The sequence below is a fragment of the Strongylocentrotus purpuratus genome, unplaced genomic scaffold, assembly GCF_000002235.5.
Source record: "Strongylocentrotus purpuratus isolate Spur 01 unplaced genomic scaffold, Spur_5.0 spur5_scaffold_3, whole genome shotgun sequence".
Classification (NCBI taxonomy): Eukaryota; Metazoa; Echinodermata; class Echinoidea; order Camarodonta; family Strongylocentrotidae; genus Strongylocentrotus; species Strongylocentrotus purpuratus.
Genome location: NW_022145609.1, coordinates 22,807,639 through 22,948,442, shown reverse-complemented (window position 1 = coordinate 22,948,442; position 140,804 = coordinate 22,807,639). Strand labels below are relative to the sequence as shown.

General features: G+C 38.0%; 4 protein-coding genes across 7 annotated transcripts; 2 read left to right on the top strand and 2 right to left on the bottom strand.

Annotated features, from left to right (window-relative positions):
- Window positions 1–8,483: 8,483 nt before the first annotated feature.
- Window positions 8,484–17,124, top strand: LOC100890698. The gene is made up of 2 exons (XM_011670692.2): window positions 8,484–8,701; window positions 14,188–17,124. The coding sequence occupies exons 1-2, from the start codon at window positions 8,685–8,687 to the stop codon at window positions 16,115–16,117; spliced, it is 1,947 nt and encodes a 648-aa protein (XP_011668994.2). The 5' UTR covers window positions 8,484–8,684; the 3' UTR covers window positions 16,118–17,124.
- A 14,060-nt stretch (window positions 17,125–31,184) lies between these two features.
- On the bottom strand, window positions 31,185–50,995 carry LOC100890615 (protein fem-1 homolog C). 4 transcript variants are annotated; one of them, XM_030996095.1, is made up of 2 exons: window positions 50,793–50,995; window positions 31,185–37,388 (listed from the first exon to the last, which is right to left on the bottom strand). In XM_030996095.1, the coding sequence occupies exon 2, from the start codon at window positions 34,016–34,018 to the stop codon at window positions 32,102–32,104; it is 1,917 nt and encodes a 638-aa protein (XP_030851955.1). In that variant the 5' UTR covers window positions 34,019–37,388; window positions 50,793–50,995; the 3' UTR covers window positions 31,185–32,101. The 4 variants fall into 4 exon arrangements, with proteins under 4 accessions (XP_030851955.1, XP_030851956.1, XP_030851953.1 ...); XM_030996096.1 differs by having other exon boundaries at window positions 31,185–34,073; XM_030996093.1 differs by lacking the exon at window positions 31,185–37,388 and adding an exon at window positions 42,511–44,530.
- A 2,797-nt stretch (window positions 50,996–53,792) lies between these two features.
- On the top strand, window positions 53,793–62,531 carry LOC589136 (histone chaperone ASF1A). The gene is made up of 4 exons (XM_788786.4): window positions 53,793–53,977; window positions 55,405–55,520; window positions 56,900–57,091; window positions 58,964–62,531. The coding sequence occupies exons 1-4, from the start codon at window positions 53,869–53,871 to the stop codon at window positions 59,210–59,212; spliced, it is 666 nt and encodes a 221-aa protein (XP_793879.1). The 5' UTR covers window positions 53,793–53,868; the 3' UTR covers window positions 59,213–62,531.
- A 6,712-nt stretch (window positions 62,532–69,243) lies between these two features.
- LOC589947 (cAMP-dependent protein kinase catalytic subunit 1) lies at window positions 69,244–122,095 on the bottom strand. The gene is made up of 10 exons (XM_030996384.1): window positions 121,923–122,095; window positions 114,507–114,568; window positions 113,557–113,685; window positions 109,026–109,124; window positions 97,167–97,249; window positions 80,072–80,198; window positions 78,115–78,210; window positions 76,759–76,881; window positions 74,409–74,573; window positions 69,244–72,652 (listed from the first exon to the last, which is right to left on the bottom strand). The coding sequence occupies exons 1-10, from the start codon at window positions 121,969–121,971 to the stop codon at window positions 72,527–72,529; spliced, it is 1,059 nt and encodes a 352-aa protein (XP_030852244.1). The 5' UTR covers window positions 121,972–122,095; the 3' UTR covers window positions 69,244–72,526.
- Window positions 122,096–140,804: the final 18,709 nt, after the last annotated feature.

Genomic DNA, 140,804 nt, shown 5'->3' with positions numbered 1-140,804 from the left:
TTATTTGTGACCCTGGCAGGACACAATTGGCGTGGGGTCCAGGAGGCGGAGCCCCCGGAGGCTCAGGGGTGTTAGGCAACAGATTACGGTCAGATGAGCATCCAGCTAGGGCCCGCTTTAGGGACATTGTCTGGGTTCGGGGGGGGGGGGCAGAGCAACGGAAGCTCAGGGCTTTAGGCATTTAATTACCTCAGATGAGCATAATCTTATTTGTGAATTTGCAGGTCAATAATTGGCGTGGGGTCCATGGGGCGGAACCCCCAGAAGCTCATGGGTTTTAGGCATATTTTAACTGTCAGACAAGCATGCAGGGGCCGCCTTAGGGCCCCTGGTGGGGTCGAGGAGTCCCGGAAACTTAGGGGTTTTAGGCATTTTATTTCATTTTTATTTATTACATTTTTATTAAAAAGCTTGTCGGCCGACCGACATTTACATCCCAGCAACTTCAAACTTCTGCATTGATACATCTTGGTACACGAGGATCGAGCAAGAATACCGACGCAGCTGATCCGACACAGCAACATATTCATGCGTGTCTTTTTTGCTCCCTCGACTAGACGACTCCATCCAACAACCTTATCTCCCTTTTACTCCCACCCCTCCTGTCTCTGACTCCAACCTCCCCTCACTCTAATCTCTTTCCCTTTTCTCTCTTTTCTTCTGCTTTTTCGTTTTCTCCTTTTCTTTCTTTTCTTTCTTTTCCTTTCTGTCCTTTCCCTCCTTTTTCTTTTTTTCTCTTTCTTCTTTCTCTCCTCTTTCTTTCCTTTCTTTTCCTTTCTTTCTTTTCTTTTCTTTTTTTCTTCTTTTATTTCCCTTTCCCTCTCTTCCCCCCCTTTTTTTTTCCCTTTTTCCTCTTTTTCCTAACATGTTAGCATATGGACTTTTACAAACAAAATCGTTAAAAAAAAAAAAATCTTTTTTTTTTAAAACGAAAAGCACATCCACCCGACGTACGTTGACACTAGCTCTTTCATTGGAACCCTCATGTCCCATTGACTTTTGAAAGTTCACCCACCTTAATTTAATCAAAATAGGTCGCAAGCTCGCCATTGCCTATAACGCATCTGTAACAAGTCGAACTTTGGACGCAATTTACCACGCGATTGTAAGATTATATGTCAAGCACACGAAGGATAACAAGCATGAATTATCATATATCAGTTCTGCTTGGTTCATTATGTCCACTTCAGCCAACCCCTGTTACACCCACAAATGTAATAACGCCCTAACACTTTACCCACAAATGTTATAATACCCACAAATGTAATAACACTTTACCCACAAATGTAATAATTTCACCCTCATATGTTATAACCACTTTACCCACAAATGTAATAATTTTGAATCACCCACAAATGTAATAATGACTTTACCCACAAATGTAATAAATTTGAAGGGATATTTTGTCGAATTTGTTCAAAACTAAAACCTGTAATAAAACATGGGTATAGCGCGCAGTCTTTACTCCATGCAGACCCGGTTATTTCAAAAATTTAAAAAATCTTCAAAACTAAGACGCCATAATCCTTTTCCTGTGGAATAACATGAGAATCGAGCGTAGTCTTTCCTCCAGACCCGGTTATTCAAAAGTATAAAAAAAAAATTAAAAAAAAACTTTTAAACTAAGACCCCACCATCTTCCAAACTAAGACCTGGTAATAAAGCATGGGTTTAGAGCGTAGTTTTCTTCCAGACCCGGTTATTTCAAAACTTTTAAAAAATCTTCAAAACTAAGACCCCATCATCTTATTCCTGTGGAAGAACATGAGTATTGAGCGTAGTCTTTCCTCCAGACCCGGTTATTCAAAAGTTTAAAAAAAAAAAAAAAAAAACCTTTTAAACTAAGACCCCTTTATCTTCCAAATTAAGACCCGGTAATAAAGCAAGGGATTATAGCGTAGTCTTTACTTCAGACTTGGTTATTTAAAAAATAAAAAAAATCTTCAAACTCAGACCTCACCATCTCATTCCTGTGGAATAACATGGGTATAGAGCGTAGTCTTTCCTCCAGACCCGGTTATTTCAAAAGAAATAGAAATTTAAACAAATCTTCGAAACTAAGACTCACCATCTTATTCCTCTTTTTTTCATTTAAAAATAAATTACATTATTATATATGTGGATACAACACGTCACAAATAAATGATTGGTCGGCGGTCACACGAACTGACGAATCAGTCAAAATGGTCCATATATATATATATATAACACACAGAGGAGGGACCGATTCGATGGTTCGTTGACCGTCGACGAATTTTTAATCATGTAAATATTCTAACGCCACAATTATCCTGGAATTCAATGTTCGTAGAAAACAAGTAATCAAATAAGTGACCTTAAATGTATTTGAATATTGACGCTAATTGTTTTATGCATGTGATTATGAAATATGTTCACGATATGTAACATATATATATATATATATGTACGCTATTAGTGACATTGAAACGTTGGATTGCGATGTTATATTTTCATGAGTGCGTGAATGAATTACCTTTCTTCATGTGATGAACGTATCAATTACGTATACTGAAGACTACCGATTGGTACGCGGTACACGGTGTGAATTCATGAGAATGAAATTTATTCAAAGGCAAATACAAACAAAGCACATTTATATTACAGTTTCCCTACTTTTGAAAAAATAATAAATAAATAATAAATTACATTTATAAAGCGCTTAATACAATGTTTATAAGCGCTTAAAATATAAGTAAGGTACAACATAAAATAAACATACAGCAATAATAATAATACATAATTCTTATAATACCATTACAGATAATTAAAACTGCCCTATAAATTACTATTACCGGTAAACAAAAATACTTCAAACTTGCCTTAAAAGACTCTACAGATGGGGATTGACGAATAATAATTGGTAAATTGTGCCATAATTTAGGGGCTGCAATGGCAAAAGTACGATCTCCGTAACGGGTATTGGTTCGGGGACCTAGATCCAGCCAAGCTCATCAGGTCCAGGCATAAGAACTGGAAGTAGGGGCAGCCGCCCCCCCCCCCCGCCCAATCCAAAAAGTGGGGGCCCCCCCCCCCAAAAAAAAAGCACTGAACCGTCCCAGATGTAAGATGATCTATTCAGATCTTGCCAGTGCCTGTTACTGTTAGATCTGGTCCCGGTCTGGCTCAGACAATCTGGCTATCTATGTTATTGACTTGGCTTAAAGCCACACTACACCAGGAGGCTCGCGAGCAATAAGCAATTGGTTCAGTGGTTAAGATTTAGTTTTGATAAATAGACCATGTGCCTTTAACACAACGACCGACAGTATATATTTCAGTAAATTAACTTACAATGGGTTTTATATCAGAAAGCATGCATGTTTAATACTCATTTTGTTACTTGGTAACATATTAGTGGTATGTGTGTTGAAAAGAGTAGCGGGTATATATTTGTAATCATTAAAGTGGGCATGTATTTTAAGACTACGAGATCAGAATGTTGCATCCTGGGAGAGCTTATGGGAACAATATGAGTAGTTCTAGACTCGAGATGGAGCTATTTCTGAGCGCTGGTGTAGTGTGGCTTTAAGAGTCTAAATTCATCCCACTGTCCAAAGTCACAATATAGCTGTACGTTAATACGTTCCACTCACGCACACATTCACTAACTCCCATAGATCACTGTATATACATAACATGAACCTACCTGATTTTGGTCAGTACACACTTTCGTAACAGAAGATGCAGTCATTGCCACTTGCTTTTATTGTTCTATGTAAAGTCTTGTTTTGTGAAGTACAATGACGCGATCGATAGGAATTCGTATATCGATCCTAGTTACTAGACTGCCAACAGCCGGTGCTTTTGATTTCTACAATATCTTCTGGTCTTTCTGGATATTGTACTACAATGAAGTAATTGATATATCTGCCTGATTTAAGTGCTCGATATTAAGAACGTCTCCGTCACAGTTTTGTTTATTGCTGTGATTTGTTGTAACTTTAGTGTTCTGACACTGTTCATTCAAACCATGGAGCTACAACCACGAGAGAGGGGACTCCCCCGAAAGAAATGTCAGACATAATCCGTAATCGAGAATCTAGGACACCTACCCCCCTGCCAACTACCCCCTAATAACCACCCTCTAGGACTACTACCCCCTAGGACGATTACCCCCTAGGACATCCACCCTCTAGGACAACTACCCCCAGCTATACCCCCTAGAATGATAACCACCCCCCCCCCCCCACAGCTAACTACCCCTGGACATCTACCCCGGACAATACCCCCCCCGGACATCTACCCCAATTCAAGTACCCCCCGGACATCTATCTCTGGGCAACTACCCCCAGACATCTACCCCCGTCAAATACTACCGGACATTTACCCCCAGCCAACTGCCCCCCTGGACATCTACCCCCCCCCCCCCCCAATCCAACTACCTCCATCCAACTCGCCCCCGGGCAACTACCCCCAACTACCTTAATTTGCTTGGGGTAGATGGGTTTCAGTTTTGAACAAATTCGACAAAATATCACTTCAAATTCATTACAATTTTGTGGGTAAAGTCATTACTACATTTGTGGGTGATTCAAAATTATTACATTTGTGGGTAAAGTGGTTATTACATTTGTGGATGAAATTATTACATTTGTGGGTAAAGTGTTATTACATTTGTGAGCGTTATTACATTTGTGGGTGTAACAGCCCCCAAAAAGGAAGCGGGTGGGGATGCTAAACATGTATATTTTTTTACATGGCCTAATAACTGTAAAGCGCTTTGAGAGGGCCTTCGGTCCTGAAAAGCGCTATATATAGGCCTAAGAACTATTATGGTTCCGTGACACATGCTCCGCCGACGATTGCTCCGCCGACAAATGCTCCGCAAAAAGTGACAATTGCTCCGCGACATTTGCACCGCGACATTTGCTCCGACATCAAATGCTCCGCCGACAGTTGCTCCGCCGACAATTGCTCCGCCGACAATTGCTCCGCCGACATTTGCTCCGCCGACAATTGCTCCGCCGACATTTGCTCCGCCCCCAAAGTACCCCGTTGAAGACAAATGCTCCCTTTTGCAGGGAAAAAGGGAGAGGAAGAAAGGAAAAGAAAAGAAAAGGACAAGAAAACATGGAAAAGATAAGGTCAAGAAAAGAGAAAAGAAAAGGCTTAAGACAAGGGAAAAGGGACACGAAATAGAATATAAGAAGATTACGGTAAATCTTGCCGGCGCGGCGTCGGGACACGTCGGGGAAAAACTAGAAATAAAAATAGAGTATGAAATATACTACATGCTCGTGAAATAATCATTAGTGATTAAGGCAGATGGTTTTCAGTTATTATATGAAAAGGATGAAAATTCGCTTGCTCGCTACGCTTTATAATTATGTTCGTAATACATTTTGTACATCAGTGATTAACAAGCGATGCCGGTCACGCAGATGCTTTTTAATATTAAATGGCAAGCCAAATAATTTCGACCATTCGTTAACCTCGCTCGCCAACGATGAATAAACAATAGATCCTGGAATAATACTTGCCTATTTGATTCAGATTAAGGGGCGTAATGTAGAAAAATTCTATTCAAGATTATAACCTATGATTTTTACCTTCCTTGTTCGCCAAATTAACAAATAATAAAAAAAAAAAAAAAAAAAAAAACATCCCCTTAAAGATACTATTCCCCTTTTGCAGCCAACATCAAATTCTGTAGAAATTTGCAGGAATTATAATATGTCATGTATGTGAAAGTTAAACGTTAGGTGTCCTAATATCCAATTATGAAGGAAATCTGTTTATTTGCTAGACTTCGATCACTGTCAGACACTATTCAGTGACAAACTGGCCTTTTTTCCTTCTTTGGTAATAACATACATAAAATGAGCTGTAAAGGGTACATGAGCATTATTTTTCTACATCAATAACCCACTTCTTGTAAGGGCCAAAATTAACTGATTGAAACTTTACGCAGTATAAAACATACGACCATTCGGTACAATGGTCTGAAAACCAGACTATTATTTACTGGCTCTATAGATCTAGCTCTTAAGTCGATTCGACAACTAATAGTCGTTATTTTCCCACTTAAAGACATTTTTAAGCCCCCCCTTTTTTTTTTAGGGAAGTTCTAAATTAGTATTTACTTTCAAATGCCGTTGGAGTTTAACCTTTTAATTTTTGGGGGGCCTGCAAATGGGACATAGTACCTTTAAATGTATTTGTGCCCTCCCTTTCAAGAGACAAGAAGACACAGTTACTTACTATGTAAACAAAATATGCCTATAATTATTATCAAAAGAGAAGTGCAAAAGAACTCGCTCACATGCTACGCTTACTCGCGATTATAATTTTAACATATTCATTTGACGAATGTGCAGCTCCTAAACGTCAAACGAAGAATGGCGGAAGGCAGGTAGATGCTATTCAATATTAATGATGAGTCTACATTTTAGCTCTCTCTCTCTCGCTTTATACCATCACTTACCAAAAGGGAATAAGTATAACCTTAAATGATATTGTGCCCAAGGAAAAAAAAAAAAAATCACTACTTGTTGAAAGAAGGTCTACTAAAGGTTGAACAAAGTTTATCTGTTACTTAAAAGTTTTTGCACCTGCTCCCCCCCCCCCCCCCCCCCCCTCAGAAAAAGGATTGCGTCTTTCGCAAAGGTTTATCACTTTTTTTCCCATCGGTGTCATCTGAGCGGGGAATTAAAACGCATCCCCCTTCTCAGAATGCTGGCTACGGCCCTGAATAACAGCAACAAAACAAATCACACAAAACAAAAAAAAACCCATGAAAGAAATATTGACAGGCGGAGCAAATGTCCGCGGAGCAAATGTCGGCGGAGCAATTGTCGGCGGAGCAATTGTCGGCGGAGCAAATGTCGGCCGGCGGAGCAAATGTCGGCGGAAATTGTCGGCGGAGCAACTGTCGGCGGAGCATTTGACTTCGGAGCAAATGTCGCGGAGCAATTATTGTCGCTATTGAGGAGCATTTGTCACCGGAGTAATCGTCGCCGGAGCATGTGTCGGGTTACCACTATTATACAGTGCGTCCCAGAAAAAAACGAAACCGAGAAGTATCGATGTTCTATCATAACTTAATCACAACTATTTTTAATGAATGATACATATTTGGAAAGCTTAGAGTCTCCTCTTTTATGTGCATGCTACTCAGATGATGCATATTTCACGCATGAGTGATTAAAAGTAATTTGAAGGAAGGAAACCAAAAAGACATTTGGCGGGCGGTATCTGAATTTCGAAGAAAAATTCACATTTCTAGAAAGTTGAGTTCCTGCCCTTTCATATGACACCTCAATCAGGAAAAATGAGCGAGGAATAACAAAGTTCTGTTTGTTTAAAGTAGTGCTTGCATTTCTATAATTGTATTCACTGGCTGACTGCCGTATCATAATTAACAAAAGACTTAACTCCGTTTCGTTGACAATCAGCCGTAGACGAGAGTCTTCATGCATGGCTGATTGTCAACGAAACGGAGTTAAGTCTTTTGTCAAATCTGCTTTTTGCTACGGCAGGCACCCAGTGAAAACGAATTCGTTTGTTAAAATTATGAAAATGTAAGGGCTACTTTAAACAAACAGAACTTTGTCATTCCTCGCTCATTTTTCCTGATTGAGGTGTCATATGAAAGAGACTCAACTTTCTAGAAATGTGAATTTTTCTTCGAAATTCAGATACCGCCCGCCAAATGTCTTTTTGGTTTCCTTCCTTCAAATTGCTTTTAATCACTCATGCATGAAATATGCATCATCTGAGTATCTCTTTGCTAGACCAAACGATGTTCCACCTGCATCGATCGTGATGCATTATGATGCATACTCGTTTATAACTAAGAGGTATAATTTGGACCATGTCAATTTCGCTTTGATATTTTAAGTAAACACAATATCAGCTAGCGATATATACGATAACGATTTTTGTCCGTATTTCAGTATTCATTTTTATCATTCTATCGTTGTTATATAAGTCCTTGATTGTGTTACAGGCGCGTACGCAGGATTTTTTAAGGGGGGGGGGGGGGCTGGGGGTTAACATTTTTAAATCGGGCCGAAAATTTCGCAACGACCCAGCCATCTGCTGAATAAGCGGCGGGGGTGGGGGGGGGGGGGGGGGGGGGTAAGAGGACACTTTTTTCTTTTTGGTCCCAAAAAATTGCAACGACTCAGCCAGCCGCTGAATGAGCGGGGGGGGGGGGGGGGTAAGTTTTTTGGTCTCGAAATTTGAAAATTTGACATTTTGTTCCGTTGGGGGGGGGGGATATATATAAGGTCAACCTTTTTAGGTCAGCCATTGGTATAAAAAAAAAATGCCAAAGGGGGGGGGGGTTTCCTCAAAAATACACACATAAAAAATACCACCCCCCCCCCCCCCCCCCCCCCGTGTACGCGCCTGTTGTGTTATTGTTTTTATGATGATTTTCGGAAATAAAACAAACAAACAGTAGAACATGCAGGTGCAGTGCCGTATAAACCACCACGACCACGCCCTATTTCTCGCTACCAGTACCAGTACCACTGCACTGCACTGGTTTTGTCTGCACATTTGCACTTCCTACTTCTAGCTCAAAATCACTCACAGGACTTGTATTGTTCTCATTGATCTCTAAGAAATCAGTAATAATTTATTAATCTATTTTAAACAGTAATTTCTGCACGAGGTTGTAGACCATCCTGGTCCTGGATGATGTTCATCGACATTGAATGATCGACGAGGCGAGGTGAGAAATATTATTTTTCTGACTTGTCGAATGGTTTTGTCTGCACATTTGCACTTCCTACTTCTAGCTCAAAATCACTCACAGGACTTATCACTTTGATTACATGTATGTACGGATATAAGCCCAACTGTAAGCTAAATAAACGCGATGCCGACACTAAGTTGTGTCGCGTTGTCAGTGTGACATGTATATGACACATAGCTGCAATACTATCCTAGCTGTGATATTAAAAACTGTTCTATTGATTCTCAACATTTCAAAAACTGAATTCTCTAAAAAGTGGTACTTAAGTGACAATTGATGACACCTAGCAGTAAATACAATCTTTTCAACTTAGATGTCTAGGCCTAGACATCTATACCAATGTTAGATTTTTATGCCTCCGCCACCGAAGGTGGTGCCGGAGGCATCATGTTTTCGGGTTGTCCGTCCGTACGTCCGTCCCGTTTGACCGTTATCACAATATCTCAAGAAACATTTAAGATTTAAACTTAAGACTCGGGAATAGTATTTATCACCATAGGAAGACGATCTGATTAGATTTTGGAGTAGGTAGGTCAAAGGTCACAGGTCACAGAGGTCAACTTATGAAATTCCTTGTATTGAGTTTGTTAGCGCGATATCTCAAGAACCATTTGAGATTTAAACTTCAAACTTAAGGATAGTATGTATCACCAGGAAGACGATCTGATTAGATTTTGGAGCACGTATGTCAAAGGTCAAGGGTCACAGAGGTCAACTTATGAAATTCCATACATTGAGATTGTTATCATGATATCTCAAGAACCACTGGAGATTTAAACTTCAAACTTAGTGATAGTGTGTATCCCTATAGGCAAACAATCTGATTACATTTTGGAGCACGTAGGTCAAAGGTCAAGGGTCATAGAGGTCAACTTATGAAATTCCATACATTGAGATTGTTATCATGATATCTCAAGAACCACTGGAGATGTAAAAACTTCAAACTTAAGGATAGTATGTATCACCATAGGAAGACGATCTGATTAGATTTTGGAGCACGTAGGTCAAAGGTCAAGGGTCACAGAGGTCAACTTATGAAATTCCATACATTGAGATTGTTATCATAATATCTCAAGAACCACTGGAGATTTAAACTTCAAACTTAATGATAGTGTATATCACTATAGGAAGACAATCTGATTAGATTTTGGAGCACGTAGGTCAAAGGTCAAGGGTCACAGAGGTCAACTTATGAAATTCCATACATTGAGATCGTTATCGCGATTTCTCAAGAACCACTGGAGAATTTTCACTTCAAACTTAATGATAGTATGTATCACCATATCATAATATCTCAAGAACCACTGGAGATTTAAACTTCAAACTTAATGATAGTGTGTATCACCATAGGAAGACAATCTGATTAGATTTTGGAGCACGTAGGTCAAAGGTCAAGGGTCACAGAGGTCAACTTATGAAATTCCATACATTGAGATTGTTATCATGATATCTCAAGAACCACTGGAGATTTAAACTCCAAACTTGTTTAAATTGCTCTATGGCGGAGGCATCATTTTCGACTGCGCGCAGTCAAAATTCCATCTAGTTTTTTTTTAAATTCAAATCGTGAGTCTAGGGTAGGCCTACTCGAACTTACCGATCAGCCACTTCGTATTCATTGTGTGCATTAGTGTGCAATCTCTGCCTCTCATCAAATATACAGTGCTATATATAGGTCAATATGCATTAGCCTTAAAGCCAAGGTAATGCAAATTTTTTGGAAATTTTGAAAATTGGAAAATGTTTATATATTTGGATGCCCCTGGCCCTGTGGATTTATTATAAGCACTAGAAAATTTACCCTTTAAACACTTCTGCTTTCGAAAAATTGAATAATCAAACATTTACTGGGGCTCCCAGTAGATTTAAAATATTTCAAATAGTGCCTAGATCTAAGACTATTTCATGATAGCTGCGACCATGAAAATCTCAGAATATGCAGTTGATATCTAATTTCCAAACAGGAATAACAAGTAGGTCGAAAAAAATTACTTTGAAGCTAAAGAAATATCAGCCTTGAGAGGGCGCTATACAACATAAAGAGTTTATTATTTACAATTTCATCACCTTAGTCTCAATTTCAACCGCGGCAACGATCATTGAATATTGTAAAATCGCATTTGCTTCTAATATGATCATTTGAACCAAATTCATGACTCCATATAGATCTACCAAAACTTGTATTACCTTTATTGGGCTTGGTGATATTATTTTTATGGTATTGATAATTGATATCACCGAGCCTGAACTAGCTCCCATGGACGTGAGCGGAGACGCATGTAAACAAACCCTAAAATGTGTCCGAAATCACACCTTCCCGCACCCGACAAAAATTGGACAGTGGCCTTAATGAATTTTATGCCACTTCTACTCCCAACTGCGGAGGTAAAAATAATGAAATATTAGCAAATATCTTACCAGAGCGAAACAGCTTAGCTCTGGAGACCCTTTCCTTGGAGACCCCCCCTAAGTCCGGCACACTGCAATGTACCCTCCTATGTCAGGTCATGCAGACACCCCCCCCCCCCCCCCCCACCCAATCATCTCAGATAAGCGGTCATTACTGGTTGGCTCTTACACCCAGAGAATACCCCAAAGAACTTAATTGGCCTGCTAAAACTGGATTTGACTTCTGGTGTGTTTTATTCTTTAGAAGTCGTTATAGTAATTTGATCTGTATAAAATAAATAGCAAGATTACGTACAGACATTTAGCACATTAAATACATACTTGTGTATTGAACTAAAATTTCTGTGCTCTAGTTTTCATTTATACCTTGTAAGAATAAAGTAATTCTGCAAATTATTTCTATGGTCACTTATCTGCATAATATATCATCACCACTGAATAATTACTTTAGTGCCTGATATTGAGACTTAGTTAGAAATAAACCTTCCATTAATCTTAACTGACATAACCTGTGCCTGCCCTACATAATGTGTCCTTTCACATATTAATGTATTTGTAATCAAACTCTGTAACTGAGTACTTTATCCTCGTAAAGATACCCCGGCCCACCCCCCCCCCACACCGTGTATTGAGGGGTACCATGCGTGTTTAATACCAAAATGTCCGGTAAAGGGGTACTTTTCCCGCACCAAATTCTGGCTCGTAGTACACAAAAATCTGGCCCGTTTTGACTTTTCACACCGGACTTAGGGGGTGTTTTCAAAAGGAGGGAACATGCATATGCGTACCCTAAATAACACTGAGTAGGGAGGCCGGGAAAGATGCTATATTTTTCTCAGCAATTCTAACCTTGTTAAAATAATCGCTTTCTTCTTTCCTAAGCACCAGTTAACCACCCAAGTATTATTTTATAACCCCCTTTTTTAATTTCTCAGGAGTCCAAAGAGATGAGAGAAAAAAGAAAAAAAACCCCCTTTTTAAAGAAATTTTTGGGTGAAAAGTCAAATACACCCCTTTTTTTTACAATTCTCGGGCCGGACTTTGTCGCATGAAAAGTACCCCTTTACCGGGCATTTTGGTAACACGCATGGTATCCCTCCCTTCACGGAGTGGGGGGGGGGGGGGGGGGGGGTCATGGGTCATGGGGCACATCTTCAGAGCAACCTGGAGGGATGGACACTACTATGTCTAGCTGCATTTGATATGCTGAAGGACATTGTTGAATTCTTCTTGTCAATGAGTAAAGATGATATTTCTTTGGAGCATTTAAGATCATAGCTTGTGAAATATTTGGAGTGTCACAGGCTAATTTTGATGATCGTGCCCTCAGAGATCACATTTTCTGCAGAGCCATAAAGTTTCAAGATGCAGGAGTTACCATATGGCAAGTGGAAACCTCAGAACTTGCTGCTTGTTTCTCAAAAATGTCTCTAAAAGAAGTCTACACGCTGGAGGAAATCAGGTCAATAGAATCGTCTGTGACAGACTATTTCCTCCAAGTTTCAAGCAGGGTATCTCTACCGATCCCTTACATGCTCAATATAAAACAAATGTAGGGCTACTTGTTAGGAAAGTCAGGGCGATCCTAATTTTTATTAAGTTAATTACTGCTTTTTGAATTAATAATAAATTATAAACTGAAGGGAGTGAAGGCCCACTTTGATGCTGACTGAATTGACAAAACAAATTTCCCTAATTTATAGTCACCAGGAAGAGGAATTTCCCAAAAGACCAGTGCATCTCAGAATTTCTTTGTGCGGCAAACACAACGGGCTCCGCTTCCCACATTATCCAAACATGTGGGTTCTGTTTCTTAAAACTGGTTATCAATAACATTACAATAAAGTCACAACTGTTAAAAGCTACTGAATCTACATGGCATTTGATTGGCTGAGATCAAGTTTGTCATTCAAATTTAGAATTTGTTATTGGTAACAAGTTTTATGGAACAGGACTCTGGACTAGGCCTGTTTTGAAAGCCCCTTTTTGGTAGTCTACGCTGTGATTTTTTGACGATTAATCGACTAGTCGGTAATATAGGTGCAGCGTAATATAGCTACGGTGGGCGGCGCTGGGCGAGCCCACCCAGCACGGGGGATTTCTGCCCACCACTCCTGATGAAAAACACTTCCACCCAGCACTTATTTCGCATAAAACCTACTTTCAATGTAACTATTTGTAAAGAAAAGAAGTATTTACATTCATATTTCAGTCTTTAATCTTGTTTTATTTGCAATTGTAATAGATTCCTGTTTTCAATTCTACAATAAATGATTATTTTTACTGATTTGCCGAGTGTCGTTTGTTTAAATATGTTACGATTCACGAAAACTTCGACAATGAATTTACTGTACGTACCGATGTATACCGGTACATATTAAATTCAATATGGCCGCCCAGGTTTGTTTGATTACTGTTCTTATAAATGTTTAGATCGTAATTTTCCAGAAGAAATAAATTAAAGTACTATAATATATATTTATTTCACTATTTATATTGTAAAATTTGTCCGATATTATCGCAATTAAAGTATTCATTTTTTTATTGATTGGGTTTGAGCCGAACTTGTTTCGATCAGCGCCTATAGTATGCACGTGTATTCATGTTTATAGCTCATGATCGCGATGTTGCAGAGGTCAGAATTTGGGATTTAAAGATCAAGGGCATGTGTATCATCAAGCACAGTCCGGTACTCATGAAACTCATCAAGCCCACTAGTTTTTTGCTTCTAAGTTAAGGTTAGGTAGGAATTTGATTTACTTAAACTTCCTTGACAATGTCTGAGAAAGTAGAATTATTGTGACAGATTTCTATTTCACATCCATTTAGACTCTTTTTAGACGATGTTCTTGGGTTCCCAATGAGTCATCGAGTATTCGGTTTTTAAATATCAAGTTCATTATTTGACTACTGGCTTTACCAGGCGGTATATGATTAAACGTTTACTCGAAACGGGCCTACTTTGGACTAGAAACAAAGACGTTTTTTCTTCATTTCCATGCACTGTATTATTATTAAGTATAGGCTACTCTCGTTTACATTTTTATCTCTAGCTCTAGCAAGAAGCAAGTAGCTGACAGCCCTTGGAGGTGCAGAGATATCAGGACCATGGCATCTGGATGTAGCAGCGGGGAAACCTTATCAGAACCAGCAGCAGGTGACTTAGCCAATGCGATTTCTCAGGGTACAGTGACTGAAGAGATGCTAGAGAGATGTGCTCAAGAGGGTCGTATCGATGTCCGAAACAAGGAAGGACAAACACCGTTGATGCTCGCATGTTTGAAAGGTCTGGAGGATGTTGTCAAGTTCCTATTAGCAAATGGTGCCAACCCCAATTCCAAGAGCTCAAAGGATGGTAACACTCCTTTACATTATGCATGTATGTTATTGTTTGAAGAGTCTGAAGACACACTATCTGTTAAGCCATCCGCTAAAAAAAGACTCCTTGAACAACAAAAATTGAGAAACCCCAAGCTTTCTATCGTTAAGCTTCTTCTGAAGTATAGAGCATCTGTTCAGAACAACATAGATGGATGGAGTCCAGTATATGTTGCTGCATTTTACTTGCTGAATGACTGTGTTGAATTCTTGTTGATGGGTGATGATGATATTCCTTTGGAGGACGAGATCAAAGCTTATGCATTACTTGGAGTTTTACAGGCTAATCTGGGTCAACTTCCCGAGATCCACGATGCTTTTTACTCTTTCTGCAGAGCCATAAACTTACAAGAAGGTGCAGGAGTTAGTGAAGGGAAAGTTCAAACCTCAGAACTTGCTGCTTGCTTCTCGGAAATCTCTCTAAAAGAATTCCACAAGCTGGAGAAATCATCTGAAAGTAAGGAACTATTTCCTCGAATGATTTCAAGTCTCAAGTATAGTTATTTCTTCCCATCCCTTGCATACTTTGCATTTCTTGTAATGTTCAATGAGGAGAAGGTAAAAAGATGCTTCCAAGTATTCTCTCATGTTCTTGCTTCTGAAAGATGTGGAAGAGCTCTGCTAACAACAGTAGTAAGGCAGTTAGATTATGCGCATGATGACTGTCACCATAAATGGGTTGCAAGGCACATGTTGTCTACTCATGTTACAATATTTAAGAATGTACACAGTGCTTGTCTGCTGGGTGTGAGTGATTGCCTAAGATATTGTTTTGGTACCCAACTTTATGACGAAATCGGGACTTCTGTTGACATTTTGAAGTCCTCCTTGCGAGACAAAGAGACCTTAATGAGCATCATTCAAAGTAGAATACTGAGGGAAAGGCCTGACGAGTATAACAAGCTGCCTTCCCTAACAGATCAAATCATGTTCACTCTGATGAGTGATTGTCATGATATCTTCGACTGCAAAGGTTCTGTTAGCAAGCAATGGTGCCTTGTGACATTAAGGTATTTGTTGCTCAGGCTTCTGAAATCTGACAATGGTTCTTACCATAATTATAGTGCGAACGCAGGCAGTACACTACTGCACATGTTGGCATCATGTATATCTTTTCCACTAACTTATCATGGATCTGTTAGAGAAATTATGAGATATATCCAGGATCTTGCTCAGGCCTTCATACGTCATGGGTGTTCTCTGGATGCAGTGAATAAAGAAGGTGAAACTGCCAGAGACATTTTGCACAATTTGGAGTTGAACTTGAAGGAGCCACATTTTGAACAGGTTGAGTCATTTTTTAGTCCACCAACCACAGTATTGCGTCTGGAGGAAGCAGCTGTCAGAGTAGTCCTCCGACACAAGATCAACTACGTAGACGTCCTTCCTCTGAGGCTGCGTAAGCTGGTAGATGTACATGTAGTTACAGATTTAGACTTCCCTGTAAGGCTTCTTGAGATGATAGATGGAATGTCACCTGAAGATATTCATCGAACTGAGATGAAAAGTCTATATCCAGATTTAGACTCAGGGTTTAATGTATTAGGAGAATTATACAATTTCAGTAGTGAAGAAAATAGCGAAAGTGGTGACAGGAGCTCTTAAAGGTAAAACAAGTTTTGGTATGGAGTCATGAATTTGGTTCAAATGAACATATTGGGAGCATATGTGATCCTACAATATTCAATGATCGTTGTCGCGGTTGAAATCGAGTCTAAAGTGATGAAGTTATAAATAATACACTCTTTCTGTTGTATAGCTACCTCTCGAGGTCAAGATATTGATTTAGCCATAAAACAATGTTTCTTGACTAAAATCGACCGATTGGCTATTTCCGTTTGGAAAATATATATCACAACTGCATATTCTGAGATTTTCATGGTCACAGCTATCATTGTATGGCCGTATAGGCGCTATTTGAAATTTACCCCAATTTAGCGGGAGCACGGGTAAATATCAATATTCAATTTATCTCAAAAGCAGATGTGTTTTATGTGCTATTTTTTTAGTGCTTATAATGCATCCACAGGGGCATCCAAATATATCAAAATTGTAAGGAATCACTATCCAGCCAATTTTCAAAATTTACCAAAACTTTGTATTACCTTTAAGAATGGTTCTGAAGGCAGTGAATGACAGTACCAAGAGATAGGCGAGTTTTGGTAAAAGCAAACATTTATTTGTCAGTTTGCTATCTGATGTCCACAGAAAAAGGAATGGTTTTGAGATGCCTTCATGTTCAAATTATGACTAAAAATAATGTAAAAGTTTAGACCAAACTTTCTTGCCAATTGTTTATAGTTCTATACAGTATGTCCACTTCTGTGTGCAGTGCTGCTATTCCTGTACATGATATTTATATATTTACTAAATCTCTGATTGTGTTGCTGCAGACTTCAAATACTCAAAATAAACAATTATTTCAAAGCAATCCACTAGACCAACATCGACAACAGGTTCACTAGAGACAACCCACAAAACTAAACATAGAAGGGAAGATAGAAAAATGTTGGTCTCATGGGGCATCTGTTTAGTAAATTCTCTGAAAAAAGTGGGTATGTATTTATTTATTTGTTTTTATTATTATTTTATTTTCCTTTTTGTTTTCCTCTCCTTTTTTTTTTTTTTTTTTTTTGGGGGGGGGGGGGGGGGGGCTGTCGATCTAGTGAATTCACCCTCTAAGCATTTGTCAGATCCTAGGTGAGACTGACCTACCTTGTTGTTCTCATGGGCTGTATAGCAATTATGTATATTACACATGCACAATCAACCCTTTTCAATTGTTTCTTTAACATTACAATCGCATGACTAGAATTGAAGTTCATCTTGAATGCAAAATGACTCATCTGACCAGGGGGGTGTTTCATAAAGCTGTTCGTAAAGTTACACATGACTTTACGAACGACTTGTAAAGTCTTGTATATGAAAAGCCAAATGGGATGCTCAATCATTATTGATTATTATTTATTATGTTGAACTGTGCAGATGTAGATTAACATTCTTATTACAACAAACATTTTCAATGCAGAGTATATTTTTGCCATAATTTAATTAAGGTTATTGGAAATATTAGAAAAAAAATTGGGCATCCTATCTGGCACTTCATATACATGTACAAGTCGTTCGTAAAGTCATGCGTAACTTTACGAACAGCTTTATGAAACACCCCCCTGGGTGAAGGACTACTGAGCAGTGTGTTTCGGTGCATCCTCATGAACCAATTCTTTATTCCATATCACTGCTTGTTTTTCTTCTGTATATATTCTTGGCTATTTTTTTTCTCTCTGCCTCAGATTTGCAATGTTCATTTTTTTAACGTCTTAAGTGCATACAAGTTCAAATCGTGTAATCAAATTCTCACTGCATAAATGTTACAGTAATATTTTAATTCTGATTTCTGTAAGTAATCATCAACATCTGATCTCATTTTCTCTTGGCTATTTGAAGTAGAAGAGAGATCAAATATGAAATATGAAAATTGCAGTGTTTGTACATTGTAGTAGTCAGGGTTTATTTGATATAATTACCTTAATTTCTTGTCTGTATACAGTATATTGAAAATAATTGTGACTAAAAGCAAAGTGATTTATTACTCTGTTTAATGTACTATGTCCCCTTTTGCAGCCAACCTCAAATTCTGTAGAACTTTGCAGGAATTATGAATATGTCATGTATGTCCTATCTGTGAAATTTAAATGTTAGCAGTGTCCTCATATTCAAATTATGCAAGGAAACCCGTTTACTTGCTAGACTTCACTGTCAGACACTATTGAGTGACTGACTGGCTTTTTTTCTTCCTTGGTAATAACATACATGAAAAGAGTTGTAAAGGGTACATGAGCATTTGTCTACATCAATAACCCACTTCTTGTGATGGCCAAGATTAAACTGATTGAATCTTTGCGCAGCATAAAACATATGACCATTCGGTACAATTGTCTGAAAATCAAGACTATTACTTTTGGGCTCGATAGCCCTAAAGTCGATTTGACAACTAATAGTCGTTATTTTCCCACTTGAAGATATTTTCAAGCCCCACCTTTTTTAGGGAAGTTCTAAAATAGTATTATCTTTCAAATGCAGTTGGAATTTAACTTTTTCATTTTTTTTGCCTGCAAATGGGACATAGTACCTTTAATGTATAAGCCTATTTTGTGTCTGCTTGATATAATATGATGCCATCATTGCCATGTACAAACCTGTACTAGCATGTACTTTTCTTCTTTTTCTTCTTTTTCTTTATCTTGTTATTCTTCTTGTACTTGTTATCATTTCTATCATTATTATTTTAGTGTTGTTATTATTATCATCATTATTATCTATAATAAGTTTTTTCTTATCTGTGTAAATAATACGATTTTAACTTATTAATTATGTATGTCTGGGACCGCACTGAAAATAAATGTTCTTCTTTGGCAATATACCTGGATACATAAAATGAGCTCTAAAGGGTACATGAGCTCTAAAGGGTACATGAGCATTCGTCTACATCAATAACCGACTTCTTGTAATGGCCAAAATTAAACCGATTGAATCTTTGCGCAGCACAAAACGTATGACCATATGATACAAGGGTCTGAAATCAGACATTCGGCACTTATTAGCACATAGCACTAAAGTCGATTCTACAATTAATAGTCGTTATTTTCCCACTTAAAGATATGTTCAAGCCCCCCTTTTTAGGGAAGTTATAAATTTCACAGTTCTAAACCATGTCAAATGTATTATATTATTGAATATTGAATTGTATACTGATTTCTTGTCAAAATTACTGATGTGTTGGAAATGAAAAAATAAACTGAAACTGAAATGTATATTATCTTTCAAATGCTGTTGAAATTTAACCTTATCATTTTTTTTGGCCTTCAAATGGGACATAGTACCTTTAATGTATAAGCCTGCTTTTTGTCTGCTTGATATAATATATGTTGCCATCATTGCCATATTCTAACAGATTTAACTGAGTCATGAAATATTTTTTCGTTTATAATTTGCCTGGATGGTTTTGTTATATAAGTATTCTTTTATCTCCCTATATGTTTCAGGCCCAATAAAAGATGTGATGTTTTGGGGTTGAAATAAGAAGAAAAAAAAGGATACTTTTATATTTCAGACTATCTAATTTATGATTTTGCCAGTTTGTACATCTCGTAGCTCCCCTAAATTTAAAGTGCCACTTTGTATTTAACTGAAAAACCATCTCTGTGAATATACATTTGTTGCGTGCAGTTCCTATTTATTTACACATAAAATCCGCCAGGCCTATTTTGTGGTGGTTTACCATTTCATATTGAAACAAGCCTTAAGAGTTCAATATATCTCTGGAATTAAATGTTGACAACTCAATATACATGTATCAAATTTCATGTGATACATATTCATTGTCAGTCCATGTGTGCAGTCAATATTTTAAATAGATTATTTTGAAGTTGCTGTATAATAATCAATATTACATTATTATTACAATATTACATAAATAAATTGTGAACCATGCATTATTAATTAGCCTATAATTAGTTATTGATATTTTATTGTGTAGAAGTTAATTATGTACATCAATTACAGTGTAATTGTGTTGATTGTGGTCCAATTATAGGCCTAGATATAATTATGGCAAAGACAATGCAACGCATGCATTTGTGCAATATCACATTGGGCATGTAGCTACTTGTTTGTGTATTTGTAATTAGGTAAATGATACTTTATTAAACCTATTATAGTAAGACAATGTAATGAAACAATTCATTTTGAAAGTGTTTAGTGATGTATGTGTTTTGTCATAGACAGTTTTGAGAGAGAGAGAAAGAGAGAGAGAGAGAGAGAGAGAGAGAGGGGGGGGGGGCTAGTGGTAAGAGGACACTTTTTTTTTTTTTTGGTCTCGAAATTTGAAAATTTGACATTTGGCTCCGTTGGGGGGGGGGGGGGGTAAGGTCATGGGATTTTTTTTTTTTTAATAATTATTAAAAAAAAAAAAAAATCCAAAGGGGGAGGTTTTAGGGGGGGGGGGTTTACACAAAAAAAAAATACCACAGGGGGAGGGGGGGGGGGGGTTTAACCCCTCCAAACTCCAGATTCAGTCCCGGGTTCGAAAGCCAAACATTTGGGCCACGAGGAAGCTCATATAACAAAGAATGAAATGAATGTGCTTAAAGGTAAAGACCAGTTATGGTCATGCGATTGCATTGTGAAAGAAACGTTGTGGAATCATCAAAATGATAAGAAATTTGGCCCATTGTTCGTAAAGTTACAAGCACTATACACAGAAAGATGTATATGGGACTACCCTATATCTCTCACAGACAATGAGAGAAACAAATTTACCAAATATATGAATTAGTAGGCGGTTTCCCGGCAAAGTTTTTATCATCATGTATTAGTCAAAACATATTCTTTCACATGATTGGTAATGAGAGCTTCCATTTCATTTTTTTGTAATTGGGGCGTTTCCAATACTGGTCTTTACCTTTAAACCTATTATAGTAAGACAATGTAATGAAACAATTCATTTTGAAAGTGTTTAGTGATGTATGTGTTTTGTCATAGACAGTTTGAGAGAGAGAGAGAGAGAGAGAGAGAGAGAGAGAGGGGGGGGGGGGTTGTGGGTGGGATCAGGCGCGTAAGCAGGATTTTTTCAAGGCAGAAAATTCCGCAACGACTCAGCCAGCCGCTGGGGGGGGGGGGGGGGGGGGGGGCTGGTGGTAAGAGGACACTTTTTTTCTTCTTTTTTTTTGGTCTAGAAATTTGAAAATTTGACATTTGGCTCCGTTGGGGGGGGGGGGGTAAGGTCATGGGATTTTTTTTTTTTTTTTTTTTTTTTTTTTAATAATTAAAAGAAAGAAAAAAATCCAAAGGGGGAGGTTTTAGGGGGGGGGGGGGTTTACACACAAAAAAATACCAAAGGGGGAGGGGGGGGGGTTAACCCCTCCAAACTCCAGATTGAGTCCCGGGTTCGAAAGCCAAACATTTGGGCCACGAGGAAGCTCATATAACAAAGAATGAAATGAATGTGCTTAAGAATAACTTATAGCCTACTTGGACAATAGACAGTGACATGATTTTGATGTCATGACTGGGTCAAGGGGGTGGGACAGGCGCGGATCCAGGATTTCTTAGGGGGGCCCAAATTTGAAATTATGCGAGCCAAATATTGGTACTCGATGGTGACACCGGCAGTGGCAAAAAGTTTTTTTTTTTTTTTTTTTTTTTGGGGGGGGGGGGGGGTTGGGGTGGGGTAGACAAAACAAATCGTCATCACACCACCCTTACATGCCGGCCCCGCTGAACGTTTCTCAGCGGGGGTCAAGGGTGGAGCCCCCAGAAGCTCAGAGGGTATAGGCATTTAATTACTATGATGAGCATATTTTGATACCTTATTTTTGACACTGGCCTGTTTCGAATTTACGTGGGGTCTAGGGGGCGTAACCCCCGGAAGCTCAGAGGTTTGGGGCAATAAATTACGGTCAGATGAGCATATTTTGATAACTTATTTGTGACACTGGCAGGTCACGAATTGGCGTGGGGTCCAGGGGGCGAAGCCCCGGAAGCTCAGGGGTTTGGGGCAAGAACAGTCAGATGAGCATATTTTGATAACTTAATTGTGACAATGGCAGGACACAAATTGGAAGTGGGTCCGAGGGGCGCGGCCCTCAGGGGTTTTATACATCAAATTATGTCAGATGAGCATAACTTTATACAATATTTATGACACTGGCAGGTCACGAACCGGGAGCTCAGGGTTTTTGGCAATAAATTGCGGTCAGATGAGAATATTTTGATAGCTTATTTATGACTGGCAGGACACAAATTGGTGTTGGGTCCATTAAGGGGCGGAGCCCTCAGAAGCTCAGGGGTTTTATTCATCAAATTATCGTCAGATGAGCATAATTTTATACCTTATTTGTGACACTGGCAGGTCATAAATTGGCGTGGGGTCCATGGGGCGAAGCCCCGGAAGCTCAGGGGTTTTGGGCAATAAATTACGGTCAGATGAGCATCAGTTTTTATACCTTATTTGTGACACTGGCAGGTCACAAATTGGAGTTGGGTCCGAGGGGCGCAGCCCTCAGGGGTTTTATACATCAAATTATGTCGGATGAGCATGATTTTATACAATATTTATGACACTGGCAGGTCACGAACCAGAAGCTCAGGGAATTTGGGCAATAAATTACGGTCAGATGAGAATATTTTGATACCTTATTTGTGACACTGGCAGGACACAAATTGGTGTTGGGTCCAAGGGGCGGAGCCCTCAGAAGCTCAGGGGTTTTATTCATCAAATTATTGTCAGATGAGCATAATTTTATAACTTATTTGTGACACTGGCAGGTCATGAATTGGCCTTGGTCCATGGGGCGAACCCCCGGAAGCTCAGGGTTTTGGGCAACAAATTACGGTCAGATGAGCATCAGTTTTTATACCTTATTTGTGACACTGGCAGGTCACGAATTGGCGTGGGGGCCAGGAGGCGGAGGCTCAGGAGTGTTCGGCAATATATTACGGTCAGATGAGCATCCAGGGGCCCGCCTTAGTGCCATTGTTTGGGTTCAGGGGGGGGGGGGGTGGGCAGAGCACCGGAAGCTCAGGGCTTGCATTAATTACGTCAGACCATCAACCTTTTCCTAATTAGAGCTGCTCCTCGGCTTGCCCCCCCCCCCCAAACAAAAACAAAACAAAAAACAAAAAACAAAAACGCCGGCCAAAAAAGAGATAGAGAGAGAGAGAGAGAGAGTAAAGAAAAAAGTAAAAGGACGTAGGAAGAAGACCAAAAAAACCTGATAAAGACTGCGTTAAAAATATTATAAAAGGAACAGTCGATATGCATCATAATCTTTTTTTTTAATGTAGTTGTGAAATAAGCTTTGAATTTTACATCCACCAGCCCAGCGCAAAAAATCGAAATCTTGAAAAACAGGTATAAATAATTAAAATAAACATTACCAAAACAGAAGTACAAGCCATAAGCAAACAGCCTCAACTAGTGAATATTAACATTGGAAAGGCAAGGAGCATTCCAAGCACTCAAGAAAATCTGGGCATCAAAAGATACGCTGCTCAATAAAGGTAGAACTGTACGAAGTCCTGGTGTTGTATGTTTTGTTATATGGTGCAGAAACATGGACATTAAAGAAGGTCGAAGAAAAATAGACTTCACACTTTTGAGATGGCATGCCTCAGGAGAATCATGGGAAAGTCTAAGAAACACACACATACGAAGACAACTTAACATGGAAGAAACCATCATCGACAGGGTTGCCACAAAAAGACTGAGATACTTTGGATATATCAATCGAACGAATCCAAAAAGATACCCCCCACATCCTTCTCAACGGAAATGTACATGGCAAACGCCCTAGGGGAAGACCAGCTAAGAGATGGACAGACCAGGCGCGGATCCAGGATTTCTTAGGGGGGGGGAGCCCAAATTTGAAATTATACGAGCCAAAAATTGGTACGTAATGGTGACCAGCAGTGACGTAATTGGGGGAGGGGGTGCAGAAAGGGGAAGCGTGGAAGCTTTGACATTTCAATAAATTATTAGAGAAAGAAGACGATTCGTTGTACCGTTCCAAAAAATAATCCTTGTCTGAATTATGTTCCCCCTCCCGCGCGAAGCGCGGAAGCTTTTACGTTTCATTAAATCATTAGAGAAAGAAGACGATTCGTTGTACTGTTCTCGACTCTTAATCCTTGTCTAAATTCAGTTCCCCCCTCCCGCGCAAAGCGCGGAAGCTTCGACGTTTCATTAAATTATTATAGAAAGAAGATAATTCATTGTACCGTTCTCGAAAATTATCCTCGTCTGAATTTAGTTCCCCCTCCCCGCCCCCGCGCAAAGGGCGGAAGCTTTGACGTTTTAATAAATCATTAGAGAAAGAAGACGATTCGTATTACCATTCTCGACTCTTAATCCTTGTCTGAATTCAGTTACACCCTCCCGCGCAAAGCGCGGAAGCTTCGACGTTTCATTAAATTATTATAGAAAGAAGATAATTCGTTGTACCGTTCTCGAAAATTATCCTCGTCTGAAATTAGTTCCCCTCCCCACCCCTGCACGAAGCGCGGAAGCTTTGACGTTTTATTAAATTATTAGAGAAAAAAGACGATTCGTTGTACCGTTCTCGACTCTTAATCCTTGTCTGAATTTCAAAAATGTTCTTTGTCTACTCCTTTTCTTTCTACGTCCTCTTCCTTTTCACTCCTCTCTTTTTTTGGCCGGCGTTTTTTGGGGGACCACCCCACCGCCCCCCTGCGCCTGCGGTCAGATGAACATATGTTGATGCCTTGTCTGCCCCGGAAGCTCAGGGATTTAAGGCAATAATTTACGGTCAGATTATCATTCAGGGTCCGCCTTAGGGCCCTAGGGCGGGGTCCAGGGGGCAGAGCCCTGGAAGTTCAGGGGTTTTAGTCATTTAATACGGTCAGATGAGCAATTTTTTGAAACCTAATTATGACACTGGCAGGTCACTAATTGGCATGGGGTTCAGGGGTGTGGAGCCCCCGGAAGCTCAAGGGTTTTAGCAGTGGCGTAGACAGGTTCGTACACCTGGGGGGGATGATTCAGGGGCGGATCTAGCTTTTGCTAAGGGGGGGGGGTTGACCTAAATAATGACGATGCGGAGCATCGTCCACGAGCCGCGAAGCGGCGAGCCGATTTTTTTTGGGTGTATATTTGAACCCCGTAAGTGATGTTTTCCTGGCATCTATTAACACAATGGAGACCATAAAAAGCAGTGCATGATAACGTCTTTTAAATCAAGTAACAGTTAAATACACAGTTATATCCAGAGTTATCATGTGTTTGGTTAAGTTACCAGATGAGTTGAATATCTTCTCACAATATTTGCACTTGAAAGGGTTTCTCTCCAGCGTGCGTTCTTTTTTCTTTCTTTTTTCCTTTTTTTTCCTTCTTTTCCCCCTTTTTTTTGGGAGGGGGGGGGGGGGGGCCCGCCCAAGGGGGGGGGGGATTTAAACCCCCTAAACCCCCCCCCCCCCGTAGATCCGCGCCTGTTTAATATTGTGGTTATCTTGTGGTTTCCAAATCACAAGATAACCACAAAATACTTGTAAGATTTTCTTTTTTTACCGTCTGAATTGGCTTTCACCGTGTGAATGCGGCTAATAACAATAAACACAATTACAATAATGATGAGGATTATTATTATCATCATCATAATTATTATTATTATTAATATTATAATTGTTATCATTATTATTATTACTATTATTATCATCATTATGACTTATTAAGTAAGCAAATATCATTCCCCAAAACCTGGGGGGGATGATTGTACATGCCATCCCCCCCACCTTGTGAGGTGGGGGGGATGCATCCCCCTCATCCCCCCGTTGTCTACGCCCTGGGTTTTAGGCATTATTACGGTCAAATGAGTATCAAGGGGCCCGCCTTAGGGCTCTTGGTTGGGTCCGAGGGGCAGAGCCCCCGGAAGCTCAAGGGTTTAGGCACTCAATTACGGTCAGATAAGTATCAAGGGGCCCGCCTTAGGGCTCTTGGTTGGGTCCAGGGGGCAGAGCCCCGGAAGCCCAGGGGTTTATGACGTTTAATTACGGTCAGATGAGCATTTTTGTTATACCTTATTATTTGTGACACTGGCAGGACACTATTTGGCGTGGGTTCCAGGGGGCAGAGCCCCAGAAATCATGGGTTTTAGGCATTCAATTACCGTCAGATGAGCATCTAAGGGCCCGCCTTAGGGCCCTAGGTGGAATCCAGGGGGTAGAGCCCTCGCGGTTTTAGGCATTTAATCATGGTCAGATGAGCATATTTTATATAATTTGACACTGGCAGTTAACTATTTTTTCTTTCTTGCTCTCTTTCTTTCTATTTCTCTTTAATATACTTTTTCAAAAAAAGAGGGGGGGGGGGGGGGGGTAGGGGCTCGAGGATCCCGATCCCCGCCGTTCCGCGGGCCATGACATGTAGGCATCTCAAGAAGCATTTTCTTGCCTGGCTGTAAGGCCATTAAAAAATATATATGCATGTTAAGCGTCCCGCCCGCTTCCTTTTTGGGGGCCGCCTCCTTCTTTTTTTCTTTTTTTAAATTTTTTTTTTAAAATATATATATATATTATATAATATAATATTTTTTTTTTTTTAAAGAAAAAGAACATGAAAAACACTGCTAAAATGGATCTATTTCCGATCTAAAAAAAAAAAAAAAAAAAAAAAAAAAAAAATGTCGGCGGCCATCTTAAAAAATAGCCAGACTGTCAATTACCGAGCGGCCATTTTGAGCGGCCATTTTGAAGGAAGAAAAAAAAAAGGGCCTCCTCCTTCCTATTTTTCGAAAAAAACAGGACGCTAAACATGTTTTTTTTTTATTTCCTAATTAGGAATTTGTCATTTTCCAACAAACGCATAAAAAAGTATAATTTACTTAAAAGTGAGGAAAAATCTCGCTTGATTTCTGGCACCCGGACAGGCTTTCCTCCAGTGACCCTGCTTCCCACATGCGAAGCAGTAATCTGTTGGCCTTGCATGGCCCACTGCCGCCCCCCCCCCCCCCCGCCAACCATAAGTGGAGGAATTGGCGCCACCCCCAACAGAGAATCTATTTTTCGCGCCAAACTCACGAAAATAATGATCAGTAGAAGAGCTTGGAGCACCCTGTGTATATAGCCATCGCTGTTGTGAGGTTTGCCCTTGGCATCTGATGAAGACCGAGACGCCTTGTGTTTCCTCGACGCTCGTGCCCGAGCTTGCCCGATGCGTTCTCATCCTCAGAATCGCTTGCCAGATCATCGCTCCGATATTCATCGACTGTAGATCACCTTGAGCATGTAAAGGCGCTATATAAATATCAATATGTATGTATGTACTAGATTAGGAAAATCAAGGTTGACGCATTCTCGTTCGCCGACTGAGACGACGTAACGCATGCGCAGTGCCTTAAAATGACGTCACACGTTGCAGTCAAAGCTGTCGACGTGCAAATCTAAAAGTCCCTAATAGCTGCCCTCGTACGTACTTAGCCAAAAATTACACCACGAACAATAATACCTTCTAGAAATATCCGCCGGACTGATGATTACTTACCTATCGAGCAATATTGTCCAAAGATGGTAATTATCCTAAGAGTAATTGTTCTAATGGTGATTTATCGGGGGATACTTGTCCTTTGTGGGGGGGGGGGGGGGGGGAGGGGTTAATTGTCCCGCTGTTAAATGCCATCTATACTTTTAAATTATGAGGTGTTATCATTATCCCTCGCGCGCATGAGGCTTAATTCATTTAGTTCTCCTCATACCCCGTCATTCCCTCTCCCCAACTCAATGTCTTTCTCGCCCTCTCTACATCTATATCCCTCTCTCTCTTTCTGGGTCAATCTATCTCGACCCCCCCCCCCTCTCTCTCTTCATATCTCTTTCCTTTTATGTGTATACGACTGCATGGCTGAAAAAAACTGACAAATAGGCAAATATATATTCTTCTTTGGATTTCGTTCCTAAATTAAATTCGAACTACAAATACAACTCTTCTCGAACCCGCCCACAACCCCCCCCCCCCTCTATCTCTCTCTCAAAACTGTCTGTTACAAAATAAATACATCACTAAACGTGTTCAAAATGAATTGTTTCATTACATTGTCTTACTATAATCGGTTTAATAAAGTATCATTTACCTAACTACAAATACACGAACAAGTAGATACATGCCCAATTTGATATTGCACAAATGCATATGCATTGCAGGCCTAATATTGGACCACAATCAACACAATTACACTGTAATTGATGTACATAATTCACTTCTACACATAAAAATGCCAACAACTAATTATAGGTTAATTAATAATGCATAGGTCACCAGGCGCGGATCCAGGATTTCTTAGGGGGGGGGGGGGCCCAAATTTGAAATTATGCTAGCCAAATATTGGTACGTAATGGTGACCAACGGTGATGTAATGCGGGGGGGGGGGGGGTCGGTGCAGGGAGGGGCGAGTCCCCCCCCCCTCCTCCACGAAACGCGGAAGCTTTGACGTTTCATTAAATTATTAAAGAAAGAAGACGATTCGTTGTACCGTTCTCGACTCAAAATCTTCGTCTGAATTAGTTTTGCCCCTCCCGCGCGAAGCGCGGAAAATTTTACGTTTTATTAAATTATTAGAGAAAGAAGACGATTCATTGTAGAGTTCTCAACTCTTAATCCTTGTCTGAATTCAGGTTCCCCCACCCTCCAGCGCGAAGCGCGGAAGCTTTGACGTTTCATTAAACTATTAAAGAAAGAAGACGATTTGTTGTACCGTTCACGACTCTTAATCCTCGTCTGAATTTAGTTTTTTCCCTCCCGCGCGAAGCGCGGAAAATTTTACGTTTTATCAAAATATTAGAGAAAGAAGACGATTCATTGTAGAGTTCTCGAATCTTAATCCTTGTCTAAATTCAGCCCGCCCCCCTCCTGCGCGAAGCGCGGAAGCTTTGACGTTCTATTAAACTATTAAAGAAAGAGGACGATTCGTTGTTAATTCCGTTCTCGACTCTTAATCCTCGTCTGAATTTAGTTTTCCCCTCCCTCCTGCGCGAAGCGCGGAAGCTTTTAAGTTTCATAAGATAATGAGAGAAAGAAGACGATTGGCTGTACAGTTCTCGACTCTTAATCCTCGTCTGAATTCAGGTCCCCCCCCCCCTCCCGAGCGAAGCGCGGAAGCTTTTACGTTTCATTAAATCATTAGAGAAAGAAGACGACTCGTTGTACCGTTCTCGACTCTTAATCCTCGTCTTAATTCAGTTCCCCCCCCCCCTCCTGCGCGAAGCGCGGAAGCTTTTAAGTTTCATAAGATAATGAGAGAAAGAAGACGATTGGCTGTACAGTTCTCGACTCTTAATCCTCGTCTGAATTCAGGTCCCCCCCTCCCCCCGCGCGGAAGCTTTGACGTATCATAAGATTATGAGAGAAAGAAGACGATTCACTGTACCGTCCTCGATTCTTAACCCTTTTCTGAATTCAGTCCCCCCCCCCCCTCCCCTCCCGCGCGAAGCTTTGACGTTTCATTAAAATATTAGAGAAAGAAGACGATGCGTTGTACCGTTCTCTATACTCTTAATCCTTGTCTGAATTTCAAAGATGTTCTTTGTCTGCTCCTTTTACTTCCTACGTCCTCTTCCGTTTTGGGGGGACCGCCCCCCCCCCCTGGCTACGCGCCTGCGGTTAGATAAACACATTTTGATAACTTGTCCGGCCCCGGAAGCTCAGGGTTTTAGGCGTTTAATTAAGGTCAGATGATCATTTTTTTTAATACCTATTATTTTGTGACACTGGTAGTTCACTATTTGGCGTGAGGTACAGGGGGCGGATCCCCCCCCCAAAAAAAAAGAGGGGTTTTAGGCAATAAATTACCGTCAGATGAGCATCTAAGGGCCAGCCGTAGCGCCCTAGGTGGAATCCAGGGGGCAGAGCCCCCGGAAGCTTAGGGGTTTTAGGCATTTAATCACGGTCAGATGAGCATATTTTGATGCTCATTTTTTAACACTGCACTGGCATTTAACTATTCTTTCTTTCTTGCTCTCATTCTATTTTTTTCTCTTTAATATACTTTTTCAAATAAAGTGGGGGGGGGGGGGGGGGGAGGGAGCTCGAGGCTCCCGATCCCTGCCGTACCTCGGGCCCTGACATGTAGGAATCTCAAGAATCATATTTCGTGCCTGGCTGTAATTTAGGAATTTGTCATTTTCCAACAAACACATATACAAACGTATAATTTACTAAAAAATGAGGACAAATCTCGGAAATTATGTCATTTCAGCATTAATTGTAATCCACCGTTGTGGAATTAGAAATAAACCACGTTTGAATTTGATTCCCCCAAAGCCCCCCCCCCCCCATTAGTACGCCAGTATCTCCTCTTTTCCTTTTTTCTTTCCCTTTCCTTCCTTCTCTCTTATTTTTTTGATTGGGGGGGGGGGGGGGGGGGGTTAACAGCCTGGGAGGCAGGGCCCTTTTGGTCCCCCCCCCCGATTTCCTTCTTCCCCCTTTTCTTTTCTTCTTCTTCTTCTTCTTCTTCTTCTTCTTCTTCTTATTCTTCTTCTTTCTTTCTTTCCCTTTCTCTCCTCTTTCCCTTTCCCTTCTTTTCCTTTCTTCTCTCTTTTTTTTTTTTTTTTTTTTTTTTGCGGGGGGGGGGGGGGGGCCAAGGCCCGCTCGGCCCCCCCCCCCTGGATCCGCGCCTGTAGGTCACAATTGATTTATGTCTAATGTAATATTATTTATTATACAAGAACTTCAAAATAATTTATTCAAAAAATTGACTGCACACATGGATAGTAAATGAATATAACTTTTATCCCCTAAAATTTTGAAACATGTATATTGAGTTGTCAACGTTCAATTCCAGAGATACTGTACATTGAACTCTTAAGGCTTGTTCAGATGTGAAGTGATAAACGGCCACAAAAAAGCCCCTGCGGATGTAACGTGTAAAACAATGGGATCTGCGCGCAACATAGGTATATTCACCAAGATCTATAAAATAAGATACAAAAATGTGTGGCATATAACACTTCACGTAACCATACCAAAAAACAGGGTTTTGCCGTGTCATATCTGAATGAGCCTTCTTTTAAATACCAAATACTTTTATGAATTCAATTAAGGGAGCTATGAGATGTCAAAACCGGTGAAATCAAACATAGTCTGAAATATAACAGTATTCTCTCTTTCTTTCAACTCCGAAACAACACATCTTTTATTGGGCCTGAAACATATAGGGAGATAAAAGAATACTTATATAACAAAACCATCCAGGCAAATTATAAACGAAAAATATTTCGTGACTCAGTGAAATCTGTTAGTACATGGCAATGATGGCAACATATATTATATCAAGCAGACACAAAATAGGCTTATACATTAACTTTGCTTTTGGTCACCATTATTTTCAATATATACAGACAGGAAATTAAGGTAATTATATCAAATAAACTCTGGCTACTACAATGTACAAACACTGTAATTTTCACATTTCATATTTGATCTCTCTTCTACTTCTAATAGCCAAGAGAAAATGAGATCAGATGTTGATGATTACTTACAGAAATCAGAATTAAAATATTACTGTAACATTTATGCAGTGAGAATTGAATGACACGATTTGAACTTGTAGCTTAATGTACTTTAGACCGAAAAAGAAGCAGTGATAAGGAATAAAGAATTGGTTTGTGAGGATGCACCAAAACACACTGCTCAGTAGTCCTTCACCCTAGTCAGATGAGTCATTTTGCAAGATAAATTTCAGTTCTGGTCATGTGAATGTAATGTTAAGAAACAATTGGAAACAGGTTGTTTATGCATGTGTAGTACATAATTGCTACAGCCCACAAGACCAACAAGGTCGGTCTCACGTACAATGTGACAAATGCTTTGAGGGGTAATTCACTAGATCGACAGCCCCTCACCCCTCCCCCGGTTATGTGTATATAGAACTACTCACATTTGGCAATAAACTTTTAAGCTATTTCTAGTCATAATTCGAACATCAGGGCGAACATGAAAACCATTCCTTTTTCTGCAAACATACTTAGCAAACTGCCAAATCATTTTTGCTTTTATCACAACTCAACCTTCTCGTGGTACTGTCACTCACTGTCTTCAGAACTCTCACTACTGTTTTCACTGTCACTACTGTCATCACTGTCGCTATTTTCTGCACTACTGTCACTACTATCGTTGCTGTCACTATTTTCTTCACTTTTGCCATTGTCAAATTTTCTTAATACCTTTGACTTAAAGTCCGAATCTGTAACTCTTTCCATCACCTCATGCAGCCTCAAAGGAAGGATGTCTTGGTAGTTGATCTTGTGTCGGAGGACTACTCTGACAGCTGTTTCCTGCAGTTGTAGAACTGTGGTTGGTGGACTCAACAATGACTCAATCAGCTTAAAATGTGGCTTCTTCTTCTTCAAGTCAAACTCATCCAAAATGTCTCTGGCAGTTTGACCTTCATGATTCACTGCTTCTAGAGAACATCCATGACGTATAAAGGCCCGAGCAAGATCATGGATACATCTCATGACTTTTTTGAAACATCCAAACGAAGTTGCTGGAAATGTAGAGTATGCCAACATGTGCAGTATGGTGTTGCCACTGGACCTATCCTGGTAAGAAGCATTGTCAGATGGCAGAACCCTGAGCAACATATACCTTATTTTCACAACGAACCATTCCCTTGAAGATATGCATTTGAAGAGTACACCCTCATCCTTCCGCACAAGCGTCATGATTTCAAATGTTAGGGAAGGCATCTTGTTATACTCGTCAGGCCTTTCCCTCAGGATTCTACTTCGAATGACACTCAGTAAGTTCTCTATGTCTTGCAAGGTGGATTTCAAAATGTTACGAGATGAGTAGTCCATGGCTTCTGAAAAAAGTATGACACTAAACCTCTGCATAAGGGAATGACACACATTCAGCAGACTATCAAAGTGTACATTCTTAAATATTGTAACATATGCAGACAACATATCCCTAGTAAGTTGACGAACTAGAGGTTCTGGTTCTTCATCCATGTCGTAAGATACTTGGTGGAAATGATACGCATATGATAACTGCTTTAGTACTGTTCCTGGCAGAGCTTCTCCACATCCTTCAGAATCAAGGACATGAGAGAATATTTGAAAGCCACTTTCTACCTTTTCCTGATGAAACACGAAACGCGATGCAAAGTATGCAAGGGATGGGAAGAAATAACTCTGCTTGAGACTTGGAGGAAACAGTTTCTCACCAACCAAAAATGCATGGGCCTTCAAAGCACTTTCAGATGATTCAACTGACTTGATTTCCTCCAGCTTGTGGAATTCTTTTAGAGAGAGTTTTGAGAAGCAAGCAGCAAGTTCTGAGGTTTGAACTTTCCCTTCATTAACTCCTGCACCTTCTTTTAAGTTTATGGCTCTGCAGAAAGAGTGAAAAGCATCGTTGATGGGACGTTGACCCAGAGTAGCTTGTAACACTCCAAGTAATTCAGAAGCTTTGATCTTGTCCTCCACAGGAATATCATCATCACCCATCGACAAGAAGAAGTCAACAAAGTCATTCAGCAAGTAATATGCAGCTACACATACTGGACTCCATCCATCTATGTTGTTCTGAACAGATGCTCCATAATTCAGAAGAAGCTTAACGATAGAAATCTTGGGGGTTCTCCATGTTGTTGGTTCAAGCTGGTATCCACGGGGTCTTTCTAGAAAGGATGCATTGCCTAGTGTGTCTTCCAACATGCATGCATAATGCAAAGGAGTGTTACCATCCTTTAAGCTCTTGGAATTGGGGTTGGCACCATTTGCTAATAAAAACTTGACGACATCCTCCAGACCTTTCAAACATGCGAGCATCAATGGTGTTTGTCCTTCCTTGTTCCGGACATCAATACGACTCTCTTGAGCACATCGCTCTAGCATCTGTTCAGTCACTATACCCTGAAAAATCGCATTGGCTAAGTCACCTGCTGCTGGTTCTGGTTCTGATAATGTTTCCCCGCTGCTACATCCAGATGCCATGGTCCTGATATCCCTGCACCTCCAAGGGCTGTCAGCTACTTGCTTCTTGCTAGAGCTAGAGATAAAAATGTAAACGAGAGTAGCATACACTTAATAATAATAATAATAGAGTGCATTGAATGAAGCCATGGAAATTGATAACAAGTGTTTGTTTCTAGTCAGACCCCTGTTCCATAACACTTGTTAGCAATAGCAAATGCTTAATTTCTGTGACAAACTTGCTCTCAGCCTATCAAATGCCATGGGGTCAATAGCATATAACAGTTACTGTAACTTTAATGTAATGTTATTGACAACCAGTTTTAAGAAACAGAACCCACATTTTTGGAAAATGTGTAGTCTGTGTTCGCCGCACAAAGAAATTCTGTGATGCACTCATATTAGACTATCAGAAGATGATTACTCACACATGTACTACCCAAGAACTGCATTATAATCTATAGAAATAGAACATCAAAATACTATTCAATAAAGGATGGAAACTAGAGAACACTAGAATTTCTTGGTGACCATAGATGAAGGAAAGTTGGCATTTCAATTCAGCATCTAAGTCGGCCTTCAGTTATAATTTCTGCTACTTAGAGAGACAGTTATTTTTTAGCTGGCTTTGTGCTGCTCTCTTGTGCTGAGAGAAGAAACCTACTTGCATTCACTTGTCGTTGTATGCTATTGTATAGCATATAGGGCATCAATGTACTATCACATTTGTTTTACACTGATTGATTTACAGTACACCAAGTGACTATTCCTGCAAAGGATTGTTGGTTCACAGGAAGGATGGAAAGTGGAAACAAAATTAAACTAAGAGAGACAAAGGAAAGGTCTTCTTTCTTGTTTCATCCTGAAGAGGATCAGCATGTAAGGGAGAAGCAGAGGATTGAGCGGTTATGCGTTCTTCGATAGATGCCTTTAGATGGAGTCCTGAAAAGACTCACAAACTATAAAGTATAAAGAGAGAACAAGACTAGAAGATGTAGAGGTCTGGATATTTTTAACTGACTGGCTGGTCATCATGAGGACTGTATGGATAATTGACACATTGCTCAAAGTTTTACAAAAATCAAGAAGGGATTATCAATTTGAAAAGCAGTAATTGACGTAATACAAATTGTGATTGCCCTAATTTCCCTTGCAAGCAGCCCTACATTTGTTTTAATTGAGAATCATCTATATCTCTCAATTGCTGATAGAGGAATAGATTCATTTCAGACCTGTGTGTGTTAAGATTTGTCCAGTATCATATTTAGAACATAGAATATCTATGGAGAAAAAAAGGGGGAAAAAATAAGAAATGTAACAAAGAAAACAAAATGAAGGGCTGCTAATGGGGGAAATTACACAATTCCCAGTTTGCATTTGATTGCTAAGACCTCTAGGACTTCATAACTTTACCACCATCTATCACTGACATCTATGTACCTCATTTTCCCACACCAGCTTCATACTAGAGTGATCTTTCCTATAAAGGGCATAAAATGGATGACAATCCAGAAAATTCAGTGAGTACCTAACAACAACAACACTTATTCTCTTCACTACTGTCATCTGTATCTAACACTGTTAATTCAAAGTCTAAATCTGTAACTCCTTCCACCAGCTCACGCAGCCTCAGAGGAAGGATGTCTTGGTAGTTGATGTTGTGTCGGAGGACTGCTTTGACAGCTGCTACCTTCAGTTGTAGAACTGTGGTTGGTTGACTCAACAATGACTCAATCAGCTTAAAATTTGGCTTCTTCTTCAAGTCAAACTCAGGCAAAATGTCTCTGGCAGTTTGACCTTCATGATTCACTGCTTCTCCAGAACATCCATGACGTATAAAGGCCCGAGCAAGATCATGGATACATCTCATGACTTCTTTAAGACATCCAAATGAAGTTGCTGGAAATGTAGAGTATGCCAACATGTGCAGTATGGTGTTGCCACTGGACCTATCCTGGTAAGAAGTATTGTCAGATGGCAGAACCCTGAGCAACATATACCTTATTTTCACAAGGAACCATTCCCTTGAAAAAGATATGCAGTTGAAGAGTACACCCTCATCCTTCCGCACAAGCGTCATGATTTCAAATGTTAGGGAAGGCATCTTGTTATACTCGTCAGGCCTTTCCCTCAGGATTCTACTTCGAATGACACTCAGTAAGTTCTCTATGTCTTGCAAGGTGGATTTCAAAATGTTACGAGATGACCAGTCCATGGCTTCTGAAAAAAGTATGACACTAAACCTCTGCATAAGGGAATGAAACACATTCAGCAGACTATCAATGTATACATTCTTAAATATCGTAACATATGCAGACAACATATCCCTAGTAAGTTGACGAACTAGAGGTTCTGGTTCTTCATCCATGTCGTAAGATACTTGGTGGAAATGATACGCATATGATAACTGCTGTAGTACTGTTCCTGGCAGAGCTTCTCCACATCTTTCAGAATCAAGGACATGAGAGAATATTTGAAAGCCACTTTCTACCTTTTCCTGATGGAACATGAAACGCGATGCAAAGTATGCAAGGGATGGGAAGAAATAACTGTGCTTGAGACTTGGAGGAAATAGTTTCTCACCAACCAAAAATGCATGGGCCTTCAAAGCACTTTCAGATGATTCAACTGACTTGATTTCCTCCAGCTTGTGGAATTCTTTTAGAGAGAGTTCTGAGAAGCAAGCAGCAAGTTCTGAGTTTTGAACTTTCCCTTCATTAACTCCTGCACCTTCTTTTAAGTTTATGGCTCTGCAGAAAGAGTGAAAAGCATCTTCGATGGGACGTTGACAAAGAGTAGCCTCTAACACTCCCAGTAATTCAGACGCTTTGATCTTGTCTTCCAAAAGAATATCATCATCACCCATCGACAAGAAGAAGTCAACAAAGTCATTTAGCAAGTAATATGCAGCTACACATACTGGACTCCATCCATCTATGTTGTTTTGAACAGATGCTCCATTATTCAGAAGAAGCTTAACAATAGAAATCTTGGGGTTCTCCATTTTGTTTGTCCAAGGAGTCTTTCTGACCAGGATGCATTGCCTAGTGTGTCTTCTAACATGCATGCATAATGCAAAGCAGTGTTGCCATCCTTTGAGCTCTTGGAATTGGGGTTGGCACCATTTGCTAATAGGAACTTGACGACATCCTCCAGACCTTTCAAACATGCGAGCATCAATGGTGTTTGTCCATCCTCGTTTGGGACATCAATACCACCCTCTTGAGCACATCTCTCTAGCATCTCTTCACTAACTGGACCCTGAGAAATCGCAGTGGCCAAGTCACCTGCCGCTGGTTCTGATAAGGTTTCCCCACTGCTACATCCAGATGCCATGGTCCCGATATCTCTGCACCTCCAAGGGCCATCAGCTACTTGCTTCCTGCTAGAGCTTGAAATAACAATGTAAACGAGAGTAGCCTAAGTGTATACACTTAATAATAATAATACAGTGCATGGAAATGAAGAAGAAAAAACATCTTTGTTTCTAGTCCAGAGTAGGCCCGTTTCGAGTAAACGTTTAATAGTATACCGGCCTGGTAAGTCAGTAGTCAAATAATGAACTTGATATTTAAAAACCGAATACTCAACGACTCATTGGGAACCCAAGAACATCGCCTAAAAAGAGTCTAAATGGATGTGAAATAGAAATCTGTCACAATATTTCTACTTTCTCAGACATTGTCAAGGAAGTTTAAATAAATCAAATTCCTACCTAACCTTAACTTTAGAAGCAAACAACTAGCGGGCTGATGAGTTTCAAGAGTACCGAGCCTGCGCTTGATGATATATAAATGTGTAATTTGTATTTGATCATCGGATCATAATTATGTGTGACGTGCAAATATACAAACCCCAACACACATATTTGATCTTTGTCTAATATTTTTCCAGAAAATTCGAACACAAGTAATTTAGCTTGAACAGTAAACTGAATTTGAGTACTAAAAAAAATGATCAGATTCAATTAAACTATATAGATGTTTTTGCACGAAATGATCCTCATTTCTGTCACCCATGTAAGATAAATTTACAGTGGATCTACTTTCTTTGAAACCTGAAAATTAAACCACAGGTCATTGCATTAGCCCATCTCGATCTCACGTAGAATTACAAATAACTTTTGAAATATCTTGCCATTTTCAATAATCATGATGATGATTATGCATGATGGTTCTAGGACAATGATAATCTCCTGGAGTCTACACAATTAATCACCGCCGGGCAATTACCCCCAAGGACAATTATACCCCCGGAAAATTACAAATAGGACAACTACTCCCAAGGACAACCACCCCGAGGGCAATTACCAGCGAAAAATTACCCCCTAGGACACCTCCACCCCCTCTCCCAGGAGAATTACACACCAAGGATAATTACCACCCAGTAGCTTTGTTGCTCTCCGACACTCGGACCATATTCTAATAAATTTGAATAGATATCCGCCAGATTGATGAATATCCGTCATGCAATAATGTCAAAAGAGGGAAATTGTCCTTAAGGGGTATTTGTCCATAGAGTAACTGTCCTATTGGTAATTTTCCAGAAGGTAATTGTCCTTGGGGGGGGGGGGGGGTAGGAGTAATTGTCTCGCTGGTAACTTTTATGAGATGTTATCATTATCCTCCGATCGCATCACTCTTTCTACATCTTCTTTTTCTCCTTTCTCTCTCTCTCTTCATCTCTAATTTCCTCTATGCACGACTGCAAGGCTGAAAAACTGGCAATTGGGAAATAATAATTCTTATCTGGATTTCGTTCCTATATTTAATTTACATTACAAATACATCTCCTCTCGATCCCGCCCACAAACCTCTCTCTCTCTCTCTCTATTTCTCTCTCAAAAACTTTTGTTACAAATACATCCATCATTTTTTCATTTCATTTCTTACTATAATCTGTTTAATAAAATATCATTTACCTAATCATTACAAATACACAAACAAGTAGATACATGCCCAATTTGATATTGCACAGATGCATGCATTGCATTTGCCATAACTCATATCTAGGCTTAATTGGGCCACAATCAACACTTAATTACTGCACTGTAATTGATGTACATAATTCACTTCTACATAGTAAAATATCAAGAACTAATTATAGGCTAATTAATAATGCCTATAGGTCACAATTTGTTTATGTCGAATGTAATATTGATTATTATATAGGAACTTCAAAATAATTTATTCAAAATATTGACTGCACACACGGACTGTCAATGAATATGTATCCCATGAAATGTGATACATGTGTATACATTATTGAGTTGTCAACATTCAATTCCAGAGAGGCTTGTTCAGCTATGAAGTGATAAACGGCCACAAAAGAGCCCCTGCGGATGTAACGTGTAAAACAATGGTACATTCACCGAGATCTAACTACATTGTACCACATACATCTGTGAATCTTGATGTACACCCCCTCTTTCTTTCTTCTCTTTCTCTCTCTCTCTCTTTCCCCTTTTACTAATATTTGTTCCACCATATTCGTATTATTATGTATCCATTGAGGGTAGGCATGCTATCAAGCTTTGCTTACTTTGTCAACCCTCCTGTTTGATGTTTTCAATTAGTTACTTTATTCGACATTATATTCTTTTGAAATGTGTAAAATTTGCAATGTTTTGTTTGTTATATATTTTTAACAAGGGAAACGCTCTCGGCGGTCTCGCCTGCATTACGCAATTCAATACGATAAACCAGCACGTCAATGACGTAGCGCTCATCCGCATCTTGTAACAACAAATATCGTAAATTTTATGTAGTACACTTTTGAACTGGTCAAAAAATAAAAATTTGATGCCCTGGAAGGGACATAATTTCATTTCATTTGCATAAAGTACCATAAATAATCAATGGAGCAAAATCTCAAAATTCTGTGTAGAAGATTAGTGTACCAAAGTTAGCTATACCAGATAAAGCAAACCAAATCAAAATCGATAGAGAAATGAAGGAGAAGAAGCATTTTTTGTGATTTCGAATAAATTTGCATAAATTAGCGTAGATAATGAATTTCACGATTCTGTGTAGAAGTTTCAAAACCCCCTCCTAGCCCTATCATATGAAACAATCAGAATCAAAATCGGTTGAAAAATAACGAAGAAGAAGCATTTTGAAAATCTTGATGTTAATGCCACAACAAAGTCTAAGTTTGTTGACCTTAAATGTCCTGTGACCTTAACTTACTGACCTGAAATTCTACTCACATGATTGGGAAGACTTGATAACCCTATATAGTCTAAGTTTCATTGACTAAGAACTTATACTTTCAAAATGATATCAAAAATTCAAAAACTTAACCTTAGGTTAAGTTTTCGATGATGATGCTACAACATAGTCCAAGTCTGTTGACCTGAAATGACCTTTGACCTTGACTTTGTGATCTGAAATTCTACTCACATAAATGGGTATACTTGATTACCCTATAGTCAAAGTTTCATTGACTATAAAGTTACATCAAAAATTCAAAAACTTAACCTTAGGTTAAGTTTTTGATGTTGACGCCGCCGCCGTCGCCGTCACCGGAAAAGCGGCGCCTATGTCTCGCTTTTTGCTACGCAGGCGAGACAAAAATGTAAAAGAAAAACAAAATAAAACAGAAATAAATAAATCAAATCAAATCAAATCAAGATACACTTGAATGTGTAGCATATAACACTTTACGTTACCATAACAAAAAACAGGGTTTTGACGTGACATATCTGAATGAGCCTTCATTTAAATACAAAGTGGTTCTTTTGAATTCAATTAAGGGAGCTATGAGATGTCCAGACCTGTAAAATCATACATTAGATAGTATAGTATTAATGACTGCTTTGAGAGAAATAGTTGTTTTATTACGCTCAAGGGAAGGTTAGAATTGTGCTATTCCCCGAGGCTTGCCGAGGGGAATAGCCCAATTGTAACCTTCCCGAGAGCGTAGGAAAACAACTATTTCTCGAATATTAAAGCAGTCATTAATACTTTTATATGCCGAAAAAAAATAGACTAAAAAATGAAAAATGAAAAATATTTATCAATTTTGTCGAAGACGGGATTCGAACCCTTGCGTACAACAAGAGGTGTACCGAAAACCAACGCTTAGACCACTCGGCTATGGCCAGCCGTTAACATACTAGGCAGTTTTCTCCAATATATACATTAAAATGGATTGAAACCGGCTTCGCGTGTGATGAATGCTTCGCAAAAGCTCCATATACGGACTCTTCTTTTACTTTTGCAATGCATATTGGCACGAACTTAGATCAAGATCTATCGGCAGATGTTGTTTTTTTTGTTTTTGGAAGTTTATTTTCGTCTTCATGTCAACAATGCAAGATAAAATTGTCGGTAAGATCCGGGGGTAAGATCGATCGAGATTCAATTGTATTGAAATTACCGACCAATCCTTCGCACACATACGGCATCCTCCATCGCTCAAACCATTTTTTAACATGTAAACCTATGGGGTAACCATGGAGGCTGACCAACTTTTTTTAATAACCATGGTTATTAAAAATATTGAAATGTTTTATGCATGGTTACCGAGAATTTTACAGGAACAGTTGAAGTTTATGAATGCAATTCGACCAATCAGATGGCTGGATTTCTTAAGTGAGGTATATAATCTGAAATATAAAAGTATCCTTTTTTTTCTTCTTTTAACTCTGAAACATCACATCTTTTATTGGGCCTGAAACATATAGGGAGATAAAAGAATACTTATATAACAAAACCATCCAGGCAAATTATAAACAAAAAATATTTCGTTACTCAGTGAAATCTTTTAGTACATGGCGATGATGGCAACATATATTATATCAAGCAGACACAAAATAGGCTTATACATTAACTTTGCTTTTGGTCACAATTATTTTCAATATAATATACAGACAGGAAATTAAGGTAATTATATCAAATAAACTCTGGCTACTACAATGTACAAACACTGTTATTTTCACATTTCATATTTGATCTCTCTTCTACTTCAAATAGCCAAGAGAAAATGAGATCAGATGTTGATGATTACTTACAGAAATCAAAATCAAAATATTACTGTAACATTTATGCAGTGAGAATTGAATAACACGATTTGAACTTGTAGCTAACTGTACTTTAGACCAAAAAAGAAGCAGTGATAAGGAATAAAGAATTGGTTTGTGAGGATGCACCAAAACACACTGCTCAGTAGTCCTTCACCCTGGTCAGATGAGTCATTTTGCAAGATAAATTTCAGTTCTGGTCATGTAAATGTAATGTTAAAGAAACAATTGAAAACAGGTTGTTTATGCATGTGTAGTACATAATTGCTACAGCCCACAAGACCAACAAGGTCAGTCTCACGTACAATGTGACAAATACTTTGAGGGGTAATTCACTAGATCGACAGCCCCCCCCCCCCCTCCCCCGGTTATGTGTATATAGAACTACTCACATTTAGCAATAAACTTTTAAGCTATTTCTAGTCATAATTCGAACATCGGGGCATCTGAAAACCATTTTTTTTTCTGCACACATACTTACATGTAGCAATCTGACAAATCATTTTTGCTTTTATCACAACTCAACCTTCTCGTGGTACTGTCACTCACTGTCTTCAGAACTCTCACTACTGTTTTCACTGTCACTACTGTCATCACTGTCGCTATTTTCTTCACTACTGTCACTACTATCGTTGCTGTCACTATTTTCTTCACTTTTGCCATTGTCAAATTTTCTTAATACCTTTGACTTAAAGTCCGAATCTGTAACTCTTTCCATCATCTCATGCAGCCTCAGAGGAAGGATGTCTTGGTAGTTGATCTTGTGTCGGAGGACTACTCTGACAGCTGTTTCCTGCAGTTGTAGAACTGTGGTTGGTGGACTCAACAATGACTCAATCAGCTTAAAATTTGGCTTCTTCTTCTTCAAGTCAAACTCATCCAAAATGTCTCTGGCAGTTTGACCTTCATGATTCACTGCTTCTAGAGAACATCCATGACGTATAAAGGCCCGAGCAAGATCATGGATACATTTCATGACTTTTTTTAAACATCCAAACGAAGTTGCTGGAAATGTAGAGTATGCCAACATGTGCAGTATGGTGTTGCCACTGGACCTATCCTGGTAAGAAGCATTGTCAGATGGCAGAACCCTGAGCAACATATACCTTATTTTCACAAGGAACCATTCCCTTAAAAAATATATGCAGTTGAAGAGTACACCCTCATCCTTCCGCACAAGCGTCATGATTTCAAATGTTAGGGAAGGCATCTTGTTATACTCGTCAGGCCTTTCCCTCAGGATTCTACTTCGAATGACACTCAGTAAGTTCTCTATGTCTTGCAAGGTGGATTTCAAAATGTTACGAGATGACCAGTCCATGGCTTCTGAAAAAAGTATGACACTAAACCTCTGCATAAGGGAATGACACACATTCAGCAGACTATCAATGTGTACATTCTTAAATACCGTAACATATGCAGACAACATATCCCTAGTAAGTTGACGAACTAGAGGTTCTGGTTCTTCATTCATGTCGTAAGATACTTGGTGGAAATGATACGCATATGATAACTGCTTTAGTACTGTTCCTGGCAGAGCTTCTCCACATCCTTCAGAATCAAGGACATGAGAGAATATTTGAAAGCCACTTTCTACCTTTTCCTGATGGAACACGAAACGCGATGCAAAGTATGCAAGAGATGGGAAGAAATAACTCTGCTTGAGACTTGGAGGAAACAGTTTCTCACCAACCAAAATTGCATGGGCCTTCAAAGCACTTTCAGATGATTCAACTGACTTGATTTCCTCCAGCTTGTGGAATTCTTTTAGAGAGAGTTTTGAGAAGCAAGCAGCAAGTTCTGAGGTTTGAACTTTCCCTTCATTAACTCCTGCACCTTCTTTTAAGTTTATGGCTCTGCAGAAAGAGTGAAAAGCATCTTCGATGGGACGTTGACCCAGAGTAGCTTGTAACACTCCAAGTAATTCAGACGCTTTGATCTTGTCCTCCACAGGAATATCATCATCACCCATCGACAAGAAGAAGTCAACAAAGTCATTCAGCAAGTAATATGCAGCTACACATACTGGACTCCATCCATCTATGTTGTTCTGAACAGATGCTCCATAATTCAGAAGAAGCTTAACAATAGAAATCTCGGGGGTTCTCCATTTTGTTGGTTCAAGCTGGTGTCCACTGGGTCTTTCTAGAAAGGATGCATTGCCTAGTGTGTCTTCCAACATGCATGCATAATGCAAAGGAGTGTTACCATCCTTTAAGCTCTTGGAATTGGGGTTGGCACCATTTGCTAATAGAAACTTGACGACATCCTCCAGACCTTTCAAACATGCGAGCATCAATGGTGTTTGTCCTTCCTTGTTCCGAATATCAATACGACTCTCTTGAGCACATCGCTCTAGCATCTGTTCAGTCACTATACCCTGAGAAATCGCATTGGCTAAGTCACCTGCTGCTGGTTCTGGTTCTGATAAGGTTTCCCCGCTGCTACATCCAGATGCCATGGTCCTGATATCCCTGCACCTCCAAGGGCTGTCAGCTACTTGATTCCTGCTAGAGATAAAATATAAACGAGAGTAGCCTACACCTAATAATAATAGTGCATGGAAATGAAGCCATGAATGTTGATAAAAAGTCTATGTTTCAGCAAAGAGGTGGAAAAAATAGAATTAGCTCACGCAAAAAAAAAAAGTATCTGGTGAAAGAGACGAAATGCAACCTGCCATAAAGAACAAGGATGGCATCTTAAAAACTGCTCCCGCAGATGTGTTGAAATGCTGGAAAGTATATTTTAGCATTCACCTAAACACAAATTTCTAATGGACGAAACCTGGAAGACTGGAGCAAGGGTCTTATCACATTAGTGTTTAAAGGCAAAGACCACAATTGGAAACGCCCTAATTTCAAAAAATGAAATGGAAGCTCTTATTACCAATCATGTGAAAGAATATGTTTTTACTAATACATGATAACAATTTTGTCGAGAAACTGCCTACTAATTGGTATATTTGGTAAATTAGTTTATCTATTGGTATGTGAGAGATAAACGCACGTGTTGCGCACGTGTGCGTAGTCCCATATACATCTTTCTGTGTACAGTGCTTGTAACTTGACGAAGACTTGGTCAAATTTCTTATCATTTTGATGATTCCAGAACCTTGCAGTACACACCAATACTTATATGCTAGATGATCAACCTTTTCTGATCGATTTCACAATGTTTCTTTCACAATGCAATTGCATGACCATAACTGGTCTTTATCTTTAAGAAGGAGACAAGCTGGATCCATCCAACTACAGGGCTATAACGCTACTCTCCATAAACAGGAAAGTTTTCTTTAGAATGGTCCTCATGAGAATACAGGGAACCATTGAGAATCATCTGGCCGAGGAACGATGTGGATTCAGAAGTTGTAGGGGCACAACAAGATACTGTGTTTGTGGCTAGACAGATCATTGGAAAGGCCAGAGAAAGAAGGATACCACTTTGTTGACTTTAAAGTAGCATTTGATACCATATGGCGAGATGCTCTCTGGAAATGTTTGCGTTCCATTGGAGTGGACAAGTCCTTAGTTGACCTCTGTTATGGTGAATGGAAAGATAACTGAATGGTTTGATGTCATAACTGGGGTAAGACAAGGCTGCCTCCTCTCTCCAAGACCCCGTTCTCACTCACTTTGTTGGAGCGCTCTGGAGGGCTCTAACTAAGACCCGCTCCTCAGGAGCGGTTCTTACGTGAGTGAGAACGATCAAAGTGGTCCAGGAAGCGGACTTCTGGACCGCTCCAGAAGTCCACCTTCCGAGGTGGTCTTGAGGAGCGGGTCTTATTAAGAGCGCTCCAGAGCGCTCTAACGTGCAATGTGAACGGAAAGCGTACTTTGAACGGAAGTGAGCTAGTGACCTTCGGTGCGAAACATGTAGTACGGTACATACGGTTTGTATTCTGCGGGCGAAAAAATTGATCTGCTGACCTGAGCTGCCATAGCAACAAGACCACTTTGACTCGTGGAGCGGTTTGAGCCATTAAAAACTGCTCGGAGTGTGTACGCTCGCAAACCGTTCCTCAAGACCCGTTCCTCTGGAGCAGTCTAAGACCACTTTCAAAGTGAGTGAGAAAGGGGTCCAAGTCTCTTTAACCTATTCCTGGAATATGTGATGAAGGACATCCAACTAGATAGTGGTATACAGAAGGGTAAAATGCGTATTAACAACATCAGATATGCAAATGACACTACCCTCATGGAACTCGTATTTGAAAACCTCCAAATCTCAACAAATGAACTGGAGAAGGCATGTAGGAGATGGGGAATGAAAATCAATGCCACAAAATGCAAAGTCATGACAGAGGATCAACAAGATATTTCACTTAACAACACCAACATTGAGAAAGTGGATAAATTGGTCTTTCTTGGCAGCACAGTTCCTTCCATAGAAGAGGACGTGAAGAGACGAACTCACCAGAGATGAAAACAGAGGAAAAGGATATTTAGGTCCATTAGAAAAGAATAAGGGCATGCACTTGTCCTATGCCAAAATGGGCTTTTGAGGGGTACCTGAAAAAGTGGGGGCACAGCCTTTTTGTTACACTGTAAACTATATTTTGATCAGGTGCGTAAGCAGTGGGGGGGGGGGGGGGGGGGGGTTGGAGGTTGAACGTCAGCAGCTGGCTGATTCGTTGCGAACCCCCCCCCCACCCCCCTTCAAAAAAATCCTGCGTAGGCCTACGCGCCTGATTGTGATATATACCAGCAAAACAGGATCAACATCGCATGTCAGTACATTATCATCAGGAGCATTTGGGAGCTATACATATTGTGAAGAAATACCCCCCCCCCTGTTTTTCCCTTAATTTTCGTTTTATATTTGTCATTTAACAATACCAGGACTAGCCTGATTTTATCTTCAAAGAATTGTAAAGAAAAACTTGTCTTTTATGAAATAGGCGTAAATGATTGTTTACTACAGCGATCAATGAGCGTAGTAACGGCAGCCGATTAGTGCTATTTTTAGATTCATTCAAATACACAGATTTGCTATGTGGGACCGGGTATCTGAAACATCGTGTGCGATGTTGAACTAAGGTGAATAATTCTTTTATGTAATCACTTACCTTGTCAATGTTTCCTTAAATAGTTGCTTGGTGTCATATTTTCCCTTTTTCTGATAAGACTACTTCTTAAATAATGTAATTTAGTTCACTAAAAGTGAATTCCACCTATTGAAAATGGATTAGCCGGTATTTTAGACTTCGCGCGTAGTGACGTCACCAACTTTTGACCAATTAAAATTGCGGGAGGCTGCAGTATTTTTCTCAGCCGATTTACGGCCCGGGGTCCCAGTACAAAAGGGGATGAAAAATGTAACAAATATTATACTGCATCTCAAATTCAACATTGTAAGACGATCCCTAGTCAAGTTCAATTTCAAGTTCAATTTCAAGTTCCATCTCGTTTTCCATCTCGTTCCAGACAGAAAAAAGAGTGAGTTATGAAATATTTCTAATATTCATCTCTTGTTATATTATTGCATATCTATTCCTATTTTATATAAAGGGAAATTTAGAGAATTTGTCCACAAAGAATATTAATGATGAATCTAAACTATTTGGGGTTAAGCCCGACTTTGTATTTGATTGTTTGATCAATTGCTTCATGGAGTGGGAATTATTATCGAATGTTATTATTCGCTGGCTGATTTTAAAATGTATGCGGTACAAAAAAAAAAAGGAACTAAAGCAGAGTTTTGTTTATTTCTATTCCCTTTTATTCATTACGAAGTTTAACAAAAAAAGAACACAAAATGAAACATCCGGAGAGAGTGAAAGAAATAGGAGTGACGTAGTCACTTAAGGGTGCCTCATAAATAATGTAGTCTGTACTTGTAGATATTAGACAATAAGCTTTGAAGACTTGAGTTGTACTCGTAGAACTGTACTTGTACTATATTAGATAATAAGTAGACCTTAAAGACAGTAGAATGTGGAATTGTAGCTTGTAGATATTAGCATTGTACTTGAAGAATTGTACTGTATGAGTTGGACAGTAACTAGTAGAATGTTGTACTTACAAGTTATATATGAAGTACACTGAACATGAGTAAAGTACACTGTACAATAAGTTTTTAAGTGTAGGCCTACATCTACACTAGATAATAATTGGATTATGCTACTTATATTATTGCATGATAAGATTATAATGTTAGATTAAGAAATGGTAATGACATAAATGTAGATTATTACAACTTTTGAGGAGTTGTATTGTGCATGAATGTTACCCCCCCCCCCCCTCCCCCCTTTCCATTTCTGCCTGGCTGTGGTTGGAGACTATCCACCGTAACAATCTCGAATAGGGAACGTTACGGTGGATATGGAAGCTTGCTCGAGATGTTTATCCTACCCTTAACAGTTCAATCCTGAATAAGGAACGAATGTTATGATCGAGACCGTGAGCCTACATGTACCTTACGAGTTACGACAACAAGTATCCAGCCTACCTTTTAATGACCCCTTTAGATTTCCTATTTCTGTAACTCATTTATTGACCACATACATGTACTTCTACCGTAAAATGTTGTTAACAGTTGAACAAGCTTATATTAAGACTTTGTTAGTCTAATGTTATAGGAGATAAAATCTCGAGGCTATTTCATTACAATGTAGTTCGGGGCAAGAAAGAGGCCGGGGTGGTAGAGAGCCAGGAACATAGTAATGGCGGAGTTGGCGGGATGCTTAGCCGGATTGAGAAGTTTTATAAGGAATGGAATGTACCGCTATGCTGGCATAGGATATTAGGGTGAGAAGAATAGAATAGAACAAAGGTCTACACTTATATATTGCTTGGATCTGTTAGTGATACTGGTATTGGAAGATTAATATTCATACATTTGAGACACTTGCTCTTATCCCAGTCATTTCTAGACAAGTAGTGGTAAACCGTAAAGTTAGTTAATGTAAAACTAATAAGTGTACACTGTACGCATAGTAGGTTTAGTGACGATTAAATTGTTGCTATACACTGTACTTATTTCTAAAGGACATCCATGTAACCTAGGATCGTAGTTTAAACATGTACATGTAAATACTAAGTTATAAATAGTTATGATCGAACAGGTCACTTTTACTCTTCACGCGTTTTGAATTACTGAGTTTTACATTGTTAAAGATTGTTTACATTAATAAATGTTTTGAATTGGGTACAACCCGAATTTATGGTTTCCAAAACGAGAAATTACTTAGGCCTGGTTTAGTTGCACAGATGCCTGAATGAACTGAATATGACTGTTGATGTGATTGAGTAACTTAAGTAACTTAATAAGAGAGTTCGTATATTTCGAACAAACGTTCCCGTCATCGACGCTCAACAATAGAATATTCTTACCATGCTACTCGTGAGACAGGAGGCGAGGATGAGTGGGAATCGGAAGTATGTGAGATGAGCTGAGCGTCTGTGTTTATGTTGAATGATTGAGGTTCACTGAACCACTGCCTGATTGATGATGTTCACTGTTCATGTGCGAGTGCACTGAACAACTGCCGTTGTTAGGCCAGGTGTTCACTGTACACGTGCGCGCCCATGTACGCTGTACCTATGCAAGTTGTATGTGTGCAGGCCAGAGTACACTGTACGTTGTCTTGGATGAGAGTTGAGATGTATACTTGATTGAATGTTGATGTGGCCAGTTAGTATTCAATTAGGCTTAGTAACTGAGATATTAGATGGACTTAATAGTTAACTTACCAGTCATGTCCTGGATGTTTGATGTGCTGGTCAAGTGGGAAAGAGATGATGTATCGTGGTCGGATTAGGTGGTCAGTCCGGTAGAGAGCAGTTGAGCAGTCAGATGTGTGTATGATTGATTGTGTGTCATGCGCAGTGCAGTGTTCAGTTTACCCTCGCCCCTAGTGAATTACCCCCCCCCCCCCCTTTTTCTGTAATCGCAGAGCTCATGTGTTGTCTTACGTCACTTTGTATTCCCGTACAGTCGGTTTGATTATCAGATCGTCTGTGAGGGTTCATACCCCTATAAAAGTATGTGGTGGCAGCATTTACCAGTTTGGTGAGGAGGGTCTCACGTCACAATATGTAAAATGTCACTCCTGCAAGTTGTAATGAATGATCAGTTAATCTCATTATGGGTTTAAATATTAACCCATCAAATTGTGTTGCACGAACAAATGAAAGAAGACTCCTCCAGCAAAGCCCCCAGACCATGCAAAGCCAAGGAAGCTTAGTTCCCAACCCCCTCCCCACTCAGTGTTATTTAGGGTACGCATATGCGTGTTAAGCGACCCCCCCTTTTCAGCAAGTCCGGTGTGTAAAGTCAATACGGGTCGACCTTTTTCTTTTGTTATACAACTTTACAAGCCTTTTTCAGCGCCCCCCCCCCCCCTTTTCAGCAAAAGTCCGGTGTGTAAAGACCTTTTTCTTTTGTTACGAAAAGGACATTTTGGTAACACATACGCATGGGGTCCGTCTGTTCTCGGAGTGGAGGGGCCGGGACTTATAGTTGCAGTTTTGTACATTCACATTTGTGACTTTTGTGCTTTGTTTTTGTTTACATGGCTCTTCACACATGGCGAGTACATGTCAAGTAAGGCTTGTGATATTCTTCATAGGCCTAGATCTATTTCGTAAATTACCAAGTACATGCATGCCTCCATGGCCATGCCACATATGAACATGTCACACTGAAAACGCGACACAACTCAGTGTCGGCATCACGTTAATTTATTTCACAGCTGGGCGTATATCCGTACATAATCAAAAGTGATAACTCAAACTGGCATTCGACAAGTCAGAAAAAGAATATTCTCACCTCGGACTCGGTCGAGTCGATGTATCATCCAGGATGTGCGGAGAAATTACAGTTAAACATAGATTAATCAATTATTGCTGATTTCTAATCTTAGTTAGACTAAGATAACAATAAGATCAATGTTAGTCATGTGAGTGATTTTGAGCTAGTAGTAGAAAGTGCAAATGTGCAGACAAAACAGTGCAATGAAGAGTAGAGCACTAGAGGTCTATCGAGGTCTATAGGTTAAAATAAGGCTGAGCTACTGTACACACGTACACGTACGTATAGACCCCGTATACATAGCGAGAATTAGGGCGTGGTCTCTCTTCTTATCTGTATGGAAAAAATCTTTATCGTATATAGTCTATATCAGTGGTACGCTGATTTACGAATATAATTATAGGTCTACATGTGCATCCGAGAAAAACGAGACCGAGAATTATCGATGTTTTATCATAACTCAATCACAATTATAATTAATAAATGACAAATATTTGTAAAGCTTAATATATATCCTCCCCTTTTATTTGATGCAACTCATATGATGCATATTTCACGCACGAGCGATTAAAATCAAGTTAAAGAGTGGGAGCGGACGGTATTTGAATTTCAAAGAGAAAATCACATTTCTAGAAAGTTCATTTTCTGCCCTTTCAACCTCAATCAGGAAAAATGAGCTAGGAATAACAAAAGTCTGTTTGTTTAAAGTAATGCTTGCATTCAGGCCATATCTTCATTAAACGAATTCGTTTTCACTGGCTGCCTGCCGTAGCAACAAGCAGAATTGACACGAACTCCGTTTCGTTGACAATCAGCCATTGAATGAAGTCTTTCGTCTATGGCTGATCGTCAACAAAACGGTGTTGAGTAAAAAAAAAAAAAAAAAATACCCCCCCCCCCCCGTTGAGCAAAAAATAAAAAATAAAAACATAAATAGTGCATGCTCACTACCCCCCCCCCCCCTCCCCCCGCTCATTGATTTTATTTATTTTATTTCTGCATTTTTCCAAATATAAGAACAGAATAACAAAGAACATATAAACGTAAGGTATAATACAAAATATACAAATAATGATAACTTTTTTTTTTTTTTTTTTTACATAGGTCTACATAGATGAATAATAACGAAACTTAATATTTTTATAACAGACTATTATAAATGTAAAGTATTATCCAAACTATCAGTTAGAAAAAGTGCAGGAGACCGCAATCATGAGCGAAGCTTGACTATAGGATGGCGGCCTCATCAAGTCGCCGCTAAATTCTTCTCACGAGTTTGGCCGGCCTCCTTCGCCGCCGGCTGCATGGTTCCGCCCCTAGCTATATACCACTGAACTATCGCGCCTCCAATGACGGAGAAGCAAGTGAAAAAAAAAACGGCAAAAATAAATACACACACGTACTCAGCAATAAAAGTTATGTCACCTTTTCATCAGAAGTATGGGGGATACATAATTAAGAAATATCTTTAAATTAGATGAATTAATAAACTATACATGAACATAATAGTTATAGGTTGATAGGTAAATAAATGAATAAATGAATGAATTATTAAACCGCCCATTGCCTTGGATCTGACCTTGCGGGTGACCACAAAATTATTATGCCTTCCTATTTGCTGATTTCCATTAAATAAGTATAGGCCTACTTTTTCAAAGTTGAAAAAACAAAACGGCCAATCGAGTACGTAGGCCTATATGAGTAAAATTGACTATACTAATTAACGACGCATAGATTAGTGGTAATAATGTTCTCATCATGGGAATTCGATACCATTCTGGTGTTAACCAGAGGCACGGAGGATCTTGAAAGTGGGAGCGGGTGCAACAACAAAAAGGGGCACTTTGTGGACATACAGCAGGGGCATGCACCTACAACTGAGATAAAACCTCAAAGCGAAAGTATACATTATTGTTTAGACATTATTTTGGTAAATACCCCTACGTATACATTTTCATGAAAGTGTGCAGGGATGGTTTCAATATTTGTTTCTCTCTTGATATGCATGGTCCAATACACTGGATCATACTTTAATTACAGTAGGGTTAGGTCACTGTGATGGTCTGAAATAAATAATAATCATTTAAGATTGAACACTTGTGAGGTTGCATGCCGTTATAATCATGTAATTTTTGCACCGTGAGTGACGGTGCAAAAATTACATAATTATAACGAGCGGAAAAAAAAAACCTGGTGGGGTTTTATGCTCAATCTTGTTCATGAAATACTGGAAAGACCTTTAATAATTCAAAATATAAATATTGAAGCTTAACGCGAACGAGCTTATAGTTGGAAGAATAAAAGAAACAGTTGCTCTTATTGCTTAAATCGCTTGGATGTGATTCGGCGCAAGCAGACGTCTCGATTAACTTGTATTTCGCAATCTCCTGCATAATTTCATCCAGGCCATGCCATCGACCATGATTCCGTATAGCCTGGTCATGTCATGGGCGCGCGCGCGCGACCTTCCAGCTGTGCATTGTTTGTACCAGGTTAGCTTTTTTAGGGATATAATACCAATAAATGTGAATCATTTAGTTATTCTATTTTGTTAAAATATATAAAATTAAATATTTTATTTTATTTTGAAAGATAAAATTTAATAAGAAATTATTTAACAATTTGAAAGCAAAATCTAATTTGATTTTCTCTTTCGTGTATCAAAACGGCAGTCATTATTTTGCGCCATTTAGTAAAAATTCAAGAGACTCACCACCCGAAGCGAAATTCTCGGTAAAATAATATCTTCCGAACCAGAAAGAGAAATCTTACTAACTTGTATGTGATCATACATTGCCAGTGGACATGTGAAGAACTTTTCGTTACAAACTTTGTGAGCTAATCCCTAAAGACTCTATATCCTTCAGATATAATTTATCGTATATTTTCGAGGAGGCCGGATATTAATTCAGTGCTACGCCTGACGTTCTGCCGGCTTTCACACTGAACGCCCGCTGAAGTGACGTGAAGCGCTGATGGAAAGATCTTAAGATAGACAAATACTTTGACTTTGACAATTGTTTCCTCCATATTTCTGCGAATGATTCTTGTTTGGACGACATTTAAGACAGAGGGGGGTTGTTTATAGATTGATATGGCGAAAGTCCAAGTTACAAATGTCACAGTTTTGGACAATCCTGCGAACTTTCTGAACCCTTTTCAATTTGAGATCACATTTGAATGTGCAGAAAATTTGACGGAAGGTGAGTCTAGTCGGTCTAATCAATCTTTACTCCTAACGACCTAGTCTACATACATCATGCACATCATGACATAAGTCCTATCAACTTGCAACTGCATGCAGGTCTGCAGCTAAATATTTACTCATGTTTTTAAGAAATATTCAGGACTAAAAATTCATGCATCATTGAGTTTGATTGAATCACCGACTTGAGCCGAGCTCAGCTCAGCTCAGTGATTCAATCAATGTCAACTCAATGATGCATGAATGAACTGAGCTGGCTGAGAAGTGATAGAGTGAGACTCTAAAATTAAAAAGTCTCTAGAGTCTAGGCCTAGACTTGTCTAGATTATAAATTTCCATTTGGTTTGTCATTTGTTGTTTATTAAACAACTGTCTTCTCGGGCTCCTTAGAAAATTGATGTCTTGCATTACCCACGCATAGACAGTAGGGGCGCTGGTCCGAGAATGAGGATCGTCCTCATAAACAAGGATATCCTCATAAACGAAGACAAAATGTGTCCTCAAAAATAAGGGTCGTCTGCATTTTCGAGGACGTTTTTTTTCATCAGCGCTCTGGGGGTTTCATGTTACAGAACGCCCCGCTGGCGATGCCAAAAATGGATTCCCCGGGGGAAAATAACCCTAGTTGTCCGTCTACTTTTATGGGTTGTCTGTCTTCCCAAGGATTTATTGCTCATAATGTGAAGGTCTCTGTACAAAGTCAATGTAAATTGCATCAAGAAAATCATTGCAGAATCCGTTTTTTGCATCGCCAATGCGCCGATCAAAAATATGAAACGTCTGCAAAAATGCAGACGGTCCTTATTTTTGAGGACGCATCGGTCAGTGTTAAAGAAGACGATCCTCGTTTATGAAGACGATCCTTATTCTCGGACCAGCGCCCCTACTGATAGATAGCTGATAGATCTACTTTACTTGAAGAAATTAGGCCCGGCCATAGCTCATCAAAACACCACTAGATTTCATTCCTTGAACTTGACATAATGATTGGATTTGGAGAGTTTTGAAATGAAGTTTTGTTTAAAAAAACTACAGGAAAAGCTTTAAAATCTGCCCATTTAATTAAATGGTGTGAGTCTTGTTGAGATTTTGGATGAAGTTTGGCCTAGATCTAGAAAACAATGATGTAGTCTAGATCATGTTGCCCGCAATGAAACTAGACTTAAAGGAAATGTTTTTGATACTGAAATATCCATTCCTTATCAAACCAATCAGAGTCTCTGTAATTTGTATACTAGAGGCGGTCAGTGGAGCCAGATGTATTCTCAGTGAAACAACCGTCCATATATTATCAGAGACTGACGCTTAGTTTAGGTCTAGACTAGTTTTGATATTTTTATCTTAAAATGTTTCTACCTCTCTCTCTTCCTTCTTTCTCCCTTCTTTCTCCATCTCTCTCGCTCTTTCTTATTTTTCAAATCATAGATCTTGAATGGAAGATCATCTATGTAGGCTCTGCAGAAACAGAGGATTATGACCAGACGCTGGACTCTGTTCTGGTAGGCCCAGTCTCACAGGGCAGACACATGTTCGTCTTTCAGGTTGGTTCTTTTAGTTTTAATCTTTTAAGCCAGGTGTTTTTGAAGTCATGCTCTCAGATTTGGCCAAGTTAGTCCTGCAAATACAGTCTGCACACACAAATCTATACCAGAATATACCTTGAATATACCTTGAAGTCCACACCTCGCCATCGTGGTGATAAAGATCCCGTAGATAGTGTGGTGTGGCAGGGTTAAGGGGGTCCCATGGGACCCATTTAAAAACCCAGGTTGGATAGTTGTTGTTTGAAGCTTAGGAGTGCCCTTTACTTTTTTATAAATCAGATTTGAATTGGTGGATAATGTAAGGCAGCTGCTTAATAACTAGTATAGTATTAATGACTGCTTTGAGAAACAAAGGGCACAAGGTATATACAAATACGTGTGTGGAACTATGAACGGGCTGAAATGTGCTCAGAATTCATGTAATACATCTATTAAATGACTACCGGTACATGTATAACAGACAAGAAACAAGTCAAAGGTAAGGACAAGAATCAGTGCTTATCAGAAATTTTGCATGAAATACCATCAGGAAAGCTATCTAAATTTGTCAGAAATTAGCGACAAAGCAAACGCACCAAATTCAGCGCTGCAATGACGCACAAAATGGCGTAGAATTCAACTTTTCATCCACCAAATGAATTCAAACACTTGCATTATACAATCTTCAATACCTGTATCACCGTTATCGCAAGCAATACAAATCACAATCTATATCTAGACCTAGATCTATGTCTAATAATAAACGTAGGGCCTACCCTGTTGGTGTTCTTTCTGTCTAGCGACCAATTCTTTGCACACGCACAATGTATGGTAACCGCGATCGCTCAAACCAGTTTTTTACGCAAGGCTGAACTATTCCCGGTAACTTGAATTTTACCCTCAAACTATTACATGGGCGTGGCATTTTACGTTTATTTACGGGAATGGCGAAAAACCATGACTGCAATTTCGTCCAATCAGATGGCTGGATTTCATGAGTGAGGTATATAATCTATTATAACTCATGATAATAAGAATAAAATAATACTGCGGACTGATGTGTAAATTCATTATGGAAAACAAAAAGCTCTACATTGAGGAAATAAAGAAGAGCTCTGGCAATATATTTTTAAATTTTTTAAAGATCTAATTGAAAGGAATTTGTGCTTTAACGTAAATTTTCAATAACAAATAGTATGTGAATAAAGTGATTTTTGTTCTGTAATGTTTTGTACAAAATGATTAATGAAACCTGCTTTTCGGGGGAAGATGGTGTCTGGCCAGGGAAATGCTGTACATGTACATAGTCGAGCAGAATTTTCTTTTTTAAGTATGCGTAAAATTTGAATATGTTAGTAAACCGGTCTATTCCACTGCTCCCTCATTTTTTCTTGCAGGCTGAGCCACCCAAACCCGCCCTGATTCCCCAGGGGGACATCTTGGGGGTGACAGTCGTCCTCATCACATGTTCCTACAGAAGTCAGGAGTTCATCCGAGTGGGTTACTACGTCAACAACGAGTACTCCGACCCGGAGCTCATTGAATGCAACGAATCGGAGAAGCAACCTACCGTCCCTCAGTTTGATAAGGTTTGTTATTTTACTCTGCCAGGAAAAAAAACAGCTTTAGGCTTGTATGATCATCTCCATACATACATACATGCATCATGATAAAGTGCGATAGGTAACTTGGAGAAGCAACCTACCGTCCCTCAGTTTGATATTAAATGTTTTTTGTTTTTACTCTTCCAGAAAAGAAAAAAACTTTAGGCTTGTATAATCATTTCCATACATACATGCATCATGATAATGTGCAATAGGTAACTTGGAGAAGCAAACTACCGTCCCTCAGTTTGATAAGGTTTGTTATTTTACTCTTCCAGGAAAAAACACCAGCTTTAGGCTTGTATGATCATTTCCATACATACATGCATCATGATAATGTGCGATAACTTGGAGAAGCAACCTACCGTCCCTCAGTTTGCTCAGGTTTTTTGTGTTTACTGTTCTAGAAAAGAAAAAAAACTTTAGGCGTGTTTGATCATTTCCATACATGCATCATGATGATACGTGATAGATGCCAACAAGTTCCATGAAGCAAAATTGAATATAAACAAAAATTATATCAATCAGATATGTCTCCTCTCCAGCAGTAACTTATTGCTTTTTACTCTCCCCTTCAGAAAAATAGCTTTAGGCCCGTATGATCATTTCCATAGGTGCATGTTAATGTATGATAAATGCCATCAAGTTCCGTAAAGCAAAATTGAATTGAAAAAAAACTACTGGTATATCAATCAGATATTTCTCCAGCAGTAAATTATTGCTTTTAACAAAGATACATGTACATATTGTTATAAAGAGTTTTATAGTGCCTTGATGTGCTATTGACAGAATTGATAAAATAAATTATATTGAGCATACAAACTGGAACTCCCTGGCAGTGTAAAATACAAAGAGAAAGTTACTTCTCCTTTTTTTTGTAGAATCAATGAATGTCAATCACTTGATTGAGGCTAAGGTCAACAGATCTTTGAACAGCATCAATTTTTTTTTCCTTCTCTTTTCTGCTTCCATTTAAAACAACTTGAATTTGGCATAAATATTCATAAATGAACGACACACGCCTTTAAGACTAAGACAACAACACAACAACAACACACATATTCTACATCTTATTTTCATCAATTTAAGGTGAGATATCAGTTTAGGACCAGATTGAAAACGGACAGTGCTTGATACTAACAGGTACCCGAGACACATGATGGGCACCCAAAATAAAATTCCAGAGCCCCCAATAAAAAAAATATAGAAATAAATGACATAGGGCTCATGCATACCAGTACAGACCCCCCAAAAAGCGCAATCTAACCAAAAAAGTAAATGTGAACCACTAAGTGAAGTTGTGACTTGTTGATCGAAACAAAGGTCTTATTATTAGGACAAGCGTAAATAGTATACGGGAGTGGTGGGTGATTTAGCTGTGGTAAGTTAAAAAGGAGCTCTGGTAAAAAAATCATAACAAAATAGTTAAAGCCCTAATGCACTACTTATGTTATAGCTACTTGCGCCCTTTATATAGCAAACAATGCCTAATCGGTGCCTGTTGGTCCCCCATGATCCCCCTTTTTCTTATGTTAATTGAGAGTTGATTTGATGAGATAACCTCCTGTGAGTTACCTTGCAGGGAGGTCTAATCCCCCTGGCCAAACTTGTGCAGACAGGCTCTAAATATCATTTTGAGAAAACACTTGTACAACACGAAATCCAAAAGTAAGTCCCGTGAACAGAAAAGTATTATTTACACGTACTGATTAGGACTATAAAGCATTGGCAGATGATTAGACCAGCGTTTTGTATCTAGCAAAAAAAGTGCATTTAGTGATTTTAGTCATCACAGAGTAAAAGAATGTGCTAGAATATTCAATTAATTTTGCTCACTTCACTTCACTTCATTTTCAGGTCATGAGAAACATTCTCCACTCCAAGCCCCGCGTGACCCGTTTCACGATAGACTGGGACGACCCACCCCTCGTCGACTCAGAGAACATCGCCCCCACGGCGCCCAACATCCAGCAGGAACAGTCGACGTCGTTATCGAACGGCGCCAAAGACCACATGATGAAGGCCGGGGAGTACGTTGCCGGGCCAAACAACACGGACAGCAACAGCAGCATTCCCGATTACGTCCAAGACATGGAGTGTCATTGAGATACGTGCAAAACTAGCTCAGTTAATTGCGAAACGAACCAGAAACTTTTTTGGCATGGAACATTTTCATTTTCATGCCGGTTCACGAGTGAATGATGCCAATGATTTTTGCTATCCAGGTGAATTCACGGGTATCGTTCACTCGTGAATTGGCGTGAAACATTTGCGCATTGTTATTCGGGACAAGCAACATGCGTCAATTGCTGAATTGTGTTGTTAGTCATTCTTCTTGCAGCTTGCATGACCTTTCCAGCAATCTAGACATTTCGTGAAAATTTACAAAAGTTTCTGGTTTTTAAAGTATTAATATTTTGTAAGACCTTTGTGTGTGGCCATGGTGTAAGAATGCTTACATTACACTGTTGTGAAGGACTTTGCATGTTACTTTCACCGATGCCATTTATCTATAGGTGCCAAGAAGCATATTATGCAAATATCTAGCACTCAAAATCCTTGTGATTGTATTTATTGGATACAGAATTGTCCATTTTTCGGACTGGTGGGTATGGTTTTCTAACTTTTCATTTGTTGTTTCTCATCACATTAATTAAACGTCCTTTGGCATGACATTAATCCTTTTTTTGCCACTCTCCACTCAGGTGTTAAATGTACCCGGTAGGATGCAAAAGTCATTGTTTTTTAGCTCAGAATTACGAGCGTCTGTTTATAAATGGCGCCTGGCTAGAATGCCTGAATCCGATGACTGAGATAATATATATCTTAAAAGCACTTAAGTAGAGACACCAATGATGTATTAAGCGCTATATAAACCTAGAATATAATTATTATTATAATTATTATCTCATCATTTTGGCTTCCAAGAAATATGCTCAGGGTTAACGTGGCACACCCATGGGGCATTTGTGTAGTGCACTGTTTTACTCCCATTTCCAACATGATTGGGACCTATGTGGGACCATACGACTCCATGTTCAGCTTATGGAATAGGTATTTATTGTAAACGCATTCTATGATGTGTTTGCCTGTAAAGATCTTATAAATTTACCCGTCCATGCACTTCTGTGATGATGTTATGGCTCGTTCAGAGTGACAGAGGAAATCAGCATATTATTTTTAAAACGTCATATATATATATATATATATGTGTATGTGTAATTGCGCACAACATGTATGAGACAAAGGTCCTGTGGATACTCATTCTCTGCGTTTCAAGCTACAGTAACGTGAAACGTCTTCTTTTATGTCACTAGAAAAAGGGTCCGGTTTTCTGCGTCGCGTGACTAAATCTGGAATAGAGGAGCAAATGTCTATGAAGTATGACGTGCACCTTCTCCTTGAAGTTGCAAATTTCAGGTGACAAAAATAATTTTCATGGCACAGAACATGTAGAAAATCAATGGCATAAAGCCAAAAAAAAGTTCATGTTTATGGCTTAATATTTGAGTTCATTCTGTTGAAAAAGTAGCAAAAAGAAAAAAGAAAGAAAGAAAAGCATGAAATAGTGCATTTATTGTTTGTGTAATTGTGCAGTGAGTCTAGTCTTGTTTCAGTTTTCAGTGTTTTATATCAAATATGTTTCAGCGGACAAAGTTCATTAAAACATGGTGCCCTATGAATATACATGCAGTGAATTCATCCCACATGTATGTATTGAAGATAATTTTTTCTTTCTTTATTTTAAACATGAAATCATGGGAGTGATTGCTTTCATAACCCGGTATGACATTTCGAGATATCTGTAATATTGAACAACTACGACAAGTACCAGTACAGAGCATGTTAATATTGAATTTAATTTAAGACTGTATGTTGTATTTTCAAATGCTGCAAATTAACAGACTGAATTTCACAATAGTTTTGATCAAGATACATGTATAAGGCAATTGAAGTACATGTGGTACATAGAAAATGCTGGTTGTACAGTATGTAACTTGGACAAGTCGGACAGAATTAGTGATTTATTTGTTTGTCCTTCACAACTGTTGGAATGAAATTTGTAATAAATATATGTCGTTATCCTCCCAAATTAACCATAATGGCATGATTGGCATCAATTGAAAAGAAATATTTGAATGGTATCAAGTTCTCATACAGAACCAGTATTGATAATGATAACCACAACTTTTTCAGATAACATTGCAATACTGTAGGTAATGTTTTACCATCAAATTGGGTTTTGTGATATTCAACATTACAACACAGGAGTAAACTTAATTTGGAAGTAGAAAGTGTATAAATGTCCAGATGGTATTGTAAAGAAAACTTTTGTGAAAGTGCATGCACTTCCCTCCCTGCCACTGTTTTGTATTGTAAGACATTCTGAACTTATTGCATGCTGGGACCCCCTGCAAACCTAATCTTAGAAGAAATCGCAATGGTGCTGGTCTGCAAAATGAAACCTGGGAACTGTCTAATAGCACAGAAGTTCCCATCGATCATTGTAAATTTTATATTTTTCTGTGAGGAGCCAGAAGGGCTATAACTCAGTGTAAAACGCCCTTCTGGTTCCGAAAATACAATGTGTAGGACATCATAATACATGTACATGTGAATGCTAAAGAGATTGAAGTCTCATTCGATTTGGAACATTGTTGGACTGAGCTCTGTACATGGTCTTTCTTCGCTCTGATCGAATGTGAAGTACATGCATTTGCTTGTGTATTCTAATTCTATAAGCCAGTCGGACTTCAGATTGTATGCTGACGGATGGTTTATATTCTGCACCTCGAGTCCTATGCAAAACCTTGGTAGTATCACTTCATATTAACTACGTGTATGCATGATAGTTAGATATTTGGGGGGATGTTTACGGTATGATCTTTGAAATTTCTCAAACTTGGAACTTAAAAAAGGGCAATCCTTGAAAGAGCGAGAGAAATATCACAAAAACATGTGAATGCGTGTGTAGTGATTTTGCAAAATTTGGGTGCTTAAAAAAAAATATGCATTACCTAAACTCAAAACCATGTTTTATTCAAATCCCATATTGTACCTGATTTTATGGAAAAGGGGTCATATTATGTGGATATTTTCTTAAAAGTATGTAAAAAAGGGGTCATTTTTTACTTGGCTAGTGATCATGCATTACTCCTTTGAATATGAAGCGACCGCACAGGGTGCATAAAGCAGTCAACTTGATGAGGAGAATTTAATTGTTCCATTACCAAACCCTTCGGCATGTACCATTGCTATTTTATTCTCAAAAAGAACATTTCATGGGTCAAAAGTATTGCATTTGAAGGCCAAAGAGAGTGAGCTATTATTAATTATGAGAACACTATAGTTTTCTGTACATACTGTAAATCATTTCTTTTTGTACATGTTAATAAAGATCAATAAAATGTGGTCAAAGAAGAAAGATGTCAAGATGATTCATATTTTTTATGCCTCCGCCACCGAAGGTGGTGCCGGAGGCATCATGTTTTCGGGTTGTCCGTCCGTACGTCCGTACGTCCGTACGTCCGTCCGTACGTCCGTACGTCCGTCCGTACGTCTGTACGTCCGTCCCGTTTGACCGTTATCACAATATCTCAAGAACCATTTAAGATTTAAACTTAAGACTCGGGAATAGTATTTATCACCATAGGAAGACGATCTGATTAGATTTTGGAGTACGTAGGTCAAAGGTCACAGGTCACAGAGGTCAACTTACGAAATTCCTTGTATTGAGTTTGTTAGCGCGATATCTGAAGAACCATTTGAGATTTAAACTTCAAACTTAAGGATAGTATGTATCACCATAGGAAGACGATCTGATTAGATTTTGGAGCACGTAGGTCAAAGGTCAAGGGTCACAGAGGTCAACTTATGAAATTCCATACATTGAGATTGTTATCATGATATCTCAAGAACCACAGGAGATTTAAACTTCAAACTTAGTGATAGTGTGTATCACTATAGGAAAACAATCTGATCACATTTTGGAGCACGTAGGTCAAAGGTCAAGGGTCATAGAGGTCAACTTATGAAATTCCATACATTGAGATTGTTATCATGATATCTCAAGAACCACTGGAGATGTAAAAACTTCAAACTTAAGGATAGTATGTATCACCATAGGAAGACGATCTGATTAGATTTTGGAGCACGTAGGTCAAAGGTCAAGGGTCACAGAGGTCAACTTATGAAATTCCATACATTGAGATCGTTATCGCGATATCTCAAGAACCACTGGAGAATTTTCACTTCAAACTTAATGATAGTATGTATCACCATATCATAATATCTCAAGAACCACTGGATATTTAAACTTCAAACTTAATGATAGTGTGTATCACCATAGGAAGACAATCTGATTAGATTTTGGAGCACGCAGGTCAAAGGTCAAGGGTCACAGAGGTCAACTTATGAAATTCCATACATTGAGATTGTTATGATATCTCAAGAACCACTGGAGATTTGAACTCCAAACTTGTTTAAATTGCTCTATGGCGGAGGCATCATTTTTGACTGCGCGCAGTCAAAATTCCATCTAGTTTTTATTGTGCAACAGGTTAAGTGAAAGTGGTGATGAAAATGTCTCTGTAAATGCTCTGAACTTGAGCCAACCGCTTCGTTTCTGTGCGACTTTAAGGTACTAAACATTCTCCAAAGATATCTAAGGAAGACATCGTAAAGAGATTATATCATGAGATTATATCACGGGAGAATGTGCCACAGGGTTGGGCGGTAAATTACGGTGGTAAATACCGGTAAATACCGTCCGGTAAATAAGATGCGCGTCTGGTAAATATGTAAAAAACAGGAAATATGATTTTAATTATCTATTTATAAATTAGCCTCATAACTGAAAATATTGTTCTAAAATAATTAGGAGCACAATACTCATAGAAGGAACACACAGATTTATAAAATCCTCACTGCATACAAAATTGTACACACCCAAACAAATGACATTTTGTGCTTATGCTAATTAATAGGTATTCATGAATATGGTAATTAGCAACCCGATTTTGTTCAATTTTTCACTGATTTTATTCAAATATCTTAAACTTTACAATAAAAGTAACTTAGTATGAAGGTTTTGGTTCCCTTTAATGAAGAACATCATATCTAGATTAGGTGTATATTTGGTATCTTTTTCCTGTATTTTTTTCCAGCATTACATAATTACAGACATAGACAAACACACGAACAAACACACGCACACACACACAAATAGTACACACAAGAGCAACCATACTCACCACCATTGTTATTATGTTCAATATTGGACAATCCCTATGAACAAGTGAGTGGAAAAATATATTTCCCGATATTTCCCGGTATTTCCCGGTAAAAAGTGGTAAATACCGCTTATTTCCCGGCGTCCGGGAAATAAGCCTCCGAAGCGGGAAATATGCCAACTGTGATGTGCCATAGGGCCTACAGTGAAACCTCGTTATAACGAGGTCCTTAGGACCCTTTTTGTATCAGGAATCTTGTTTTATCAGGATAAAAACTAAAGAATACAAAAAGCTGGGACCAGTAAAATCACCTTGCTGTAACAGATACCTCGTTATAGCGGAGCTCTTTACAATGAGGTTCCACTGTAATACTAGTAGGTTACAGTACAAAGAATGGAAGTGATTGGCTCAAGATAATTGGACTTAAACAGACAATTGTAGAAATCTATGATAAGGTCACTAAACCTGTCATTTTACAGATCACTGTTGTAATGATAATGAGAAATACTGGTCATGAAGAGATTATATGAATTGTCAATTGTTATAATGACATGGGGTGGGGAGCTTTCTTTTGTTTATTTTTCTTTATTTCATTGAATTCCACCCCTAGTTGCCTTTTATCCTTTATTTTTCATTCTTTCTTGTCACGGTTTCGGGGGGAGTCGGACCCCTGCCCCCCCCCCAAAAAAAAAGTACAGAACTGGACACTGATACAAGTACATGAGATTCAAAACTTAGTTCAAAATTGTGAACTCTTTCTAGTCATAATTGAACTATGAGAGCCTTTCCAGAGTACTCCTTCAAATGAGAAATTGCTATAATTTTTCAAATGGGGGGGGGGGGGGGGGGAGAAAGAGTTCAGAAGTAGATGTATTTTACTAAACCACATTTAGAAATTCTTATCACTAAATAAGAGATTTATCCCTCATAGGAGATTTTTTTTTTAAATGATGAAATATTCTTCTTGACTGTAAGGTCCCCTTCTGCTGGTGTGGTGTGCCATTTTTAACCATCGTTACCAAGGCAAATCAATGACCTCATCTTTTACTCTCTTTTCCATCCATCTCTTTCTCTTCATAGTTCCTTCCTTCTTTCACACATCCCCAGTTTCTTTACCATCTGCAACATTTGCTGAACAGCAGGTTGATTACTGTCTATGATGTACCCATTGATTCTCTTGTGTGAATCAATCTATAAAGAGATCCTAGTGATCATAACTTAAAGGGAAAGTCCACCCCCAAAATAAGTTTGTTTCGATAGAGGCAGAATAATAAGAAAATCAGGTGAGTAAAAGTTTGAGCAAATTCTGAATGAAAATAAGAAAGTTATGAATTATTGAAGTTGTGATCAATCAAATACAAATTGGCAACTCTGTGACTTATTATACGAGCTCTCCTTCATTTGCTTTGTGCATAATATTCCATAAAATCATGTTTTCTTCGTTACTGATGACGGAATATATATTTGTTCCTTGCAGGGGGAGTATAGAAACATATTTGCAATTATTATATTTAGGGTGCATGTATGGTTGAAATTTTTCTTGAGGGAAAATGAAAATTTTAGATTTTTTTAGTACTGAGCAAATGGAAGTTGAGCTTGCATGATATGTCATAGAGTTGCCAATTTGTGTTTGATTGATCACAACTTCAAAAATCCTAACTTCCTTATTTTTAATCGGAATTTGCTCAAACTTTCACTGACTTGTTTCTCTCATTTTTCTACTCCTATTAAAACTAACTTAATTTCAGGGTGGACTTCCCCTTTAATGTCTTCTGACCTCTGCAACTTCAGAACAGACCAGGTCATAGATAGCACATGGTGCAAATAACCCCAAATATCCACATTATCAATCACTGCCAAGGTGACGGAGATGCTTCATGAATCTACCTTCGTTTGCCCTCTAGGAAAGAGTACTTCCACCCATGCATCATACAATGCACTGTTGGTGCATAATAAATGATTTGAATAAATGATTACATAACTTTTATAAAACACGTCTAATTTCGTGGCAATGACCTTTATCTGCCCGCGTTCATATAGTATCTACAAACTGGCTTATATTGATCTCTCTGCCTCATGACCCTCAATTTTAACCAGCTCATAGCAGATACATATTTGTTTCTGAAAATATTTCAACTAGGACCCTGTGTTATAGAGCGTTGATATTAATCGCAACTCATACGCGATTAATATGAATCACAACTATGTACATGAGAAATAGGGGATAGCATTGTGGACTTGCGATTGATTTGGATCAAATTGGATCAATCACAACTCTTTATAAGAGGGAGGCCCAGGGCCCCACATTGGGGTCCTGATTGAGTCTGTATGCTTATGAACTGTGTTGAAACTTTGACATGTTGGGGTCTAGATAATTAGATTCAGGGCATTCATGTGTCCTGGGAACTTGTTAATGTCAAAATCCCCTCAGAAGAGCAAGAGTGACAACAGATAGACAGGAATTACTGGCAGGAATTATTCAATAGCAGAACCCTTTTCTGCTCTACATACTGTTCTACTCAAAATAATGTCCTGTTATCCTTGTTTTGCCTGGCAAAAATCATCCAATTACCAATCTCCAATAACCAACACAAACAACAATCCGTTTGACCAAGTTTAACGACACAGCACGCAAGTGAAAACACAACACCATTCCGAAAGGTTTTCAAGTCAGATCGACCTTTATTTGATATATTTTTGTGTCCATGGTGGACCCACAGGCAGAGAAATATGCCCCTTTTCATTTTTAAAAATTCTCCAGAGCTACATGCCAACAGTGGAAACAAAGACCTTAATATAAATTATAACCATTCATGCTGTCGGCAAGGTATAACAAGTACCTACAAACCACATGCAGATTGATTTGCAATAATACAAACACTTTTGACATAATCTAGTGAACACCAAATGTACAGTTTCATGAACATCACGAATAATTCTGATTTTTAACTCATCAATTCTAAATAATCATTTAAAAAAAAAAATTGTTTTCAATACCTCAACAACCTGTACTTCTTTAATACCCCTGTTTCCCTAACATGTACATCACTGCCTCAATAATACAAGAAGAAAAAACAAATCATAATAAACATCAAATACTTTTTTTTCTCATTTTTTAAGATATTCACACTTTACAAAGATAATTGTGGCTATAGTGCAACAAAGTGTTTTTGCTAGAAATATACAGTGATGATTAAAAACCTTTCATGGTACTTTATTTTCAGTGACATTACTTGTTTTCGACTTGTACAATACATTGAATTTCATGTGCGTTAACACGACGTGGCCTCTGCAACTGAACGAGCACACGAAAGAGTGTGGCCACTACTACGTCTTCCAATTAAAACAAAATGATGAGAATACAAAGTCCAATAGAAATATCTACATTTCTTGAGCTATACAAAAAAAACAATATTGATATAAATGTATTATTCAGATGCTACAGTCGATTTCTATTGTGAACGATTCCTACAGCTGATATATGTTCTAAAAAGCTATGATGTATAGGCCCATAGTGAAGGGAGTAGGAACACTCCCACTGCACAGCATCAACATTATCAATATATGAGTGGTGCACAGCTCCATTTCAACCAACCCGATACACAATAGGCAGAGTTGATGCCTGTCTGTATAGTGTCTGAAGATTTAGAGCATGCTCCAATTTTCAACAGAATACCATGAATAATAGAAAACGTCTAATTATGATACTGAAATAACCCTACAAAGACACTGAGCAGCATGCTGTGCAGTGGGAACAGTACATACATGTACTAGATTCTAGGTTTAAAACGCACAGCTTTACGGATAAGCACCACAAGCTAAAAAACACTGAAGTAAACAGGCCATTTTCGTAATGTAACCAAAATGAATGCAAAGTCTTTGTGAAGTGCCTCAATACGAAGTATTTCATTCACCTGATAGGAATAATAGCATTTCAATAGACAGAATCAGAACTGCATACATTAGTTGTAGCCAGGTAGGACAAACATTATGGATTGCCCTACCTAGCAACACTAAATATATGCAGTTTGCATTCTGACCATTGAAATATTTTTATTCTTATCAAGTGAATGAAATCATTTGTATTGAGGTACTTCACAAGGACTTGGTTACATTACGAAAATGGCCTATTCCCTTTGAATACGACCCACAGGGCCCGTTTCCTCTGCCCCTGTGTACGTTAAGTGCCACATTTTGCAGGCTGCATGTGCACACACGGACAGCTTTGCAGTGCAAGGATGCTGACGGACTGCTTGCATGTGCATCACCACAACCAGTATCACATTCTGAGAATAAACAGCAGCAGCAACGCTGTGATAACATGTTGATTCGTACATAGTACATGTATGATGTAAACATCATCAACAGTGTGTGATATATAAAGGACTAAATATGTTTGAAACAATAGCCTCCAGGTTTACAATAACTTGGTATATGTTTAGTATTCATCTTCTTAAATCGTATACCGGTAAGCATATTCATGGAATAGTAATGTGTCACTGGCCATTTGACTCACAACAGACATGTACTTTTAACATAATGATGTGACAAATATTATCTTGAACGAAAAGTTTCTATCCAAATGGTTAATACTCTTGTTACCCAAAGTTGACTTTCTTGGTGTTTAATACCCATAGCATTAATATGTATACCCCTTGAAAACAAAAACGATTACCCAACAACAAGTGGAATTTTAACCTCCTAGCATGAAATGGAAGAAGTAAGACGATGATGGGAACTTGGAACACTACAAGTGCAAATTTGCATCTTGCCAGCAAGATAATCAAAAGGTCATTAAGTAAGGTATTATAAATGAATTAATATATTGTTTTCTTTTTCAGTGAATAAGTATCCTGAATAATCTGTGACTTCTATCTTATGGGGAAGTAAACAAGGAAGCTTCTAAGCCATTTTTCTGACGCTCTGCGACTAAATTGACCACATCATTCGTCCTCTATAACATTGACACTGTTTTTGCATTGTGCATTTAGTGGTTGAGGCTGGTGTATAAACATATGCAGACAGATTGTTTCGCCGTGACATTGAGGGAAACTACACACAGAATAATACCCATTGCAGCAAATGTTTCCTAATCTGTACATCGATACTACCCCAATCATACACAAAAAATCCCTTGCCCCCAAACATATAACTGACCTCTTTGTGAAAACAAAAAGCACACGCAAGGATTGAAATCTAGATTAATCGTGCATCGATACAATCACAAATGTAAGTTTCTTCAAAAGAGTTTAAACTACCGTAGGGTTCTAAATCTGGAATATGTCCGTGGCTAGCAAAGTCAATTTTTTTTTTCTTTCTGTTAAAGTGGAAGATGTTGTTTCATATACAGTTCACATAAAAGACAGACAGTTCACATTGACATAAAGATTTTCATGACAATTTTGTCAAAATTAAACGAAAAAAGTGAAGCGAGATAAACAAAAATGTTTTCTCTACCTACGCACAGTGACAGCTAGCACACTGGTTGAATGGAACATAAATGAAATGCATTCTCATAAACAGAACAATTCCTAAAAACGGCGTTCAGTTTACTGCTTTACCTCAAGAAATCAACTTGACAGATATGCTACCACATGACAATATTGTCTGTTTAGAGGCAGAAGGATGTTAAACCTTACACATTAAACAGTTAATGCTATTCTGGCTTCACAGCCATGACATACACCCCAAATTCCATTCCTGAAGCTTTCAACAAACCACTTGTCCTTGTCTATCTGTACATATTTCCTCCAAAATCTGTTTAAACCTAGTTTTGGTCCTATCTACAAAACCTAGATAAAAAAGAACGGATAAACGCTCCTGAAAAAGTAAACATATGGATTGTTGATGAAAACCAAGCTATTTATTTAGTAACAGACAAATGAAGCATCCAAAAATGACTCATATACTGATATTGAGAAAAAAGGTATTACAAAAAATATAAATGAATCAGTATGAGTATGTATTAGACGTTTTACTATTTTATCTACGTATGTAGTGATTATCATCTCTTTGTAATCTGTTGTTAGGGATCTTATTGGTTATGTGTGATTAAAAAAGATCACGATCAACATTTTATATATATTTAAATGCCATTTAATTCTTCTTGGTAACAAACGTAGGTGCCAGAGAAAGAAATGAGGGCAGACTCGTGAATTCAACGCTAATTGCAATAACTAGATACACGACGACAGTATTGAATAACAAATTGGTTTAAAATGTCAAGAGAAAACACACACTATCTTTCTGACCAGCATACATCCATATAACTATTAACACGACCTGATTCAGATTCAAAACAAAGTCTCCCTTTCTTCCTCTTTTGTATAAAAATGACCTCGAGATTGAGATGTTTGGCCTAAACTCTACTTCATTTTCATTCAGAAGATATGCCTACTTTTCCTGTGATTTCCAAAACTAAATGGAGTGATTTGCGTATACATTTTAATGTCGTGGATTCTCCATATTTGTATATCTGCATATTGGAAATATCTACATGAAAAGAAAGAATAAAATATTGAATGCAGCTCTTTGAAGCAGCATGTTAATCTGTCGCACTTTTCGTCGCTCCAGAACACAAATAGAGGAGAGGGCCGACAGAACAAACGTAACAATTATGAAATTTATGTATATGATGAATATTAGGGCAAGTCCAAGAGATGTCCCATATGCATATGTTATCAAGTATTGGTGAACTGTATTACGGAACTGTGAACTTAACTTGACATAAAACTCAAATTATGAAATTCACGTATAATGAATATTGGGGCAAGTCCAAGAGATGTCCCATATGTTATCAAGTATTTGTGAACTGTATTTACGGAATCGTGAACGTAACTAGACATGAAACTCGCATCTCATTTTTTGTTTGATTGCGATAACCGTTACACAGTCAACAGGTGAACTGAAATCTAGGATGTGTTCGGTAAAGCAAGGAACAAAACAGCTCAGACTTGCCCGTTTCTTTTTAAACCTTGTTGAGTTAATACCATTATTGAGCACACATTGAATGACAAATGACGAGGGTTTGCATCTTTTGAAAGAAGGGCACTTGAAACAACATTTTTTTAGGAGGGGGGGGGGAGAGGGGTGAATACAGGGCAAGACTTGAACAAAGCCACAAGATCTCTCAAGTCTCCACTGCCATGAAAAATGGCTGACAGGCAACCATCTTTTCTTCCCCTATGGTCTCCAAATTAGCCAAAAAATTATAAACTGATTCATCAATTGACTCGTTTACTTTCTCCTAATAACAAAAGCAATAGGCTACTACCACATCAGGAATCTGTTTTAGTGTTTCTATGCCAATCCATTGTATAATTCATTTTTTAAAAAGTAGTCTTCCTTATTTTTAGCCACTAACATCTCTTTCAAAAATCAAGTAAGTAATGATTGATTTCACGGTAGGCATGTCGAGGTCAAGTTTCTAAGTGATTACATAAATCTAATCGCCGATTTGGGCAACAAAATAGTAATAATTGATGTTTACTGCTGTAACACAGCAAGACTATAAAAAGGAGGGGAAAAAAAAGGAAGAAGAAAAGTATACTTGTATTTAGAAGATGGCAATACATTTGACAATATCTAACTCAATTTGTGCTTGGACAGTGAGGGCAATCTTAGGTTTTCCCGCAAACATCAGACAACTGCCTTGAAATGAGAAAATATACATATACGCCTGAATGTACCCCATGCACACCGATGAGGAGTAGAGTTGATTCCAAGGTAGAGACCTGCGATTGTCTTTCAAAAAACGTTCTAAAGTCATCACCCCCACGTATATTATTTCATGTGTGTGTCCATGAGTAAAACTATACCCTTTCTATCCACCAGCATGCGCCCTTTGGCACACACATAAAGTAATGGCAGGTAGAATGGTTTCTTAACAAAGCTATTTCACAAATTCATATCCTCATACTTTTTAAATCTATTAAATTTCATCTTCTGCATTTTAAATTCTCTCATAATAGAGTAACAATTTCTGTACATGGCAATCCTCGCATCTTTTTCTCCATCATATCTTTTTTGTTTTTTGTACATACAATAATAAATCACAGAGAGAACAAAAAAAGTAGAGTTTGTCCAAACACTGGAACAGGGTTAGTTTCGTCCTCCCATTAACGATGGATGAGGAACAAAAGAGACCCGCGCCTGGAGGCAACGAAGTGGAGAAGAGGAGGGTGGCGGCTCAGAAGTCGGCAAACTCTTTGACGCACTTCTCTGTGAGCGAGATCTTGAGCGCTTCCTCCTCGTACTCGTCGAACTGCGAGGCGTCTCCTGGCCCCTTGACCCGTGGTACAAATGGAGCATCCACCTGAGTGAGGAAGGAACAAAGGCAAAACCAAAAAAGATTTGTTAATTGTGAAAACTAAAGGCTCGTTTTAGCATGACATTAATTTGTAGGAAGGAATTCCTTAAAATGCTGTGAGCATCAAAATCGTTAGCCTAGCTAGAACCAGGGTACTCTTGGAGTACCTTGCTTGGAGCGCATTTGAAATATTCAATATAATATTTTGATTGTTTACACATACCCTAGTTAAGGCAAATAAAAAGGTCTGTGAAAAAAAGTGATGTTTCTTTCAATTTCCTCAGAGAAGGTTGCTTTTACCTAAATGAGAGCGAGTTTTCTTTAGGTAATCGTAATACAGTCAAACCCGTCTATAGCGACCGCCCAAGGGAAACACAAAAAGTGGCCTTTGTAGACAGGTGGTCTTTGTAAACAGGTTCCTTCAGTGCATGTTTCAATGAGAAACCATTTTCAAGGGACACAACAAATGTGGCCTTTGTGGACAGGTGGTCTTTGTAGACAGGTGGTCACTAAAGTAGGTTTGACTGTATATTTGTTTGATTTTGTTTCAAATGGAGCTCTTTTAGAGATATTCAAGGCTAAAGTGCTTAACACTCCCCTGAATTTATTGGTGTTCATGACTTTGAATACGTGGTAGCCTGGTCTATCGGAGTAAGCTTTCAAAACATAACAAGAATAGAAACAAGCTACAGGGCCCCAGAGAGGACAGGCGCAAAAAAATGATACTGAGTCGTTAGCACCACTTACAAGTCCTTCTCACCACTAAACACTTCTTTTAATAGTAAATGGTAGGAATGAATTACAAGTGATAGAAACTGGGAAGAGACAGAGAAATTCCCCAAGAGGAAGATTAAATGGGGGTCCAGGGCAACTTTCAGATTATCATTAATTGTACATCTCCGCAGAAAACATTAGAATATATTTAAGTAAAAGGACACGTTTTCCTTGCATTTAAATTCTAAATTTGAGAAATATTGGACGCCCCATCTTGCTTAAAGGTATTACAAAGTTTTGGTATGGGGTCATGAATTTGGTTCAAATTAACATATTGGAAGCGTATGCGTTCCTACAATATTCATTGATCGTTGTCGCGGTTGAAATCGAGTCTAAAGTTATGAAATTGTAAATAATAAACTTCTTATGTTGTATAGCTCCCTCTCAAGGTCAAGATATTAATTTAGCTATGGAACAATATTTCTTGACTAAAATCAACCAATTAGCTATTCCCATTTAGAAATTATATATCACAACTACGTATTCTGAGATTTTCATTGTCGCAGCCCCCATTGTACGGCCATATAGGCGCTATTTGAAATTTATCAAAATTTACCGGGAGCACCGGTAAATTTTTAAATTCATTTTTTCTCGAAAACAGAAGTGTTTTAGGGGCTAATTTTTTTAGTGCTTATAATACACCCACAGGGGCATCCAAATATATCAAAATTGTAAGGATTCACTATCCACCCAATTTTCAAAATTTCCCAAAACTTTGTATTACCTTTAAAGGGACTCTATAACATTGTTCAGAAGAGAGACAAATGCTGCTAAGGAAGTGAGGTCAATGCTAGATGTACAATTAATGATAATCTGAATTTTTTCTTCCCTCCTCCCACCCACCCACCCCATCTTAGGATCTTGAAACCGGCGGGAATCTCATCCCTGTAGGATTGACTAGTAAAAGGCGGTAATGGCTTATTATCACTTCGCGGTGTTCCTCTCCCGAGCTTTACAAGAAGCCTGTGAGGGGAAGGTGTAAACTTACCCTTTGCTGGTAGATGGCTATCCAGTCAGTTGATTGAAACCACTTGTGGAGCTTGATGTCGGCCACGCCGGCCTTGAGGTTGCCATAGCGCTTTGTCAGGTCAACCTGCAGCAAGCTGCGCAAGATGTCCTTGAGGTCAGCACTGAAGTGAGAGGGAAAGCGAACCTAGGAGAAAAGGACGGAGATGAATATTATTTGGAGATATTCATACCTGCCAACCTGAGACAAGAGAAATTAGGAGTAAATTTTTCTGGATGGACTACGAGGTCGCGAACCACCGAAGGATTGGGGTAGTACTAGTAGCCCGTAGATTGGGGGGGGGGGGGGGGGCAGAGATGCCAACCCTATAGGATGGCTGTCAGTAACATTTACCATATTTGTCCGTAACAAATGGGGGTCTTTCCGTAACGCAAGACACCGCAGCATAATTTTCGCGCAAAACGTACACAAACATCCAATCACTCTTACTGCATTTCGAACCTACCATATTCAAGTCCAAAATAAAGATGTGCATAAAAACGTTTTTAAAAATCTGTTTCCAGTCAAAGGATCTCCTTCTCGGGTACTCGCTCTTTTGAGTGAATCCATGATAATATTCAGGAAGAAAACACCTCGTTCAAGCGTCGAATGGCAAATTCGAATCCACAGTCAAATGGCAGAGCTCGTATTCTACACACGCACACGTACACTCACCAGTACCACAGACACACCATACAGCCGGCCCAGGCCGCTAGGCCCGGCGTTCATGAACAACAACACACCGTATACCGCACTGCACTTGCAATGCGCCCGCTGAATCACCGAAGTCTTCGCTACTATATTGCGGGCGCCATGCGCACGATCATCTACCCCCATGCTCCCCTCAAAAGGCACGAACGCACGTAGCATACGTAGCGGCCGTGTTGTTTTGGAATTAAACAAGATGGCGGCGGACGGACCATGTGCGCGAAAGTGTCTATCCAGTGTAGTCAAATTCAGTGAACCTATGAGTGAATGCGTGCGACATGCAGCGCTGTGTGCGGAGGCTATGTGATAAGGCGGCATTCGCTATATAAAGTACTTTTGTTTATCGTTTCCCCGTAAGGCGTGATCTGGTTATCAGTGCTGTGTTATGCTTTAGTCTTATGCAACAGTCGTTTGTTTTAAAAATATTTTAAAATTACAAAAAATCGGAGTTTTGAGGCATGCAATCGGAATTCGGAGTGGGTATGAAAAAAGCGGAGTAACTCCGCCTAAATCGGAGTGGTTGGCAGGTATGGATATTGTAAGTAAACCTCAAAAGACAATACTGATCTAACAAATCTTGTATTAAAGGCATCGTTTAAAAATGTTAAATCTGAGATGCATGGCCCTACGTATTATCAGTGTCTGCATACCTGCCAACATTTGAAAATGAGAATTAGGAATGTCTTCAAAAATAAGAAATCTGTACCCTTAACAGACATTCGCACATGCAGCGGCAGTGTAACTAGCAATAAATGAGCTTCAAAATGATCATGAAGTGCCTCAAAAAAAGTAAAAATCTTTGAGTGACTGGTTTTCCCCAATAGACTGTAGTGTTATAAAAACAGTTAGGAAAAAGGTTTTTGAAATTTTGATTTCCAATCATAAATATCTTGATAATCAGACAGGCAATCGGCTTGTAAAAGTCATGGGATTTCTGACTGACCTAAAGGTTTATAATTATGATTGTAGCATGAGCTAAATCCAGGATTTTGTTTAGAATCTGAGGCAAAGATACCCAATCCCTTTAAAAAAGGACCAATCACTCCTTCATAATCATGTACGCAATGCCCTACCCGCAAGCCGCGACAGGCCATTTTTTAGCTTGCGGGTTGACATCTTTTAACCAGTGCAGGGCAGCGTAGGGCTAGCCAGAGTTTAAAATTACAGAAGTGGTCCTAATTGTGTAAATTCACTCAAAGAGATTGATTATTATTATATCAGCGCCCATTTATATATTGAATTTAGATACACACCCATCAATTAATTCTGACTGAAAATTTGGCCTGATCTTGGACAAAAATAAAGACAAATGATAATCTTTTGGCCAATAAGTTACCAAAATGACCATTTTGTTGTAGATGGAGGTCAAATTGACACTTTTTCTAGCATCAGGGCACATTTTTACATACATCTTGTTTGCTGGTAATAACGAGTGAGAAAAATTACCAGACCTAAAGTGACCATAATAGTAAGTTTTGCCCCCCAAAGTAGCTAAAATTACGAAAACGTAGTGAGTAGGGTCAATATGGTTCAGGTCTTGCAACTTTAACACCAAACAAAATGAGAAAGCGTATAACATATTCTGCAGCTTTCCCACAACTCCACAATCTGTCTAACACCATACCTTTCCTGAGACGATCTTCTCGTAGATCTGGATGGGTTGATCGGCAAAGAATGGGGGATACCCTGCTGCCATTTCATAGATGAGAACCCCCAATGCCCACCAGTCTACTGCCTTGTTGTATCCCTGGATGGAGGAAAGAAGATGAGAAAGACATAGTTAACAACTGAATCATTCATACCCTTGTAAATTTGATGTTCTTTATATTTGTCATGACTCAAGAATGAAAGGGGGATAAAGAAGAGAAAGACATACAAATTAAAAACTGAATTATCCATACCCCTTGTAAATTTGATGTTCTTTATGTTTTACATAACTCAAGAATGAAAGGTGGACTGGTTAAAGCGTATCTGCCATAGTTTTACAGGAGGGATTAGACTGCCCTGCAGGGTCACTGGACAGGTGGTTATCTCATCAACTCAGCTCTCAGTTAACATAAGAAAAAGAGGATCATGGGGGACCAATGGTCACCGATTAGGCATGGTTTGTTATATAGAGGGCGCAAGTAGCTACAAGTAGTGTAGTGGGCCTTTAAGTTAGGGCCTTTGTTGAATACTGTTAGATGTACCGGTAAGCTTTAATTTGTCAGGTTCTCCCAAAAGATCAACTGGGGATAGGTCAATTTTTCGCATACTTAAAGATTACAAAACTTGTTATGGGTATGAATAATATTGTTAAAGGTAAAGACCAGTTATGGTCATGCGATTGCATTGTGAAAGAAACGTTGTGGAATCGATCAGAAAAGGTTGATCATCTAGCATCTGCAAGGTTCTGGAATCATCAAAATGATAAGAAATTTGGCCCATTCTTCGTAAAGTTACAAGCACTATACACAGAAAGATGTATATGGGACTACCCTATATCTCTCACAGACCATGAGAGAAACAAATTTACCAAATATATGAATTAGTAGGCGGTTTCCCGGCAAATTTTTTATCATCATGTATTAGTCAAAACATATTCTTTCATATGATTGGTAATGAGAGCTTCCATTTCATTTTTTGAAATTGGGGCGTTTCCAATACTGGTCTTTACCTTTAACTGTACATTGTCTGTTTGGGGCCAGAAGGGCATTAACTTGTATACATAAATATAGAGTACAGGCCCTTCTGGCTTATAACAGATGACATATTAACGAGTATGACCAAAATATTTTTATGATCTTGTATAGTTTCATACAGACTCCATTATAATAATTCATGGAATACTGAACACGTTTTAACTGATTTTATAAATGACAGATATACATGGCAATCTTGGCTGAGTGAGCACCAAAATAACCAGGCCTTTTAAGGTTATATGGGAACAAGGCCTGTTCTGTTGAGTGGTTTACTACTTCAAGTGTGAATGGGTCTTTACCTTGCTGAGGATGATCTCCGGGGCTAGATACTCTGGTGTACCACACAGGGTCCATGTCCTACCCTTCACTCTCTTGGCAAAACCAAAGTCTGTTACCTGGTGGAAGAAAAGAGTTTTGAGAAACATAGATGTTAGGCATTGTGGTCTAGTGGATATACAGTCAAACCTGCTTTAGTGACCACCTGTCTACAAAGACCACCTGTCTACAAAGGCCACATTTGTTGTTTCCCTTGGAAATGGTTTCTCATTGAATCATGTACTAAAGAAACCTGTCTACAAAGACCACCTGTCTACAAAGACCACCTGTCTACAAAGACCACCTGTCTACAAAGGCCACTTTTTGTGTTTCCCTTGGCTGGCCACTATAGACAGGTTTGACTGTAGTACGTCATTGGACAGTGAATCACATGGTTTGCTGATCAGGTCCCACCACGGCACTTATGTCCTTTGTCAAGACATTAATCCACATTTGCCACTCTCCACCCAGGTGCAGTAAATGGGTACCTGGTAGGAATCTATTCCTTGAATGTTTTGAGTACTTTAGGGCAACAGCCAGGGTGAAACACTACTTTGTAGGTGCTTTGAGTATCCCCTTGGGTGGATACATGCCCAATATGTATGTATATATATATATATGTAGCTTATTATTATTACTATTTATTTCATTTCAACAAATTCTACATTGTATCTTTCAAATACATGGTATATCCTTAATCTTCGCTAAAACCGAACCCCAAGTAATAACTTTACTTATTCTGAGAGATTTATTATATTATTGCCCATAAATCTACAAGATTCCCCACCAAAGTTTATGAGAGAGGAATAAAGCAAAAATAAAGTACAGTTTCTCAACACGACATGGGCATCGCCATTTTCTTGATAATGTGACGTTACTGACGTACTATGCGACGTCGTTTATCAAGTAATGTATTCAAATTTATGGATGCTTCTTTCCCAGACGTGTGTGGTGATGAAGCATTTCATTCACCTGCTATTATCCTTTGTACTATAATTGCCAGAACGTAAATTGCATAAATAAATTAATGCTCTTCTGGGGTGAAGGTTTCTCATAAATGAAATAGATTTGTCAACTGCTATAGTGTAGTAATTATAAATGAATTTTGTTACAATTGTGCCCGTATTATTTATTTTTCACCTAATATAATTTCTATCATCACATTTATTTTTTTTAAATTGATAAGTAAAGGTATCGTTATTGATTTAAAAATTCTTTCCAACTGAAACTTGGTGCATGATACATGTACAACTTCAACAGGTATGTCACATTTTCAAGAAAATGGCTGCGCCCATATCATGCTGAATGGCATCACATCATGCCAGGAATATCTTCATTTATATATATCTTGTACATTTTCGCAAGGAATATTGTACATCAAAGGGCAGGAATACATCTCATTTTTCAGAATACCTACACTTATTCTTTGGGTTTAGGTTTCCTTTAAGACGACAAAAAAGACTTGTGACAGAATCGAGATTTACTAAATCAAATGATAATATATTCTGCCGTTCAAATATGAGGCACATTTTGTAATTATCATGATTTTTTCTTACAAACAAAATTACAGATTTATTTCATCAATGTTTCATGAATTCAATAGCTTGATTTCAAGTTAAATACTGTATCATCGCACCCAGTGCTTTGTTTATTTCTCCCCAACTGTCCTCTTTTACTTCCCTTCGTAGAACATTCATTCTCCCTATCCCCTTTTCATCAATCACAGAAATCTGGGGCATATTTGTTCAAGAGTAAGTTGGAGCCTGAGCCCCGTAGAACGGAAGATCCTCAACAAATATATATTCCTCTGACGTCACCCAATGACGACGAAACATACCCCCTCGCTCGCATAAATGTCGCTAAAACGTGGGCTCGGAGGGCATTCCCTTATGTCATTAAGGCGGGAGTGGAGGGAAAGGTAAAGGAGTTGGTATCACTCACTGCAATGTAACCATTCTCTTGGATTAGGATGTTCTCCGGTTTCAAATCTCTGTATATAAGGTCCAAGTGGTGGAGGTACTCGAAGGCAAGGACAATCTGGGCTGCATAGAATCGGGAGTGTGGTTCACTGCAGGAAGAGAGACGAAACGGAACAAAAGAGAGAGAGAAGGAGGGATGGTTAAAAAAGACGTCATAAATGAATATACCAAGATCTTGAGCGAAGGTTCTGCAAGATGAGTATTGATCGAAATACAGAGAATCCAGTAGGGCTTATAAAAATGCAATATGGATTAAGTGAAGGCCTAAAGCCTCACAACAATTCCAAAGTGAAAGAATGTTGTAATCCTGCTTTTACAGGAAATTCTGAACTCTTGCACAATATAAAACTATCGCTCCATGTACCGTTGCTTGAAAATATTCACCATCGACTAGTAGTAATTGAGATATATGGTCATATTAATTACAATATCTTACTGAAATATAAGGCAAATTAATTGACATCATACATGTTGATGTCAAATTACATCTAACTGCATATGTATTTACAGAAAATTCATTTCCTCAAACAAAGAGAAATAGGATTAAATAGGACCATCATACTTTATAGCAAGTACAATGACCTTTGATTTACAAATCATGCAAATACTACTTATGCCCTTCCTATAACGTTTGGAATAGTATAAATTTAAACATGTGTATCATTACAAAATGCTAACCAAATATAGGAATGTAGGGGAACACTCCTGCATTTTACTTCCTCATGCATGTTTATTTGAATGTAATAATAATATTACATTTATGAAGCGCCTTTCATTAGATACAAAGTGATAAACAAGAAATAGTTACAACCAAACAAAGAAAGAGATCATTTTCATACAATGCTTTACATTAATCACTTTTCTATACAATTAAAATAGATATGTTAAAAAGACAATCATATTTTCCAGCAAATTCATCATCACATTAATAATGTGCTCTACTGTATATCTTCTGTGAACTTGAAGATAGCTCTTCAAGTTCAGATCAGGGACATACATTCCGAACGTTTCGGGAGCTGTGGGAGGGGGAAGCGCAAGACGTGAAACATACATGTTCATGTACATAAGCCAGCCAGCACTCAGTGGAACATTAGCGTTCATGTTCAAGACCCTACACTGCTCTTCCTACAGGCTTGGTATCGTTTGTACACCTTTGAGAGTCAGGAGGGCATTAGGTCTGTGCGACATGATATGGGATAACGCCCTTCTGGCTCTCAGCAGAGGCGTTGATCACCTTCCCTGTCACAGGCAATTGGACATGTTGTCTCAATCCAGATGCCTACCAATGATGTCTATTTTAGATCACTGATTAGAATATCAGTCAGCGCTATGTAAGCGTAGGCCAGGGCTTAGGGGTGTAGAGAATTAATAGACAGCCAAAGAGAGAGAGAGAGAGAGAGAGAGAGAGAGATGTGGAGAGAGATGGAGAAAAAGAGATAGGAAAGGTTGTCAGTTTAGTGTAAAAGAGAAAGAGCAAAACAGAAAATGTGACTGTGTGTGTGTGAGAGAGAGAGAGAGAGAGAGAGAGAGAGAGAGAGAGAGAGGGACAGAGAGAGAGGGGGGGGGGGGAGAGAGAAAAGCAAAACAAAACAAAGAAATATTGTAGATAAAGAAAGGAGATAGAGAGTGGGGGAGGGAAAAACAGATGGTGACAGAGAAAGAGACACGTAGAATGAGAGAGGGAGAAACATAGAGAGAAAGAAAGAGAGAAAGAGAGAGAGGGGGAGAAAGAAAAAGAGAGGGAGGGATAGAGACAGAGACAGGCAGGCAGACAGACAGAGACAGAATAAGCGAAACATTCTGAAACCATTAGCATTACACTCCTTCTGGTGGCGAAGCATATCAGTGCATGCTCCCCAGATGTGCACCAATGCAATTCAATCTGTATTAGATGTGTACATGTAAAATGTAGGGCCTCTACTACATGTAGATGTACTGTACTGTGTAGTACATGTACACTGCTTAGATTTCCAGGATGGTCGTGAACAGAATAATACTGATGAGCTTCCGATACTCAGGGGCAGTAAATTACAATTCTGGGGCGTAAATTTATGTTGTAACATGTTCATTACATGTACATTACAGTATATACTGCACGTGTAGCATCAACGGCATTTCTGAAAGCAATACGATCACATCTTGGATATTCATGTAATCTAAGGTTAAGATAGTTCAAATGCTTTGAATTATGCACTAGCTACATTGTATATGTACTTAGCACAGTCTTACATGTATCTATCTTTTGAAGGGAAGACAAATGTCTTAGTCCATGTACATTGTATTCAGTTGTCCCTAAATAATTCTTTCAGGAAATTTCCTGAGGAAAACAACCTGACCTACATTATATGAAATGAGAGAGAGAGAGAGATAGAGAGAGGGTGAGGGGAAGAGGGAGACAGACGGAGAAAGAGAGAGAAAGAGAGAGAAAGAGAAATAGATTAAATCTTAGTAACGGCAAAGTGGTAATATGTAGGTACACTGTAAATGTAGGTATATTTCACAAGAAAATATATGTCTCCAAAAAATGGAAGTAGTGTAGACGACATACTACAAGAGAGCAGCCTTCCATGCATACCAGTCAGAATACAAAATGAAATGAACTTTACATGTAAATTTAAAATAATAAAATGCAGTTGTCAACTATGTCTTCCTTACAATGGTTGAACACAATCACCATTCCATCCTCACTGTGCTAAAAGGACTTGGCAAAGCACACACTCTTCAAAATTAGGAGTACATATCAACCATGGAATTAGACCATAAGAGGTGGATGGGTGAAGGTTAGTTCTTTCAACAAATTGAAATATCCAATATCATTGAAGGCAAATTTGTAGGTTTTTTTTCCTTTTTTCTGGACTTGAAATGGACTGCAAATCGTCTATTTCCTATATATATTAATGCCCCAAAATTCTTCTTTATTATTGTCAGCAAAGCCTACAAACTTGAGGCCCTACCGTTTTTGCTGGTTGGAAAAATATATCTGAAGTATACTTATAAACCAAGAATCTAAATTATATCAAGGTATAAAATATCAAAAATACTATGTTTCACTATGGGACTCATAATTTATCCTTATGACCTCTTACTTGTAATTGTAAAACAAAGCAATTTAATTTATATCTAATAACGAATAAGTATGAAAATATGAGACAATACATTTCAACTAACAATTCTGTAGGCATCTTGATTTCAATTCAGCCCAGGATCAATCCCGACACTTCATTTAAAGTTAATTATAATATACTGAAAAATAGGTGACAATAAAAAAAAAATGCAATGTATAATACTGAGTACTACTACCTACAATTATGTATTACCATAGCCTCTCTCGCATTTTCACTCTTCCTAAAAGATTGGGTGGAATGCACCGTGCCCCTAATGTATTTATATTTGCGTATTACTAATATTTATACTACATGAACATTTACATGTAAGTATGTACCAGCATGCTTTTCATGCATACATCAATGACATTAGATTATCAATTCCTCCTCTTTCATAAAAATAGCAGACATCAATCACTTCTACATTGTATATATATTTGTACATGTATATGTTCTTGTGCAACATATAGCTACATGTACAGTATGTAGGGAGGGCTACAAGTAAAGTTTAGTACACATACAGTCAACAACTAAATTATTCATACCCTTACCAAAATGTGTAAGTTTTAAACTATGTGAAAAATGGATTTGCCCCGATTTATGTTTCTTGAAAATGTGACAAAAATCAATGCTCGCATCTGAAAGTATATTCAACAAAGGTCCTAATTCAACTAGTATGTGAGTTACAAAAATCACACACAAAAAAAAAAACATCAAAATTTACGAAGGGTATGAATAATTTAAAAGTTAACTGTACATGTGCAGTCATACTACTTGAAGGTACATACTTCTCACTGGTGAGCATTATCACATTGACAGACTGTATACACAAAGTATACAGGTCATCAATTCTTTGAAGGTAAATATGTCAACACTTCAGTACATGCAATATGTGCATTTCTTGGAACTGGTTCTGAGACTGCAGCTAAGTCAATATATCTTCCCAAGGTCTACTAGCTGCATGTGATCGTCTGCATAAATGGACATGTTTGGGAAAGATCGTCAATCGTGTTGCAAACATATCGTAATGCAAATGAACACTTGTACCTGTACTGTGTATGTACATGCACATGCAATGTGATTCATGTTTGTAACCCTAAACATGTAGCCGACATACAATGTACATGTACATGTGTTTTTGCTAAATACAGTAAGAATCAAGTCTAGATGTAAAATAACAGGTGAATATATTTCAGCCAGATACATTACATTAAAGGGATCCGGTAACTTTGTCTCGGATTCTGAAACAAAATTCTGGATTTAGCTCATGATGCAATGATAATTATAAACCTTTAGGTCAGTCAGGAACCCCATTACTTTTACAAGCCGATCGCCTGTCTGATTATCAAGATATTTATGATTGGAATTACAAATTTTGAAAACCGTTCGCCTGACGGTTTTCATAACACTACAGTCTATTGGGGAAAACGAGTATGGTAAAACCGGTCACTCAAAGATTTTTTACTTTTTTGAGGCACTTTTTGATCATTTTGAAGAGCAATTTTTTTAGGGCTTCAATATTACACCACATCACAGACACTGATAACATGTAGGGCCTTGTATCTCAGATTTAACATTGTTAAACGATCCCTTTAACAAACATAATTCATGTTGATGTACATACATGTGCATGTAAGGCCTACAGGCTACATGTACATGTATGTTTCTACCTACAAATGTACATGTTCATGTATATTTGAAGTCTTACATGTATTGCAGTTACAGGTATAAGAAGTCATATTTTGTACACACATATATATGTACACATATGATATTTTTGTTTTGAAATGGGAGTCATATACATGTATGTATCTAGCTAAAATTGGCAGGTCATTATAATTTAGCCAAAACAATTTACTTTCATTCATGCTGAAAATAAAAGTAGCCATCATAATATATATGCTTATTTGAACAAATTTTTATGTATTAAATGTACTTATATGTTTAATGGGCATCAAGTCTAAATAAACAAAGAGGGGTCATGTTAGTTCAGCTAGAACGAAAGTAAACATCATGCATGCTGGTGTACATGTAGCCTACATATATTTGACTATTTGTATATAATTGCATTTAAATGTATTTCTGTTTAATTGGAATCATGTCTAGATAAACAGTGACAGGTCATTTTAATCCAGCCAGATAAGGATAATAACACACAAGTCACCCCATGTAACAATCCTCTGCCTCCCCTACACACCATACACACACACAAATTTGATGTATTCATAGTGCTGATAAACAGCAGCTGTAGATAGGTAATGGTACAGTGGACTAGGCCCGGAAGGCTGAAGCATCTATATCACTTCATATCTACATCAGATTTCAGTTCAGCAGGGTTAGTGTATTACATGCTGCTGTAGTCATGTACGGCCACGTTCACACACAATGCTGCGAACGGGTCATATCTAGATTAGATTTCAGTTCAGCAGGGTTAGTGTATTACATGCTGCAGTAGTCATGTATGGCCACGTTCACACAAGACGCTGTAAGCTGATGAATGACACACATTAGATTTCAGTTCAGCAGGGTTAGTGTATTACATGCTGCAGTAGTCATGTATGGCCACGTTCACACAAGACGCTGTAAGCTGATGAACAACATACATGTACATCAGATTTCAGTTCAGCAGGGTTAGTGTATTACAAGCTGCAGTAGTCATGTATGGCCAAGTTCATACATGACGCTGTAAGCTGATGAACGACACATCAGATTTTAGTTCAGCAAGCTTAGTGTATTACATTTGCAGCAGTCTTGCACAGCCATGTTCACACATAACACTGTGAACGGATGGAATGATGGAAGCACATCATTTCATATCTACATCTGATATCAGATTGCAGTTCAGCAGGGTTCGGTCATTTAAAAAAGACTTCATGTTTAGCGTCCCCGCCCGCTTCCTTTTATGAGGCCGCCTTTTTTTTTTCACCCTTTTTTTTAAATTAAAAAACATGAAAATGTATTGCTAAAATGATATTTTATTTGAATTGAAAAAAAGAAAAAAACATAAATGTTGTCAGCCATCTTGAAAAAATAGCCAGACTGGCTGGACGTCAGGGAAAATCTACAAGGAAAGTAATTTATTTTTGGAGTGGACTTGCCCTTTAATGATTTAAATGTAACCAACATTTTGGGAACTGATAAGCGATAGTGTTAGTATCACAGAATACCGGTAGTTCAATATACTAGCTGACATTGATAAACAGTATCTGAGTTATCTCAGCTATCTAGCTGACATTGATAAACAGTATCTGAGTTATCTCAGCTATCAAATTACCAAAATGTCACCAACTTTATTCATCAGAATTCAATTAACCTTTTAAAGGAAAGCAATGAATAGTCATTTTGTCTGCCAAATTTTTAGCATGCGAATATGCAGTAATCCCTCCACACAGGTAATTCCCTTCAACTTGGTGGTTTAAAGATAAAGACCAGTTATAGTCATGGGATTACATTCTGAAAGAAACATTGTGGAATCAATCAGAAAAGGTTGATCATCTAGCATATAAGTATTGGTGTGTACTGCAAGGTTCTGGAATCATCAAAATGATAAGAAATTTGGCCCAGTCTTCGTAAAGTTACAAGCACTGTACACAGAAAGATGTTTATGGGACACACGTGCACAACACGTGCGTTTATCTCTCACAGTCCAATAGACAAACTAATTTACCAAATATATCAATTAGTAGGCGGTTTCCCAACAAAATTTTTATCATCATGTATTAGTCAAAACATATTCTTTCACAAAATTGGTAATAAGAGCTTTCATTTCATATTTCGAAAATTGAGTCGTTTCCAATACTGGTCTTTACCTTTAATGATGTCTGCATATTTGTTGTGCAATATTAAACGTGATTAGTTAATGGGCTCTTTTGTCCTCATATTCATGGCACCTTTTCACCGAATACATGTTGATGGATGTTATACACGTATTACCATGAAGCTGAAATGGAACTTCAAGTGACTTCTCAGTGGTTTTGAAGTGAAAAGCAACATATTTGACTATTTGTACATTCCAATGTGAATGAGATGTACATGCAATAGACAGGGAAAACAAACCGTTCTTGGGATGTATGTTGTACATGTAAATAAATATTCACACTTGAATGCCCTTGGAAAACTATACAAACAACTTGAGAATGTTGTTTGCTTGCTGGAATCATGTATATTATATTGTCTCAATATGAATGTACTTAGAAAAGTACCCATGTACATGTAGTCCAGCTTCCAAACCACCTCCAAATGCATTAATAATCAACAAAATCTTGGTTTATTTAGAGTAATGAACCTGTTTTGTCAAATAATATAATGTTGGTCTTGAAGGTGTGACTGCGTTGAACTGTAACGAACGAATACTGAAGAATTCTATGGAGAGTGCCTGGTGCTAAAATTTGATCCAGAATGCTTATTTTTTCCTCTCTTTTTTTTTGCAAAAAAAGAGGAGAGACAATGAAAGGTGCCATCCCTCTTAATACAGTGCCCCATATCAGACATGGTTTGAATGTACTATACAAGGTTAATTGTAATACCAGTCCAAAGTCTGAACATATTTACAGAATAATCATCTGCTTCATTGCACATCAAAATTTGAGCGCTCATTTCATCGAACTACACAATGAACATGTATCTCTCCTGTGTATTTATCAGATAGAAGAAGACCTTCATTACATCGTGTAATAACCTAAACCCTTCACATTGAAGATATGATATGGGTCAATGAGTACCGGTATCAATGATTGTTGTAATTTGTTAGTACCGGTAATATCATTTTAACTGTAAATTCCTCTGCAATGTAGCCCCAGTGCTGCAAAGGCCTTTTGGGGTACGATAGAAACATTTTCTATTCAATTCAGTAACAACTGGAAAACATCAGCTTTTGATTGAGTTCTGAGAAGAAACCGTTGTTTACCATGTTGATTTAAATTCATTACTTTTCTCTTTGGAAAAAAAATACTCCCAACGTCATAGAAGCCCTGCATTACCGTTACCACTCTTGATCAAAGCCCTTGACTAGAGCCTTTAGAAGGTTTCAATGATTTCCAGCAAGGTTGCATAATTTCAACATTCCATCTCTAGCAAGGACAATCAAGATCTTCTCCACTAATTGAGTTATTATAATTATGTTGACTCTCCTAAAAAATACCCATTCAAATACGACAACATTCTACTTTGCTTCTAGATACTGAAGTATGGGTTGTAAAATACATGGGAGTGGAGAGCTGAAAAGAAAATGAGAGAGAGGGGGGGGGGGGAGATGGAGAGGGAGGCAGGGAGAGAGAGAGAGAGGGAGGCAGGCAGGGAGAGAGAGAGAGAGAGGGAGGCAGGGAGAGAGAGAGAGAGAGGGGGAGGGGGGGGGGGGAAGTGAGTGAGTGAGCCTGAAAGAAACACATGCGTACAAGGAATTTCTTGTAATCAAACTTCACATCTATGGCAATTCAAAAATATCTATTAAAAGCGTACACCCCCCCCCCCCCCCCCCCCCCCCCCCCCCCCCCCCCCCCCCCCCCCCCACTGAATTCAGTATCATGATCTATACTGTATACATGTAATTCCATTCATCTGCCTTAGATGTAATAATCTCTCTATAAATGTACTTCTCTAGAAAGAGATATTTCTTGCAGCATAAGACTTCTTTCCAATTTTTTAATAAACAAATTTAGCACAGAGATGTACATGTATATGACAAAATCTGCTTTGCTCTTCCATAAACAAGTCTTGCCTTTGTGTATATTATGTTCAGTCCAATGCTTGAGATGAATCCATGAGAGAACCTACAAATACCACAATGTCTGGGAGATACCAAGGGTAATTGGGGAAAGAATAAGAGAGCACAATTTGATTCTATTCAAATGCACTGCTGCATGTATGTTGCTTGTATTTCTTATACTGTAGCATTCTTCCGCCAGCCAACTATTTGTGTATATGGTCAGCTGACTAATCTAAATGATAAATCAGAGATACCAAGGGGAATTGAGGAAAGAATAAGACAGCACAGACAATTTGATTCTAGTATTCCCATGCACTGCTGCAAGTATGTTGCTCGTATTAATCCTATTTCTTATACTGTAAAGTTCTACCGTCGGCCTACTATTTGCATATAATATAGTCCGCCGACTAATTTAAATGATAAACATCAGTTCAATAACCTTTACTGCAATCCAGAACGTGATTCAGTGGGATTAAGGGAAAGAATGTTAAACAGGGACTGTTTTTTTCTTTCTCATTTGTTTGTTTTGTTTACAACAGGTATTTTTACACACTCAGTACATGTATGTAAAATATCAATTCGTCCTACAGCATTTGAGTATAGTTAATGGACAACTGTATCTCAGCAGACTATTGTATATGAGAAATCCTAGTTTAGTGACCTTTATACCTCAGTCACACGAACAAGACCAACACCAGACCGATTAAAAATCTTAAATTGAGTCTATGGCTAAAAATCATTCGGTTTGGAGTCGGTCTGGAGTCGGTTTCGGAGTCGGTCTGCAGTCCGTCTAAAGTCGGTTTGGCGGTGTGACAGAGGTATTGAATGCATTGCAGTATGAGATCTATAGTGGGAATATGGGAAATAATATTTGAATCATTGACCCTATTTGTTTCTCTTTAAATACATTTTGTAAACACTTTGTATGTAAAAGATGAATTTCTCCATCACTCTCATTTTTGTGCTCATCTTTAGCCCAATCTCTGCAGATTAATTTATAAGGGGGATTTTTTTAATAGCCTTTACTACAATGCAGCAGATGTACCAGGGGGAATGCGGTAGAGAATAACCAGGGACAATTTGTTTCTGTTTACATGTAAACATACAAAAACGTAATTTGTACAAATTTAGTATGCAAAAACTATATCTCCTGCTCCATTCTAGCGATTGTGTTCAGTTCAATCTCTGCAGACTAATTTATAAGGGGGATCAATAGCTTAGTAGCCTTTACTAAAAATGCAGCAGATGTACTAGCAGGATGCGGTAGAGAATAACCAGGGACAACTTGTCTCTGATTACATCTAAAGGTAAATTAATATAATCGTACAAATTTATTATGCAACATCTGAATTAAATCTCCTCCTCCAATCTAACGATTGTGCTCAGTTCAATCTCTGCAGACTAATTTAAATGAGAGATGGTAGTTTATTTACCTTTACACACGAGAGGAGATGTACCAGGGGGAATGGGGTAGAGAATAAACAGAGACAATTTGTTTCTGTTAACATTTAAAGGTAAATAAACATAATTGTACAAATTTATTATGCACAATCTAAATTAAATCTCCTCCTCCAATCTAATGATTGTGTTCAGTTCAATCTCTGCAGACTAATTTAAATGCGAGACAGTAGTTTAATAACCTTTACACAGGAGATGTACCAAGGGGAATGCGATAGTGAATAACCAGGGACAATTTGTTTCTGTTTACATCTAAAGGTAAATACACACAATTGTACTAATTTATGATGCAAAATCTGAATTAAATCTCCTCCTCCAATCTAACGATTGTGTTCAGTTCAATCTCTGCAGACTAATTTAAATTGAGAGATGGTAGTTTAATAACCTTTAGACACGGGAGGAGATGTACTACCAGGGGGAATGCGGTAGCGGAGAATAACCAGGGACAGTTGGTGACTTCCTGAAGGTCATCATAGGCAATAGCCATTCATCATCAAATGCTCCCTCACTTGTGTATTGATTGCACGGAGGGAGACAGCCAAGCCAGCCAGCCAGCTTCACACGCATTATACAATATTCATCACACACGACATCCTGCCTGCACCTATGCCGCTCACTCGCTCGTTGATCTCATTTTTCTTGAATTCGATACGGTGAAGGCTGCTTGCTCCCTGTATAATCATGGCAAAGCACTGGCCTTACAGACTCCAAAATGCAATCTGTGTGCCAGTGCCAGTGGTGCTCTCTCTGTATAGGAGCATTTTACGGGCATCGGACGGGATGCCGGCTGTGTCTTTTATTTTAGGGGACATTGCTGGATTCCATTATAAAGTGCTTGTGACAGCAACCCTGCATGATATTAATCAACTGTCTTTAGAGTGCATTCACTTGAGCCCAGTACCAGGAGATATTGTGTACATTAGAAAAACAACGTCTCTCTGGTATGGCATCCTCACCATAACTTGTCATCTGTAACCCGCCCCCCCCTTCCCCTTGTTCAGAAACTGGTCATGCATAATACGATGTATATTCATGATAATTTATGGTAAATAGTAGTCAAAGGGATAGAAAGAAAAGAAAATGAATAAAATGAAAACTTATCTATTTTCTGAATACATCTACATGTACCTGTACCCATACATGTATGAGGGTAGACCATGGCCTATCAAATTTCCCTTCAGACTGTCAGCATTTTTAGGAAATTGTTTCTATATTTTATTTCATCTGAAGGGGATATGGCTGCAGCATGGTAGTTTGCTTGCATGATAACGAATAACTCATGGATGATTTTCTTTCTGAGCTAACCGGTTTCAATTCATGTTGATAAATATTAAATAATGAATAACTGCGAACTCCAACTGGAAAATTCTCGATTGGAATGGAAAACTGGACAGATGACCACACCTGATCCGTTGTCACTATTTTCATAATTTTTAAAGTTGTTGCTGTACCACTTTTGAGGCAATTTGAGATATCTAGTTTATACATGCAAACCATCTACATGTACATACATGTACATGTATGTGACGATGCAACAATAATAATCATAACCAATTCCATCTACAGTACATACACGTACATCAGGGGTGATAGTGAGCACTAAAAAAAAATAGGTTTTTTGTTTTCCCCTCAACCACGCCCCCCTTGAGTAAAAAAAAAAGAAGAGGATTCGCTGGGAAAAAATGGCATCTAACAACATTCCCCCCTTTCGAGCAAGAAAATTGGGAAAATTAGGAAAATTGGGGAAAAAATTGGGGAAAAAATAGGGCAAAATAGGGAAGAAAAAAAATGGTTAAAAAAAAAAAAAAAAAATCTAGATTTTTTTTTTTTTTTTAAATCGGGAAGAAGAAAAAAAATTGAGAAAAATCGGGGAAAAATTAAAAAAAAATCGGAAAACTGATTTAAATCGGGTTTTTATCAGGCCTGACGTACATGTACATGTATGTGGCGATGCAACAATAACAATCATAACCAAATCCATGACTCGAGTAGAGCCAACGCAGTGACTTTCTTCAATGGGTATTATTCTGCACGTTTACACGGAGGGGAAGGTCAAATAAACAATCATCAACCGCACAATAGATGCAGCTGCATAAATTTTATATTAAAATAAGTGATCAGAGAAGACTATTCTGAGAAAGCTTTAGATGAGACAGAGCAAACAGTAACTTTGAGAGAATATTGTTTTTTCATTTTTAGATACTATAGGCAAGTCTAAGCAAGGTATTTTCCCCAAAATATATCTGACCACATATACATGTACGTTTAGAACAAAAGAATGGGAATCAAATCAAATATCAGGGAAAACTGTTAATACACTCAAAAATTACAATTGAATTATTTTTTGGATTAAATTAATTTCCATTACCGGTATACATGAACTGTACAATGACCCCTCAAAAAGCACCTTATGATTTTCCAAGAAGGCCCCTACAGTTAATTTTATGAATGTTTTAATTACATTTAAACTACCCGTACAATCGAGATTTAAAACTATCAACAAGTAATTACAAAAAAAAGCTTTTCCTTTCATTTTTTACCCTTTCCTTTATGGTCAGAGCAACTTCATCTTGCTCATATATATATATTTATATATATTTGTTAAACTATTATTCCTCATCATTGGTGATAATGAGTCACCCTGTCAAAATAAATAAATAAATATATTTAAAAAAAAAAAAATTCTATTGGGGCTTATAGTAATTACAGCTTATTCTCATTTATTAGGTGGTTCCTCTCAGATCAAGATTATGTCTTCAAAACATACATATTTAAGAATCAGAATCAGAATCAGAATCAGAATCAGAATCCCCAAAAATGCACAGAAACAGAAATATAACATTTTTAGTGGCATATCAAATCATGTGCTTCAGAAGTTCAGGTGCAATCCAAGAACTGATTGGATTATGCTCAATAGACATAATTACCGTACATACTGCTATGTAGGCCATTCTACATAAAGTATGTGTGCATCCACTAAATTATGTTTTCATGTCAGTGTTTCTGGTATAGTGTATGAAACGTAACAGAATGTGCTGGCCTACACACTATGAATATGACTGACAAAGAAAGCGGACAAAATATACAGTTCCTCAGGTAGACAAAGGAACATCCCTTCACTGCTATTATGTAAAAATGTGTAGAACAGGTGTCACATGCATATTTACCTTTTTACATAATAGCAGTGAAGGGATGTTCCTTTGTCTACCTGAGGAACTGTATATTTTGTCCGCTTTCTTTGTCAGTCATGTTCATAGTGACATCTGTGTCTTGACGGTAATTGCAATCAAATGTGTTTATCAAGAAATATAAACTTCTACTAATGACCTAAAAAAATAATATGAACATGCATGTATACAAATTGTATGAAATCAACCTCAAAGATCTTTTCTCGGCCTTCTAAAGGTTAATGGTTAGTATGAAGAAAATAGATGAATTAATATACATGTACTGTACTACAGTCCTACTTTTATGTAGAAAATGTAGGTTCTGCGCATGTCATTTTCTCTGCAAGCATGTACACCTGTACATGTACACGCACTTTTGCGCAGGCCTGCTTGTGCATCATGCAGTCTCAGTATTTCCATGACAAATTTTTACTATATAAATCTAATGTAAATCGTACGTGGCAAACGATCAATTGACTACTTAACAAAAGTAAGCCAGTCCATGCACATGCTGCCTTGTATGTTTACTACATGTATTTATTGATATTTGAACTTCATATTTCAAATATAGTACAGCAAGATGGAACCCTTAATGTACAGAGCAGATAGCTTCTGCCGATTACTAATCAATCCACCTCCATGATCGTGTCAATCGTTTAAATGCTAAACATCGATCATATCGTACGGCCCTAGACTAGTGGTGTCCCAACTCTAGCAGTAGAGAGTAGGTACGCCTTGAACAAGCCCCATCTCAATGCATGCTCCCCAGGTAAAGTCTTTGCATGAAATTACAGGCCTACACTGCGGCTGCAGAGTCAGAGATGCGAGATTGAGTTACATGTACCGTGAGTTTCAGTACAGAACGCTGCAGATATTCCTCATTCCCACACATCTCTTTTTTTTACCCCCTTTCTTTCTTTTCTCCCTTTTTTTTTTATTGAGAAGAGACTAAAAATATTCTGGAGATGAAATGTTAGCATGTACAGTATATTTTTCACTGTAAAACATAGGCATACAAATATTTTTTATGGAAGAAAAAAAAAGAATACATTTTCAAACATTTCTGAAGGAAATGCTGCACTAAAAATATGACTTTTTGTAATGAGAGGGTGCCCTCTAATATTTAATTTAAAAAACCCTATTTGTTTGGCCTATTTAAATATTTCGACAGGGACTGCTGGCTTGACTAGCTATCAACAGTTGTCAATTATTGATATGTAATGGCTATGGTTGACATATACTTTGCCCATCCACCCCCCCCCCCTCCCCCCTCCCCCTTATGAAAACATAATTATTAGGAGTGAAGCATATCTTGCTGGAGTTTGTGAATGAAAAAAGATACATAAAACTGTCCACTTCAATTTGTTAAATAGAATTATTTGGAAAAATATCTGAACATTAATGGTGTTCTCAGGGATTACACTGTTTAACAGGTTCATAGTTTTATCATGATTATACAATGCACTACCACAGCTTATGAAATGCATGCTCAATAAATCACATTACATTTTAAACTCTTCCTCTTCATCAATAAGTGCTTTTTATGCAATAAACCTGAACAGCTCATTTTGAAGACATCATTTAGACATCGTCTCTTATCGAGTCAACTTCAAGTGGGCAGCGACTACACAAACGATTGCACTAGAGTCTGCTGAAACTACAATTATGGTGTCGAATGTGGTTGACATCTCATGTATTATGCATGAAGCAAGAGCAAGATACTCGCCCCCCTAGGGCATTGATGCACTAGACACAACGGACATACATGTTGCAAATTCAGCTTATCTCCCTGACCGTTTAAAGGTATAGTTGGGAAGTGGTGACGAGGGAAAATGAATTCTCACAGAATCAAAAGAATCAATTGCTTGATTTTCAGGAATACAAATATAGAATATTTGCCAAATGGACTGACATACATGTAGCAATAGATAATGTATTAGAGCTGAGTAGTAGAGAACTTAAGAGCTGAGTAGTAGAGAACTTAAGAGCTGAGTATTAGAGAGCTAAAGATCAGAAAATTATGATACATGTAAAAATTGTATTAGTCTAAGATCAAAACAAAAAAAAATACACGCAAAGAAATTAATTAACGTTTGAACAGGTTGAAATTTCTCCCCGCCCTCCCCTCACCCTTTTAATTAAGGCTGTGCACAACAGTGTAATGAGGTACCCGAGTACACTCCCATACTTACAAGCGAATACTCAAATATTCGGACGCCATGTTTTTTTTGAATTTTTTTGAATTTTTTTGAATTTTTTGATTTTTTGATTTTTTGTTGATTTTTTTCCACCACCATACCACTGGAGCAGTATCCCAGTTCCTTCGCCGAAAACACATGCAAAAATATTTCGAGTTGCAGTTGAAGGCGCCGATTTAATAATAAAAATAACAGTAAACAATGCTGTTTAAAAAACCAAAGATGGCAGAATAATCCATTTTCCTCCGAGTCCAAACAGAAATCCGGACATTTGGTCCCAGTTTCTGAGTGGTGAGTTTGACAGTGCTTGAGTAGGGAAACATTTTTACTGACGATACCATGCCAGCGGCAGCCGCTCCCTGGCACACGTAAGCATCGGCCTGGACAGTGCCAGGTGACCGGGATTTTTTTTTTTTTTTTGCGGCCGAATATTCGAGTAAGAAAAATCGTACTCGAGTAGTTGTCAACAGTGCGGGTACTCGAGCATTCAACTACTCGTCCCAGCCCTACTTTTAATGACACCATTCTCATGGCAAGAGATAATGTGATCCAGCATGCACTAGATCATGCTACAATATACTGAGGTGAGGAGATGGGGATGTAATCTTGGTCTTCTGCAAGGTGTGCCATGGAGATCCCCAATGGCGAACCTCTGGAGCAACTCCCGAGGATGCTCCACGAGAGATAGCACGATCTAGCGCATGATACATCAAGCTAACTCATGTGATGAGAACGCTGGCACCCCTGGGGGGGGGGGGGGTGGTGTTTCACAAAGACTAAGATCGACTTGAAGTTGGACCTAACTATGGCAGGCTATTCATGCCATTGTTTGCTCTCACCAATTTATACTGGCATTGGTCTCTAAAGGGACGTACAAATCATGGCCACAAACCTACATTTTTGCATAATTTATTGAACGAAAAAATATTTTCTAAAGATCATAATGTTGAGAGCAAACAGTGGAATGAATAGCCTGCCATAGTTAAGTCTAACTTAAAGTTGTTCTTAGTCTTTGTGAAACACTCCCCAGAAACGGTTTGACCTTGACCACCTTTTCTTTGTAAAAAATTGAGTAGGGGCTTTGTATTATCGCGGGGGAAAATGTGTACTAGGGCATATCAGGTTGTCATGGCAACAAGACATCTCGAAAGGGATGCCTCTGATAGATCGTCCCAACTGACTGCAGGTGTAAATGCAACGTGCGCCAGTGGACTTCCCTTTGCATGCTCCCTGGTATACGCCAGGATAGTGCAATCCACAGTCCACTCTTGTATAATTAGAATCAGTGCAAAATTCTCTCCTCTCTCTCTACACTACATATCTACATGTACTTGTACAGTGTACCTCTAATCTAAAGAGTGGTACTAATGGAATCATTGATGAGGCGGACTGACTTAGACTATGCTATTTTATGTTATAATCTTACCTGAATCTGCCAATTCTCCGTAAGTGAGAGAACATTTCACCGCCAGGAATATAATCCAAGACCATGTACAGATTGGAGTTATCCTGGAAGTAGAAAGAGAGAATATTTGTTTAATGATACATGACAAATTTTAAATCTTGCATAGAAAAAGAGAAAAAACACACAAAACAAAACAAAGAGAACAGGAAAAACACAAACTGTTTCGTGTACAGTAACACATACTGTACATATAACATTGACTTTAATTATAATTGCACTTGTGCATGTTCCAGTCAAGAGGGTACTGAAATTCCATTTGTTTGTTTATTCTCTTAAACAAAAGTGTAAAGTTAAAAGAAGAAAAACAATATGCACTATTTCTTCTTTTTTATCACTGAAGTAAATATCACACTGTACCGGTACTTTCACAGTACTCAAAACGAGAAACATGGCAATCAAAATGGCATTTATCTTAAATAAAGTGGAATATTGTGGAATATTAGAACAATGCTTTAACAGTTTAATAAGTTAATGTGGTTTGATAGATGAGCAAGTGTGCGCTTAAATGACGCCTGGCTGGAATGCTCCCCAGGGAGTGGAGGGAAATGTGAATACATTGCGTGCGGGCAAGCCTGAATTCGATGACCGGGGTGATAATGTATCTGTAAAAGTGCTAATAGACATCATTGATGTTTATAACGCTATATAAAAACGGAATATTATTATTATTATTTAGTTTGCCCAAGCTTCTTGCTACATGTTGTTAGGGGATTGCTACACAACACCAAACAAGTTTACAGTCATATGTGTGCACACCACCTGCTCCGAAACCTATGCATAATACGTCTGCATAGACCTGTTGAATGCTTCAAGCAATCATTTCGCTTCAGGCACCCATAGGAACCCCCCCCCCCCCCCCCCCCCCGACTCCATAATTTTCCCCGCCAACCTTAAAATGTCCTATTCATTTATATTGGAAAGGAAATACTGATTGCCGAGTCAGTATTGATCTGCTGTGCACGCAGGTGGGTTTGGAAAATCTTCAAGAACACATATTCATACAGCATGCCATGCAGCATGCATAATCTTGTTCGACTCCCCTCGTCAATGCCCATGACATCACAAAATGTCTGCTCTGGCAGGAGAAGGTGTATGCATGATTGCACTAACACTGACATATTGACAAAAGATTAAATCTATTTATATTTTTTTCTTGAAGCAATGTGTTCATGCTTTATTGAACTTGGAATGGGAAAAGAGTAAGGACAAGCAAAAGGCAGACTTTCAATGTTCACAGCTTTCAGTCAGGGGCGCCGCACGTTCTCTGGGTCCATAATTGTGCATGTACAGTATGTAAATCAGGACAAGACGCAATTTTGTCTGCCCATGTCACGAGGTCAGAGAACATCCAGCTTCTGCCTCATTAGCTTCATTGACAAGTTCTGTCATAGCTTCCCCCCTTGGCAACATCCCTTCAAAAATACATAAACAAAAAATGGGACTTATCCAAGACACCTACTCTTACGGTTTTTTGACGAGTATAGGGAACCCCGTCATGATTTGAAGATGAGAGTGCCTTTGACAAACGGGCAATTATTTACACATCATCCACTACGGTGTGGCTGGCGGGCAAGGCAGAAGCATTCATTAGCTCACTGGCTCGAACCTCAGATGGGTCACACGTGAAATAAACACAATTATACAGCCCACACAGCCAGCCAGTCAGTCAAGCTTTTCCCCCTCGTACGCTGTGCATGTGCGTCGCTACTTTGGACAGTATGCAGGCTGTTCACTCGACCGCATGACATCCAATGGGTGATTTCAAATTCATTTCACTTTGCGTGAACATTTCATCACCACGGTACAGTTGGTCCTTGCCATGACATAACTGTAGGCCTGTCTTCACTATCTCGAGATTGCTAAATATCCAGCTATTTGAACTATCCCGATCGCAAACTATCCAGCTAATTTGCATCTTCATCAGACCGAAGTAGCAATTAGAAGGATATTTGGTCAGGGTTGTCATCCCAAGATATCTTGGGATAGTTTGCAAAATATCCCACTATATGGCAAAATATCCAGCTATTTGTCCTGTGCGTCTTCACAAGACCGAAGATTCGCAATACGCGCTAACGCTGAGCAAAATATCTCGAGCTAATTTATCAAGGTCGAGTTTCAAATTTCGAGGTCGATTTTCGAGATAGTGAAGACGTGATTTGTTACTTCAGGATTATTTCCCAAATCAGAAATAGCGGGCTATTTGGCAATCTCGAGATGATGAAGATGCGCCTTGTGTTGCTGCTGGCTGGACTCTTCGTCTTGCAGTGAAACAGACAGACAATTTCACAGCACAGAGGATTTGAATACTGTACTCACTGCTACAATAATATTAGTCTGCAAGCACAAACCCTGGTCAGTCGTAAAAGTGAGTCTGCACTATAAGACTACTATAGGCCATGTACTGTAGCTGCTGACACAACCAGTAGGTAGCTGGGCTAGACTTCTCTCAAGGCACAATGATTTTTTGATTAAGTGTCAAATTAGGGTCTGTGCCTGCAGACTACAATAATATTGTGATAGTTGTTGTACATGTCTCTAGTAATAATACACAATTGCTTTAAGAAAGCAGCACATTCTTGATAAGCTCCTGCATCTAATGTATGTTCATTATGCATTCAATATATTTGTTTAAATTCGTTCATTACAGTGTGTATCTGTATAAAATTATATACACTTAAAATATTGTATCAAACCATATTATGTTCATGAAAATGTATGATGTAAAAAGAAGAAAAAAAAGATGCAGAAACCAATAAATCAAATCAAATCAAATCAAAAGCAGATTGCATTATCAGATCAAGATTTTAATTGTATTTTGAAACCTCTGCTACATGTACTTCTAAGCCACTCTCCATGTTAAATCAAAGTTGTCTAGTTTCTGAACTATGGGCTGATGCAAATTACATACAATGAATTGTACATGTAAAAAGACATTTCACTTTATTTCAGGGCTTAAAAAAAAGGGATTTATAGGGCCTCCTTAAATCCATGAGAAGTTGTTTTATTTTCATTCAATGCAGCAATTTTATGCATATATAGCAAGTATTTGATATTTGTGCATTTCAATAGGCTCTTTTATCATCTTCTCCCCACTCCCCAATCCATTGACCTATCCAAATCGTAAATTGTAAAAAATATTTAATTTTGATCTTGTCTGTAGGGTCATTAACACTTGTGACCAAACATGCCAAAATATGCCAAACCGGGCCTTACCGCGATGTTTCAGTGAAACCGGAAAAGGTGCCAACTTTGCCATATTTGATGTTTGGTAATGTAAACGGTAACAGCTGAAAAACTCTAGGATTTATTTCGCCACAGACATACAGGTTTTAGGGATAGGGTTAGAATGGCAAACTTTTAATTGGGCTTTAGCTTTACACTTTATTAGAGTTAGAAAAAGGGTTAGGAATATTTGTTTCAGGCTTTCAGGGATAGGAATTCAGTTAGTGTAGGTATTTGACCCCGGAGCAATTGACGCCAGGGGCACATGCGTTGTACAACCTAATACCAACTTGAGTTGTGGTATCGTATCAGAGGCAGAGTCTGTGCCGTGTCTGTACTTGCAGACTAGGATTTGAAGAGCTCTCATAAGGCCTGTTTTCATCAGCTCGAGATTGCCAAATAGCCCGCTATTTCCAAATTGGGAAATATTCCTGAAGTTACAAAATCGCGTCTTCATCAGCTCGAGACTTGACCTCAAAGCTTGAAACTCGAGAAATTAGCTCGAGATATTTTGCTCAGCGTTCAACTTCACTCATAGTGCGAGTCTTCGGACTGGTAAAGACGCACCGGACTAATAGCGGGATATTTTGCCAAATAGCGAGATATTTTGCAAACTAGCCCAAGATATCTTGGGATGATTACCTCCACAAAATATCCCGCTATTTGTCCCGCTAAGACGCAAATTAGCTTGAATTTGCGATCAGGATAGTTCAAATAGCAGGATATTTGGCAATCTGGAGCTGATGATGACAGGCCTATCTGTACTGCAGACAGACAAGCATAGGGTCACCCATCAGTGCACTCAGCCATAAACGCTGTGCGAGGTCATGGCCAAAACCATGCTGATTCACTGCACTCCCTCGCTGGCTCTAACATGAAGCAAAGGAGGGCAATGTTCTAAATATAGCCAGTGAGGCCAGCCAAGGAAGTATTTTAAGACTTTGAGCAAACAATAACTGGGTCAGTATGCACAAGGAAACAATGCTCTAAGCAATAAATCCATGTAATCGCGTGGATTTCCACAAAGCACTGGTCAGTACAACATATATTTGGTCTTAGTTTCCAAATTTATTCTAGTTGTACTTGAATAGATAGCAGACATCTTGTCACTGTACTGCTCTACATGTACTAACTAGAGGAGGGCAATGTTCTAAAAATAGCCCATAAGACTAAGGGCGCGTTCATGCTTGATTTTGACGGCCAGAATCAGGCATCTGTTACGCGTTTAGTTTAAAACACGGTTGCGTCTTAGCTCACTTTTGTAGAATCACCGAAAAACGGCGATCACGATCGCCGATCGTAAACTCACAAAAGATGCGTTTACAATTTGTAAACGCGTTTAAATGGGGTCAACGCACTGACCTCTAGTGGGTCTACGTAGCATGCACAGTGAAGGTTTGCGAATCCAGCTGGAAGACCAATTAAGGCCACACACGGAGAATTGCCTGGGGAGCCAGAGAAGTAAGCATGAACACTACATCGTGGAACTGCGATCACGATGAGCGTTTACGATGAGCGTTTCAGATCGCTCATTCTGCCTTCAAAATTTAAGCATGAACGCAGCCTTAGAGGCAGACAACTGTGTTCTAAAAATAGCCCATAAGAAGCTGACAAAGTATTTTAAGACCATGCCCCAACAATATAAAAGTGTGTCAACACACACAAAGAAACGACTCTGCCCTCACTAAGTACTTGCTTACTAAATGCTCTTACATGTAGAAGTATTTCCAGAAAGCAAGAGTTCAGCTTGAAGCTCGGAATTTCCTGTACTCTCATTGTACACGTAGCACTTGGGCAAGTCAGAGATACGAGGTCATTTGGTGTCTCGTAGTCTATACATGTATGTTGTTAGTGTTGAAGACTTTAAATGAACATTACTTGACATAAAACATGTCATTTCATTTCATATTTGGTCAGATCGAGGCTCTAGTCTAGTAGGGTTATAAAATTGATACTATTTCACAATGCTGAGAAGTACATCTAATGATCTATATAGTGTACTACAATATTGAATGTGGTCAGTAATGTACGAGACAAAATATGTTGGACTTGCCAACTAGCATACATGTGTACACCCATTGAACATATGAAAAAGGCAAAGCATTTGTGCATGGCCTCCTACACTGTACACTCTGGTGTTTTACGCAAGTTGTGTCCCTCCTACTTGTTGCATCACTCTGGAACTAATCTCAAATCAAACCTAGCAGAATGGATAATGCGCTTGACCTTTGATATGTGTGATTTCGGGGTAAATCCACCATTCTTTTTCTTGTGGGGATGCACTCTCTGTATCTTGGCATTTTGACATTTGTGGAGGAGTGGTGCTGCCAGTTTTAGGTGCTTTTCAGAAATGTTTACAAAGCGCAGACACCTTGAAAATGGTGCATTTCAGAATTATTTTGGTTCAAATCATTTCCCTTTGTAAATCCATAAAAAGGATTAGAAAAAATGGAGCCTATTCTTGTCTGAATTTCTTATATTAAAACTTGTCTCTATAAAAAGGAAACACAAAAGGGTATATTTGAAGGCAAAGGAATCAAACAACCGTACAAATTCCTTGCATACGTGTAATGTACATGTACATGTACATGTAGTTAGTGCGTTTCTTTGGTAGGGTGCTGTGAGCAAATGTAGACAGTATGCAGAGTATTCTGAGCATGTTCAGTTCAGTATTGAGCATTTTATCAATATATAAGTCTATCATACTGCTACTACATATATGGTGCATGGCAGGTAGTGTAAACGTTACTTTTGTTTGCATAACACATTTTCAGATTTTTTTCATGGATTTTTGTTTGTTATCATTTATTTAGTTATTTATTAGGTGGTCTGTCAACGACAGATCACCTATTGTTTTCGTCAGAATTTTCTTTCTTCTTTATTATTATTATTATTCTTTATTTTTATTTATTGTTCCCACTTTTTTGTTCCGACGATAACTCACGATCAGTTTAGTTAATTTCGTCCAATTTTGGCACAGTCATAGGTCATTGTCATAAGACGTGACAGGAACATTTTCAAGGTCATCAAGTCTTCATGATGTCATCCAGGCGCCATTTTGTGTTTTTTTTGGTACTTTTTACTCATGATCATATCTTCATAACGGAAAGGCATTTCTCATTTATATTTATCATGATTAGGGTCAATATTCGTCCGGTCAGTTTCAGGTCAGAAAACGCGCGCGCATGCGTACGTCCGCGCGTTAGCGCGTGGGCAAAAAATAAAAATGCTTCAAATCGTCTCAAATTAATTTTGCATACGTTTTAGGCCATTTTAAGCATTTTGCAAAAAAACGCGCACACGCGCATGGGCGCGCGTTTTCTCGTGTCCTGGCATTTGGCAACATAAAATCGCCAATTTTTTTCCGTCATCATATCTGACACATTCTTTCAAGCATTTTGATACATTGTTCACCTTTTTCTGCCCAATAATAACGGAATGAGCGTCCGTTTAAGATAATGTCCGTGCGTGCGAGCTCTTGTAATACATAGCATATATGGGCAAAAACATGCCATTTTAAAAATCGAAATAGCTCTTCAGATAGTCCATTGACCCTCAATTTTTATATCATGGTTGGAAAAAGCATGAGTTGGACATATGATTTCATACCACCCTGACTCGTACAAAGTGAAACAAAGTCTTAATATTGGCATCTAAACTCCAAAAAATGTATTTTGTTGATGACGTCATTTTTGTCTTTGTTTAATTGAGATTATCTCACGTATCGGTAATCGATTTTCACCCAGATTTTAATATGTTGTAGCTGAGATAATTTTCTATCAGAAATTTGATATATATTATCATTTAGATGACGTCATCATAGTATAATATTCGATTAAAGGCGGCAATGCATAATTTGTCATATTTGCGTGTTATGTCTATGGGAGGTCACTTTTTTCAAAACATGAATCTGCATGACAGTGTGTTTTGACCAGTGTCTCGGTTGTTATTCAAAACAGTTTTCAACCAAATCTTAATATGTTGTAGCTGAGACTATATGCTTTCTAAATATTTCCTCATTTTTTCAATCAGATGTCAGGATCATGCTCATACTCATCATCGTCATCATCATCATCAATATCATCATGGTCTGAAGATGATAATCATCAACATCATCATGATCATGATCATTATCATCATCATCATTAACATTATCGTTTTTATCATCATATAACATTATCATTATCATCATCATCACCTTTACTATCATGATCATCACCATGTTCATCATGATCATCATTGTTTACATGTCTATATAACTTCTCCCATTCTCAAATCTATCATAAGACTTAGACGGATCACCTTATTCGTCTTCGTGACGAATTAAATTTCTAGTTTATTATTATTATTATTTTATTTTTTGTTTTCTGTTTGTTTGGGGGGGGGGGAGGAGGAGCTTATTCTTTCCCCTTTTTCGAAATTTAAAGCTTTCTCTCTCTCCCCCTACTTCCTTTGCTTTCAAGAGCTGTTTCCACTCCTGTGAATATGTATCTTTTTCTGATGGCAGGTTGTCTTAAATCTATGTTGCCACTATACTTCATGTGGGGGGGGGGGGGCATATGGAAATACATGTGCATGTATGTTAAGCACACAATATAAAGCTGGATTATGGCTTGCATTTAAAGGATTAATTCCAATAATGAACAATTCAAAGTCCTGGGCAGATAAAGGTCATTTGTTCCCAAATTGTAGGTATTCATGAAGCACCTCCATCACTTCGGCAGTGATTATCCTAAAATGCACAAGTGGGACGTATCCATCGTGTAAAAAATCTTTGGATATTTTGGGGTCATGCCTTCCAAGGCTATTTACGAACTGGCTTATTGGAGCCCACTGACAGGTACATGTACATGTAAAAGTACAAGTTATCATCAACCAAATGATGTTGCTTTTAATTTTGCAACTGTTCATTACATGCCTTGCCATGTGAGCCAGCACCATCAATCAATGAAAGTGTATTCGTTCCCCATTCAAGGGCTGTTTGAACAAGTTGCCTGAAAACTGGCTGCAATTACCCCTTGTGCATTGCCCAATTATAACTCAATTAGATCTAATGTGTAAGATTGCCTGGTGAAGCTTCTCCCCGAGTGCCTTTTACAAAGAAGGCACTCTCTATGCATAATGAGCCAAATAACCCAATATAATCTGGATGGATCTCAAAACGATTCCTACAATAATTGGATTCAACTTGCAATGTTTACATCAGCTGTTTTATAACACAATAAATATATTGTATAGTAGCTGTTTACTAGACAGGGAGATTATGTTTTTATCATGTAGAAAAAATACCAATGACTGAACGATAAATAATGAAATAAAAGAATAGAATTATATAACAAGGGAAACGCTCTCGGCGGTCTCGCCTGAATAACGCAATTCAATATGATAAACCAGAACGTCAATGACGTAGAGCTCATCCGCATCTCACAACAACAAATATCGTAAATTTTATGTGGTACACTTTTGAACTGGTCAAAAAATAGAAATTTGATGCCCTGGAAGGGACATAATTTCATTTCATTTGCATAAAGTACCATAAATAATCAATGGAGCAAAATCTCACAATTCTGTGTAGAAGTTTATTGTTCCAAATTTAGCTCTACCAGATAAGGCAAAATCGGTCAAGAAATGAGGGAAAAGAAGCAATTTTTGTTAATTTTGGAATAAATTTGCATAAATTACCATAATTAATTAATGGAGAACAATTTCAAAATTCTGTGTAGAAGTTTAGTGTACCAAAGTTAGCTCTACGATATAAAGCAAACCAAATCAAAATCGGTCGAGAAATGAAGGAGAAGAAGCCTTTTTTGTGATTTCGAATAAATTTGCATAAATTAGCATAGATAATGAATTTCACGATTCTGTGTAGAAATTTTAAATCCCCTCCTAGCCCTATCATATGAAACAATCAGAATCAAAATCGGTTGAAAAATAACGAAGAAGAAGCATTTTGAAAATCTTAATGTTGATGCCACAACAAAGTCTAAGTTTGTTGACCTTAAATGGCCTATGACCTTAACTTAGTGACCTGAAATTCTACTCACATGATTGGGGAGACTTGATAACCCTATAGTCCAAGTTTCATTGACTAAGAACTTATACTTTCAAAATTATATCAAAAATTCAAAAACTTAACCTTAGGTTAAGTTTTTGATGATGATGCTACAATATAGTCCAAGTCTGTTGACCTGAAATGACCTTTGACCTTGACTTTGTGATCTGAAATTCTACTCACATGATTGGGGATACTTGATTACCCTATAGTCAAAGTTTCATTGACTAAGAACGTCGCCGTCGCCGTCGCCGTCGCCGTCGCCGTCGCCGTCGCCGTCGCCGTCGCCGCCGCCGTCACCGGAAAAGCGGCGCCTATGTCTCGCTTTTTGCTACGCAGGCGAGACAAAAATGACTGAATAATGATGCAAAATTGTTTAAGCACTACCAACAATGCCATTCGTTAATTTAACTCCAAATGCAATTCTACAAAATATGCAAGAGATTTAATAGTGTACATGTACGAATTTGCATCTTTATGTTCTGATATTTTCAAATATATAAATACAGGATTGATCTCCACTAGTATACTGTGCACTACATTGTACACATGTATGGCTCATTTGCCAATATGGCAACGAGGAAGAATTACATCTGAACCTGTATTTTCAATTTGTGTCATACTTATTATGATGAAAGGCTCAACATTGATGATTATTGTAGTTTTAATTATACATGTATCGTTCATAGTCCATGGTTTATATTTATGTTAAGTTATTTAAGTTTGTTATATACATCCATGTGTATCTTCCTGCTTATGGAATAGATAATTTGTAGCCTAGTGCAGGAAGTATGCCAAGTGTTCACCTACCATGTACCAAACACATGTGCATAGCAACCAGAGGGTGGTGCATGTAATTCTAATGGCATGCATGTGATAAAGGAATCAATACAAATGCAGATATAGTGGGCTGTACAGTAGAGTGTCATGTAAAGCAGGGCCTTTACGTACGTAATATGAGGCCGCTAAGAGTCTGACAATGTCGTGAACATGCAAATTTAGGGCATGGCTGAGGGCTCATGTACAGTATGTGCATGGTACACGCAATGTACATACATGTAAAATTAATCTGAATTCTTGTGCTGGGCCAACATTTAATACAAGAAAAAAAAAAGTAAGATTGGTTTAGGCTGGACTGCTGCTACAATCTACTTTGTGCAGTAAATTAGATTGTGTACTCGCAGACTCAAACCCCGTTTATATCTGCCAAAAACGTGAGGTAACCTCTGGAATTCGTGCCGCGTCACCCCTTGTTCACTGTAAATATGAAGGCTTGCACCACGAAGGACACAAAGCACGAACACGGCACAAACAAGAGGTAAAAGGCATGCTAGACTGTCTAGCACGTCTTACAAAGAGTTGATATTAATTGCAACTTATTTGCGATCGATATCAATCGCAACTATGTACACAAGAGATAGGAGAATGCAAAATTGCGATTGATTTGAGGACTTGCGATTGATTTGGATGAATCAAAACTCTTTGTAAGACGGGGCCAAGCGCGTCACTAAACGGTTTTATTGCAGGGCATACAAAATGTCATCTTGCGCTTTATACCTCAGACAATCTTTCAGTGTGACACCAATACCCTTTTCTAACTGGCCTGATTCAGACGCATCCGATGAAACGGCCAGTATGAAAGCAACAGAGGAGAAAAAGGCGATTAAAACAGCGATTAAAATGTTCAAAGGTCGCAGTGTACGCGCGCTTTATCGTAACCAGCTGTGTTTGTTGACTTATGGTTGAACATGCTGCATGCTACCTAGATGGAGCGCGGGCAATAATCATTACGCAATAATTCTTCACTTCCGGCAAGGGCCCGCCACAGCGAGTGAATTTCACCGGCAGTATGCAAGTGACAGGGAGAAAACGGCGGTTTCACCTTTGTTTACAGAAGGAAAATTCAATCGGTATTTTCATTGGTGTGACTCACAAAGAAGCCAGTTTGAAAGCAGTATTAGTGATACCAAGTGTATGAAGATATACACAGGGTATAGGTTCTAGCCTACCTGAAGCCATCAAGAATTCATTGTTAAGATTAAACTAAATGATGTGCTTGCAAAGTAGACTACCATGCACTATCTAAATACTAATGATGTGTTTACATGTCTGTTATTCCCATGTACCCATATCAAAATTAATCGTGCAGAACCATAGGCGTGTCTCCATCAGCTCGAGATTGCCAAATAGCCCTTATTTCTGATTTTGGGAAATAATCCCAAAGTTGCAAATCGTGTCGTCATCAGCTCGAGATTTGACCTCGAAACTTGACCTTGAGATATTAGCTCGAGATATTTTGCTCAGCATTTGCGCACAATGTGAGTCTTCGGGCTGGTGAAGACGCACCAGACAAATAGAGGGATATTTTGCAAACTATCCCGAGATATCTTGGGATGATTATCCCAACCAAATATCCCGCTAATTGCAACTTCGGGCTGATGAAGACGCAAACTAACTGGATAATTTGCGATCGGAATAGTTGAAATAGCGGGATATTTGGCAATCTCGAGCTGATGAGGACAGGCCTCGTGTTAATGACGGCTTACCTTGAAATGGTATGCTAAGCTGACAATGAACGGAAAGGAGATGGCTTGTAGAATCTTCTTCTCATTTAGCGTGTGTTCAACTTGCTTCAATTTTACAACCTGCGCAAATAAGAAAAGAAAAGAAAAAGATGGATGGTAATTTCAGACACAATTTTAATGGGCGACGGTGTTCAGCAGGTACACTGTAGGCCAACATCTACAAGACTTACCGGTATACTAATTATGAATGCGGAAATGTTATACCATGAAAATTTGAGAAAAAAAATTGCTTAGCCTCAAATAGTATTCATGCTGGAAAAGTTGACACAATACAGTGTACTGTATAATATAATATAATATAAAGTATTATGTTTTAAATATCATGCACTCTTTCTAACGAAACAAAACAAACAAACAGACAAAATAGTCAAAATATGTCAATAGCCCTGATAATGATATGGGAAGCAAGATCAATACAAAATGTACGGAAAATGACAATGGCTTGGAATCTTGCTTTGATAATAATGATGTACTGATTATGGGAATATTTTTATATTTTGATTTCTTATTTACATTGGAAAGTAGCATTGATTTCTTTTGTGTAACATCAATATTGATAATTTTCTTCAAACAGTTGTCACTTGTGGAAGCAACTTCTCTCATGCTAAGCCAAATTAATAACCATTCCCTTTTTTTTCCAGACCTTGTCACATTGCATTTGTGTTGGTTACCATTAACCATGCAAATGATGGTAGACAAGAATACTACACCATATAACAGCACAATTTCCAACATTTCCTACATGTACAATCACGTACATGTAGGGGCTTCCCCCCCCCCCCCTCCACATATTTAATCAAAAAATGGAAATAACCATTGCATAATGATATTGTTAATCATAAATATGTAGTCAATTCAAGATATTTTGTTTCCATTTTTGGATAAAAATGTGTGGATGGATCTACATGTACAAACTGGCACAGAATGGCCATACAACAGACATTGTCCGTGAGTAAACCTCAAAAAGGCACGGGCAGAAAATCATTATCATCCAAATTTAGAATGCCCACGTCCGTCCGTTGGGTAATATCAAAAATCAATGATGCACGATGTGATTGTGGTATCACTTGGTAATGAAGGGCTATTTTTAGAACTGACACCTCCATTAGGATTGAGTAGCCCTAATTGATTGTTTGGATAGCTCTCTATCATAATAGAAATCCATTATTACTGTCAGGTAAAAAAGATGAATAATAACATTGAGTTTGTGGTTGTCAAGATTGCAAGAGGACAATGACTAATAAAGCCCAACATAAAATGGATATTATATCCCCGTCCCTGTAGATGCTTACTCTTGAATGGATCTACAGTGACGGGTTCTTCATTTTGTATGTGTATTCTATACTACATGTATAAGGAGCCACATGCATGCACAAGTACAGTAGTTACTCCTAAAGTGTACATGACTCCTAAAGTGTACATGACTTAATTAATATTTTTGCCACAAACTTACACATTCTTAAACTTTTTCTGAATATTTTGCGAACAGATGTAGTTTTGCATAATTAGCAATATTTGTCAACAATTTATTCTACTTTTTTACATGAGAATTTAATATTACAACAACAACAACAAAACCTTTTTTAATACCGTATTAATTTTTAAATATTTGTATACATAAGAGACAAGTTTCATATGGTCTAAATCATTGACACTAACATCATTGTACTCATAATTTGCAATAAACATTATTATCATGTTTAAAAAATAAACATCTCAAGTTACATGTACGATTCATAACAAGACGAAGGCTCTCATCCCTATCCAACCTTTATTCTTCTTTAATCCTTGGGCTCCTACTCCAAAAAATTGATTCCTCCGCAAGGTTTTTCGCCTTACCCCCATGAAGCATACCTCTCTCTCTCTGCCAGCATACTCCAAACAGCAGGGCAGAAATGACTACTTGAATAGGACAATAAGACAGGTGCATACCTTTAGGATGTCCACTTGAGAAAGAGTCAATACGGATCAGAAATCAATTAACCCTTTCTTGCCCGGTATCTTGACAACCCCCTGCTCAATGCACTTGTGATATCGTGTTTGGGAAGGAATGACTTAGCTTGTGGAGGACGGAAAGGACTGGAAAGGACTTGTAAGGATGGTCTTGAAATGTTGTATGGGGGATAGGGGATTATCAGTCAAAGCTGTCAAATGCTACCAAAAGCACATCCTGACATTGATGACATGATAACGAGGTGTTAGCCATAATGACAATAGCACCAGGGGAACAATAACCAAAGGTGTATAATGATGGGTAACAATAAACCATCAATGACTAGTATTACTAAGTACTAACTCCTTATTGAATAGTACTACTACATGTACATGTATTTATAAACAACTTACATGTAGGGCAATTTAAGCATGACAGACGGGTTATAATCCAAACCTCTCATTTTTATGTCTGTACCTGACATTTTATTGTTCATGTAATATTAATGATGCTCATATTGATGTAGAGTGTGACCTATGGTATTCGGTTCACAAAATAGGAAAATTATGTTTTTTCAAGCCCCGCCCACAAATATGAGTATTCCACTTCGTCTTCGTCTTCGGCTTCGATAAACTAATTAGCCAATTTTGGTATTCAGTTCAAACTTTTGGCTCAAGTATTTTACCCTAAATTTAAGACAGCTCCCTACCATATGTACGTAAGCCAATTATTTGGAGGCCTTGATTGGCAGGCATATGGTTTTCTATCGCAGTATCATAAACTGCGCACAATTATATTAGCGTGCATTTATTGCAACGCATTAATTGCACATTACTTTTGATTGACAGTGTGATGTCACAATGCTTATCAGTACATATTTTACTTAAATTTTGTCTAAAGTATGTAAAAGTCTAAAATGCAATAGCAGAGCTAAATGTATGCAACTCAAAGTTCAGACTCTCTTCTTGAAAAGCCGAGCCAAAAGTCCTTATGCTCAGTGCAAAATATACATCTGTACTGAAAGCAATAATCCAATTACGATTTTATGACATATTTTGGGCAGAATGATACGTGTACATGGGTACACAATATCCACATTAAAAAAAGCTGAGCTTTTACAAATAGACGACCTTACTCGTGTTTACATTGCCTTCTATTTTTGTAATCCCACCCAAATCTTTGCACAATAGATTCAAGTGAAAAGGCACTTAAGAAGTTATTTATAACCTAAAAATAAGCAGGATCATTACATTTCCTCATTGCCTGGAGTGTTATAAAATACCAACTGCAACATAATCTTTTGTACTTGTAAATGTACATGCTCCTCAAAACAGTACACACAGTTGACATTGATAAGTAGCTCTATATTTTGAAGTGTGAAAACAAAAATCCCAGGATTTGTGCAGGTACAGTATTACTATTAATACTCAAGTTCCTGGTACTTTAACCAAAAAAATGCAATGGGTGTATTTATACTTTCCGAGCAGAGGGTACCTTCAAAACGGGTGTCTGTGGCTCGTGAAGTGGAATTCTATTTCAAAGCACTATATACATTATGCAAGCTACTAAGCTCTAGGTCTGCATTGAAAAACAGGTCTAGATGCACATACTGTACATGTAGCTCAGCCCCCCCCCCCCCCCCCCCAAAAAAAAAAAAAAAAAAAAAAAAAATTATTATGCAAGTGTGGAAGAACATCAGAGAAACATGTCCCCTGAAAAGCATGGCTCTTCAAATGCCTTCATATTTTAAACAGCTTAAGAATGAGGCCTGATTTTTATGCCACATGTTTGTGTAGTCCCATACCCATCTTTCTGTGTACAGTGCTTGTTACTTTTACCAAGACTGGACCAAATTTCTTACCATTTTGATGACTCCAGTACCTTGCAGTACACACCAATATATGCTACAGGATCAACTTTTTCTGATCGATTCCACACTGTTTCTTTCACAATGCAATCAAGGCCGTAGCATGCAATCAAGTCCCCTTTTGAAAAATGTTTGAGTGGAGCCTTGATAAACGTATGGCCTGTATAGAGTACTGAAGCTGTGACGTCATAAAAATCTATTTTTAGAATTTATCAATATTTTTCTTCATTTTCCGAAAGAGCATCAAAAATAATGTCCAAATGTCGAAAAACCAATTTAAGTATTGGCTGAGATATGACCATCTGAATAAATATATTTCCTATAGGAACTCAGTGTTACATGTATATGCTCTGGCTCCTAACCATTAGGAGCCAGAGCATATAACACTGAGTTCCCATAGGGCATATATTTATTCAAATGGTCATATCTCAGCCAATACTTAACATATTAAATTGGTTTTCGACATTTGGACATTATTTTTTATGCTCTTTCAGAATGAAGAAAAAATTGAGAAATTCTCAAATTAGATTTTTGATGACGTCACACTTCACCACTCTATTAGGGATAGGCGCTCTAGAAGCAGTTCTTGTATCATTTCAAAATATTCAAACATGGAAATCTTTTCATCTTCAATTTTTCATGAAAAATCAAAAAAATAAAATGTACTTTTGAAGTTGAAACAAATCACTCACCTTCTGTTTGTCAAGAATTTTCATTGCGTAGAATTTTTGTGTAGGTTTATGCCTGACTAACATTACCCGACCGAAGGACCCGGTCCCGAGGGTTCGTATTCTATCGAAGTCATCGAGGGCAGCTGTGTTCTGGAAAGAGCAGAATCAACAAAATACATTCAGAAAATATCTTATACTGAAAGACATTTGAGAATGAAAAAAAAATCAGATATATATTCAGAAAATAAAGGTTAGGGTGTATATTGACACAGTCCAAGAGATAATGGGTTGGCATAGAAATTAGAATTACAAATAATCACACATGAAGAGGCGTTAAAGCCAAACCTGTGGTCTCCTAATTACCAATAACAGATAATCACCAATTATTTAATGTACATAATCATGTGCAAACATGTATAATTAGAATCAAATTTGCGTGGTGTCTGCATTATCACACCTGATCAGGAATTCCACATAACCATAACCGTGAAGATAACCAACAAAATGCATGTTTCAAGTATGCATAATACATGTACATGTACAGGTTTTACAATCTACATGTACCTTTATGTTTTAAATGGCTTTTAATTTATAATGGTTGTAAATCAAATTGTAAATATACATGTACATGTACTGTATTTAAGCACATAACAACTTATTTCCAACTTAGAAAAAAAAATCAGCATGACAGTGAAGAAATCGATGACTTGTTTGAAATTGAAATACAATCATATAAATGAAATGCACAGGAATACAACGCAAATGTATATTAAATTGAAATAGTCACAAGACAAATTTCTTCTCTGACGCAAAGACTAAATACGAATTTAATGATTTAAATTGGCTTTTTGCTCAGTACTCATAAAAGTACAATACTGTATCTACATGTACATGTACAGTACATGTATCAAACATGGCGCTCAAAGCCGTCAAATATTATAATGCATTTTTTATAATACCTGTGTACTTACATGTTTGTCGCAATCCCATTGCTTTGTAAAGCTCTCTTTTGCTTCAGTTAGAAAATCCCTCACTGTAAAATAAAAACAAAATAAAAAGGTCAGCAAAACTGATGGAAGGGGATTGTAAACACAGTACACAATTTGGCATATTGTATACCCCAAAAAGCATACACATGTACAGTTACATGTACCAACTGCATCTGGGGAAGGAAAAAAACTTACTCTACAATATACCTGCATCCACTCCATACAACCCCATACTATTCTGATAAAAATTGGCAATCAAACAAAGTACTGTACATGCTTGGTTGGTAACAAACCAGACAGTGAACTATTAGTCTAATTCCCCTTTCCCCCAATATACTGTATAATAAAAACCTTTTTTATAGCAGACATGATCAAGTATTTTTTACTGTGCATCCACTGCATATTAACAGGACGTAGTAGTTTCTAATCTTCATCCAAAATTTGCACAAGATCTTGAAATTTCTAAAGATATATTGTTGATTGACCACATAAACATGCTTTCTTGAATTTCAAGTACCGGTATTAGATTGCAAAGGAAAAAATTAAGAAATTATTAATGAATCTTAAAGAAAACAGCTGGATAAGCCGCTGGTCCTCGCCAAGCTTTATTCTTTATTGATGCATCGTTCTCTGACATGAATAATCTGATAGAAAGCTTTAATTAATTTTTCTTTAATTTATTTATTTATTTATTTTTTATTTTTTATTTTTTATTTTTAATTTTTTTAAATTTTAAATTCCCCTCCTTTTTTCTTCTTCTTACCAAGCATTTCTTTGATTACCAATCACTTGTACACACTCTCCTCAAACTTTAATAACATGATTTTTTGGGCAAACTCACAAAAATGCCAATTGCATTGTTATTGTCAAGTACATGTACAGGTTTATAGGTTCTCCCCAAGTACATGTACTGGATACATGTAGGTCTGAAACCGGAATCATTACAATCATCAGATACACACCAATTTGAAATCGTATTTGATAATATAACATATTGTACATGACAAAGTGACTTTAACTTGCTATTTACCATAATACTTCCTATGACCAAACAGAAGAAAACCAATGATACAATGCATTTTATCACAAATTTTTCTTTTTCACTTTTGACAGAAGGGGTGATCATCTTTGCTGCTGAATATAATAGCAACTTGACTTCAAAAATATGGGAATACTATTTGCTAAGCTGATAAAGAGCACAAGAAGTGTGTACACAATAAAGAGGGGGGGGGGTGGGAGTGTGGTTAATCCATATTTGCACAACTGTTGACAGCAGAATAAATGTATGCTCCACAAGACTCAGTTGCCATAGGATATAGCACCATTAGCATGTACATTAAATTTCAATGAAAGAGTGTACGGGGTGGGGAAACTGAAGATGCGTTGAGCGAGGCGATACCACGTAAGCGGAGCCCTCGCTCGCCAGCCTGCAATAATTATGTGAATGACAGATATCTACCCACGCTTGGGAATAGCTGATGATTATACAGCGAACATGTAATGCCATGTTAAAGATGTCAGACTAATGAAGGGTTGAGTTACGAGGAGAATCAAGGGCAGGAATACAATTGATTTGCACTTGTATGACTGTCAACAGAAAAATAGAGAAATGAGGGATATACTGTACGTGTAGGTGAATATTAATATAACAGGAACATGTATTGCTTGTGTACATGTATGAAAGGGATGCCTTTGTAAATTTGGGGTACACAATTCAGACATTGGAAGAGAGAAAAAATTAGCATACATGTACATAAAGTTTATGAACACAAATAAAATAATTTACATGAATTTATACCTAGACACTATGAGTAGGCCTAATAACAACTTGTGCTTAAAACCAAAAGGAATAACAAATCAATTGAAGAGTAACACAATTTTCAATGCAGCCAATCTCATATGCTTTGCTGTAGAAAACAACACACCCAAGCTTAAAAAAGAATGTCAACCTTGATTATTACCTAGGGGTTGAGATACAAAACCATGTTTGTCTCAATGATATCCCTACCTGCTTGTTATTCTATCCAAAAAAAAATAGTTATACAAATATGGTACATGGTACTGAACGATGTTACTTTTCGAGTTAAGTGAGTGATATACACTGTACCAAGACAGGTACAGTACATACATTGTACATGTATCTCATCATGATCTTATCCACACAACCCATCTATGATCTTACCCACACAACCCATCACAAAGTCACCTTCCCAATACATGTCTTCATAGCAACTACATGTACATGTACAATGTAGATTGTAGACACACATTGGCATACAAAAATATAAGAAAAAATTAGTGTACAGAATACATGTTCTGTAATTAACAAATATATAACATCTAAATCACACTGGCTGACAGTGATACACTGTATTACAGGAGTGTTCTTGATCGGAAGAAGCAGAGACAGAGACTGAAGCTGACGCAGAAAAAAGGCTGCAAAGAAAGGGATTCACATCTAACGCTGATGATAGAGAAAGTTGCGATAGAGAGAGAGAGAGAGAAAGAGCCCTCCATTGCAGTACATCAGAAGGCTTTCTAGACACCTGTTACACCAATCCACAGAGTTGCTTGTACCAGTATTTGTGAATGTTAACTGTACAAATAGATAGAGCATACTTTCTCAAAGATATGTATTTCTTGCAACTACAACATGTTTAATAGTGTACGATCAATTGTCACTGTAGAAGAATATACATGTACATTTATGTGTAGGTAAGCAGAAAAGCCTGAAACATCCATCACTGTGAAGTAACCTTACCCACACGAAACAAGTCTAACACATTATATGCAAGATATTGATCATCATTTGCATGTAGGGTTGTGGCTCCATGTAATTACTTACTGTTCATTGTTTGACGTCCTTTTTGAAATACTTAAGGGACAAGAAGACACTCCTTTGAAATGATTCTTAAATCTGTCATTGTTTGATGAGATGGAGAATTGAATGTTCATGTTTTATACTGATGTACATGGGGGCTTATCCCCTTATCATAGAATTATAACCCACATAATTAAGAAGAAAATATATCCAGAAACATTTTTGTGGAACATTGCAAGTTGTAATGTATTAAATCTGTTGTATATGTATGTACGTTTAACAGGTGTAAGTCCTCATTACATGGTTGAAAGATGTCACATCTATAATATTATAATAGCAAGATTCTACAAATCATTACTGAATTGTAGAAATAAATTCTAAAAGTAATTGCTTAATGTTTCCCCCCCCCCTTCAGTCCATGAATATGTAGAAATAAAATTGTGTTCTCACATCTACTGTGTAGCTCAAGACGAATTTTATACTGCTAAATCTACTGTTTCTACTGTATATATTTGTACTTCACTTCTGCACAAAAGTGACAAACCTACGTGGAATTCTTGCAGCACCTGTGTTCACCACATAAGGAGCATGAAACGAGATAAAATAAGTAGAAAAGAAAACAATCTTTATGTTGCTGGATATTGGAATACAATGCTTTCATTCTGTTGACGACAACGTGTTCTACATGAATACACTGTGTACATGTACATGTATGTGGTATGTAAATTGTACAACGTGATTAGTTACGTGTGTTGATTAATATTCATCTACATGTACATGTACATGTTTAGATGCAAAAAGTATACAAAATATCACAAACAAAAAAGAACCATTCATTGTACATATATCGTCTACTACTACATGTACATTTATATTTTGTAGTGCTGCAAAATCAGACATTTCAATTTTCATGACTACATATAATAGAAAAGTGAAATGTCTTTATCATAATGTGCAATGCAAATATGTTAATGTAAAACTTCCGCCATGCATTTCAGAGAGTGCTATGAATTAGTTTTGCTTGATAGTATTTTAGTATGGATGATACATGCATACATATTTTTTTTCTTCTTTTTTCTAGTTTCCCTCCTCCCCTCCCTGTTTTAAAAAAAGAAAGATGGGGAAAGCTTTAAATTCTAAATTTCATACCAAAAAACCTTCAGATTAATGAATTGCCTGCAAAGGCTGGCCACCCCCTTTTTATTCATTAACCTAGTTTGAAGACATGACAAGAAAGAATGATTTCATGAAAGAGCCAAAGAAAATGACATGGTACATCAGGCCTAAACACATACTGTACATTAGTTGTGAGCAAAGCGTGTCTGAAAGAAAATAATGTGGCAGGGGAAGGGGGTGCACTTGTGCCATCACATGCACTGATTTCATCTAGTTTGCAGGTACACACTGTACATTTTTAGAATCTCAGGTACACAAAATGAATGATTGATTTGCAAATACATACCGGGTAAATATTATAGACACACTGTACAACATGTACTGTACAAATAAAGTGTCATTCATTTTGCTTGACAATATTTCAAGATCTTGTTTTTAGAATCTCCTGAAAGACCAGCCATAACTTCTTACCAACATTGTTACATGTAGACTTTTATAGGCCATTGCGCGCTATAATAAAAAGTGTGCATCATCACTCTGTATTATCAAACACAAATCACATTATCACAGAATATACAAGGCCTTTGAAGTGCACAGCAATTTTGAATCTTTGTTTAATCTAAATGGCAATCCATCCTACTACAATTATCTTCATTTTCCTGTGGCACTGTTTTTACCGCATCATGATTAAATAAGGCTTTAGGAAACTTTGTGAATTTCAATCTCTTTTTTGTCTTCCTTTTTTAATTTTGAAGAATGGATTCAACAGATGGTACAGTGGAAGGTATTGAAAGCATTTTATGATTTAAAAAAAGTTCAGTAGAGATCACATCTCACAAGAATGAAAACTGATGGGGAATAGAGATACATACATGTACATGTATGAAATTGATTATGTTGGTATTTTCATGCAATAAACAATAGTTAGGTACATGTAGTACCCTACAAAATGTACATCATGTACATACAATTTATACATGTTACAAGGACAAATGTATCATTCCAAACTTAAAAGTTCAAACATCAAAAATTAACTTTGAACAAAATGTAGGAGTTTGAACATTAACAACAACAGGGTTGGGCATATCTATTTTTGCAACACTACACAAAGGGACAATTAGATTTAAAAAATTATAGTTTGTAAAATTTTGATGTACAGTGCATTTTTTCAGAATACCAAAGATACAACGCAAAGGTTATTATTAGTGGTAAAAACAATTTGATATTCATTAAAATTCTGTGAAATATGTACGTACATGTAGATGTATAGAGGGCCCAATAATACTAACTAAATGCAGGACATGCATAAAATTAGAAGAGATTTTGTTTTAAAATGTAATCAAATCTTTTAGGCACATTTACTGTTGCATATATTAAAGCTTTTGAACTATAAAACATTGAGAATATAAATCACACAAACTGTGTAAGTGTCTGCTGTTGGACAGTTCGCGGATCAATACATGTACATATACTCTTCTGTAAAAGTGTTTGCATCCATTAAAAAGAAGAAGTTTATCATTCATGACTTCACGTATACACTACATGTCCATGTACATTGTACGTATCTCTGGACCTCAATGCAGGTTTAACCGTTTGTTTTCTTGCAAAAATAGACCAAACCTAATTAATACTTGTCCTAGGCACAGAATTTGTTTTCTCCTAAAGACACTGCATTAAAATTCTAGGCGGAACCACAACACATTGAAATTTATCCTTGAAAGTTAGGAGAACACAATCTATGAGATAAGATCAATACAGGTCTATAAATACATGTACATGTACATGTAGACTCAATATCCTCTCCCTATAAATGTTTAACTGCCTTCTGATCCTCAGAAATTAATAAACACTATACAGGGCTCCAAACAAACTGTTGAAATTTAACTTTTTATACTTGCATACATGGCAAGCCTATTGCTAGGTAATTTTTTTGAAATTTTGGGGGTCCAGGGGGGCGTTTTACAAAGCCTTTTTATCAATGACAAATAACAAAAATCAGAGACAAATCTGCTGATAACCAATTAGAAGCAAGGATTTTAGTAGCTTATAACACAAATTGTTCCCAAATTGTCATTTGTCACTAATGACAAGTTTTTTGAAACTCCTCCCCCCCCCCCCCAGACCTTGATTTTGAGTACCAATGTGTCCAGAGCACCTGTTCATGTTGAGCACTGTTACCTTCTTACAGAAAGACTTTTATGATATATTTAATTATCCATATAGGCCTAGATCTACATCTAGAAAATGAATAGCATATTTTTATGTTTCATCTTTATTAAGAAATGTTTTTGACCTAAATATAAACATCCTGAGCGCATTATAAATGCAACTTTTGTTCAGTTCATGTTTTTATGAATTCAGAGCTTACACTACAGCAAACGACATAGTCTACCCATATCCCATCTAACCGCCTGCTCCATGTTCATGTAGGCAGGCTTCATTCAGGCGGGTAAATCTATCTCATGATCTACATGTCACTACACCTAGCACCTACAGTACAATGGAAATGTGACTGTGGAAGCAGAGTAAATTTTGTTCTCTCTTTTAGGATTTAAAAGTGTGCTTTACTCACAATGTCAGTTTGATATTTAAGCTCTTTAATTTTTTGTTATATATTTTTAGAGCTTAATCAAGGCAGAGCTAAATGTCTAACTGCTCCAATGAATTTTGTACTACTGTGTCATGTGTGCAAGTTATATTCATTTATGTATTCCTTTCACAAGTTTGAATTTCAAAAACAAAGGTAAGCGAATCCAAAGCCAAAGGGTAGTCAGCAAAAAATGGGCCTAGGCCCTGGGAGGCTGGGACTCTTCTCACTAGACTAAACATGTTTAATCACATTACATGCAAAACAGACCAATGAATGACAATGTTATCCATCTGTTTACTGTTTGTGTTAAGTCTCTCTTTTTTTTTTACAGCTGATGAAGCTTCAACAACCAAGTCTCATCATTAGAATGATGAATCCATCACAAAAATACATCCACTTTTTAAAATTCAAAGTTAGACATCAACATGAATAATTTCTGTTATCATAAATAACAACCTCATCAATTTCATCCTCAATTCTGGTTGTCTCGACTCGAATTCCACTTTGTCTTTACTCTTTACGACGATTTCAGTCTTTACAATGTGATTTTGAAATTCAATGTCAACATCATACACCATCAGTTCTAACATAGTCTAATTAAGAGATCAACACACATCATATTGATCAAGGTCCATATCTAAGCCGGTGACTTGACTATGAACAACTAGCCAGGTAACAATATCTGGAGCTGCTCAACTCACACTGACCGAGACGAGGGCCTTGCCTGGCTTTGGTCTACATTCGTGGTCGCACAGCAGTGAACCTGTGCCTGTGGCCATACGTGTATACACAACCTGCATTGCAAATGTTCACTCACAAAAAATACTTCTTTACACTCGTATTTTCACATCCATGACAACTACAACCTTACCGTAACTTTCAGGTTTGTCCCCTTGTTTAGATGCTGGGTTATTCCCCATGTCAGATGGCTGAAAAACTGATCAGGACCCGGTGAAACATGCACGGGGTTGTTATTTTTCACAGTAAAATCATAGGCAGGCTAGGTTCGCTAATAAATTGCCCTCGCAGTGCATCTAGATCCGGTTCACGGGTACCGTACCCTTTCCATGCAATTGTATCGGAGCAATGTATTATCGATATGCAATCCATTGATCCGCTATGCGAATTATTGTGCACTTTGTCGTCATATAGTATTTGGGATGGCTTCACAATCCACTAAAAATCGATAATTGTGTCAAGCGATACTGGGTGCCGATATTGTACTTGTCGTATTAGCTGTTCAAAAAGGGATCAGTCCGCTTCAATATTTACAAAGTTTTAAAACCAGGTAAAAAACAAATCATAAATCTAGTACATTTATAACAAATATGAAATAAACAAATGACTCTAATTGCAGTATTACAACAATATAGAAGCAATTTCGAAATGTGGCTGACAGACATTATAACTGCTCAACAATACCACCATTACATATGGTTCGGTAGGGGGGGGGGGGGGGCAGTGGCCTCTTAATATCCATAATATAGCATAATGCATATAATTTAATTATATGCCACCACTACTAATAATGATAAAAAGTAGAAACAAACGGGTAAACAACCAATCACATTAATAAATAAATGAATAAACAAATGAATGAATGAAAGAATAAATAAATAAATACATAAACCAATCAATTAAAAAGTAGAAAGAATGATTGAATAAATAGATAGATAAATAATTCCTAGAAAAAATTAAAATCAGAGTACAACATGGGCCTTTATAGCCCAACAGTCGAAAACAATAATAATCTTTAGGGGCACAGGCAGGGATTTTACCGTAAAGGCATAGTATTAGACCCACCATCCAGGCAGAAAGTTTTCAGATATATTAAGATCTACAGCATATCATTCTCTACACGTATGAAATCATTTCTACCTATAAAATGTAATTATTTGGTATTTCTCTCGCGCGCTATCGCAATTAATTCACGTTCTCACTGGCGCAGATGGCGCTGTTAAAAGTATGAAGTTTACCACGTTTACTGGAAGGCAGTACAACTAGAAATAGGCCTGTACTCACAACATTACACATTATTTTATGAAAGCTTATTAACCCAGAGGCAAGCTTCCCATTCCTATAATTGTGTATGCTGCCACCTACTGTCATTATCATCTATCAACTATTATCCCTGGTTTGGAATATTAAGTTAACCGGTGACTATCCAGTGGTGTATCCAGAAATGCATTGGTTGATTCCGTGGGCATATACAGCAATCATTATCATTTTTTGGTTTTGTTTCTTGTGTTAGTTTTTTTTTTTAAATTTGTATGGTTGTTTGTTAGTTTTAAACTAGGGTGTACGGCGGCTCCATTCTATACTCTAGGGGAGTATACACCACTGACTATTTGCATCCCAAAAATAAAGCAGGGCTGCTTTGCCAAAGGGGCGGGGCGGGATGGAAACTGGCCTTACCCCCCCCCCCCCCCCCCCCCCCCCCCCCCCCCCATTCTGTGAACGGAGGGATACCATGCGTGATCCCAAAATGTCCGGTAAAGGGGTACTTTTCACGCACCAAAGTCCGGCTCATAGTACACAAAAATCCGGCCCGTATTGACTTTACACACCAGACTTAGGGGGTGTTTTCTAAAGGAGGGAACATGCATATGCGTACCCTAAATAACACTGAGTGGGGGGCCGAGGCCTGACCAGAAATCTTCTTCATACTATTCCTAAATGATTTCCTCCAACCTGTTACCATGTCAGAATAGAGAATAACGTGCATACAGGACTCAGAATACAGAATTTTTTTTGCAGCAGCAGAGTTCCAAGAAGACTTATCACCCCCCCCCCCCCCCAATTTAATACTACTTCGAATGATTTATGAAAACTACTGACAATCAAACGTTGGATATTGCAAGTGAATATCTGAACATTTGTAGAGGGAAATAATCATAATCACGGTGTTCAAGCATAACTCAAGGATGGATATAGGCATTTACATTCATAATGGTATTCTATCTATACCGGTATATATTTTTTCTTCAATATCGGACATTCTCGAGTAAAACTTTTATTGGGAAAATAGAATCGGAGATGTTTTTTTTACAAATTGGAATTTATACCATATACATGTACATGCATTCAGGCGCGTACTCAGGGGGGGGGGGGGGGTTGGGGGTAATTTTTTTGTGTGTAAACCCCCCCCCCCCCCCTTTTGGATTTTTGGGGACCGAAAAAAAAGGAAAAAAAGTGACCTCTTATCCCCCCCCCCCCCCCCCCCCGCTTATTCAGCGGCTGGCTGAGTCGTTGCGAAATTTTCGGCCTGATTTATAAATGTTAAAACCCCCCCTTGAAAATATCCTGCGTACGCGCCTGCATGCATTGGTTTTATTTTCGAAAGCAATAGCATGCATGCACCAATTTCCAACAACAAACATCAATGCGAGTGTGACTGCTAGTTCTTCTTTATAAAAAAAAAGGGGGGGGGGTGACACCCAGCATTCCCCTTTCCTGGTAACGCGACCTTAAATTGGTCGTCGGTTGTCACAACATTAAGTGGAATGGCGCAAATTAAATTAACATTGTCAGTATACAGTGCAATCCATAGAAGTAAGCTCTACCCTTACTCGTATATATTATGCAAGAAAAAAATAGTCGCCTTTGGCATATTTTCTTTCCTCCATGAAAATGCAGCGTCTCCCTTTGCAGCGCAAGGAAGAGTCCTCCGATCCACGAGAAGAGAAGAGGAGAGGATAGAGGAAGAGAAGATAGGAGAAGGGAAGAGAAGAGAAGAGAAGAGGAGAGGGAGAAGAGGAGAGAAGAGAAGAGAAGAGAAGAGAGAGAGAGAGAGAGAGGGAGAGAGAGAGGCAAGGGGGGAAATAAATCTGATTATTATAAGCAGACTTCTAGGGAGAAAAAAAATGAAAGAGATGGGTTGAGAAAGGGAAGGAAGTTGAATAATAGTTGACATACTGAAGAGGTAGAGTTGTGAGTTTACAGGTAGGCCCTATTATATAGTTTCGGAGGGGGGGGGCAATGCAGACTTAATCTATATTCTTTTACAATAAGAATAGGTAACATAAATATAGAAGAAAACAAAAACTCATAATCTAAATAAGAAATATAAGCAACGAATAGAATAGTTTCTTTAAAGGTATTACAAAGTTTTGGTATGGGGTCATGAATTTGGTTCAAATTAACATATTGGAAGCATGCGTTCGTACAATATTTATTGATCGTTGTCCCGGTTGAAATCGAGTCTAAAGTTATGAAATTATAAATAATAAACTCTTTATGTTGTATAGCTCCCTCTCAAGGTCAAGATATCAATTTAGCTATGAAACAATGTTTCTTGACTAAAATCGACCGATTAGCTATTCCCGTTTGGAAATTATATATCACAATTACATATTCTGAGATTTTCATGGTCGCAGCTACCATTGTACGGCCGTAGGCACTATTTGAAATTTATCAAAATTTACCGGGAGCACCGGTAAATTTTTATATTCAATTTTTCTCGAAAACAGAAGTGTTTTAGGGGTTAATTCTTTAAGTGCTTATAATACATCCACAGGGGCATCCAAATATATCAAAATTGTAAAGATTCACTATCCACCCAATTTTCAAATTTTCCCAAAACTTTGTATTACCTTTAATAGATGGATATCTTATTTCTCCCATGTTCGAACATAATAGTGTAGGCATAATTTTTAAAGGAGTAATAGAACTCTCCAAACCTTATCATAATTATACAATCATAATGATTACAATTTTTCGAGAATATTCGGGTATGTTTTGAAGTGTGTTGATATATATGTAGCCTATGCACATTCTTGCATTCAGAAATAATGAACAGTATACCTTTAAATCACATGGGGAGGAAATAAAATAGTAAAAAGCAGAAAATGAAGAGGCTAACTGAAATCCAGTGTGACAACGGAAAGCAACATGGTTTATATTAAGAACAATAATGTGATTGGCTACCACCGTTTTGATCCATGACATCTTGACAAAGGGGTGTATCATTTTTTCTTTCATTCATGCGGACTTGACCCTTGTAAAATAAAGCCTTGACACTTTACTAATGAAGGACTTGACACTATCCGAAATAATTAAACTCTCAAACGCATCGTATTGCATCTGGGGTGCCCTCCATCTTTAAAAACACCTTGTCGAGTTGAAGAGCTCCTTAATTTTTATATTCAATTTTTCTCGAAAACAGAAGTGTTTTAGGGTTAATTCTTTAAGTGCTTATAATACATCCACAGGGGCATCCAAATATATCAAAATTGTAAAGATTCACTATCCACCCAATTTTCAAATTTTCCCAAAACTTTGTATTACCTTTAATAGATGGATATCTTATTTCTCCCATGTTCGAACATAATAGTGTAGGCATAATTTTTAAAGGAGTAATAGAACTCTCCAAACCTTATCATAATTATACAATCATAATGATTACAATTTTTCGAGAATATTCGGGTATGTTTTGAAGTGTGTTGATATAATGTAGCCTATGCACATTCTTGCATTCAGAAATAATGAACAGTATACCTTTAAATCACATGGGGAGGAAATAAAATAGTAAAAAGCAGAAAATGAAGAGGCTAACTGAAATCCAGTGTGACAACGGAAAGCAACATGGTTTATATTAAGAACAATAATGTGATTGGCTACCACCGTTTTGATCCATGACATCTTGACAAAGGGGTGTATCATTTTTTCTTTCATTCATGCGGACTTGACCCTTGTAAAATAAAGCCTTGACACTTTACTAATGAAGGACTTGACACTATCCGAAATAATTAAACTCTCAAACGCATCGTATTGCATCTGGGGTGCCCTCCATCTTTAAAAACACCTTGTCGAGTTGAAGAGCTCCTTAAAACAACAACTCCGCCATGTCTTTAAGAAACAAAAGGACGAGGGTGATGGAATTGAGACGCACTGGACAATTATTATTCACACTGACCGGGTGGGCAGTTTATAATGCCGGATTTGGATGAGAGAGGGGAAGTGTTATCATCATGATTATGGGCACGGCTAACGCCGGGGACAGCGTTTATATCGAGGGCTGCCTGGTGGAGTGTCCGTGTGAAACTCTAGCCGTCGAACCGCCAGTAACAGTACACCGTCCTCTTGCTAGTAAAATGCATTCGTAAAGCAAAAATATGCGCATTCCATCGCAGATTTGAGAGTTACACTACATAAGAGGATGCTTGTAAGGGATTTGAAGAAGGAACAACAAAATCCCATTCTAACCCATTTTACATATAGGCCCTATTGTATCCTATTTAGTAAACCATCATGACTAAGGAAAGCAGTACGCCTATAATTATGTTAATAATTGTATCTGAATTAATATCAACTGTATGAATTGACAGTTTGTTTCTTCTTTTATGTTTGGAGTGATTATGATTGTAATGGCATACGCCAAACACAATAGTGCGTTTGAGTGAAAGAACAATCAGCATGGTTGGTCAGCTAGTCAACAAAATGTTAGATAATTGGTTGATCAACTAGTCAGTCAAGCAACCAATTATTTCTTCAGCTCAATTGACTGTCCAACGGCACAATAGTGCGATTGAGCGAAAGAACAGTCAGCATGGTTGGTCAGCTAGCCTAGTCAATAAATGTTAGATAATTGGTTGATCAACTAGTTAGTCAAGCAACCATTTTATTCAGTTCAATTGACGAAAAGCCATTATTAAAGGACAACAGACTGTCCAAAGACGGCACAATAATATTGGTATTCCGGACCGGTGGTATATAGCGTAGGCCTATGTGTCCGCCCGTTTAAGGGGCAATATTGGGGGGGGGGGGGCACGGGTCTTACTCTTAAAGGGGAAGTCCACCCTGAAATTTAGTTAGGTTTAATAGGAGTAGAAAAATGAGAGAAACAAGTCAGTGAAAGTTTGAGCAAATTCCGATTAAAAATAAGGAAGTTAGGATTTTTGAAGTTGTGATCAATCAAACACAAATTGGCAACTCTATGACGTATCATGCGAGCTCAACTTCCATTTGCTCAGTACTAAAAAAATCTAAAATTTTCATTTTCCCTCAAGAAAAATTTCAACCATACATGCACCCTAAATATAATAATTGCAAATATGTTTCTATACTCCCCCTGCAAGGAACAAATATATATTCCGTCATCAATAACGAAGAAAACATGATTTTATGGAATATTATGCACAAAGCAAATGAAGGAGAGCTCGTATAATAAGTCACAGAGTTGCCAATTTGTATTTGATTGATCACAACTTCAATAATTCATAACTTTCTTATTTTCATTCAGAATTTGCTCAAACTTTCACTCACCTGATTTTCTTATTATTCTGCCTCTATCGAAACAAACTTATTTTGGGGTGGACTTTCCCTTTAACATTAAATACGAATTTAAAGGCTGCTGATTATAATAGGGGGATGAAACACGTGGTCAAGGCATATTATTTAATCGTACATTCCCCTTTCCCCTTTCCCCATTCCATTAATATTCCTTTCTTTTTTCTTTACATTTCGGACATACCCTAGCTTTCTCATCCTTCTTTACATCTCATTTAGCTGTTAATTTTTGTAATCGTTTGTGTATGTTTTCCTAATGTTATTTTAATTATAGGGGTACTATACCATAACTGGAGTGTTTACCTTTAATAACGCTGAATTCTTGAATTTGCCATTATGACTTATATTCAGAAGCGTATACGTATGTATACTGCAAGTGCAAATTGGCTTTCCGCGAAGTCCTTCCCAACTTCGTGATGAGCAATCCAGCTATTTCGTCGCAAAGCTCGTATAACGTTTGCTTTGACTATGCAATACCCATTTCTAACCCTCCTTCTAACTGTAACCCCACACTCATCGATAATGATGGGGTTAAAGATAGAGAGAGAGAGAGATAGAGAGAGAGAGAGAGAGAGAGAGATAGAGAGAGAGAGAGAGGGAGAGAGAGAGAGAGATAGAGATAGGGAGAAAGAGAGAGAGAGAAAAAAGAGAGAGAGAGAGAAAGGGAGAGAGAGAGAGAGAGAGAGAGAGAGAGAGAGAGAGGGGGGGGGGGGGGGGGGGGGGGGGGAGGGAAGGGACTGGGCGGAGAGAGATAGGATTATCTTATTTTAGAGAAATTATGTCTCGCGCATTTTGCGTTGTCCCTGTGCTATGTTAACATTATATACATAATTATGTTATCCATAATCGATATAGACTATACGCATTTAAACAGTACTATTTTCTCCATTGACACGGTCGCAACAATTTTTGAAAGATCAACTAATGGGCAATTTCAAATACCCTATTGTGTGTCCCATGCAATCATGTTTGGAATACGTAATAATGTCATTGTAACGATCACACACTCTAAAAACTGAAATGTTTAATCACCATTTAAAAGGGCCGAGGAGTGACCTCTCTTTCAAAATGGTAGATTAACACTTTGAACATGCTGGATCCAACACTATAAAGGTTGAATCTAGCAGGTTAAAAGTATCAATCTGACATTTTGAAAGAGTGGTCACTCCTCGGCCCTTTTAAATTGACATTTAACATTTCAGTTTTTAGAGTGCATGATTCAATATATGTGACGGAACAAGGCTATTGAAATTATCCGAGGTCGAGTTTCGAAAGTAGGTGGTATCGTGCTCATTTATATTTCATGAATCATAAAGTAACAAATTTTAAAATGATTTTGAATTTAATTGAATCAAATTCTGTTTCTTCAGAAAACACCCTATAAGTCAGGCTAAGAAAATACTTATTGCATGCAGCCCAATACTTGTGAGATGAAGCCAGAGAGTAATTATCAATGCTAAGCCTGAATTTTCTAGTTTCTATTTTAACGATACAAGTTCCATATCCAAGCCAAGGTATTATCCTGCAATGGATATATAACAAATCATTAATCATAAATACAGTGTCACGGAAATATGAACCTTCTCTCAAAGTATTGTGCTTCAAAAAAACTATTTGCAGGAGAAGCGCATGCAGAAGGGATTAAGAATCTTATAAAACTTCTAATAAGAAGGACGATGGTCGTACTAATACCCGGATTTATTTTCTGGGGTGCCAAGTGAAAACCATGCTAATCCAAGTAGAAAGAGATTGAAATATAGAGGTCTCGAATAATGCCAAAAGTCACAGTTTCGTAGAGATTGGTGGCTATCTCTATATTTTCAAATAAGAACAAATAAACAGAGAGATAAATATCATAATGAGAGAAAGAGAGGAAAGAGTGAAAAGTAGCGAGAGAAGATGAGAGAAAACGAGAAGAGAACAAGAGAAAAAGTAGTGAAATGAGATGAGATGAAAAATGAAGAGAAAGAGAGAATAAGAAGTACAGGGGAGATATATAGAAATCATGAGGAACAACAAAAGAAAAGGAAGAGACGGGAGAGAGGGAGAAGGAGTAAAAGAGGGAAATAGTGAGGAAGAGAGAGAGGGGGAGAGAGAGAGAGAGCGATATATATATATATATATAGAGAGAGAGAGAGAGAGAGAGAGATGGAGAGAGAGAGAGAGAGAGAGAGAGAGAGAGAGAGAGAGATGGGGGAGAAACCATACCAAAACAAATAGTGAGACGAGGAGAGAATTAGATAAGAAGCCTTTGGGTGACGATCGGAAGAGACGATATCGAATGCGGTCACGTGACCTGACAAGTCACCCTGCCCCACCCCTCGAGGCGATCGTAGCGTAACCCAACTCTCAAGGACGGTGCTATATTTAGAAAATAGAGAAAACAACCACTTTACGAACACTTTGAACACATTGAAGCTCGCATGAAAACATTCCTCATAATGTTTTCTAAAATTAAATTATTGTGAAATAAAAATTGCGTTCCAGGAAGCAATCACATTTGTTTTGTTAAATTTTCGGTCATGATAATGTTTTGAATAACAAAATATGTACTCATAAAACCTTTGTCAAAATAATATACTATAATTTATTTCCTAGAAGAAAAAGAAAAAAACACAACAAAACAATGGGGGGGGGGGGGGTCACGATTCCAGATTATATTAGGTTTTTAAAGATCGAGTCTTTCAAGGACATGGAATCATTTTGAGAAGGACCGATAAATGTGACAATATTATAAATAAATAAATGTCAAATCATGCGAAACGAAGATGGTTTAAAAAAAAAACGTGTGAATCAATACTTATACTGCATTGGCAGGATTGATGACGTGCTTTTGAAACATAATCATGACAATTTCAATTGATTTTTGTTAAACAGGTCCAAAATACTTTACCGACCACATAACAGATTTTAGTAAGGCTGATCAATATTATTACCGGTAATGTAAAGAGTTGACAAAGAATCATCACTAAATCATCAAGAAAATACCAGATATCCTCGTCTTCCCGTACAACTCAGATGGAGACATAACAACATGAAATAAACACGGTCCATCGCAGATTAAATCTGACAATCTTAATTGGTTTGTTTTCCAATTGAATCCAGTAAAAAAAAATCTTGCAATGGGAATTAAGACCTCTACAATTGGACTCGGGTGCAGTATGCTAAAGCGGTTTAGTTGATTTCAATTCGCGGCATATCACTTTCCCCTTCATTTTCCTTAACGGGAGTTTGATGATATTGCATACACTATCGGGATATTGGCGTAGACACCAGTTAAGGGTGTGGGATGGGGGGGGGGGGGGTGGAAAGGGCCACATTATGCACTTGAGTGTAAAAGTCATATAAATTGTGATTGTATAAATCAATAGAGGGGATCGCCAAATGTGTTACTGTTTTCTTATTGTATGCATGACTTGAAAGCAAATTGGATTTCTGCCACCAAATGAAAAAGAACAAACATAATCATAAATTTGGTTGCAATGTCAGGCAACCGAAGATTAATGAGCTTCATTGTAGGATGCCTTCATGCTTCTTCCCCCATCTGTAGGAGCCTGAATTCTCTCTGCACATCTTTATGATAATCATTCATCTCGCAAGCATTCAAAACTTCTGGCTCGTTTATATTTCTAGGGGCGCCTGTATTTTTCTTCCTCCTGCCACCCTCTCAGGCTCTTCGAGCTTCCGACGATAGCCGGAGGCCGATAGGCGACGCGCGAACACTGACGAATTAGCATAAACGAGTTGGAATAATACCCCGCAGGTGGTGTTCGGGGAACATCGGAAAGACTCGACGAATAATTACTAGCGCTACACACAAAACCAAGGGCAACACACAACGTGTTTATCGCCAAGGATGCAACACGATGAACTATATTCACGATATTGGAAACTATACGTAGGGGCACTTTTAGGCAAGGTCTTTGTACGACAGGGGTAGGATGGGGTGGGGGTAAACGTTTAGTTATTATAAGCAGTATGTTTAGCGACAATAATATTTGTATTGTTTGCCTGAGCAGCTACAAAGTTTCTTGATTACAGCAGCAAAACGCGGATGCTCTTCATGAATATTCCTCTTTTAATCTGAAAACAGTATAATAAACGAGTCTCAAGTAAACAAGTACAAATTTGTTTGAAATTACTACGGGAGAAATATAAAGTGAGTTCCCGTAACAACACTTTGTACAATAATGTTAATGATTATGTGTAAGTGAGAGAGAGAGGGGGATAGAGAGGGGGAGATAGATAGAGAGAGAGAGAGAGAGAGAGAGAGAATAAAGGGGATGGTTCAATAAGAGGGCATGGGAGATAGTGAGAGAGAAATAGAGAGAGAGAGGGTGCGAGAGAGAGAAGTAGAGAATGAATGAGAAGAGATGGAGGGAGAGCAAGATAATTATAATTTGTATATTATAGAGAGAGACAGATATAGCAACAGAGAGGTAGAGAGAAAGTGAGAGAGAGAGAGAGAGAGAGAGAGAGAGAGAGAGGACGAGAGAAGGAAAATAAAGAGCCAAGATAATCATACCCATCCCAGATGTGTCATCAAGGACTATCTTTAAGCAACATCTTCAACGGTCTACTTCCTATCATAATTAACAATTGCATGGTGATGGCCCATTTAGAATTTGACCGCATCTTCAACTTGACTTGCCTCGCATTAGACGATAACAACATTCTGAGCAGGAGTTCCTATAACAGTCAACTTCTGTCTCAAAATAGTCTTTTACCCTCAGATTCCCTTTAAATGCTCTGTACGGGGGCGTTGGTGGTTAAAGTGACAATATTGCCAAAACGTTAGAAGCCCTCTAAAACCCAAACAAATACAAAGAAGAAGCCAAAGAAAGAGTAAAAAGGAGAGGGTATCCGAATTTTCGCTGCCTATTTACTAAAAAAATGTTCTAGGATTCTTTTTTCATAAAGTCATCACCTCAAAAGGGAGAGGCAAATTTCTAGAATTGTGTACTATTTATTTAATCAAAAATATTTATTCAGGGCATGAATATCAGTTGCAATTTACTGTTTTACATCTTGGTCCTAACAGTACTCCACTTGAGTTTCATGGGGGTGCAAGAAAATCTATCTAAACCAGCAGATACTAAAGACTCTAGAGAATATCAAACAGCGTTTGATGAATAATTTTGAGAAAAGCGTTTTGTTTTTTAAATGTTTTTGAGACCATAGATTTTTCTGGGTATGTTCATATCTAACGCTGATAGCAACTGTTTTTTTTTTTTTTTTTTTTGGGGGGGGGGGGTATTTTTCATACTCTTTATAATTCGAATGCGGATTATTTCGTTTAGTATACATTTTCCCCGTCTAGATTGGAGTAAAAGAGTGATTTGTGACATGAAAAGGACGGGCCTTTTAACTGTCAAATGCAGGAAATGACATGTACTTTTGTACGGGTGGGAGGGGAGGGCCGGGGCGGGGTGTTTACCCTTTTCCATACCCTATACAATGCCTCTCCCGTCTTATGAGAGTACAATAAAATTTAAAAAAAATCTGAAACCGATGCGGTATCCCTACCAGGAAAGGAAGGATTGGGTTATTGCATCTATATAAATATATAACATAATATCTGGCAAGCAAAATAACAACAACACTGGGTTACTACATTGGCACACGCCGCCCACTAAGTATGCTAAAAATGTAACAAGCAAAGATTAGAATCCTAAGAGTTCATGCATTCAATTCAAGGGGGCACGTGTCACCTGAACCCCCACCATGCACTCCTCTGGATTCGTCACTGTATATTATGCTTGCTAAAGTAACACAGGCATCTCATAATAATATATGCGCCATACCCACCCCTTCATCTGTCTGGCCTGGGTATACCCCCAGCTGCACCGAGTTTCAGACCGAAGGGTAATTTGTGGCCCATATTAAATTGCGAGGGAGACGGTTTTGTCTAAATATTTAGAAGCCGGCATTAATTTATTGCACTTTGCTTCAGGTATTGTCTTAAGCAATAAAGAATTGAAGTGGTTCGGATCCTGGGCGTGATTTCGTGTTATTCCATTTCGACTGGTTGGAGAGAAATGAAATTCATCTGACAGACATATTAAAATGAGTTTGGAATAGAGACATAATTGTGACAGAGAAAGAGACATGGGTAGAATTAATAGAGAGGGAAAGGAATAACAGAGAAAAGACGATAGTTATTATTTTGTCTATAACGTGGTGTGATTATACAAATCCAACAGAAAAAAGAAATCTGTTAGTAAGATAGATAAAGACAGAGAGAGAGAGAGAGAGAGAGAGAAAGAGAGAGGGGAGGGTGGGTGGGGGAGGAGAGAGAGGGAGGTATATAGAGAGATAAAGAGAGATAGATGGTGATTAAACATTTTTAGCTTTTAGAGTGAACACAAATTACCACCCTTGCAGATAAAAATCCTCTCACAGAAGGGGATGATAGGGAATGACAATAATACATCAAATACCGATTAGAATGGCAAATAACAAGTCTTTAGGAAAATAACTTTAAAATGACAGGTACTCAATAGAAAAGTACAGACAATGCTACTCATGGAAATAGGTGACGACAACAGCCCATAACAACATGGAACACAGATCACTTCAATAGAAATGCACCCAAAAGGACGGTAAAAATAAATTGCGATAAAAATGTAACAACAGAGTTGGTTTATCTTGCTTCTTGATCAGGAAATTCGGACCGGTGGATCACACAATTGCAAAAAAATGTCAATCGACGCATTACCGAGCCTGAAATAAACAGCTTTTTTCCTTCGCTGAAAATGGATATAGATGTTCATCTGTCGAGATCGAACCCCCTTTTTTTTCTTGACTTTTTCGTGGCGGAAAGACAGCTTAATACATTTCAATTAACCTACTTGCCTTCGGGCTGCGGCGTTGTATCTTAAGTAACCGAAAATGATATGTACGAAGGATAGATTTTCTGGGACATGGAGGTTCTTTCCAGTTTGCTTTATAACGTGGTTCCTCAACGCTAGGTATCTTTTGCCTCGCACATAACTGTTTGCTAGTGCTGTGTTGTTTTGTTGTGGGGATATGTCATCATTAATTCGTTATTAGAATTAGTTCATTAATGAAACTAATTTCAAGTAGGCTACTTAATATCGTTATCACGGGCGAAGCTGGTGGATACCCCCCCCCCCCACCTCCGTCTGAGGGCCCAGCAAATAAATACACAATAAAATTTGCTAGAATTCTACAGTACGCTTCGAGTTGCCCACGCCCCCCCCCCCCCCCCGTGTTAATGAATTTCTGGATAGGCTTATGTCAAATGGAACCAGAGGAATTGATAATCTATTTTGAACAGAATTAGGGCGTGTAGTTGACGGACCAATTTTCCCAACATCCTAAAAAATCGTCTTTTTTCCCCCCATAGATTAAAAGAAAAACCAACTACAAATTTTGCTCTAAAATTTCGAGGTGTTACCCCTTCTTCCCTTTAAATAGTGACCCTAAATTTTCGTACTCTTATTTCCGTATACGCTTTGTCTACTGTTATTTCCTGCTTTCAAGGCGGTGAAATATTATTTTTTTTCGAGAAGAAATATCAAATTCTTAAAGAAACACGATCGCGACTGTTTTCGAAAAATCATCTCAGGGGCAATTTCAATACCCTATATTACGTCCTATAAAAATCATGTTCAGATTACGTAATACCTTATTGTCATGTTCGCATATTTAAACATATTTAAATAGGTGACGCACAAGGCGACTGAAAGTGCTTTAGCTCGATTTTTCGAAAGCAGTTGCGATCGTGTAACCAAAATTAATGCATCTTCTGTATAAACTTAACCAAACGCGTAAGATAGACTTCTACCTTTATCACAACTAGAACCGATGTGGCGACACTGGCACGGTTCAATCAACTGATATGTATAGGGACAGCGTGCACGGTTCAATATTATTGTAAGAAACCATCATTTATACAGAGGAAGGAGTTAGGAAGGATATAACAAGTATAAATAGGAATACGTCACTGTTACTTTATTATGGTATTGTACCGTTTTGATTGTGAGAGAGTCAAGTGCAGCGAATTCTTTCTGCGATAAATCATTGATGACACTGAGGCGGATGCATTTCTGCATGAACGCCAATCATGGTGCCAATGTCATACAACTCGATTTCTGTAAGAATTTACATTTTCTCCTGACTCCTGAGAGCAGAAGCTCTTAACAGAGTTCTTTTTATACAGAGTTAATGCAATTTTAGGCTTGAAGCCTGCGGCTCTGACGGATGGGGAGGGGGGGGGGGCAACTAGGCCCCTGCCCCTATTGGAAACCAAACTAGCATAACTGACATACATTAGTCTACAAAATGTGCTCACTAATAATTGCTGCCCCTTTTGAGGTGCAAGCGGAATATCTTATTTACTCTTTTCTTTGTTTCATTTTATCTTTTTCCTTTTCTTTCTTCTTGTTTAAACAAAAACATGTTGCTTAAAGATAGTCCTTGATGGCACATCTGGGATGGTTATTATTATCATGCCTCTTTATTTTCCTTCTCTTATCTTTTGTGTTTGTTAAGTATTGTTCCTTGTGAGCAAATGTTATTAATGTTGTGCCCCCTCTTTCACAAAACCATATCTCCTGGCAGACGTAAGTTTTAGTTTCCTTGAACATAGTATACCATGTATACAAAGACATGAGTAGACGAACTGGAAGTCAGCAAACAGAATGAATTTATCAACACTTATAAGAAACAGCAAGAAAAGGGGAACTCAACATATTTTCTTTAAATTAGGAATAAAATAACGTAACTTGAGTGTGTATTTGTTTTACAATTGATCAAACAAAATGTATGTCCTGTTTGTCACATCCTTCTTTCATGGCTGCCTAGCATAATGTTTACATAATTTAAAGCCTTTCCAGCTTATTCATAAATACTTCCTTCCCGTTAAACAATGTTCAGCCAACTCGAATTGAAAAGTCAGAACACTGCCAGAGATATAAGGAAACATAGTACATCTCTAAAACGGGGCTTTCTCTTTTCTCAAAATAGTACAACAACACATCTTGATAAACCAAACACCCTTAACATGTAAACACGCTGTTAAAAATAATGTATAGTTAAAATCAATATGCAAGAGCATTAAGTTACTTATTGATTTAAACGCCACACATGCACTAAGCTCGTGTCTTGCTTTTTGGCGGGCTAAACTTCCCTTGTGTTTTCACTGCGCCAAACGCGCAGACGATGATACAGCTATCGCGGTTGACAAGTCACGTCAAAACACAGTTGTGAATTGAGCCGCCATATTTTGGTTTCCCATCTTGACATGAGGATTAAGCGAGGGAGATGGAGATGCAGGGGATCTCCGCGCGGAGGAGGAAGAGGGAATGATATATCATCACATTAAACACAACATACAAGTGCTCTTAGGCGCAGAATTGAAGTATTTTGTAAATGTTGTACATTTTGCTTCATTGTTGTACTGCTGCAAACTATATCGACATGTATGACATTGGTAAAATATATTTTGTAGTAAAAGGGTAAAATGCTCATTTATTTATTTATTTATTTACCCATTAATTTATACATTTATTATCATTTATTCTTTAATCAAGAAAAGAAGAACACAAACAAGATAAACGTAGTATAAATAAATCCAACAACAGGGGCGGATCCAGCTTTTTATAAAGGGGGGGTTGGGGTGGTATGCGAGGGAGCGTAGCGACCGAGTCCAAGCGAGCGGAGCGAGCGAGGGGGGAGGGTGTGGGAGGGGGGTGTCCCCCCTCCCACAGAAGGGAAAATTTTTGAAAATCTGTGTGTGAAAATGGCGTTTTCTTGCATCTAAAACACCACTATTTTTGGTATAGAGGTCGTTGCCAAATTAACCCCCATGAAAATTTGTAAAATTAAGTTGCATTTTCCTGCAATGTAAGGCCAGTTAACAACACAGATACAAAGAATTGGGGACCTTGGAATAAGCACTGTTAGCCTAATACTTTTATTATGAACAGCTTGTCACTGATAATAATAATAATAAATGAAATAAATACATAGAAATAGAATAAAATAAAATTACAAGTTTAAAAAAAAAGATAAGATTTAAAAAAATGGTCCCCGGATTTTTTTTTTTTTTTTGGGGGGGGGGGGGGGGGGGGTTGCAACCCCCCAACCCCCCTCTAGATCCGCTTCTGAACAATGTCTGAGAAAAGAATGGGAAAACACAGTTTGACAAAGAAGTAACATAATATTATATACATGATGGCGCAAGCTTTGATTGCTTATAAAAGCAAATGGGGGTTTGCATGATCTTAGATTAAATACATATTAAAGGCCGACACAAAGCTTTCATTCATTCATTCATTCATTCATTTATAATGTCATTCAATCATTCATGCTGTCTCTCAGTCAGTCAGTAGGTCTTGCTTTTTAAGGATGACTTTATCAGGGGTTGAAATACTGGATCACAAATAAGCCCTGCACACGAACAATTTCAATATGAAAGATTTGTTTTAAGTTTAACGCAGTGTAACATTGTGCAGAAAATACGATGATAAAACAATAATCAGTTTTACAGTCAGAAAGAAAACATACTCGGATGTAAGGGCATTTAAAAATATTTTGTGAGAAAATAAAAGACTCTTTAAAGAATAATAATCAAGGAAAGATATAGCCATTCAATAACTATGTTCAGAAGTTATATTGACTATACAAGGTCAAGTTTTTGTGTGCAATATTAATGTCTGAATAAATATTACCCCCCACAAAATATTCTTTTGCATTTTAACGGATCGTAGCGCACTCGACAGTGTAAATCGAACAGTGCTATATATACTGAGGAATGTCTCATGTGTTATATCGACCAAAGTGGATGCATAACAGAATGTCGTGCAGAATTAACACACGCTATATACAGGAGGGTATTTTATTCAGAATTCAGAATATTGTGAAGAGAATTTCCGGAAGCCTCACCACGCAAGGGGAATAAGAATTAATACAAAGCCTGGAAAAAGGATTGCTCGAGCATCTAGAGTAATCCTTTTTTCCGGAGTTAACATTCCCCCCCCCCCCCTCTTAAATTTCAGCTTAGTACAACAGTGTAATCAACTTTAGCATCAGAGAATAGGAATAACGAAAGGAGGGTCTTCTAATCATGAAAGTACTTCATTTAAACAATCAGGGGATATTGACAACGAGGGAATGAGATAAAGAGGGGTTGTTTTCATAACGGAGATCTTGATTAACAACTAGTTATATTGATAAGTCGTACTTTTATAGAGTATGTCATAATGATATAACGTCCCTAATGTGATTCCAAAGAAGTATGGAAATTATGTTGTTGCCCATGAAGATGGAAACAAAATTCTCCTCCGACTTGAAAGAAAAAGTATTTATCTTCTCTGCACTTCATTGATCCATCTTAATGACACTTCGGATCAATGAATCAAGTTCTGATAAGATAGTCAAGATATAACAAATTAACCATATTGGAAAATCATTTCATGAAAAAGGAAAGAAAAAATTATTCTATCATTAAGGGCAAAAGTGCATAAAAACCCAAACGTCTGCTTTCACATGAGGAAGTACTGTGTGTGTGTTTGTTTCTAATGGCTGTTCATCCCCACCGGAACCCCACCCCTCCCCCTCCTTCGCATTGACGAGTGTTGGATAAGGAGGGGACGATGGCCGCGGTAAACATTGAATGTATGTGATCAGCTTGCAATCGCTCTCCCGCCGCATCACGTGTCAAAACGTATTACTCCCGCACTTTCCGGCAAACGACCTTGAATTATGCATCCGTGATGAATCGAAGCCAATCATGATTGTGATGCATTCCAAGAAACAGACGATAAAAGATAAAAGGATGGGAGATGGAGCAAGGGGAGAAGGATAAACCAATACGGGAATTATATTGTACACATTTGGTGTTGAGTAGATTATCCTTTGACTCACGTTCTTATAAATTATATAAACAGACACAATTACATAATTATGATGAAATAGATTTTGTCTGCAATACCAAATGTCAGTTAACACTGAGAATAAAAGATGGGGAGGGGGGGGGGGGAGAGAAACATAGAACCACGGTGACGAAATACTAAATTTTGTGGGTATTTTAGGTCTTTTCTAATTAATGTTACTCTATACAATTTGTTTTTTATTATAATGAAATAACGTAGAAGTAATTTTTTTGACATTCTATTCATTTTTGTTTTACCAAGAAGTCATCAGCGACGTATCTACTCGACCACAACAACTCTATACGAATGACGAATGCATGGTGGAGATTTTGACTTTAGCGGCTATATATACACTGTCCCAACTCCTTATAAAATTCAGAGCGTAACGAGAAACTGACAGCGCAATGAAATATTTTTTGCTTCGGATTCCTGAATGGCGTTCTCCTGCTAATTTAGCGAAAGTCGTATAATTCGGTGAAAATTTGATTCATAATACACAGCTTGAAATTTGATTCGACCAGCGAAGTGCCTTTAACTCAATTTGAGATGGGATCTTGTGAAAAGAA

Coding starts and splice junctions, on each gene's coding strand:
- LOC589136 (XM_788786.4), top strand. CDS start 53,869: ATGGCGAAAGTCCAAGTTACAAATGTCACAGTTTTGGACAATCCTGCG. Junction 53,978..55,404: donor TGCAGAAAATTTGACGGAAG/GTGAGTCTAGTC, acceptor TTCAAATCATAG/ATCTTGAATGGAAGATCATC. Junction 55,521..56,899: donor GACACATGTTCGTCTTTCAG/GTTGGTTCTTTT, acceptor TTTTTCTTGCAG/GCTGAGCCACCCAAACCCGC.
- LOC589947 (XM_030996384.1), bottom strand. CDS start 121,971: ATGGGGAATAACCCAGCATCTAAACAAGGGGACAAACCTGAAAGTTAC. Junction 114,569..121,922: donor GGACAAACCTGAAAGTTACG/GTAAGGTTGTAG, acceptor TTTATTTTACAG/TGAGGGATTTTCTAACTGAA. Junction 80,199..97,166: donor CGGAGAATTGGCAGATTCAG/GTAAGATTATAA, acceptor CTCTTCCTGCAG/TGAACCACACTCCCGATTCT.
- LOC100890615 (XM_030996093.1), bottom strand. CDS start 44,481: ATGGCATCTGGATGTAGCAGCGGGGAAACCTTATCAGAACCAGAACCA.